The 142,287-nt window shown below is 52.8% G+C and overlaps 1 protein-coding gene, 1 non-coding gene and 1 pseudogene across 2 annotated transcripts; 1 reads left to right on the top strand and 2 right to left on the bottom strand.

Moving 5' to 3' along the window:
* The first annotated feature begins 25,876 nt into the window (after nt 1-25,876).
* On the top strand, nt 25,877-27,376 carry LOC129064593 (RNA polymerase II subunit A C-terminal domain phosphatase SSU72 like protein 6-like; annotated as a pseudogene).
* Nucleotides 27,377-44,272: 16,896 nt separating this feature from the next.
* Nucleotides 44,273-141,467, bottom strand: DNMT3A (DNA methyltransferase 3 alpha). Its single transcript, XM_054568936.1, has 23 exons — nt 141,332-141,467; nt 115,128-115,386; nt 101,390-101,494; nt 86,689-86,959; nt 80,657-80,700; nt 80,057-80,203; nt 58,002-58,217; nt 57,579-57,737; nt 57,074-57,181; nt 56,659-56,815; nt 56,194-56,343; nt 56,043-56,087; nt 55,221-55,300; nt 54,542-54,654; nt 54,239-54,422; nt 53,919-54,003; nt 51,999-52,144; nt 51,092-51,182; nt 50,759-50,907; nt 49,634-49,719; nt 47,863-47,932; nt 46,710-46,828; nt 44,273-45,991 (listed from the first exon to the last, which is right to left on the bottom strand). The coding sequence occupies exons 2-23, from the start codon at nt 115,188-115,190 to the stop codon at nt 45,850-45,852; spliced, it is 2,730 nt and encodes a 909-aa protein (XP_054424911.1). The 5' UTR covers nt 115,191-115,386; nt 141,332-141,467; the 3' UTR covers nt 44,273-45,849.
* LOC129068082 (U6 spliceosomal RNA) lies at nt 96,283-96,390 on the bottom strand. Its single transcript, XR_008528892.1, has one exon. It is a non-coding gene; the product is annotated as a U6 spliceosomal RNA (small nuclear RNA).
* Nucleotides 141,468-142,287: the final 820 nt, after the last annotated feature.

Raw genomic sequence — 142,287 nt, 5'->3', positions numbered from 1 at the left:
CTCATGGGTGCCGCCAGAACCCTCTCTTTATGGGCCAGTTCCCTCCCAAGTAAGAAACGAACGAGAACTCACTATTCCTCCCGTGTCCCTGCCAAAGCGACTCCCAGTTTCCAGGGGCCCTGAGAAAACGTTGGCTTGTGGCCCCTTCATCCAGCCTCAGCTGGTTACCTTGGCCCACCTGGCTGACCTGGGACGGTTGCCAGGATACCTCTATGACCTGTCTTACCATTGTGACTGGTGTTACTTCTGCGACCCGTTGCCCCCTAATACCAAACAGGGCTGGGCTGGCACCTCTGCAGGGTCAGGGAAGGGCTCCCCAAGTTCTCATCACACTTAAACTCAGACTTGGCTGCTGAGACAGAACTGGCCCCATGGAGAACAGGGGAAGCCACCACCAAAGCCACAGCAAGTGCCCCCGGGGCAGGGACAGCCAGGCTGGCTGGGGTGTGGGGAAGGGCGAGTGGGCAGATAAAGGGTCTTCGGGTGGGTTGAAAAACGCTATCACAACCATGAAGGCTTTTAGACATGAGAATGGCATGGTCTGATTTATATTTTTTAAAGATCACTCTGTGATTTGATATTGAAAATGATATTTGAGATGTGTTTTGAGAGCACAGGTACAATGGAGACAGATGGAGGGGGTGAGGCACGTGCTTCAGGGTCAGACGGTGGGCACAGCCCGCGGCCCAGAGGCAGGAGACGTAGAGATCAGAGACCACAGCACAGGCCCCAAAGAGACCTGTGAGTGACAGGACAGGGAAAGGACACAGAAGACCCCCCATGGAGGGGGGAGGGCAGGGGGACAGGAGACCCTCCATGGAGGGGGGAGGACAGGGTACAGGGGACCCTCCATGGAAGGGGCAATGGGACAAGGGACCCTCTATGGAGGATGGAAGGCAGGGGGACATTGGACCCTCCATGGAGGGGGGGATGGGACAGGGGACCCTCCATGGAAGGGACAATGGGACAGGGGACACTTCATGGAGGAGGGAGGGCAGGGGGATGGGCAGGGGGACAGGAGACCCTCCATGGAGGGAGGAGGGCAGGGGGATGGGGGACCCTCCATGGAGGAGAGAGGACAAGGAAAGGGGCGACTCTGTAAAGAGGGCAGGGCTGGAGGGTAGTGGGAGGAGGGGCAGGTGACAAGGAAACCAGCCCTCTTCATGGAGGATCCCCTATCCCCCGTTCCCTACCCTCCTCCATGATCCCCTGTCCCTCTGCCCTGTCCTTCTTGGGCTCTCCTGTCCCCCTTTCTTGTCCCTCCTAAGGTCCACTGTCTGCTCTGCCCTGTCCCTTTCTCCGTCCCCCATCCCCCTGCCCTGCCCCTCCATGGATGGTCTACATTCCCTCCTGCCGGGTCTTCTGTTTTCCTGTCCCATCCCCTCACCCACAGGCCTCTGAGGGGCCTGTGCTGGGCCTCTGGCCTCCACCTCTCCCGCCTCCCGGCCGCGTGCCCGCTGTCTGTGCCTGAACCACACCTCACCCTCTTCATCTGCCTAAATGGGCGATTTTCCACCAGGGGCCGCGGCCCCCAGCTGTGCCCCACGGAGCTTTCAAACACGCCACCCCTGACTGTGCCGTCGGGCACTGGCCTGGCCCCGAAGATTGTCAAATAAACACTGACCACGTGGCTTCCAGTCGGAGCCTAAAGAAATGTCTGTTGACCATCTCAGAACTTTGGAAATGCAACGGACAATTTGTTAGAAAGAAACGCCTGAGGAAAAAAGGAAAAAGGGGTCAGGGGACACTCCATGGAGGGAAGAGAAATAAAAGAAAGGAAGGAAGAAAAAGGAAAAAAAAAATAGCTTTGAAAAGAGGTCAGTGTCCCTGAATTAATAGTCAGGTATGGCAGGTTTTAAAAATTCCTGCAGCAGGCAAATGTGCCTGCCGTGGCCCCTGCTGGAAATCATAGCCTAAGCCCTGTGCCCTCGACAGGCACCTCAAACGTCATGTTAAATGTCAGATCACCGAGTGATCTCCGGGGGGTGGGGCGGGGAGGGTCGAAAGGGGTAGAACAGGGGGGCTAAATGGTGCTGGAAGGAGACTGGACTCGGTGGTGAACAGACAACACAACACTCATGATGCATTATGGAGTTGCCCTGCTGAAGCCCAAAAAATTTTATTAACCAATGTCATCCCAATGAGATCGATTAAAAATAAATAAAAGGTGGGGCCTTTGAGGGTGGAGCCCTCACGATTGGGACTACTGCCCTTTTTAGAGACACCCCCTGCCAGATTTACTGGGGAGATCACTTTGTAAATTTAAAATGTCTAACCGCTATGCTGTATGCTTGAAGCTAATACTGAATGTCAACTCTAATTGAAAACATTTTTAATTATTAAAAATAAACAAAAATATAATTCAGAGAGATGTTTCAGAAATATGAATCGGATCACGTTCTCATGTGTGAAAGCCTTGCCGGCTCTGGCCGTCACCAGCTGTGCGGGAGACTCGCCGCTGCGATGGACTCACGCTGCTGGCAGAGGAATGTCCCGTCTCTTCCTCCAGGTGCCTCTGTCCCTGTCCTGGTGGCATCTGGCACTGGTGCAGGCAGAGCTGTGCCTCCTTGAGAGTGTGAGGCTGCTTCATTCTAGAGTGGGAGCGGACACAGGAAAAAAAAAATTTTTTTAAAGCCTTAATGGTTCTGATAGCATTTTCAACCCGCCCATGGAACGCTTATCCACCCACCCATCCCCTCATGCACCGCAGCCGGCCCGGCCCCCCAGCCCCGGGGGAAAGACGTGGGGGTTGCTGTCCAGGCAGCCGGTGAACACGCCTCTGGCCGGACGTCTGAACAGAACTACAATTCTCTTAGGAAGGAAATGGAAGGAGGCATCTGCTAGGATCAACCACGCACAAGGGGACTCACCTTTTCATGACACGGTGACGGGATCGCTGCTGCATGACCCCAGCATGATCCTGCCCCATTGCCGCATCCCAGGGACCCGTGAATCGCTCACAGCAGGAAGCAGCTCCCTGGCCTCTGAGAGCCCACAGACCCTCTGCGGAGCCCTTCACTTTACATGGCTGAACTCAGACTATGGATCCTGGACACCTCAAGTGCTGCGATGTGGCCTGTTTTGACTTTTCGATTCCACTCTTACAGAGAAAGCTGGGCCTGGGCCCCTTGTACAGTGCAGCTGCAGCTGCTGTGAGAAACAGCGGGAGGTTCCTCAGGGAAACAGACAACAAACAAACAAACAAAGCCCAGGTCTATGATGTGCTCCTACAATCCCACTCCTGGGTGTTTGCACAAAGATCTGAAGATGGGTCTTGAAGAGATACTGTGCATACCCACGTTCACGGCAGTGTCGTTCACAACAGTAAAGACGTGGAGCAACTCGAGTGTTCCACTGATAGGCGGATGGGTAAACCCGACGTGGTCCATCCATAAAATGGAATATGGTTCCTCCTTAAAGGAGGGACGTCATGAGAGGTCTGATGTGGCAGCAGAGCACATGGATATTACACGCACCTCTTCCCGGGACAAAACTGGAATTACAACTAAAATATAGAGCAAGTGACCTGAATAACCAACTGACGACTGGCTGAAGAGAAGTCTTATGACCAAGGACTTAAAGGAGCTGACACATTGAGACTGGTCAGAAGTATGGAGACACCAAGAGGGGACAGACTGAGTCCCGTGGCTCTTAGGTGGTGGCCACTTCCCACCTGTCTGTTCAGCACCCCCCACAGGGGATACCCGAGCCCCACCCTCCCGACTTCCGGCTGCCCTGCCCTGCGGAGCTGGGCCTCCCAGCTGAATCTTGGACAGACTTAGACCCACATAACCCACACAAGGGACATTCCTGGAACACCCAACTCAGGCGATCAAGGTGACCGTGCCACTGGATGCCACAGGACACCCCCAAGAGGAGGCCACCCTGCCAGGACTGGGAATCATAGCAGATCTACCTAATGCATAGAAACAAACACAAAGAGGCCACCAAAATGGGGAGACAAACATGCCCCAAATGAAAGGCAGAAAAAATCTCCAGAAAAAAAGCTAAATGAAGTGGAGGCAAGCACTCCACCAGACATAGAGTCCAAAACAATGGCTGTAAGGAGGCTCAAGGAATGGAGGGGAAGAGTGGGTGAAATCAGTGGGGGCTTAAACAGAAGATAGTAAGCAGGAAAAAGGACGTCAAAGGCATTAAAAAGTCAGAAGTGAAGAGTACAATACCTGCAGTGAATACAGTAGAAGGAATAAACAGTTGGATGAAGGAGAGGATCGAATCAATGATTTGGAAGACAAGGTAGCACAAAACATACAATCAGAACAACAAAAAAAAAGAATTTTTAAAAATGAGGATAAGCTTAAGAGACTGTCGGGACAACAAGAAACGTCCACATCATAGAGATGCTAATAGAGGAAGGGAAGGAGCACAGGATCGAGAACCTATTGGAGGAAATACCGACTAAAAACTTCCCTACCCTGGCCCGGGCTGGGTGGGCCAGTTACCTGGGGCAGTGTCTAAAACGCTTGTGGGTTTGATCCCCAGTCGGGGCACATACAGGAGGCAACCAATTGATGTTTCTCTCTCCCTGTTTCTCTCTGTAAACATGTCCTCAGGTGAGGATTAAAAAAAAAAAAAAAAGCCCTGGCCGTTGTGGCTCTGTGAATTGAGAGCCAGACTGTGAACCGATAGGTCACTGGTTTGATTACAGGCAGTCGGGGCACATGCCTGGGTTGCAGGCCAGGTCCCCCGCTGGGTATGTGCAAGAGGAAACTGACAGATGTTTTTTTGCACAATGTTTCTCTCCCTCCCTTTCTCTCTCCCTTCCTCTGGCTCTAAAAATAAATACATAAAATATATATTTTAAATTCCTTAACCAGGAGAAGGAAAAAGATACATAAGGCCAGGAAGCACAGAGAGTCCCAAACAAGATGAACCCAAAGAGGCCCACACCAAAACACATCATATTTAAAGTGGCAAAGATTAAAGACAAAGAGAATCTTAAAATCAGCAAGAGAAAGAGAGCTACCTACAGGGTAGCTCACATAAATCTGCCAGTAGATTTCTCAACAGGGACATTCAGGCAAGAAGGGGTTGGCCCAAAATAGTCAAAGTGATAAAAAGCGAGGACCTACAACCGCACTACCTAATACACTAAGGTTGCAGGTTCGATCCCTGTTCAGGGTACACACCAGAAGCAACCAATGGATGTATCAATAAGTAGAACAACAAATTGATGTTTTTTTCTCTCTCTCTCCCTTCTTCTATCTAAAAATCAATTTAAAAAAAGAAAGAAGACAGGACCCAAATAATATGAGAAATGAGAAGAGAAGTAACAACTGACTGCACAGAAATAGAAGCAATAAAAAAAAAAGTGACGTAAGGAAAAATTACAACTACATGCCAACACAGTGGACAATCTGGATGAAATGGATAAAGTCCTAGAAATATATCATCTTTCAAACTCAATCAGGAAGAAGCAGAAAATGCTTCTATTTCAACTTGTACCAATTACAACTAATGAAATTGAAGCAGTAATCAAAAACTCCCAAGAAACAAAAGCCCTGAACCTTCACAGGTAAATTTTACCAAATATTCAAAGAAGAACTAATACCTATTTTTCTCAAACTATTCCAAAAAATTCCAGAGGAGGGAAGACTCCCAAGTTCCTATTATGAGGCCAGCATTATCCTAATTCCAAAACCAGACAAAGACACTACAAAGAAAGAAAATTACAGGCAATATCCCTGATAAACATAGATGCTCAAATCCTCAGCAAAATTTTAGCAAATCATATACAATGATACATTTAAAAGATTATACACCACAATCACACAGGCTTTATTATTCTAGGGATACAAGATTGGAACAATATCTACAAATCAATAAACGTGATATGCCATATAAACAAAGTGAAGGATAAAAATCAAATGATCCTGTCAACAGATGAAGAAAAAACATTTGATAAAATCCAGCACCCATTTATGATAAAAACTCTCAGCAAAGTGGTAATAAAGGGAACCTACCTCAACACAAAAGCCATATATGACAAGCTCATGACCCACATCATACTCAACAGGCAACAACTAAAAGTGTTTCCCTTAAGACTGGGAGCAAGACCGGACGTCTGCTTTCACCTCTCATGATACTGGAGGTCCTGATGACGGCAATCAGACGAGAAGAGAAAGGCATCCATGTTGGAAAGGAGGAAGTAAAACTCACTATTTGCAGATTCTGTACATAGAGAACCGCAAGGTTTCACCAAATGCTTCTGGCACTGACACGTGAACCCAGTAAAGTAGCGGAACACAAAATAAGTGCCCAGAAATCAGTTGCATTTTTATGCACCAACAAAGAACTATCAGAAAGGGAACCTAAGAGAACAATCCCACTTACAGTTGCATCGAAAACAAAAAAAACCAAAAAACCAACCCTAGGAATAAACTTAACAGTATGGAAAAGACCTTCCTGGTGCCTCGGCCGGGTTGTGGCGGATGTGAAGTCACGGTGCCGCGAGGGACACTGCTCAAGGAGGCACGGGGATCAGACGGAAGGCGGCACTGTCGGCAGAACATGTACTTTTTAACTTTCTGCAGATCGCAGCTGCAGAAACAGTACTTACACTCTGTCAAAGGTAAGGGGCGAGTAACACATTTTCTCTGTGTTCTCGGCAGAATGATGCTCTAAGCTGTGGTAATAATAGTCCCTCGTCTTCTCATGCGCTCTCCTTCCAGAGATGGCTCCAGTTCATCCTTCAGCGTGGCTGCAAGAAGGGACAAGTGATGCTGGTGGGTGGAGTCAACACATCCTCTTCAGCCGAGGGTTAAACGAAGATGAGGGACAGAAAGTGGCTGACTCATCAGAAGTCCGACACTCACTCAGTGGTCAAGCCAGGGAGAGCCTGACTGCCCGTGAGAGACTCTGTCCATGAGGCTGATAACACTGAGCTGTCATAACGGACTTGTGAGCATCTGAACCCAGTGCAATCTATTTGCTCCTCGTGCCCATGACGTGGGCCAGGGAGCCACCGCAGCCTGTCCTTTCCACACAGCAACTCAGCGACCCAGGGCTTCTCTGCTCTGTGGTTCCACCCAGTGCCCTGGAGGCCTGCTGTTCCTCTGCATGCAGCTGGCAAGGAGCACACACTAGCGGTGAGCAGGACAGACGGACAGGTGGTGTCGGGAAGGCTCGGGAGGAGCCACCAACAGCGGATCCCGCCTCTGGCCAGGCCTGAACTGCACGGCGAGCGGGGCACGCAGAACAGCAGGGACACCGTGCGGCTGGACACCCGGAACAACACGGCTACCTTCCTGTCCCCGCACATGTGCAGCAAACTCCGTCCACCTTCAGGAAGAGCAACCAGAGAGAAGAGGAAAATAAAAGTACATCATGGCAGCCGACGAAGTACTTCAAAGAGCTGTGAGTAAAGACAACGCTGTCCCCTTATTTCTAAAGAAAGTCTACCCGCTGCCCAGACTCACATCCTCCCTCCCCTTTCTTCCTCTTAAAGACATCGCTCTGGAGCCACCAACGAGGACCAGGTCCACAGCCAGCTGTCCCCCCACTGACGAAAACCATGAGCTCGGGACAGAGAAGCCGGCGACCACGGATTCTGGAAGGAAGCAGCTGCAGGCAGACTGGGGACGAAAGTCTGAGCTGGACGCGTGACCAGCAGGACAGTGACGCGATGGGTTTCCACCTGGATCTCAGCTCCGTCCTGCGGGGGGTGAGGCCCAGCACGGCTGGCTCCCGGGAAGGACGCAGAGAGGACGGGCCGGGCCTGTCGGGGCCACAGTGCGGCACCCGGGCCCTTCCCTCCCCTCCTCCCCGGCCCTGCCCCTGCCCCGAGGCGGCAGCCAGGGCGAGGAAACCCCGCCTCTGGCGAGGACTGGGGAACTGGGCCCTGTGCCCCACGATTTGGGGGAATCCTGCTGCTTTTGTCTCTTTTTTTCTCTCATCAGTTGGTCCTGAAAACCACCCAGTTCTGCGGAGCTTCCACGCAGCGCATGGGGGGTGGGGGAGGAATTTGAGATTCTCAGAGAAACCAGAGCTTCCAGCCAGAGGACCAGGAAGGTGGCAGAGAGTCCAGGAGAAGCCGCGGGGCGCAGAGGCCGCCCGGAGCGCATCGCCGAGGCCGCCGGGGGCGCTGCGGAGCCAGCACGCGCAGACCCGCCCAGGCCGCGGCGTTAGCCTCCGCCGCTCGGGGGTGGGACGCAGACCGGAGGACCCGTCTAGGGAGAAGGAAGGGCCGCACGCCCCGGGCAGCTTCGCCCGAGGTTTGCAGGGAGAAAAGAGTCGGATCTGAACGGGCCCAGGGATCAAGCGGGAGAAGGCCAGCGCTCAGAGCTCCGCCTGCAGGCCCGCCCGGCCCTGGGTTTCAGGTTCGAGAATTTCATTTTTGCAAATAAATGGATTTTTCTTTTGCCTTTTCAGTTTTTCCTGTTTCCTACATGAAGGACTACATTTCTTGTCTGAAAGGTAAAGACAAGCAAGTGAAGAGCAGCTCCGCCCTCTGTGGCTGGGGAAGGAGGCGCCCATTCCGCAGGGGTCCCTGCAAGCGCTGGGCCCAGCGGGGCTCAGCCCCCAGGGCACCGGCTCGGTTTTGTGCCCTTAAGTGGGGGCGCCCCGTGGGCCGACCTGTGCCTGCCGAGGCCAACCTCCCGGCGCTGAAGGAACATGCGGAGATGTTACGACCAAATCCGCGCCCCTGCGATACAATCAAGGCATCGCACCTGATTTTCAGTCACGTGGGCTACACTTGTCACTTAAATTGTCGCCTTTAGGGAGAGGCAACAGGTGTGAGTAACAGGCCTCCACAAGGAACTATCCCCCAAGAGTCCCCCAACGCTTGCCTTCCATGACACGTGGGACGGTTTACCGCCACGCCGCACTCCTGACCAGGGCGTGGGAACTAACACCTGAGCATCCATACGGACCCTTGTCTGCGCTCATCCCCGGTGCCCCTGCCGTGTGTTGTGACTAGTTTGCAGACCACCACACACACCTGGAGGCGGGCGGGAGTCAAAGACAGAAGTGGGGAGGTTTCCGCCTGCTCCAGGAGCTCTGAATAACTGAGCATTTGCTGGGGAAGAGACCAGAACTCTCTGCCGGAGTCCACGGTGTTTGAGGCATGTAGAGTACGGCCTGGGTAACCAGCGCCCGAAACCTGCGGCTCCTCTGAGGCCTGCTCGCCTCCGCTCCCTCCGCGAGACCCCTCCCACAGGCACTGGGTCACTTTGTGAGTAAGCCCACGGCTGGCCCACAGGGACAGGAAGTGCCAGACAAAAAGGCCTCCAAAGGAAAATAATAACCACCTCACAGATGTGTTTTGGAAGTCAGCCCGCTTCTGACTACACACAGGTCTCACTTGAGAACGTTTTAACATTATTTCCTCATAGCAGTTCCTTTGTATCAACCTCACCTCTGCCTGCTGTCAGGTGACCAGAGAAATATGAACTGTCCTCACCGTGGGGCACCTCCCTGGTGACACTAGAGTGGGAGCTGGAACATGACGAATTGCAGGGACAGGCAGGGGCAGGCCCCTGGCACTGGACAGCGGCGGGAGGGTTGGACTAAATGCTTTTCATTAACAGACCCTCCACCCTGCCCAGTGTCACCCCAAGGTCCTCTGGGCACGGTCGTTGAATCTGTCATTGCTGGCAGTTTAAGCGGACTGCAGCTTCACGTGCGGTGCCAGGTCAGCCAGACTTCGCTCCGAAATCCCTGCTCCACTCTGCAGATTCGGGTCTGTTCTTCGGCTGCTTCCAAGGCAGCAAATGAGAATTCTTTCTTTCATAACAAGAAAAAAATTAGTTTACCCAGGGAAGAAAAGAGAAATAAGAATTCTCTTTCGCTTACAGAAGGGAGAGACAGGAGAGAAAGTACTGATTTCTATACAAGAACAACTTATGTTATGCAGGGTGCTGGTGTTGTGACTATAATTTTAAAATGAGTTAGGAAACCCTTTGGCCACTGGTGGCTCTGGAACATGTGTTCAGCTGATGGAACTCTCCAGAGCATTCACTTGGCTGCCCTGCACCAGTTCCTGATTTCAACAAATTACAAAGCAGGTGAACATACATGAAGCCGATGTTTTATGGAACCTACCTCGTTTGCTTTTTCTGAACCTTGGTCGCAAGCAGCAACGTCAGTTATCAACATCTTGCAGATGGGAGCAGGAGGTGCCAGGGTGAGATGCTGAGAAGGAAAGTGGAATTCTGAGGCATTTGCATTATAACAGAAGTGTAATATCTATGATAGCCAAAGTATCATGGGGTGAGCATCTTCTCGGGTTGCCTAGATGGGCCGGTCTCCGATGTCTCTTTCTCCGGCTCACGCCGGTGCCCTTTCTCCTCCCGCTCTGAGCTCCTCTTTCACCCTATGACACCCACACAGATGGAACCATTCTCAGTAAGTGGTACAACAGCCTCTGGCTGGCCCCGTTTCTCCCTGGCAACCTGGACAGGTAACCACATTCCTCTTGCCGATGCCCTGTGCTTGGCATGCACACAGAGAGCCCTCGTGCCTCCTTGGCTGGCACGGACACACTTCAGCTCCTCAGCGTCACCTGAGCCCAGGTCCCCACGCCGCCCTTTCCCAGGAGTCATCGGCCGCTTTGCCCACCAACATCGCTCACCCCTTTGGAAACCCTCCCTATTTCACCCCTTTGTTAATTCTGCTTGGGATTAAACAAGCTCTTCATCAGCCTGTATGTCTCCTCTAGTCTCGAAGAAAAACCAGAGCCAGTGAAGTGATAAAAACAGACTTTATTCAGGAGTAAAATAGGAGAAAAGAGACATTGGGGCAGAACCAAGGTCAGCTCCGAGCCCCGCGCGGGTGGGGGGAGTTCCGGGGGGAGCAGGCGGGGTCAGCGCGTGCGAAGTCACTAAGGACACCCCGGGTCCGGGAGATCCGGGCACAGCACCCCAGCAGGGCGCTCCCGAGGGCCAGGCAGTGGGGTCAGACCTCCCCTGGGGGGCGGGGGTGAGGCACACGATCAGACACGCAGCGCGGTCGCACGTGGAGGATAAGCGAGTCCCACTAAACCAGCCCAGCAGGGATCTTGCTGAACCTGGACAGTGCAGAGGCGAATGCGGAAGCCCGACACGGGGGCCTCGTTGAAAAGGTCAGGGGAGCCTGCGCAGACTCTGGTCAAGGACAGAATCCCTGTCCCTAGGCTGTGAGCTCCCTAAGGGCAGACGCTATGTCACACTCTTCTCTGTACCCGCTCCCCAGCCAAACCCAGGGCCTGGCACAGGCGACCCCCCACTGGGAACCCCTAAGAGCAGGTTGTGATGCATTAGGTGCTGGGCTCTGACCCTGGGCCTAAAGGCTCTGTATTCTGTTCCTCCAACAGGGCAGGGCTGGCCCCTCACCCCCTCCTGGGCCCTTGGGCAGCTCCTCTCAAAGGAGCTGCAGCACCTGGCTGGGGCCCTGAGGGGACATGGGCTGAGCCGAGGGAGGGACCGCTGTGCTGACTCACCGCCACCTCCACCTCGGTTAAGAGGAATGAAGCTGAGACCAGGGCGGGAAAGCGGAAACCGGAGGGAAGAGTGCGGAGAAGCCGTGCGGGGTCAGCCGTTGGGTTTCACTAGAATGTGTGATGGAACAGAAAATCGTGTCTACGTGTGCCCACGTGGCACCTGTGCCACCTAACTCTGCAGATGGCACCTCCCGTGTGTGCGACGCTAAAAACAAATCAACACTGACCCATTACAGCACAAATCAGGAGGGAGCCCTCATCATTTCATGTTTTACACGGGAACAGATTCAGGTGGGATTGGCCTCATCCACTCCGTCGGAAGCCAGTCAGAGTGAGTTGTTTTCACGATGCGCGACACAGGAAGCTCCAGGTGGCTGTCCTGCAGCAAGTCCTGGGTCATTACGGACCCCATCAGGACAACCTAGACCTTACCCAGTAACAAGGCCCCCCCCCCCCCCCCCCTGCACAGGCTCAGCGGGTGCCTGGGGCTTCCCCCATCGCACCCTGGACGATGGTAACAAAGGCTGTAGTAAGAGTAATGACAACACAACTGACCCTTGAAGGACCTGGCTTTGACCTTGTCACTAATTTTTTTCAGTAAATACCTGTACTGTTTTTGATCGGAGCTGGGAGTCGGCGGACACAGGCGCCAGCTGCCTGCACTGACCTGCTCGCTGTATACAGGGGGCTTCGGTATCCACGGGGGTCCTGAAACCAATGCCCTCCAGATACTGAGGGACAAGTTATGATTTGGGGGAGTCAAAAATCATAACACAAATTTTTGATTTCCAGGGCAGCTGGCACCCCTAACCCCAGCGTGTTCAAGAGTCAAGTGTACACACGGTAATAACCCGTGAAACAGCTGCCACTTCCTGAGGTTCTGCGGTGGACCCGGTGCTATTCTCTCTTCATAACATACAACATTAAGCCTGAAAACACCATTACATACGTAGATACTATTGTCCCTACTGTACAAAAGGGGAGAAGCAGGCATACAGAAGGTGAGCCACTTGCCAAAAGGCAGGTGTAAAACCTGAGCCAACCTGAGACTCAGCCCCGCTCGGCAAGGTCTCCCTGAACAGCAGCGCCGCACCGGACTCACGCCGGGACCCTGCTGGGCAGACAGAGCAAAGCACGTCCTCTGACGCCAGCGAAGAAACCTGCTCAGAGAAGTCACACAAAGAGGACTGACCCACTTCCCTTTCCCCTCTGTGCATGCCCTCTGGGGCGTGGCTCTGGGCACCTCCAGCTGGCAGAGGACCACACTGGGGCCCGCGGCTTCTGAACCAGCATGTGTCTTATGCACAGGGAGGGGGTTTTAAAGGTAAAGATTTTGCAAGATGGCCAGTGGGTGTCAAACTGAACATCTCTTTGAAGGCTGGTCTGTTGGTGACTTTGGCCACTGGCTGGGGACAGTCTGAAGGGAAGGCTCAAGGGAAAGCTGGAGAGAAGGGAGGCTGGCTCAGCGGCACCCAGCGCAGCCCGCTTCCTGGGCCTCCGGGGCACAGCGTGTGTCCTGCCTTCAGCGGGGATTTCGGGCACCGGGCTCCTGTCCAGACCCCTCCAGGCGGCTGCCTCAGGGTTCCTAGGATGGACCCCACCTGTGCTGCGACATCCTTCCTGGAACCACAACATATAAGTTAACGTTGAAATAAAGCAGCCACGAGCACCCTTTCTTTGGTTTAGCCACACCCAGCATGTTGATTGTTTCACAAGGAGCACGTGCTAACAGTTTTAAACAAGGAGGCATGAAGGTCACATGGATTTGCCCTCAAGGCAGGATGCTGAGGCGGCCTGACTGTCAGGGAGACAGAGTGCTCAGAGCCGGAGAGCCTAGCGGCTCTGTCCCCTCTAACTCTCCACTGTCCCCATTGAGATGGGGTCTGTGCTGGCTTCTGGGGGCTCCCACATCCATCAGCTTCCTGCAGAGCATTAGGCTTGTCTTAATCACCCAGGACCTAGGCTCCTGGAATGTTGGCCCAGGAACCTTCCAGATGCTGTAGGAGCCACCTGTGCTGTAGGGGCCAGAGGAGCTGGAGGGCAGGGCAGAGACCTCAGGCTCCCTTCTCTTGCGCCCTCTCCCAGAGACTGCCGGGGACTGTGGGGTCCCCAGACTCAGGCTCTGACCCCCGGGTGTGAACGCCCTTACTGACATCCTCCTCCGCTGTTTTAAACAAACACACTAAACCGTGAGCCCTTCCAGGGCAGACAAGGTTTTACTGGCTTTCTATCCCAAGCATTCAGCATAGCACCTGAAGCCCAATATACGTTTGCTGAAGGAATAGATTCGAATACTACTTGGCCATGACCCCGTCGGAGAGGTCGCATGCACTCTATGAAACTTATAACATTTTAGTAGATCCAGTTAAACATTTCTTAGTTAACTATCCTATAACCCATCTAAAGCCTCAGTTAAAAATAAAGATTACTCAATACACATTACATATATAGGGCACATGATTTATTATGCAGTATCTGCCAGAATACTTAGCAATGGCATTAACTATATCATTCCCTAATATGAAACAAAACATTAAAGACTAGAGGTGTTTCTTTTTTTAATGTCCAAAATAAAGTGAACACTATGTACATCAAGTGTCTCCATGTAAAATATTAGGTAGAATTAAGCTTCATTTCAGTTGTAAAACCATGAGAATATGAACTTCAGGGTTGAAACTCTCTGTATGTAAACTGCCTAATTTCAGGATGGACCAAACCCTACATATAAGTATTTTGGCTTCACAAACCATTTGAGTAAGTTAAATAATGTCTATTATATTTATTAAACTTTTAAGGCAGAAGATATAGTCACATTTTAATGTTTACAAAACAGTTCATTTTTACCCAAAGAAAGCTGGCTTCACCTGAAGCTTTTCATACTGGGGAAGTTACTTGTTCAAGTTGAATAAAAGTGACACATAGTGCTCAACACATCTGTATTTCTGAGTCTATAAAACAAATATTTTGTACAAAATACAAAAAATATACTTGATTTTTTTAAAGATAATGCTCAATTCACTATTTTGGACATGCTTTTTCTACCTAAAAGTCTGTAAAATCACCTTTAATTACTAACATTTTCCTCCTCCTCAATATAGTCTATGAAAATCACAGGTTCTATTAGAGTCTGAGGTTTAAAAAGAAGAAGTGTGGCATTTACTGAGGTCTCTCTTTTTTTCTTTTTTTCCCCAGCTTCTTAGCCAATACATAGTCAATTATAGTCCAGATTTTTTTTCTTAACAGAACCTGCACACATAATTATAACTCAAAAAGAATAGCCTAATGTTAAATATAATGGAACCACTGGTTCACTTTGAGTTCAACAGCTTTCCAGTTTTGTTGTTATTAAAAATAATTTTTAATGTGTTTGTGGGGGATGTGATTATGTGCCTCAATTCATAAATCCACTACTGCAGCCCACAGCTGGATTACACAGACTCAAAGAAGAAAATGACCCCAGCTAATTCCCTTCTCAATATTAAAAAAAAAAAAAAAGAAAGAAAAAAGTTTCTGCATTAAAGGACTGTGCCCACTACAAAGTATGCCAATAGTTACCATTTACCCAGCTCCTTCTGCTGACAGGCACGATGCTAGCCACTTTGTATGCCATTTTATTTACTCCTCAGAGCAACTGTGTAGAAACTTATTATCTCCACTTAATAGATGAGAAAACAAAGACTTAAAAAGGATACAAAGCTGCAAAGTGGCAGAGCCTGATGGCAAACCCAGGGTCGTTTGACTTCAAAGTTCATGCTCTTTATATCAGGCTACACTGTTTTGAGTTCCTCGCAGATTTACTAAAGTTTTATTTAGGTTTCCCAAGCAGAAGCACTTCTCTGCAACAAATACAATTCTTTGTAGCGATACGTCCCTCTATACCATTAATTAATTCAGTCTCCCCGGAAGGATAGAATTTAAAAGGAGACTGCAATTCTTGTATCAAGGGAATATCAGAAAATGTACAGTTAACTCAGTACACAGGCACTCAGGCCAATCTTTTCCATGTCGTGCAAAACTTCTAACACGGATATTTAGCCCAACGTTTTTCCTTATTAATTTTAGTGGTATTAGATACACATTCCACTCTACTATACTTGTTGAAACATAGTCACCTCAAGCCAAATATACTTGTTGAAACATAGTCACCTCAAGGTGATTTTACAGACTTTTAGGTAGAAAAAGTATGTCCAAAATAGTGAATTTAGTCACCTCCAAAATATGCAAAAACAAATAAGTAAATATATTTCTACTCTTATGCAACATTCACCTTGTTTCCTCCAAGTCTTACTCATTCCTGTTGCTCTGTTAGTGCAAGGAGTCACATGACGCCTCTTCTCTCCGCTAAGGGAGCTGTGTTTGAAAATCATTCCTGCAAGAAAACCAGCTGGACAGCTGGCCTCCGAGTGAGGAAGGGTTCCAGCTGTCGTCTCAGAGTCGGAAGCGGTGCTGCCATCTCTTTGGAACAGTCCCAAACTCACCCTGAGAAGGATGAGCCCCTTCCAGCTACGACTGAGTCAAGGTAACTTCGGGACGCTCAAGAGCGATGAGAACCTTTCGCTCTTATTTCTTCCCTAACCAACCAACCATAATTTAATAATTATTCTTGCATTCAGTCACTACTGAATAAACACCACGTGGTACATGGGTTCCCGGGCGATTTCCCTTCTACATATCCACTCACTGGGCCTGGTGTAAGTTCTGTCCCTGCCCAGTCCCCTCCCGCCACTTGTAAGAATAATCACCTCCCCGCCCCCGCCACACACAGTTTTTCAGGGTGGTTAATTCCTACGAGCTACAGATCAGTCTTGTCCCCCACTGCCCACTTGAGACCTGGAAAAGCGGAGCCCCTCACTTAAAAAACCTGCTGCTCAGACAGGCTGGAACTCTGTCTCCAGCGCCCACCATAACCGATCTCGGTCCCAGGGAAACGAGGGAAACCCGCCCCCGACGGCAGGGGACAAGCTGGAATGAACCCGTCAGTGCTGACCCGCAGCCACCAACAGGCGGGACGCTCCAAGTCCGAGCCCGGGAGGGCACAGGCAGGCTGGCCCCCACTCCGCCCCCTCCCAGCCCCGGCCTCGCGGAGGGGCCCGGGCCGCAGCCTTGGGCGCTCGCCGCGACGTCCTGCAGCCCCGCGTCTTCCTTCCAGATGAGCCGGCGGCACCAGTCCAGCAGGCGGCAGAGCAGCGCCAGCATGACGGCGGCCGGGCGACGGTTTCCCCACGAGCTGGCCTGGCCCGGACCGCCCGCGGCTCCTCGGGCCCCTGCGCCACGCGGCGGACGCTGGCAAAAAGCGGCGGCTGCAGCCAGGGACCCGAGGAGCTCCCAGGACTCGCCCTGTTCCCATGCTGCCCGGGCACAGGGGTCCGCTTGCACGAACAGAGCCGGAGGCCCGGCGATCCAGGCGCGCCTGGCGCCTGCAGCGCCACCTGCTGGGGCTTCGGCGAAGGACCGGTGCCAGTGGATCGCTTGGGCTCCTTTCTACCAGGCTCTCCTTCACTCTTTAATGTTGGTTACGTCATTTTCCCACCCGTGTTTATTGACGGTCTATCATTGCAGAAAGACTTCAAGACTTGGGGTAGGGGGACGGGTTGGGGAGTTCAGTATAAAAATCCCTGTTCTGCATTTGTGATAATAGCAGAAGACGGAAGCCACAAGTGTTTATGAATAGGGGATTGATTAAATCAACAATATAGTATGTCCTCAGAAGGGAACACAATGCGCTGTAACAAAGATGAAGTTCTCCATAAAGTTATATGGAATAATGTCCAGGAAATATATTCAAGAAAGGAATGCAAGGTGCAGCCTATGTATATAATGATAATTTTGGTGTAAGTTGGAAAATAAGACAATATTTGTACATACATGCAGATCTTTATTATATTTGCATAGAGAAATACTGGAAGACTAATCAAAATAGTTTCTTATGGAGGTAGGGAAGACCGGATAGCCAGAGACAAGAATGGATACCTTTTAATACTATTTTGACTTTCAACCATGCAAATGGTTTACTGTTCAAAGTTTTAACCTAATTTAAAAGTCAATAAAAATATCTGCAAGTCTTTCAAGTTTAAAAAAAAAAATCCCTGCTTTCATGGAGCTTACATTCTAGTAAGGAGAAATGTCATATAATAAACAAATAAAAGATATACTGCCTCTATGAGTTGGCTTGTGCAATGCCCCCCCCCCTCACCCTCCAAGAAATGTTGCAGTCCTAGCCCAGTACCTTGGAATGTGACCTTGTTGGGAAAAAGGGCCGTTGCAGATGTAATCAGTTTGGGTGGTCATACTGGAGTAGGGTGGGCCCTCCATCCAAAATGACTGGTGTTATGAGAAGAGATACAGGCCCAGGAGGGGAGAGGCGAGGTGACGCACGGAGGCAGAGCAGACAGTGCTGCAGTTGCCAGCCTGGGAGGATTTGCCAGCGAACCACCGGGAGCTGGGGGAGGGGCAGAGAACAGCCTCTCTCAGAGCCTCCAAAGGCATCGACCTCGCCAGCACCCTGATCTTGGATGTCTAGCCTCCAGGACTCTGAGACAAAACATTTGCAAGGCTTTAAGCCACCCAGCTGGTGGTCCTTGGTTACAGTAGCCCCAGCACACAAACACAGAGGGAAGGCGCAGAAGCACCGAAGGGTGAGGAGGCTTTGTGCTAGTTTGAGGGAATGGTGTTGGAGGCAGGGACCATGACATTATAGCCACTTAGGTGTCAGCTGTCACAGAGCTCCCATTCAAATGGGAAAGGCAATTAAAAGTACACAAATAAATAAGCTAATTGTAAAATGAGAAAATGACTACTACTCAACCTTCACAATTATCATAATTCCCTTCACCTCTACAATCACTAGTTAACAGAAAAGTCACTCTTACCTACAGATTCTAGTTTCCCATTTAAAACATTCATAAATTATTTTTTATCATGAAAGCACAATTTGTAAAAAATCAAACAACACAGAGTTATGATAAGGACCAGGCCATCTATCTTGGCACTGGCAATCCCTATACCCAAAGTAACCCAATATAATAGTTTACTCTTTTTTAATCAAATATACACATATTCATATATGGGGTGGGGAGTTTTCACACATATACAAAAATAATAAAATGTTGTAGGCATTATTCTACACCCTGCTTTTTTACTTACTTATGGTTAAAAATATTTTATTACAAATAAAGGCAAACCCTGGCTAATGTGGCTCAGTGGATCAAGTGTCAGCCTGAGAACCAAAGGACACATACCCAGTCAGGACATGTGCCTGGGTTGTGGTCCAGGTCCCCTAGTTGGGGACACGCAAGAGGCAACTGCACATTGATGTTTCTCTTTTTTCTCCCTCACTTCTCCTCTCTCTAAAAATAGATAGATAGATAGATAAAGGCAGGAGCCCTGACTGGTGTGGCACAGTGGATTGGGCATCATCCCACAAACAGAAAGGTCACCGGTTTGATTCCCAGGTGGGACAGATGCCTGGGTTGCAGGCCAGGCCCCTGGTTGGGGACATGCAAGAGGCAACCGATCCATGTTTCTCTCGATGTTTCCCTTCCCCACTCTTCTCTCTCCTTCTCTCTCTAAAAATAAATTTAAAAAAAGTTTTAAAGAATCATTTTAAAAATAAAGGCAATACTCGAAACTCCTCTATTTTCAAATTATTTCACTTCTAATTTTCTAATAAGTTTTACTATTACCTGTGAGTCTATTTACATGCCTTGTATCTGTATGACAGAAACCCCATACAGTGCAGGGCTACTGACCGTGTCTCCCCAGCTGGGGCTTTGCCAGTGCCGCGCTGGCAGCTGGAAACTGACCAGAGTGGGAACATGACCACCAGGGAAACTGGCAAACACTGCAAATCAGCAACCCCCTTCCGCCGAGAGCTGGTTGTTACACATTTACCAGCACACACTGATAATACCTAATTCAGAGCCTTAGGATGAGGATTAAAGAAAATAGTATTAAATTAGATTAAGTGAGGTAATGGAAGGCAGGATGATACACTTTCTGTGTGCAACCTACAGCCAGAACGAAGGGCTCTAAGACCAGCTCCTCTACCCATCAGCTGCGGGAAGCATGTGAGCGGCCTCATCTCTCTGTGCCTCCACCTGGGAAGGGAAATAAAAGTGCCGTCTGCCTGGGAGGATTACCGTGAGGAGTGAATGAATGAGTCCACAGAGCTCCTACAATAATAGCGCCCAGGCAGCACTGCCATTCAGCAAATGCCCGTTATTACTTCAGGAACACAGTGATTCCGGTTCACAAGCCAGGGGCTCCGTTTCTCATCTGTGAAATCGGGGCGAGGACACCACCCTTAGGTGGTGTTTTAACTGAGGAGGCATTTTCAGCTGGACAGTGGTGTACCAATGCCGGGGCACGATCTTCCCCTTGAAGTTTGTCTGGAATAAGTTAAACAAATGGGAATACGGGGTCACGTGCTCAGACACAGGGACCCATTCAGAGGTCACTCATGAAGGTCAGGCATCCCAGAGCTCTGGGAATGTGGGTGGTGTGGACCGAAGCAACAGATAGGCTCCATGGGTTTGTCTATGGTTGTTGTGCAGAAAGACAGAATCCGGTGGCGTCAGAGGTGGATGCTTCCTAGGAGACCGTGCGGTGTTGGCTCTCAGGAAAGGGAGGCCCAAAGAAGGAAGTACCACAGTGAGGAACCTGATTATAAATTGTAATCTCCTTAAGGACAGGGGCCATTTCTACATAAATCAGTAAAGCTGTTTTGAGGAAACGAGTCAGTCAGTTCAGGGACCCTGAAATCTCGTCTTGCAGGCCTCTGCATTTTGGCTCTGTGTGTGTCTAATGGGACCGTAATTTTGGACGAAGAAGAGAATGGGTGTGACACATTCCATATGTTCCCACTGCCTGATTTTCAGCCTCAGAGCCTCTTAAAATGACAGCACCTGGGCCTTATCCACAGGACACGTCTGCATTTTGGCCAAGTCAGTTACAGAGCCAAAATTTCTCATTAGGTCACTGGTTTGCCCATCATCACTTAGAATGCCCAAGCTGCCGCTGCGGAGGTGCCCCAACTCAGGGTTCCCAGCCGGACAGAGCCACCCTTGCCCCTGGTCCCTCCCAGCTGTGCCACGGTTGCCCTGTGGAAGGTTACCAATGACTCCTTGCTACTAAATCAAAAGGCCTTTGGGGGCCTCGTTCCCTGTGGCTTCTCTTCTGCATCACATTTACCACATCCCCTCCTGGAAAACTTTTTTGATTTCAGGGGATTTTACGACCCCAATTTTCCTGTGATGTTTCAGTAATTGGCTGCTTTCTCCAACAGCAGGTCTTGTCTTCTGTGCGTTAAGAATGGACAGCGGCTGGGGAGCAGCCCTGGGCGCTCTGCGCCTCGCTCCGTGCGCGCAGTCCTCTCACGTTGCTGTTCCCCTCCTGGCTCTGCAGAATGCCAGGAGACCGGCTCTGCAGCTTCGAATGACCTTCATCTGACCTCACGCCTCCTCTCCAGCATCAATCTCATCCTGCCACTGACACAGAGCATGTCCTAAGCTACACACAGTCCCCCTTCACAGTGAGTCCTCCTCTTACACTTTCCCACTCCTCAGCCTACGCATGTCCTGGACATATATCATTAAAAAGAAGTCATCATTGCATTTCATTATATCAACATTGGATCCCTCAAAGTACCATTTACAGTATGCAAGAGGTTTTCATATACATATATTTCCTTATTCGGTTTTTATGAAAACACTCTGAGAAGGAGATAAGTGTTACGGGTTTTGTTCTATTCAATAAGAACATCAGTGCCCAGAGAAGGGGAGGAGGTGACCAACGACACTGACTGAATTGGTGATTAGCTTGGAGCCTTTCCAGGGCTCTCTACGGCCTTCTGGGAGAGTTGTCACAGATGTCCTCTGGCCAGATGAGCCCTCTCCCCAGCTAAGGGTCTAAATGAAGTGTGCCCAGGATTCTAACATAGAGATTGAAGAGGATAGGCTGTGTGCTTATGCCGCTGCTCTACTAGTAAGTGAAAGGCGACTTCCTGTCCCATCCACGGAACGCCTCACTGTCTAGTGAGGGCTCTCTGGATGCAGCACCCACTCTTCACAGAACCACATGTCTCTTGACCTGTTGGGGTCATTATCTCCTTATCCCTTTTACAGAAATAGGAATTCCTCTTAGTTTGAGCCCCTGAGCCTCCCCCACCATTGCCCTCCATTCACAGACGTTCTCAGCCTCTCCCACTTTATCTCGAAAGGGTGGCCGCAGCTCCTCCGGGCACAATTCTCGTCTGAATTTCACGCTGCTGCCGCAAAACCAGAAGAACGTGACTATTTCAATCCTCGTCACCTCTCCGCTGGCCCTTCACGCTGTCATTTTCCAGCTCTGTCATGTTACTTCCTTCTTCCTTTCCCTCTTTTTTGGACAGCGAGTCAGGTGATGCAGTAGGAAGTGTGCAGAGCGCCATGGATGCTGGCCCTGCCTGAGGGATCCCAGGCATGTCTCAGCTTTCAGGACCTCAGCTCGAACCCTGTCATGAAATCAGAGATATTAGATTCAGTTCTCATAATGTAAAGTCCAAACAAGTGGTGGCATAATTGTTATCATTACTGTCTATCATCACCTGTGAGGTGGAGGTAGCAGAACTTTGGGTTCCTGGTCACCTACGATCCAGGGCTTGCCTGCTTTCCAGGCAGTCTTATTTAAAACTTCAGGCACAATATCATAAATGAGTTTGAAAAGGTGGCTGCTTCCCCAGGGCACGCACAAGGAGTAACTTATACACGTCCAGAGCTGAGCACCACTGCTGCTAAGTGGTTTCCCGCATTTACATCGTATGACCCTTCCCACAGCCCTGCGAGGGGGTGTTGAGCTGACATTCATGTGACAGGAAGTGGAAGGTCAGAAAGTCTGTTAGTTGCCCAGGGTCAGATAAGCAGCTCTTGCAAGTTACGTGGCCAAGGTGTCAGTGAGGAGTCTGAAGTTGCAAGTAACACAAACTAACTTGAGCTAAACTGAGTACAGAAGAGTGAATGAATGAATGAATGAATGCTTATAATAAGCCATCAAGTAAATATATGAACAAATGGAGACTTGCTGGGAGGATGCTGGGCTGACCTGAAGGGCAGTATTTCCAGCCCCAGGGGTCTCCAAGGCCGGACACGCTCACGAGAAGGTCTCCTCATCTCCTGCCATCTCTGGGTCATCTGTCCCGGCGTTGATTCCCAGGAGAGACAGTCCCACTAAGTGGGTATCTGAGTTCAGACAACGGTGACAGCAGAATGGCCAGCCATGGCAGGTGAGAACCAGGGTGAAAATTCCTTTCAATTTTGTCCAGATTTAAGCAGTTTTTTAAAATCTGTCAACATGTGCTCAAGAGTGTGTTGGGTATTGGTATATAGAGTGTGTGTGTGTTTTTATGTCTTTCTATAATAAGCTCGCCTGCTATTGTTAGAAATACGGATTCCTCTTGTGTTTTTATTTTTTAAAAATTTCTTTAAAGATTTTATTTATTTTTAGAGAGAGGGGAAGAGAGGGAGAGAGGGATAGAAACATCTATCAGTTGCCTCTTGCACACCCCCAACTGGGGACCTGGCCCAAAACCGAGGCATGTGCCCTGACCAGGAATCAAATCTGTTCTTTCAGTTGCATGTTGACACCCAGCCCACTGAGCTACACAGGTCAGGGCTCCTGTCATATTTTTAAAGTAAGATTTTCAAGAAGCCTCTATTGCTGACTAAACCAACTGTTCTAAACCAACTGTTTCCCTGGTTCTGGGTCCCTGCCTTCAGTGCCACTCATTTGATGGAGGTCCCTCCTGGCTTCTCACTGCCCTAGGTGTTCCTGAAGTTCTCATAGCAGCTCTCCTCCCAGAGGTCTGCGGATCCAAGAGGCATTTGTAGCCTGTCCAAGGGAAGGCGTGTGGTTGGGGATGATGCATTCAAACCTGGAGTGCAGAAGAGGAGGTTTTTTAAAATTTCTGTGAGCTGTTTTCTGGATTTCTATGTATTTGTCTGGCTGGTTGTGTACATTTGTATGCATGTGTGTGCACGTGTGTGTATCTGACTATTTGTGTGTGTGACTGCCATTGTCCACAAGTGTGGATGTATAGAGTATGTGGTTTTTATGTCTGTGTGTGAAAGGTTTGGGGGCCACCTACTCACAATATCATAACTGAAGTCATGAGAAAGATGCAGAGGGGATCGCGAGGGTCAGTGGGGAGAGCATGAAGTGACCAAGGATGGAGCCCTGGAAACTCAGAATTTTATAAGGATTAGGCAAAGAGCCCTGTGGGGCACCAGGGGAGAAATGGATTTCAAGGTCAGAGATACCTAATAGAAGTGAGACTGAGAAGCACCCATTGGCTTTAGCCCCCCCCCCCCCAGAGAGCTACAAGATTGGAGGGGATGGAATTGGGACTGCAGTGAGCCGTTGGGTTGAGCAGGTGTGAGTGAGTAAAGGCAGGGATGTGGATAATTCTCTGTGAAGGGAGGGAGGAGGCTGAGAAGAGACAGCCAGCCAAAAATTTTGCAGACCAGAGTGAAAATACAAGCGAGGAGGCTGCGACCACCAGGGGGCAGCACTTGCATGGGCGTGCGCTGTCAGGCGCGCACAGACGGCGCACAGGGACACGCACCAAGATCGATCGATACAGACACTCAGAGCCCGGGCAGACCCCAGAACCCCTCACAGATACCAGAAGCAGTTCTGCTCAAGTCCCAGGTGACTCATGTAGGCCCACCCCCCAGATGCTAATGGACAGTCAGACATTGGCACACACAGAGGATCGCGGAGGGCTGAAAAAACACCTAGGTAATTTGTTCGGCCCTTAAAAAGAAGGGAATCTTGTCATTTGCAACAACACGGATGGCCTTTGAGGGCATTATGCTAAATAAAATACGGCAGACAGAGGCAGAAAAATACTATATGAACTCATGTGTAATCTAAAAAAATTTTTAAATTCAGAAAAAGATCAGATTTGTGGTTGCTGCGGTGGTGGAATGGTGAAGGTGGTAAAAAGAGACAAACTTCCAACTCCAAGATGAAAAAGTTCTGGGAATGTAATTACAGCATGGTGACTACAGTTAACACTACTGTAAAGCATATATGAAAGTTGCTAAGGCGGGCGGGCCGGGGGCGGGCCGCTGGGACCCAGCGCGTGGGCTGAGCCCTCCAGATTGGCCCGCAAACCGTACGAGCGGCGGGTCGCCGCACCGGGACTGGGTAGGCGGGCCACTCCCTCACCCTCATCCTGTTCAGCGGGCTCGGGTGTTCCATGCGCGGGTACAGGGAAGACCAGGCGACCAGCAGCACCAGGAAGCTTCCCAACACCATCCAACTGCCTAAAAGGAACCCAGTTTTCAGGTTCCACTTGCTCCGGAGGCTGGAGACGCACAGCCGGGCGCAGCCGCCGCCACAGTTCTCCCCTCCCCCTTCCCCCCTCTCTCCCCCACTCCTGCCCCCTCGGCTGTCGACCCTGTCCAGCTCCAGATCCGAACTCCCCTCGGCTGCACCTTCCCCCGGGCTCTTCCCTCCGCCCCCTCCCCGCGCCCCAGCCGCTCGGACCGCGTTCCACCCCGCAGTGCTCCCCCTCCTTCGGCGGCCTCCGCAGAGTTCCGAGGCACCTGTGCGCCCCGCTCCTCCTTGCTCCCTTTCTGTCCCCGCGCCCCCTTCTAGATCCGCAGTCCCCCTTTTCTCTCCTCCGCTGTCGACACGAACCTCCCGGCAGTCTCTCTGTTACCTGGTAACTAACTTACACTTTGCCCGGGGCTGGGGCTGAGCCTTAGCCTTTGCCCCGCAGCTGAGCTCTTAAAGCTTTCAGAATCCCAAACTTGCGTCGTAACGACGGGCTCTGACTCCGCCCCTGACGCCGGGGTCCTGCGGAATTCCCCGGCCCGGCGCGCCGCCGCTCGGCCGCCGCGCCCCCTCCTGCGCCCGCCCCCAGAGCCCCGCCTCCGGGCTCGAGGGAGCAAACCAGGAAGTCGGGCTGCCGCTCGAGCGCAGCGGCTGCGCTCGGCTGGTGTTCGAGCCTTCGAGTATATTTTGTTATTTGACTGTTCTTGCTTTCTCACAAGGCTCCTTAAGGGGGTGGATTTGTAACCGAAAGGCCCAGGTGAGGTATGCAAATATCACTGAACTGGAGGCGCTCACTTGGAGAGCTAGTATTTCATTATTTCTCTTTCCCTCGAGCTCATTGCAAGAAAGCTTCGTTTTTTGGTTTTGTTTTTTTTTTGGGGGGGGGGGGGTGTTTTTGTTTTTGTTTTGCCTGTAAGCAATATCAACCTTGTCCATGAGCGGCCAAGTTTCTGTTCTGAGGACCTGATTTTTGCCACTTGATGGAGGTTTCCTGATTTCTGTTTTTCAAACACCTTTTCTGACTGAGACATAAATTAGTATATAGGAAAGGATGTTGACAAATGTTTAGCCAAATGCCTCACCCTGAGGAAATAATTTTTGTGCCCATAGCTCTCAGTAAAGATGTCAATCACTTTACTGGTAGTCAAGTATATGTAATTATATTATTTAGTGTAACACCCTATTCTAAGCTGCCTATTTAAGTTGAACAGAACGTTTAATAGCCTAAATTTTAGGATGGTGAAAACGGATCCTTTTTCCAAAAATTATTTTATATTTGCAAGTACTTAAAAACAAGTAAACCTTGGTTATTTAACTTTTGGAATGAAATAGAGAATTTGAACCATCAAGATAAATAATAATACTAAACTAACGTCACCTGCTTTATTGTTTGGGTTACACTACCTTGTATATTGGGGAATTCTGTAAATGACATAATGCAATAATCAGTACATCAACATACAAGAATAAACTCTTGTCTTTTACATACTCACAACTATAAACCAATTTGTCCCCCCACCCTGTATATTATAAAGCTGGTGTAAGTAAAACAATTTTATGCATATACAAGAATAGGAAGAAAGATCAATAGAGCAAGATAGACCAGAAATAAACCCAACTCTATGTGGAAGTTTAGCACGTGTGGGGGAAATGGATTATCTAGTAAATAGCACTGGGAAAACAGCTAGCCATTTAGAAAAACAATTAAGTGTGGATCCATACCTTTCTCCTTCACATCAAAATAAATTGCAGGCAGATCAAAGATTTAAATGTGAAAATTGAACCATAAAAGCATGAGAAGAAAAAGCATAAATATATTCCTTTTGTAATTGTAGAGTAACTGATTCTGTAAACTGTGAAGGAAGAGACTAATTTGATTCTAAAAAACATATCCTCATAAAACTCCTTCACTACAAAAATGCAAAAAGCAGGCTAGTTGGAAGAGTTGTAGCCAGGCGGCCATCCCCCCGGCTTGGAGTCCCCACGGCCACTGAAGTCCACCTGTCGCACCAAGACCCTCATCCCCGCTCAGGGTGGCCGTGGTGCGTATGGGGAACATGAACATGAGCGTGGAAGCCCACAGCGTCCTCCAGAAAAAAGGGCTCAGTATCAGGTCTTTCAGAACTGGATCTTGTGTGAAACTTCCAGGCCTGGCACCCCATCTTCCCGTGGTTTACGATTCTGCAACAACATAGAAATAGATGTACTAGGGCCTTCTCAGGAAAGACAGAGAATGCTCCAGCAGGAATGGGCTCCTGCACATCTTAGGAAGCACTGAGAGAATCCAGCCCAGCTAGAGGGATTTCAAGAGTGCAGTGTCCTCTTCACCTGTGAGGAGAGGGTCTATGGCAGTGGTGTCAGGTCTGTGTGTCAGAGAGCAGGAGACCTCACAGCCTGTGCAGGTGACCGACGTGGACAGGGAAGACACCCTTGGGTGGGGGGCGCTTTCCTTATCTGTGAGCTGTGCCAGGGCCTCCGGCACATGGAAGACTTGGAAGGTGGCCCGGGGAAGCTGCTCCTGCCAGTGGGGGAGAAAAAAGGGAAGCGCTTCACACGTTCTGCTTCTACTGAAGATCTTGGCTGGTTTGGGCTCCTTGTTTGCTATGCCGCCAGGGCGATTGACGAGCGAGAAAAGCACTTGATGAGAAGTGTGGATGAGAGCCACGAACAGTCGTGCAGCACTGCAAATGTGGCAACATTGTTCTAGGTACTTGAGGTGGAAGAAGTATTAATAATTCAGCGCTCACAATGCTCTGCAAGGAAGTTACCACCATTGACATCATGTTTCAGCTGAGTGAGCAAACGCTCATTATGGGGCGTGTTGGACAAGTTTTGTTTAAAGATTTTTCAGCACATAAAAAATAACATTTTCTACTTCGTCACTTAAAAACACATTCTTTTTGCTCATTTTGTATGACATATTAATTAGAATTTCTTTATTGAGAAATTATTATATTACATTTTTGAACTTATAAATATATTTTCTATTTGATTGTATGTCTTTTAATAATGACAACTTCAACAGAAACCCAAGATAGATAATGGAGCAAGTCACTACTAAAATCAAGGAATTACCTGTGCAACTTAGAGCTCACAAAATGAAATAAAATAAATCAATTTAATGTAAAAAAAACACAGAAAGTCAAAAGACCAAGGAAAATTGGAAGAAATATTTACAACAATATGAAAGACAATGTGCCAATTTCCTCAACTACCCAGTCATGAAAGATAAAGAACTCAGTGGAAAAGAAGAGGCAAGACAACACATGACAGAAAACGAGATTCATGTGGATAACAGATACATTAAAAGCTCAGCCTAACTCATAATTTTTTAAATAGGTCACCAATTGTTTGCCTGTCAGAGACAAAGGTCTGGAGACGCCGTGGTGAGGGGGAGGGAAGTGTCACACTGTGAGAGTGGAGATCAGGGGAGCCGCTTTGAGAGGCAATCGGGCCATCGCCACCCACAGTCGCCCCACACATCCCCGCTGAGCCAGCACCTCCTTCTAGGAATTGATTTCACTGCGGCATTATTTATAAGAGCAAATCACTGAGAACGAGAGGGCGGCGGTCCTTGGGTATGGTGACAGGAAAAGAGCGCCAGTGTGCGCTTCCAAGTGGAAATGCAAGGTGAGAGGTTTGGGCTGTTGGACTTTGAAGGCCCCGTACTGTACATACACAGATATGTATGCAGAATATGCAGTTACATATACACGCCCATATATAAGCGTGATTTGAAAAATTTTGGAAGGATACAGAGGACACTGATTGCCTCTGGGAAGTAGGCCTGGAGGTTGGGGTTTAGGGAGAGAAGGTTCTGCCTTTGACTTTTCACCTGATAGTCTCCTTGACTGTTTGAATTTCCCCCAGGAGCCTGTAGCACTTTCGTAGTAGCACCACAGCCTGCGTGGCTGCTGCTGCTGTCGAAGAGGCCCAGCTGCCGGGGGTGAACTGAACACAGCGCTGCGGGTGCTTGTGGAGAGGCCTTTGGCCATGCAGACACGACGTGACCGCTGGGAGGGTGTCGGTGCCGCTGAAGAGACATGGGTAGATCTCAGTTTTACTGAAAAAGCAACACCAGCGGGACACAGGGGAGAACGCCCCGTGCCCCCACGGCCCCTCTCCCACCTACCTTTCTGCCACGGCAAACACACCCCATGTGCCACTAGAGTGTGAGGCCTGTGGGAACAGAGACCACAGCTTTTTGTTCTCCACCACTTGGAGTGGAGCCTGGAGGGCCCCGGGAGGCTGGCGGGCACCAGCTCCGAGAGCTCAGAGCCTGTGGGAGCCCCAGGGACGATGGCAGGGGTGAGCCAGCTCTGTCCACCCCTCCCAGCTACACGCTCTTCCAGGGCTGTGTTGGGCACCAGGTGAGAGCCTGCTTGGCACCTGCAGAACAAATATGTGAATGGCTAGCACCTACCCCAGATGCAGGAGGGTATGCAGACAGCGCCCTCTCCTGGCAGGTGTGCTACCTACCTCCTCCACCACTCGCTCCCCTACCCCCGCCTGACCCTCCTGGTTCCTGCCCAGCAGGGAACAGACTCATCTAGGTGAGCGGCCTTGGCCCAGGAGGAAGGCTGCTCGGATCCCCGTGCACCCCGACGCCCGGCCTGCCCGCTCTTTGCCCTGCTGGCTGCACCTGTGGCTTACAGGAAGTGGCCTTCCCTGGCCAGCCTTCAGGCTGAGCCTCCCTCTGACCCTCGGTGCCCGCAGGCCTCTGATCCCCGGAGCAGGGAGCCGCAGGTTGGTCCTAGGACGGCCAGGAAAGAGGGGACACCGTCTCAGAGGGGGCAACACCGGAGCTGGGTCTTGAAGCATGAAGAGGAATGAGCTTCTCCTAGATTTTTTCTTAAAGGACAAATGAGGGGGTAGGTGTGCACAGGGAACTGGGGCCCCAGCACGTTTCTTGCGGGGTGGGACCAAAGGCCTGGCAGTGCTGGGTTAGGGGAGCCAGGCTGTGCGATGCTCTGGGGATTCATAGCCGTGAGAGCGGCCTTGTGCCGCGGTGCCCCCACCCCCTGGCCCACTCCCGCCACCCGCAGCTCCTCACGCAGGCACGTGTGTGGTCCTTCTCTCCCAGGCTGTGGGTTCCTCAAGGAAGGGCTGCAGCTTCCGTCTCTGTGCCCCAGGTGCATGGCACAGCCTAGGACAACACATGTTCATCGACCTAAGAAAAAGAGGACATTTGTCATTGTGGTCACACTGCCATAAACATAGGTCCAAACTCAGTGAATTTCTACTTAAAATGGGTGAATGCTACTGTTTGCCACGGATACCCCAGGCGAGCTGATAGGAGGGGTATATGCACAGAGCCGAGTGCCTGTGGTTTGCAGTTTGCACGCAGTTTCTACGAGCTCATCTGTGTAACCCCGGCAGCAGTTCCAGTTCATGGAAGGAGAAACCAGGCATCAGGGGCTTGCCCAGCTCCCCGGAGGCCAACCTGGGCCCCACCTAGAGCGTGTTGCTCACAGGAGTGGGAGGGACATCCCAAAAAGATGAGGGCTGGTCGTGGCTGGGAAAAATCCAATGCTCAGAGGCCACGGCTCCCTCTGCTGGTGCCAGTGGGCTCCCTCCTACTGTTTGGGGACGACAGTGGCTGCAGGCTGCCCTCTGCTGAGTCTCCTGCTGTCTCACCCTGAAGGAGAGGCTGGGTGCAGGGGCTTCCTGGCCCCCCCGGGGGACACTGGGGGACATGGGGGACATTCATCTGCTGCCCCACTCCCATTTGACACGCACCGCCTCCCTTCCCGTGGGTTAGGAATTGGGGTTCTCAGTCAGATTCCCTGCAGAGGAGCTCTGCCTTACGTGGGGGCCAGATTGAAATAAAATATGGGACAGAACATTTGGGACATACTTATCCCAAGTAGTGCATACTCAACAAGATATATTTAGCTAAAAAATTATCTGCTGCTTCTCTAAAATTCAAGTTTAAGGGGGTCTCCAGTATTTTATCTAGCAATCTGACTTTAAAATCAAAATTAAATTCAAAATTATAAAAACAAAGCAAAAGAAAAATAATAAAATAAAAACAAATATAAGATACAATTTAGAATAATACTCAGTAAAATATGAAAAATGAAATACGAAAAATACAATAAAAACCACAACACCGGCGGTCGAAGACGCGCGCCGGCCCCTGGCTACCTCGCGGCCCCGAGCACGGCGGGGGCGCCTCCCCGGCCGCCGCCCGGCCTGGCCCTCCAGGCGCTTCTCCGCGGCCTCCGCGCGGCTGGCTGCCGGCTCGGCTGGCGGCTCCTCCGGGAGCGTGACGCAGTGGCCCTCGGGAAGCTCTGGAAGAGCCGCCACCCAGGGATCGTCCTGCAGTGCCCCCCAGATGGCGATCGCCCCGAGAAATGGGAGCCTGCCTCCAGCGCCACCACCCCCGACCTCCGCTGCCACCAGGCCGCATCCCCGAGGGGTGCCGGGGTTTATCAATCGCATTTTAACGGATCCAGTGTGTTCTAGAAACGACATTCTGCTGCTCGGAAAGGAGCCCCCAGAAAGTGAGCTCCAATGCTCTGTCTGCAGGGAAGTCGCACCCCTCCCCCAAGCCCCCCCCACCTCCACCTCTGCTGCTTCGTGTGCTGGGGAGAAGGTCGTGAGCGCCACCCGCGTCCATGAGGTCCCAGGACGCCGCCAGGGCCCGTGGGAGGGTGACGTGGTGACAGCTCCTCTAGCTGAACTTTGCTGCCCCTGCATTCTGCCATTCAAATCCCAGGTGACATTATGTAGGTAGAAACGGGTGGAGGTTACCTTGGTTTTTCCCCCACAAATCTGAATGCAGAAAGGCACAGCAGAGAATATTTGGGGGAAAAGCTAGTCTGAATGTTAGAAAAGGTGATGATAAAGGTATCATTCCAAAATCTGGCAAGGATAACCCTTAAAAAAGAAAGCCACTGACCAATATTGCTGATGAGTACAGATGTAAGAATCCTAAACAAAATACTAGCGAATCAAATACAACAAGACACTAAAAAGATCAAGTGGGGTTCACAGTCAAATGGGGTTCATTTCAGGGCACAAGGTTGCTCCAATATACACAGATTGATCAATGTAATACACCGCAGTGACAAAATGTAAAATCACATGATCTTATCAATAGATGCAAAAAAAAGCATGTGATAAGATACAGCATCCATTTATGATTAAAACACTCAATAAAATGAGTATAGAAGGAAAGTACCTCAACATAATAAGGCCAAATGTCACATTCAATGGTGAAAAACTGAATTTTTCCTCTAGGATCAGGAACTCTTACTCAATGTAGTACTAGGAGCCCTAGCCAGAGCAGTCAGCAAGAGGAACAAATAAAAGACATCTAAATTGAGAATGAAAAAGTGAAAGTGTCACTTTTTGCAGATGACATGATTCTGTACAGAGAAAACCCTAAAGGTGCCACCAAAAAACTATTAGAAACAATAAACACATACAGTAAAGTTTCAGGAAACAAAATCAATGTACAAAAATATATACTAACAGTGAAATTTCATAAAAAGAAATGAAAAAACAAAACAATTCCTTTTGTAATGGTAACCAAAAAAATAAAATACCTAGGAATAAACTTAACAAGGGATGTGAAGGGCCTATATCCTAAAAACTACAAAGCATTATTTAAAAAGACTGAAAAAGACACAATAAAATGGAATATTCTGTGTTCATGGATTGCAAGAATCAACTGCAGTTGCAATAGTTAAAATGTCCCTACTACCCAAAGCAATATACAGATTTAATGCAATCCCCATCAAAATTTCAGTGACATTTTTTACAGAAACAGAACAACAACAAAAAAAATCATCCGCCCTGGCTGGTGTGGCTCAGCGGATTGAGTGCCGGCCACCCTGCAAACCAAATGGTTGTTGGTTTGATTCCCAGTCAGGGCACATGCCTGGATTGCAGGCCAGGTCCTCAGCAGGGGACGTGCAAGAGGCAACCACACATTAATGTTTCTCTCCCTCTCGTTCTCCCTTCTTTCTCCTCTTTCTAAAAATAAATGAATAAGATCTTTAAAAAACAACAACAACAAAAATCATCAGATTTGTATGGAACCACAAAAGACCCTGAATAATCAAAGCAGTCCTCCGAAAAAGAATGTAGCTGGAGATACCACACTACCTGACCTCAAATTATACTACAAAGGAATCTTAATCAAAACAGCATCTAATTAGAAGACAGACAGACACACAGACCAAAGGAACAGAATTAATAGCCCAGAAATAAAACCACATGTATATGGACAAATAATTTTTGACAAAGGAGCCAAAAACATATACTGGAGAAAAGAAAGCCTCTTCACTAAATGGTGCTGGGAAAATTGGAAAGCCACATGCAAAAGTCACATGAGTGAAACTAGACTAGTTTGTCCTCTTGTACAAAATTTAATTTAAAATGGATCAAAGACTTAAATATAAGATCTGAAACAATAAATTATGTAGAAGAAAACATAGGTACTAAACTTCTGGACCCTTGTCTTAGAAAGACTTTTATGAATTTTACCCCAAAGGCAAGGGAGTACAGGCAAAAATAAATAAAGGGGGCTATAGTAAACTAAAAAGCTTCTGTACAGCGAGAAACTGCCAACAAAACAAAAAGGCAACCAACTGAATTGGAGAAAATATTTGCAAACAATGGCGCTGACAAGGGGTTACTATCCAAACTATATAAAAGAACTCATACAATTCAACACCAAACAAACAAACAATCCAATTAAAAATGGGCAGAGGACCTGAACAGACACTTCCCCCAAGAAGACATACAAATGGCCGACAGATATATGAAAAGATGCTCAACTTCACTAGCTACTAGTGAAATGCATATCAAAACTACAATGAGATACCACCTCACACCTCTTACAATGGCAATTATCAGCAAGACAGGTACTAACACGTGTTGGAGACATCGTGGAGAAAAAGGGACCTCACTCACTGCTGGTGGGGATGCAAAATTGTACAGCCCTATGGAAAACAGCATGGAGGTTCCTCAAAAAATTAAGGACAGAGTTACCATATGACCCAGCAACACCTCTTCTGAGTATCTATCCCCCCCTAAAATTAAAAACATTTATTCACAGAGATATATGCATCCCTATGTGCATTGCAGCATTATTCACAATGGCCAAGACGTGAAAACAAAGTGTCCTTTGACAGATGAGCAAATAAAGAAGATGTGGTACATGTGTACAATGGCATATGACTCAGTCATAAGAAAAGATGAAATAATGCCATTTGCTACAAAATGGATAGACCTTGAAAAGATTAATGCAAGGTCTTTAGTCAGTCAGAAAATCAGTCAGTCAGTCAGTCAGAAAAAGCCAAGAACTCTATGATTTCACCCATATGTGGGATATAAAACTGAAACTCACAGTCACAGCCAATAGAATGGAGGTTACCAGAGAGAAGGCAGTGGTAGGGGGGATAGTAAAGTGTAACAGGGGTCAAATATATGGTGACAGAAGATGATTTGACCTTGGGCAGTGGGCACACAATTCAATATACAGATCATGTATCATGGAAATGTACACTGGAAACCTCTATAATCTTATTAAACAGTGTCACCCAAAAATTTTAATAAAAAATAAAGAGATCATGATATTAAATTAGTAATACATAATACAGCTACAGAGCTCCAACCTATGCCCAGTAACCCCATTCCCTGGGAATTAATCCTAATGAAATAGTTCAAAAGAATAAAAGTGCTCTACACGTAATAATGTTCATTACAGCATTATTGACAGTAGCTAAAAACTGGAAACAGCCTAAAACCTGGCAAAGGAGAATGGGTAAGGAAACGACTTTACGGCCAGAAGCTGGGATGCCACACAGCCATCAAGCAATTATCGCCAGGACTGTAGACACATTGGGGATGTTTATAATAGAATCTTAAAGAAAAACAGTGTACCATGAAATAGTCCACACTCAAGGCTCACAGCTCCTTCAGAACTGCTGTTTTTTTAAACTGAAGTTTTATTTAGATCATTATAGATTTACATGCAGTTTTAAGAAATAATACAGAGAGATCCACATTTACAATATCCCCCAATGATAGCATCTTGCAAAACCAGGATATTGACAGTGATGTGATCCACCGCCCTCCTTCCGATTTCCCCAGGTTCGTGCGCGCGCATTGCATTCAGCTCTGTACAACTTTGTCACGTCGGAATGCTGTTTTTAAGAACACGTGCATGTTCTGCCTGAGCCCGCTGCTCCCCTCCCACACATTCTTCTCCGCTGCTCTATATTTGGTAGGGGATTTTTAAGCAAAAATATGTTAAAAGCATGCTAATTAGCGAGGGGCCATGATAGAATGCTCACTCACTTCAGCATGGTTGGTAATCGCAGCCTCCAAATAAGAGAGGAAAAGCATTTAAATGTCCAAAGGCAGCACCGGTTAGGTAAGTCACGGGACAGCCACGGGATGGGACAGTGTGGAGCCACTCCAAAGGCTGTTTCCCAAGAAGAGTGATTTGGGAAAATGTGCACAATAGGCTGTGAACAGAAAAATACTATCTGGCCCAGAGCGAGTTCTCAATAAATGTTAGTAATTATTACAAGTAGTAGTACAAAACATAATACAATTTGTAATTAGGAAAGTTCCATATGGCTCTAATAAAAGAAAAATAGCAAAGGTCCAATAGGTGGGATGATGAATGTTTTTTTTTTTTTTTTTTTTTTGCTTTTGCTTTGATAAGTTTAAAATTTGGTGTAACTAATATAATTTTAGAGTGGAGAGAAGTCATGTTATATTATTATTCCAAAACCCATGGTCAACTCTCTTCGAAGTAGATGTGGCCCTGAGAACACAGGTGTCGCCCCGCCCCTGCCACCGCCAGGGATGCTCCCTCTGAAAATCTGGAGGGTGGAAACAGTCTGGAGGGCTGCGGTGTCAGACAGCACCTCTCTCCATCTTCTACCTGGAAAGTAACCTAATCTGTGCGAGCCTCAATTTTCCCATCTGTAAAATGGGTGCAATTACCTAGCCCCATGGGAAGTTCAGTTGCTGTTGGCAACTGCAGGTAGATGCAGGAACCTGGGCCTCCAGGAGAAGTCGGGGGTGGGAGCCCCGGAGCTCTCCACCATTTAGAGAACAGGACAAAGAGAGGACCCAATGGAGCAGGAAGACAAGGGATATGATGCCAGGAGCCCAGAGAGATGGCTGTCGGAGAGGAGGGAAGTCACCGGGGCCCCAGCTCCTGAGATTGGTCATGTGTGATGGCTGGGGGAAGGCCCTGCAGGGAGGGTGGAGTTGAACCGAAAGTGAGAGAGCAGAACTATAAAATACAGGCAGTGCTTTTCAAGTTTTGCTGAAAAGTAAGAGTCAGAGGACAGTATGTGTTTAAGATGAATGAAGGCCATTAGGAAAATGCTTGGGGTGGGGGATGGGGCCCGGGGAGCAGACAACTTGGTGGTGCAGGACAGAGAGAGCCAAGGCCTGAACAGAAGGGTGGGCGGGGTTCAGGGCTAGTGGAAAGAGCTTGCCCATTGGAGCAGGGCAGGCAAAGGGGCGGGTTGGGCCCTGGCTGGTGTGGCTCAGTGGACTGAGTGCCGGCCTATGAACCAGGAGGTTGCAGTTTCAATTCCCAGTCAGGGCACATGCCTGGGTTGCAGGCAAGTCCCTAGTTGGCGATGTATGAGAGACAACTGATCAATGTTTCTCTCCCACTCTTTCTCCCTCCCTCATTCCCCCACTTCCCCTCTCTCTAAAAATAAAATCTCTTTTTTAAAAAAAAAAGAGGGGCCAGTTGGGGGAGGAAGGACAGGGAATAACAGGAAGTCCTCACAATGTGCGATCAATAAGGCTCAGGTTGTGGTTACACGGGCCAGGTCTGGCCGGCCAGGGAGGAGCCCGCAGGGAGAGGTGGGGTCTTTTTCTCTATGCTGCTGCTGTCTCTTCCCCCAGCCAAGTGAAGGTCTTGGGATTCCATCAGGGACAAGGCCTCCCCGGAGGCCCCGAACTTCCCTCCTTCAAACCAAGTGCACTGACTTTGGCCAAAGCCCTGAGCTCAGCGAGCCACAGGGTGGTGTCCCCACAGGAGGGCTTCTTCCCTCTCTAGTTCCAATCACTGCTCCACACGTGTGGGGTGGGGACTGAGCACCAGAGGCCACATGCTTGTCATGAAAACAAAACCCAGGGTTCCAAATGGGAGGACAAAGGCTCAAGGCTGGCAGCAAACGCCTGCCTGAGGCCACACGGGTTGCGAGTTCTAAGTGCTGAGGACTTTCTTCTGACATAGTTTGGGCACCTGGGACTTCAGGGCTGAAAATGAGGGACTGAGACTTGCACCCAGCTCCAAAAACTGCTGTTTTAGTTATCCACTTCTGAGAGGACTAGGCCCATAACCCCCTCCCCGGCCATCCTCAAACACTTCCCTTTCAGCTCAGCTGCACCCCCAGGATCCCAGCTGAGGGGAGGAGAAGGGGCCACTGCAGGGAAGGGACTGGGGCCTTCCCGAGTGCGTTGGGAAGCAGGAAAGGCTCTTTGGGGTGAAGCCAGGAGACTGGCCCAGGGGAGCCCCGACCCCCTTGGATAGGACTTCCTTGTGTCTCCACCTCCAACATGCACCTTCTTCCCCTCCCGCAGCCCCTCATCCAATACCCACACCCCCAGGAATGACCCCCACTGCCATGCCTGCCACCTCTGGCCCTGCTGTGTATGCCATTGGTCTCCCCACCGCCAGCCCCTAGTTGGCTTTTGTCTCTCTCCCTCCTTGATTCCACTCCAGACCCACCCCCCCACCGCCAAGCCAACCTTGATGAACTCAAGGAAGCCACTCTCGAACCCACAAGGATGGCCCTGGTGGTGTGTGGTGGCTCCTCCCCAGCCGGGCATACAGTGGGGCTGGGACTGCCCGCCTGGGCAGCCTCCATGGGCTGTGGACCCTGTCACTCCAAGCTGCCTTGACTCCTGCCCAGCCTGGACCCTGCCCTCTCTCCCTCTCCCCGTCTACCATCAAATGATGCCTTGCTTACATCCAGGAAGTTCACAGGATGGTTTTTATTAACAAAGTGGCCCCAGCAGCTCTGTCTCATCACCTCTGGCCAGACCCACTCCCAGCTCCGATGGCTCGCAGTTTCGGAGCTCGAGGGCACCCATTTCTGCTGAACCTTAAGTAGAGCCTCTAAGATTCTGTCTGAATTCCATCCCCTACCAGGCTCCCCCAGGCAGGCTCACCAGGTGAGGTAATTTTCAAAGTTTAGTGACCAAATCATGTTCCTTCCACCTCTTGCCTGCCCCCCCCCACCCCCCCACAAATCTGAAGTCTTCGCTTCCCCACTGGGATTAACACACATTCCTGAATTGGACCAAACTAAAGACTACATTTGGGTTCTTCTGAACTGAGAGTCTTAGAGAGGAAGATAAATGATCTGTTTTGACCCTTGGAAGAAAGTCAGGCAAACGTGTCAGGAACCAACCAAAATGTTCATCTACTTTGCCCCAGTAAGTCTCATTTCTGGGAATGTATCTCAAGGAAAAAAATACAAACTATAGGGGGAAACGCCAACACAAAGATATTTATTGCAGCTCTATTTATAGCTAAAATAAAATGCATATATATAGAAACAAACATCCAACAAGAAAATGCTATGCAGCCATTGGAAAAAAAAAATTCTACATCAACACTGAAAAATATTGCAAAAAAAGTTGGATTAAAGTTAAATGTACATTTACAATTTTGTAAAGAAAAGTGCCCATGAAAAAAGCCTGTTACTTTCTTTTTCTCAAAATTTCCCCACAGGATGTCTTTCAAAGCTGCCAGCCCAGTGTGCACTCCTGAACCTCCCCCGAGTCTAACGCAGGAAACGAACTTCCGACAGCGCTCCACGCGGGGCAGACACCACGGACTGGACCTGCTTGGCACTTAGGAGACAAACACAGCACGAAACGCCCAGGGTCTCAGAGGTGTGGCGGGAAGTTGCCAAAGTTCATCTGTGTTTGGATTCAGTCTCTTAGATGGTGGGGACAGGGAACTAGGGACTGCAAGGCAAAGAATCAGGAGGACGAAGGAGACGTGTGGCACTGGGCCCTCACAAGACAGCCCCGAGGAAGGGCCAGGCAGTGAGAGAAACGCGGACCAAGCCTTGAGGGAGGCCAGCAGTCTCCCCAAAGGGTGTTCAGCGCCTCTCAGCTGACCGGGCCTCCGCTGCACTCCGCGCAGCCGCTTGCACTGCGGTCCCAGAGTGCTAAAGGACCTTCCTAATGCAGGGCTGAAGTAGGCCAAGTTCTGCTGCCCGGCTTGCCTTCTGGAACTACTCAGAGTAATCCCAGGCCCTTGCGCTTGCCCTGTCAGTGTTTGCAAACATCCCTCTATTCTTCCATTAGGCCAAATGCCTCGCTCCGCTTCCGCATCCCTGGCATAGTCCAGACTACCGCTTCGTGTGTCAGAGAAACCAAAAGCCCACCGGCTAGTCCGACCGAGACAGAGGCGCAAAGCCTGCTCCTCTCCCGGCTCTTGTCTGAGAACTTCTATCGCTCAGCCCGGGACAGAATTCGCTTTTCTAGCAAACTTGTCTTGCTATAACTTATCTTTGAGCGTCAAGTCAGCCAAACTGTCCTGTTTTTCTATGCAGCCTACAGTGCCTATTTAACACCCAGGCAGGTGATGTTTTAGAGGGAGGACCTGCATTGTCTGGACCCAGTGCTAGTATTTAACCCCTCTGGAGAAGGCTGTGAACAGTCATGTCAGGGGAAAGGAGACGCAAGACAAAAGGACATTATTACGGTGCTTTTTCCATTTTTCTTTTTGCACAAAAACAGTCCATTTATTCAAGTGTTCTCCAGCACAAGTACATTAGAAAGGAGCTTTATTATATTCTTCTGGGCACAAAAAAATGTGATGAAGGCGGAACTGACAGACTTTCTACATCTGCTGTACGCATTGACCTCTTTAATTATTTCATAAACAGCTATGTCACGAGCATCACTTACACAGAGATACAACAGAACACCGGGGGACCGGGGGACCCGGGTGGGGACCCGCTCGGGGATCCCCCGCACGCGCCCCTCCCTGGATGTCCCAGAACCAGACTGTGAAATGTACATTATTATTGTCAATAAATAGAGAAGCAACCCTAAAAAAAATACAGTGGTGAAAGGATGCTGGAACCAGGAAAAAAAAAATAATAATAAAAGGAAAAAAAGAGGAACTGAAGAGAAAGGGAAGAGGGCCGGGGCGGGAAGGATCTGGGAGTAAGTCCTGCGTTTAGCTGCGTGGAATGTGGAGTGAAAGTGCTCTGCCAATGGGGTCAAAGCGAAATCGTCTGTAACAGTAAAAGTTATTACCAAATCAGCTACGGAGTTTATTCTTCAGTATGAATACATGATTTCCCACAAATAAGTAAGCACCCGCTACTTCAATGCCTCAGCTAAAACACATGAAATCGCTCATTTAGTTTTCAAGTACAAAGTTAAAATGCCTTTTTAATAATAATATATCAGAGTAAAATAATAGTCTCTTTTAAACTCCACTACAAGAAAACAAAACAAACAGTCATTGTCCAGACAGCAGACTTAATTTAACAATATATATTTTTAATAAAATGTTTTAGCACCTTGTTGAGTCACCTCCTCCCTCTGCGTATTCTAAGGAATTTCGGCATTTTGTTGTCATTTGTTTGTTTGTTTGTTGAATTCCAGGGCTATGCAACCAAATCAGTCTGGGAAGTGAAACGGGACCAAGGCGAGGCTTTCGACCCCTGCTCATCTCCTCGGCTCGGGCTTGGGCTCGGGGCTGGAGGCCACCAGGCTGGGGTTTGAGAAAGCCACCCTCCTGTGTTCCCCCGTCCCGGGGGGAGCACGGGGGGGGGACGTTTTCCAGTTACAGGAGTCCTTGGGCCTCTGTTTGGGCACTTTAGCCAGTCACCAACAGAAAAGGGACCTTCTGTCCTTGTCTTCACTGCCTCCAACCTGCTACACGTCCCTCCCCCCAAACTCCACTGCCTAGAGTCAGCGATGAGCAAGAGGTTGCCCACCGAAGGCCACCTCAGCAGGGTCTCTGCCACACTCACAGGGGCAGGACACACTACCCCTGTTTCCCTAAGACCCCAGCCTTCCTTTACCAAAACGTAAAGAGTCAAGAGCTTCTGCTAGCACAGCGGAGTCCATCCCTATCTATTCTTTCTTCCCAGATCCTCCAAACACTTGTAGCTGCTCCCTGCCTCGGCAGGAACTGGCTGGGAGGGCCGCCCCACGCCAGCTCCAGGCCAGCCCGCCATGGCACCTTCCCCATCCTGCAGGGGAGGACAGGCTTCAGCTGCTTCCTGCCAGAGGGCAGGGAAACTCCAGGGTCACGTCTAATCCCAAGGACTGGGAGCAACCAGACCAGACAATGCCAAATGACAGATTCAGACTCCTCACCCCTTGGATGGAAACGGGCCGGGCTGGAAGCTCACTGCCCACCAGGAGCACCCCAGCTGAGCTGTCCCGACACAGCAAACAGCCTGCCCTCCGCAGACCTCGGGGCCAGCCAGGCCCCAGGGCCCTGGCCCACAGCTCGCAGGCGCCTGTAAGCTTCCAGAAAAGGACACCTCTGAAAGACACCAGTGCCACAGCGGCTCTGCACCAAGCAGGACAGCGACAGGAATTTAAAACCGCCTCCAGGGCCACTTTACAGACACGTAATGGAAGGCGTGAAGACTGCTGGTTACAGTCTTCCTGTGGAACATTTCCCAGGTGGCTCCTCGGACCTACCCCCCAGCTCCTGTCACCACCCCCCCCCCGCGACCCCCCCGCCCCGCAAGCTGGAAAGGGCGGCTCACTCCCGGCCCCAGGCCTCCGCAGATCAGCCAGCTGAGCAGGGAGAATGGAGAGCCGGGCCTCACCAGACTAGTTCAAAGTCCAACCTCCTTCCTCCCCCTGGGTCTGCCTGTCCCAGTCTGCGCCTTAGCGACCCACCGAAACTCACATGGGCATCTTCACCAGCCAACCACTTCCCAGGCCTGCCCCAAAGCTAAGCAGTCCTGGACGCTCTTCTGTAAAGCTTGCTAACAGGATGTCCGATAGCAAGAAGGTTCTGGGGTCTGGAGACAGAAACAGATAGCAACACACTGAAGTCATCTGCCGACTGCAAACCATCATCTGCTGCTCCCCCAGCTTACTGTTTTCCAGTCAATTCCATGGGGAAAAGGGTTAGCACCACCCAGCTTGAGGCCCGCGGGGCTCAGCAGCTACCTGCCCGAGACTAGCTTCCTCCTCAGGCAGGCAACCAGGGGCTCTGCAACCCTGGCAAGGGCCCCCGGCTACCTCCCCAAACCTCTTTGGCACCACGCTCCACTTGGCACCTGCAGTAAGAAGGGAGGCCTCGCCCCCGGTCTCTGAGAAGCCCTTGTTTCCAGGGGTAAGTGGCTCTGCTCTTTAGAAAGACAATCCCACCGGGGACACACTCCAGCATCCCCCCTGCCTCACCCACAGCAAGTGTTACGGTCCCCACCTCAATCCTCCAACAGCCCTGCCTGTTGGAGCACAGGTCCCCTTTAGAAGGTGACCTGGGACCAGCCCCCAGAAGTCCCCCTATGGTTGGAAGTGGATCAAGAGCATCCTGGCATGGCTGAGTGGGCGCCTTCCCAAGGTCCCCTGCACCCACCAAGTTCCGCTGCGGGTCTGACCCCACAGGTTGGCTGGAAGAAAAGCTGGTGATTGTTTGCGCTCATCCCTGTGAGGGGCACCTAGCCTGTTCTGGGGCCCGGTCAGCTTGCGAGGCCGGAAGAACTAACGCTCTTAAGGACCAGACACAACGAACCCCCTCTGCGCCAGGGGGCTGGCCCACACCAAGCCTCAGGTTTGCCGTGTCCTTGGCTACCAAGCTGCTTCCCACACCCCACCTCGGGTGGAGCTTGGGCCACTGGGAAAGGCAAACGCCATCACACAAGCAGCGGACGGAGGCCTAGGAAAGCCGGAAATGCTGCGAGTGTGCGCAGAGGGAGGCCCAGCCTGCCCTGGCACTGTGGCCGGGAAGACCTTGGCGCTGGCAGTGGGGGAGGGAGCACCTTGGACTGCCCGAGGCAGCCCCCCTCCCCCCAGCCTCCTGCAGTGCTGCTGGTGGTCCCCGGGCCAGGGGGGTGGAGCCGACTGGAGCATGAGGGGACAGGGCGAGCACCAGTTAGGCACGGGGACTCCAGAGAGGGAAGGGCAAAGGTGTCCCCCCTCCTAGCTGCTCCAGCCCTCTGGGGGCCCACCGTCACCACCGCCTCCACTTCACAGAGCTGGCAGGAAGCAACTGAGTGTGATCTTCAAAGCCAATCTGACAAGGAACTGAGTAGGTTGGGGTCCAGAACTAAGCACCCCTAAAAGGAGCAGAAGACTGGCTACTGGCTGTGAGCAGAGTCCTGAGCAGTGAGCAAGGGATTCAAAGCCTCGGTTTAATTGTGTTGCCAATTACTAATTTGCTTTATTCGAAACATGAGGTTCACTGTCCCATATTTTTTTTTTAATGGAAGCCCCTTGGCCAAGACAGACCTGGATGTCAATTTTGTTTTGGTGGGGGGAGAATAGGTAGGGGGAGTTGAGGGCTGACTTGACTGGTGCCTCGAGTTGCAGGTCAGTATCACAGTTGCTAACAGAAGAATCTTTTGACATCACCAGGGGCAAAAGAGAGAGAATGCTATCTGCTAGAGGAGAGCACCTGCTAAAATAAAACCTCCTCCTTTTCCTGCCTTCAGCACCTAGCAACTTCTGGGATTGACAGTCTACCTGCAATCAGGGCAACAGAGGTAAAGAGCTGCAGGGCCGACTCCACAAAGTCCTGAATCCTGGGGAGAGTCGTGCGGGGTGCTCCCTGGCTGCGTGTGTAAGTGCACTCGCTCTGCATCGGGATAGAAATGTTCCTGTGTATGCGTGTGGGGTTGATTGGTGTGGGGCTTGTCTGCGGCGGGACCCGAGGCTCAGCATCCTGAGCCCCTCCCCCCGCTCCCCACTACATAATATTTCTTATACATGACCCTATCTATGTATTTATATAGCGCCTATCACCATAGGCCCTATGTTTCTAGGGATGCGAACTTGGGACCATGTGCTTGACAGCACACCTCCCAGCCCTGCCGGTCCCAGGAGGTGCCATCCCCCCTCCCATTATAAAATATATATCTCTATATGCCACATATCTACACCCCATCTACCCAGGCAAGCATCTGCCCACTGGGCCCTCACCCTGGAGCCGCCAATGCCGTCCCCGCCTACCGCCAACGCCAGGCTGCTTGCCTCGGTAGGAAGCGGAACCAAGTGTCATGCACTTGGGGCTCCAGGTGCTGCTGACTCGAGGTAAGAGCACAGCTATCATCAGACCAAGCACTAGAAAAGAAATACACACCACTCCAATCACACACACACACACACACAAGGAGAGAGATGGCCGGTCCTCCCTCCAGCCCTGACACACATGACTCCAGAGGAGGGGAAGTAGAAGAGAAGAGGGACGCACCGGAAGGCCGGCCTCGGGGGACTCCCCGGCTGCCCAGCTATCAGCTGCGCCTGGTGGCCCACCTGGCCCGAGGGGCGGGGAGCCAGGGCACCAGGGCCACCACTCACATGAAGCACCCTGCTCCCCGCACCTTGGTTTGAAACCTAAAGGGGGGGGGGGGTTGGGTTTCTGTGTCTTAACGAAAAATCTGAAAACAAACATAACTATAACCAGAACCATAAGAATAATTATAACAAAAGGTGTCATCAGCCTCCCAGTATAAAACTGCAGCCTTTGGAGATGACCAAAAACATCACATTCCAGGGCCAGAAGCCACCTTGTGCACAGAGGGTGGATGGTGGGGCCTCATAAAAGAACACACAAAAGGCGACTTTAGACAGGAAAGCACCAGTACGTTTTGTATGTTTTTTTATTTGCTCCAGGTGGGGTTTGAACGGTCACTTTCCCTCACTCTGGATTATTTCTGATCCCACCACGAGGAGCCCTCGAATCAGCTAATGTGAGAAAGTTGGAATGAAGACCCCTTATCCTGCCACCTTGCTGAGGGAGTCTCCTTTTTGATAAAAGAAAGAAATCAAAAGGTTATTGCGTGATCCTGGATGAATCCCGCTCTCAGCTGTCCACGGTCCCGACCACCTCACCCCCTTTTTGGCAGGGAGAAGCGGGGAACACTGTTCCCGAGTTCTCCTTCACCTCATTGAACACCAAGGGGGGAAAAGCCCACCTTGATGGAGATCCACCTTCGAGCTATTGTTCCCTCTCTCCATCCTTGGTTAAAACCCTTTGCACATAAGGCAACGTGGAAGCTGATGTTTTTACTCATCTCGCTGTTTGAAAGCACCATTATGAAGTCAGGTTGTACAGTAGTTAACAGTACCTTTTATATATATAGCTCATATCTATCATATATATATAAACTGTAAACAAGAGGTAACAGCGGCTTCTAGAAACTGATTTTCTTCAAGATTTCCTGTGTGGTAGGCACCTGAAATACTGTATAAAAGGGTCTTGTGTGGTGTTCTCGTCTCCCTGCTGCTAGCTGGGCTCTGCTCTGCATGACCAGGAATGGTGCTGGCAAGACAGCTCAGTGGCTGGGAGGGGGCTCTGCCTCCTGAGTGTCTCTCTGTTTTCTGTCCCCTGCTTGTCCTCCTATCTGATCAGGCTAGAGACAACAACAAAATAAAAGATATATAGTAAAGAAAAAAAATCCAATACCAATATATAGATTTCTATAGAATTTCCTTTTTTTCCATCTCTCTTTCTTATCTTTCCTCTGCAAGGTATTGTTACTATTTTTTGTTATTGATTTTTGCATCAATAAACCCTCTTGTTTCAGTCACAGCAAGAAACAAAAACCCAAACGAATGGAAAACCCCTCTGAAAAAAAAAAAAAAGAGTAGAAAACAAAAGGTTTGACCAAAAAAAGGGGGGCGGGCGGGGAGAGAACTTGGTATTGTTTTTAAATAGGACTAAAGGGTAACATTGAAAAATCAGGAGATGATGTCCAACCCTTTCCGCAAGGCAAAAGCCCTCCGGTACTTCCGCCTCTGTGGTTGTTAAATTCCTTTGTCTCTTCTGGGTGCTGATACTTCTCTCCATCCTCACGTTCTTGGTGTTTTGTTGTGTTTTGTGAATTTTGTTTGTTTGTTTAACTTTGTGTCACTACCTCGGTTTGCCCTCATGTCCCTTACACACAAGCAAAATATTCCTTCAGCGGAGCGAAGAGGTGGCGGATGACCGGCACGCTCCACGACCGGCCCAGCAGTCTCTGCCTCGCCAAGCGGCTCATGTTGGAGACATCGGTATAGTGGACAGGGAAGCCAAACACCCTGGGGAGAAAAGGCAGAGAGGGGCGTGGGTGAGCGCTGGTGCGCGCGGTTCTGCGGGATCTTCTGTCCTCCGTAACCAATTCAAGACTCTGGTGTCCCAATACTTTGTGTAGATTGGAAGCAAGTCAGATGATCACAGCCTAGGGATTCACCACACAGCAGAAGCGAAGTTGGTATTTGTGAAGAACACCTCTGGGCAGCCCCTGCCTGAGGTTTAGATCCACAGGGGGTAAGTGAAGTCTGCACGCAACAACTGTACATCCTAACACCTGCCCGGCAAGACGGAGGAAAAGCCTACAGAGGGGCTGAACTCTTGCCTGACTACGGGAGTTCCTCTTTGCTGTGGTAGTTTGGCTAAATCGCAGATACACTGAGGATGCAGAAGTCATCTGCCTGTGAGTCCAGCTGGCACCAAATCAGGGTGCTCAGGCTGGAAGCCTCCCTGGTCCTGTGCTGTCCTGTTTGTAAGGTACTTAAAGTGAGCAGCAGCAGGTAAGGAAGCTCCGGAAGCTGCCGTGGCTCCTTGGCATGCAGCAGGACCTCTGTGGGCCAAGGCATTGCGGTTGACTGATTCCTAAGTGCCATGCTGGGAAAACCCACTGCTCGCACGGCCTCTGTGGAAGACACATGGCCAGGAGAGACAGAGATCCATCCTGCAAGGACAGCAACTAGAACATACCACACAGCCCCCGCAACACCAGCCCATGGCCTCAGGTACCTTTCCATTTCAGTGCACCATAAGATGTCCTCTTTCTCATTCATGAAGACGGGGAAATGCTGGTCTTTGCCCTGCTTTATGGAGTTCGACCTAGTCGTAATGGTCCTCACTTTGCTGAACTAGAAGATGAGGAAAGAGGAATGAGCGCTCAGTCACTGGTCAGGCACCTACCGCGTGTGCCAGGTGTTCACCTGGCACTGGGGAGTCCAGCCCTGACAAGGCCTGGTCCATCCAGGGGGCCGGGGAAGGCCCCAGTCATGAGCCTCACCACCTTGCTCCTCTTCCTGCTCTGAGGTCACCCAGCCATCCTTTGTCCCATCCCACTGGCCAAGGACTTGAGCTATAGCAGCTTAAACCACTATCCTCCCTAAGTCTTCTAAGAATTGCTTCTTTCCCAAGTGCAGTGACTTGCAGGCAAAAAGATGCCCACCCACCCAGGCTCAAAGACACAAATGCTGGCACCAGCTCGCACAGAATGCCTGGTGCGCTCACTCAGGAGATTCCTCCAGAGAGAAACAGAGCTTCCATATCACAGGAGAATAGCTGCTCTGGAGGCTCATCCCACGGGTCTGGGCCAAAAAAATTTAAAGGCCCTATCTAGCAGCTCGAGGGACCTGGGCAAGTTTCTCAGTGTCCACCTTCCATGGGACAGCAAGTGATGCTTAACAAGGAAGGGCTGAAGGCCAGCAATGACTTTTTTGTTTGTTTTTTTAAGATTTCATTTATTTATTTTTAGAGCAGGGAAGGGAGAAAAAGAGGGAGAGAAACCTCGATGTGTGAAAGACACATCTATCGGTTGCCTCTTGTGTGCCCCCAACTGGAGGCCTGGCCCGCAACCCAGGCATGTGCCTGCCCTGTCTGGGAATCAAACTGGCGACCCTTTGGTTTGCAGGCAGGCACTCCAACCACTGAGCCACACCAGCCAGAGCAGCATTGACTTCTGATCTCTCTCCCTGCCCTCCTCAACCTTCCTTCCTCTGGAACCTCTCCTCAGGCCAACTGTGTGAATGACCCACACTGCCTCCTAAATTGCATCCCCCACACTAGCTGCACCCAGAGCCCGCGAGGGCAGGCGGGACACAGGCCTGGCGGCTGCTCTGCCACACCCCGCTCCCTGCCCGCCCCCCGCAGGAGGCCCTGGCGCTGGGCTAACCTTGGCTATTCTGCCGTGCTCCAGGCACTCCTGCAGCTCCAGCTTATCATTCACAGTGGATGCCAACGGCCTGGGAGGCAGAAAAGAGAGGGTGACACAGAAACCAGGAGCAGCGCGGGGCACACCCGCAGTGCTGACCCAGCCACTGACTCGCACAGATGAGCCGAAGATGGTCCTGTCCCCAACACATCGTGAGATCTTCCAACTGCCCCAGAAGACATGGACTTACACTGCAGCCATCCATGGCCGCAAACCCAGTGAGCATCCACCCGTAAAGGGAAGCTCACAAGTGGTCTCAGACCACAAACAAGCAGAACACCTGCCCCGAAGGGGAAAAACCCAAATATTTTTAATCAGTTTTAAAAGTATCCATCACCAAGCAAACTCTGGGGGTGACAGAATGTTGTGTATCTTGACTCTGGTGACAGTTACAAGGGTGTGCCCACTGGGTAAAATTCACTGAACTGTACACCTTAAATGTACAGGTAAAAAGATAAATTCTGCAGACTCCTGAAGACTGAAATTCTCCGACACTGAGTGTGTCACTTCCCAGAGGGCAGACCAAACCACCTTCAGCACAGGCCTTTCCTGACAACACAGAAATACTTAATAAAGGTGTCACACAGACGGCTGCCATCTCAGCGTGGGAACCACAGGGACCTGTGCACCTCCAGACTCCTCTGTCTGCGCGTACACACACATATGCACACACACGGCTCCGCCTGGTCCCGCCTGGTGCCCCTGCTCCTCCTGGAGGCTCAGAGTTCTAGAATTTTAGAGTTGGAAGAAGCAGGTGGGGCTAATTCCCTGGGACCAAGGCCTGTCAAGGGATATTGAGTTAGTGGCTTCACGGAAATGCTGGACCATAAAAGCCAGCCAATTCTTCCCATGCACGCACCTACCCGGGAAACTTCAGGGAACATTGAGAGTTGTCAGGTCAGCTGCCTCCCCGACGCACCTCCCTCCCACCAGCAAGTCCTCCCCAAAGGCAGCAGATGTTGAGACTGGGGAAGTGCCTACAACTTAGTGCTGATGGCAAAGGGGCAGGTGAGAGAACTGAGGCCAGGAAGAAGGCTTTTCCCATTGCCGCTACTACCAAGGAGGTTTAAATCCATCCTCAATGCATTCTGGAAAATACTCCCCTCCACAGTAGGTATCTAAAGTGGGCAGACCTCACTCTGCTTTTGAACTGCTCCTTTTCAACCAGAGTTCCTCTCTCCTCATAGGCTTTTTTTTTATAATGTAAGTATTGCACTGAAGAAATGAAATTTTCATCATTCCTCAATGTGTAGCTTAAATGAAGAGCATCCTTCCAAAGGCCTGCAGTCAACGGAGCGTGCACAAGCGAAGTAGGAACCTCCAACCTGCACAGTGCTGCTCCAAGACCCCCTTCTCCTAGACCGTGATGTGGCTGGGCCATGGGCCTCCCTCCTTTCCCATCCCCAGCCCCATCCTCCATGACTCTGCCTCAGGAGACTAAGGACCAGCGGACTCTACATACATCGCCAACGTCAGGGAGCCAACTATGTAACTCAGCAGCACAGTGATTTTTCTTCTGTGCAAAAAGTGCCCTTTAGAAGTCCTGTTTCTAACCACCAGTTGCTGGTTTATTAGGCCAGTATTTTCTATACCCAGACTCCCCCGCTTCTTTCTCAAGAAGGAAATGAAGAACACGGCCGAGCAGCAAGCGGTTCACCCAGGGACCCCGCGGCCGGGCCGCCTGCCTGCACACCCCACCAGCAGCCACCCCAGCCCGGGCGCGCTCACCAACCTGTTCATACCAGGAAGGTTCCCCCAGAAGTAGCGGGCCCTGTGTGCAGCTGACACTTCTTTGGCATCAATCATCACAGGGTTGGACTATAAAACAGGAGAGAGAGTAAAGATGAGTGAGAGGAATGTTCACGCATGACAGGAAATTTTGCTGGTTGAGAGCCCTGAAGCCTCGAAGGCTCTGACTTCTCTCTGAGGAGGCCACAGGCTGGGGCAGCCTGATGCCTCTGGGAAAAGCCAGAATGAAACCTCACCTCACCGCACGTGCCCTTCCTGGAACATTCCAGACCAGCACCGACCAACTGAACACACTACGAGAATGGAAATGTTCTCTCTCTGTGCTGTTCACTACAGCGGCCGCTACCTCACCAGCTGCCAGCGGCTATGGAGTACTTGACATGAGGCTAATGTGACTGAGGAAACTTTAACCATTTTTTAAATACCACATGGGGCCAATGGCTACCATACTGGACCACACAGCTCTCTTTCACCCAGAAGCTTTGAGAAAGAAAGCTGCCACCAGCGTGCATATGTTCACTATACATCCAGATTATGAGCCCAACAGAGACCTACTGGCAGAACAGCAGCTGCGGTGCGGCTGATCCCAAGACTGAGGGGCGCAGGCTGGGGCTCCCAGACGGCCCACCCTGAGCGAGCGTGCCGCTGGCCGCAGAAATCCTCTGGGCGGGGCTCAGACCTGCCTCAGAGCCAAGCTGGGACCCATGTTATGAGATAAGCCATGTTTTGTTCCCAGGTGACATAAAACATCTGTCACAGTTGCCACGGAGGGAAGACAGCCATTAATTTTGGCATCTCCTAGGTCTCCCGAGTGAACCACCACACAGAAGCCCAGCCCCAGGAGGTGTCACCCCCTTAACTGTCAGGCCCTCGAGTCCTGAGGCCCACACCCATGTACCTCCTCTTAGGGGGAGGCCATGAGTTCTTTCAGGGTGGGCCTCTAACAGCACTTTCCTCCCTACCTGGGAAGCCCTGAGCTTCCCAAACAGGCCCCTTGCAAAGCAGAAGTCCCCAGTCCCCAGCTCCACAATGCAGATGAGACAGGGATAAAGCGGCGGTCCAAGGTAGAAGCCATTAGTGAGCTGGCCAAACCAGGTGCTGGCTATACCTCGAGAAATCGCGAGATGTCCCTCTTGTCACTAACGCCCATGGCCACCACATTCTCAAAGAGCCAGAAGAAGGGGCGGTCATCTCCCTCCTTGGGCCGCGCATCATGCAGGAGGCGGTAGAACTCAAAGAAGAGCCGGCCAGTGCCCTCTGAGAGGCGGAAGAGAAAGCCGTCAGCTGGGCTATCTGCCGAGACAGTGGTGTGGCTCGGGCGCGGGGAGGGTAAAGGAGGGCGGGGCATCGGGAGGCGCCGCCCCTGGGCAGGGTATCCAAGTAGGAAACCTACGTGCAGAAGCGCCGGCCGAGAAGGTGGCCGGTCGAGCGTGGCACCTACCGTAGAGTCCCTTGCGGGCAGGGTTGACGATGGAGAGATCATTGCACGGACTGCCCCCAATCACCAGATCGAACGGGCCCCACTCCTGGATCTGGGAGGATAAAGGTAACGTGATGGGCCTGATGTCCAGGGACAGAGGTAGAAAGCAAGAGAAATGATCTGTGAACGTGGCAAAAAAAAGTACTTGGACATGGGGAGAGGAGACCCAGCTGCAATGTATGCTCACTACACACATTCATACGTACATACTACATGCATGCATACACACACACTGTGTGGCCACAGGCCAGTCCTTGTGGCCCTCTGGACTCAGTTTCCTGAACGCTAAAGTGAAGGGACCAAACTGGATCATCTGAGGCTATCAGGGACACCAGCGTGTTCCCAGCAGGAAAGGCAACCACTCAGTGAGAAGACAGCCCCGGCCACACGGCTGAACTGAAGGCACTTGGTGCTCTGCACCCTTTGGGTGGGGTTGTCTGAGCTATCTGAATGCCCTTCAAACACCCTTTAGGATTCCTGAGGGCCTATGGTTTCAGGGGTAGACACAAATAACTGGAAGGGCAAAGGCCCCACCAGAGACCCTGAGTAATGGAGGCTGGTAAAGCTGTCACCAGAAGTGTGAGGAAGACTGGCCCCTCTCTGCAATGCTAAGCACTCACCTAACAAGGGCCCGAAACCAGCCCGGGAGCAGCCCAAGCCCCAGAGGGCTAGCTCCCCAATTCCCATTTCACGCTGCCTGTCACCCTCGAGATGAGGGGGAAAATGGAAGACGAGCGGGAATATGGGCTGGGGGAGACGGGGAAAGGAAAAGAACGCATGAACGAAATGCAAGGCGGTCAGCGTGCCCCCAGGAGCTGAGTGCAAGGGACACAGAGGAGGAGGGACGGGTCCCACAGCACGGACATACATGCTTCTGCGTGACGCTGCGGACGTCGCCGACGTACATGATCTTCCCCTGGTGCCGCACCATGCCCACAGTGATGGAGTCCTCGCACACCTCCGAGGCGATGTAGCGATCCACCTGGATGCCCAAGTCCTTCAGCACCAGAAGCCCTGCACCAGCCAGCAAAATACACGGTCACAGGGCCACCTCAGGCACCTTGGTCTTTCCAGGAGAGCCCTCTGGCCAGCTGGACACATGGGTCAGCCATAGGCCCAAGCCCTTCCCTGCCCAGTAAGCTGCTTTAAATCCTTCTGGACTAACTGGGATATTAATGATGAGGACACTGAGGCTGTTTCGTGTCTCATTTGAGCTAGCTGAGGCCAGAACAGACTGACCGGACTGCATGTGGTTTTGGGATCCAGGAAGAACCACCGCTGACTTTTAGGCGGCCTCTTCTTTCCTATTTCTCCATCTCGCACACACTGGTCCTTCCTTCCCACTCCTCTCCCCAAAATAGCACACACTGCTGCAATTCTACTCATCCTTCCAGACTCAACGTAAATGCCACCTGCTCTAAAAATGTTTCACCAATGCCCCCCCGCCCCCAACGCCGCATGCCCCTGGGGTCGCCTGCCCTCCTCTGTGGGCCTGCAGCACTTTCCATCCCTCTCTACGTCACAAGGGCAGCACATGTTCCTAATTCAGCCTCTCTCTTGGGCTACAGACGGTCTTCAAGACAGAGTGGAAGCCTCATTCATGTGCTTCCTCCTGAGCTAACTGCACTCACTTCCTTACCAAGGTCCCTCCACAAACACGTGCTGAAGTGAGGAAACACTCAGAACAGGCCCTGAGGGCTCCAGGAGGAAGGGACTGCTGTGGGATCACTTCCAGTGGACCCCCCCACCCCCAAGGAGCCTTTGCAGCCTATGGAAGTATGCCGCTGTTGAAGGAGGCCTCGAGGTTCTAGCCTGAGAAACCAAAGCTGTTCAGAACATCAGCGCTGAGCTAACAGCAAGGCAAACAGCTGGCCGGGGTGCCATCCCCACAGTGGCCTTTGGGCCAAGGTCTCTGGGCTTAGACTGCCCCTCTCCCTCTGGTCACATGAAGGCAAGTTCTGAGGACGGCTGCTCCTTCCAAGGAAACTGAGAAGCCCTCAGCCCGGGAGCAGGCTAAGGGCAGAGAATGTCAGTACCGCCTTCCAGGAGGGCTTTCCGGCAAGGCCAAGAGCCACATGAAAAAACAGTACCTACACGGTGACCCAGCACTCCCTAAAAGATAATGGCTTCTTAAGTCTGTAACGTCGTGCATAGGAGGCTTGTCAGAGCACTGCTCATAATAGTGAGAGAAAAAAAAAATAGTATACAATCCAATAGAGGATTAAATAAATTATGGTACTTTCACTCGGTGGAATCCTGTGCAGCATTTACAGATAAAGAATGTAGTTCTATGCTGATTGACATGAAATATAGTCATAACATCATAAATGAAAAGGCAAGTTAAAACACTACCCATTTTACTATCCTTCTGTTTCATCTATGTATGATTATATAAACACACACATATATGCACACACACAAAAATCTAAAATGACATACGCCATAACACTAATTATAGGATTATGGGCAATTTAAATATTCTTTGCTCTCCTGTTTTTGTTTTGGTTGTCCCGTCCGTCCTTTGAGGTTTGTGAAAACCATCAATAATTGCTGACTAGCAATCGCTCTGTCCTCTGCTGGAAAGCCTCCCCCATTAAATACCAGACATGTTGTTGGTTTACCATTTACTTCACTTTTCACTGAGCCCAAAGTCTCCCCTTTAGGGTAATGCTGTAAGAGCTGTAATGCTCACTACTGTTTGGTTTTGCAGAGTTAAATGCACAGTCCCAAGCAGAGCTGCACGTCCCAGCCCGAGACAGGGCCCTCTCGGCACCTGTGTCGCTCTCACCTGTAGCGATTCCGTCAAATAGAGACAGCACCCGGATGGGCTTCCTCTTCTCGGCTGGGACAGGTGGGTAAACCTTCGGAGGGTCCTAGGCGGTGAGCAGGACAACAGGCCAGGTGAGTGCCCAGGCGCGCGCTCCAGTTCCGCATGCAGGGTGCCCTCCCAGGTGACTGTGAGCGCGTCCGGCTTCCTAACCCTGCACAGCCTGCATGCGGCTCAGGCGCCTCTGCTCATTGCCCGGCCCCGTGACCAGCCAAAGCGCTGTTGCATCTGCCCTCTGCTCGGCACAGAGCTCTAGAGCAGGCCCTAGGCCCAGCACTCACAAATTCCTGGTCGTGGTTATTGGCGAAGAACATCTGCAGCCGAGAGGGCCAGTCGTCCCGCCGCCGCAGCAGCCCGTAGGTGCCCTTGTGCCCGCACATGTAGCAGTTCCAAGGGTCTTCCTTAATGGCCGCCTGGGCAGCCCCTGGCCCCACCAGGAGATCCACACACTCCACGCAAAAGCACCTGGAAGGAAGCCCAGGTGAGTGGCGAGACTCTTAGCCCCAGCCAGTCCGGGATGGAGCGCGGCAGGGCGGGCAGCGAGCCCCAAGGCCGGCGAGGGAGGGCCGAGGCGGGGACCTCACCTGCAGCAGTTGTTGTTCCCACACATGAGCACCTCGCGCCCCCCACAGCAGATGGTGCAGTAGGACTGGTAGCCGTCGTCGTCATACTGGTACGCGCACTCCAGGAAGCAGTTCTAGGGAACAGGTAGAGGCTCAGACCCCTGGGAGGGACCCCGGGCGGCCAGTGAAGGCAGGCTTTGGAGCCAGCCTGGGGTTCTCACCTTGGAACCCTGACTCAGCCCTGGAGACAGGACCCAGCCACCCATCCCACCAGGGCCCAACCCGATCCACAGAGCAGGGCAGGGGACAGCGTTCTCCTGACCCCGGCGGTGGATGGCACCGAGGAGGCCTCAGGGAAGGCTGGGGAGGGAGCGCCCTTTGCCCTTTGCCCCTTGAGGCAGCCCTGGATTTTTCTCTGGCCCCAAGGGCACAGAAACCCACTCGTCAGCAGCCTGACCTCCCCACTAGTGACTGATGTTGTATCTTCACATCTGGGGACCAGCATGGGCTTTAGAGGGGGAAGAATCTTTCAGGAGGAAAGCTAATGGCAAGTCAAATGCCTGAAGCCCAAAGGTCTGTTTGATCAGGACTTCCTTGCTCCCGCAGCTAACCTTGAGGTGGCCTTCAGGCTGCCCCCTACAGGCCAGAGGTCAGGAGGTGGGCTCAGCCCGGGGCCCAGGGCCGCCCTCCACAACCCTACCTTGCAGTTTTGGCACATTCCTCCGATAAAGAGAGGGTGTTCCAGGCTGACGTTGAGACTCCCACAAGAGATGCAAATGTCTAGGGAGCAGAGAAAACAGAGTGAATGTCCCTGCAGGCTCCCCTCACCTAGGACCAAAGCCAGCTCCAGAAAAGCTATAAAAAAGGGGTGCGCTGGAGCAGCAGACAAAAGGTAAGGCAGGAAGGAGTCTGAGAGGTGTCTCGTGGAAGAGGGAGGCACTGGGGCCCCCATCTCAGAAGCCCAGGCATCTTTCAGAGCATCAATGCCCTGAAAGACCATCGAGGAGTGGCGTCATGTAGGGGCAGGACCCAACTCTGGAGATAGGCCTTGGGCCCCCACCCCCATCCCTCCCAGGCCTCAGGGTCCCCAAAGCCTGACACAACATCACTAGGCCAAGGGAGGCAGACATGGGATACTAATAGTGACCACTGGATGAAAGACGGGGATGACAGGCGAAAGGCCCAAAGGTCAAGTTCAAGGAAATTCAATCAAATCCAAGAGGGGTCACCCACTGTCACCCACTGGAGTGTCCCAAACCCTAATGACCAGCCGACAACATTGACAGGAAGGTAAGATTATGGCACCAAAAGACAGATGTGTGTGTGAAATAGGCTGGAGGTGGTAGGACATGCAGGACAGACCCTGTCACTGAGTACTGATGTCCCATGTCATTCAAACTTTTCTAAGTAGCTGTGCCTTGGTGCCAGGCAGCCCACCAGGAGCCAGCCCGCCTGCCTGTCCCAGGGGCAGAGACTACAGACGGCCCGGGGCGCCAGCGCCCAGCCGCCCCATTGGACTCACCCTCGATGTTCCGGCACTTCTGCCGCACCTCGTACACCAGCCGCTCTGCGGAGGGGAGGGAAGCCCAGCATCAGAGGCGGCCGCGGGGCCTCAGCCACGCCTCTGAGTGCCGGCCTCGCCAGGCCACTCTCTCCAGAGCCAGGCCAACTACCTCTTGTGCGTTCGTCGATAATCTCCTTGACCTTGGGCTTCTCAGTTGTGCTCTTTCGGGGCTTTTTGGCTGGTGGGGGTGGTGCATAGGCAGCTGCCTCAGGTTCAACCCACATGTCTGTGTAAACTTCTTTGTAGGGGTTCTTCTCCTCTGGATGGGGGAAGCGGAGGTTGAGGTCACGGTTACCTGCTGACAGGGAATCCCAGCTCCCTCTCCTCCCCCATTCTACCTACAATGGGGGACCGCCTGGTCCCCTACTTGTTCCTTGCTCCCACCTCTCTCGTGCCAGCAGGCCAACGGGGAGCACGTTATCCTGAGTCCCAGAGCAATACTGCCCCTACCTTGACCCCAGCGGAGGGAGCCGGGGGCCCCTTGATGGAGGCCCTGGCAGCTCTCCCCGGGCATGGCGTCCCCAGGCCTGGCTGGCAGGGGGCCCAGGAGGCTGGGCGGGGCCCCTGCGTTTACCTTCTGGTGGCTCCAGGCCCTTGGGGCCAGAGGGCTGGAACCCTCCAAGGGCCCATTCGATCATCTGTTTGTTCTGCACCTCCACGGCCTTGGCAGTGTCGCTCTCATCGCTGTCGTGGCAAGGTGGAAACAGCTTCCCGGCACGGCTGCTGGCCACCTGGAGAGTTGGGGGGTGGTGTCAGGACAGGCTGGGGGCGGACTCCAAGTAGCGGAAGTGGCAGGGAATGGGGCTGGCGGGGGGCGGCAGGGCAGGGAACACTGTAGGGGAACATCTGAGGAGTGCAGAAAGGGGGCACGTAGGGTGGGGACAAAAGGAGTCCACAGGGCCTGGCGGGCAGACCCTTTGCCCAAGACTAACGTCTAGGCTCTGGCTTCTAGGCCAGCGGGTGGTCTGAATCCCTCAGAGGGCACTCGCCTGCAGGACTTCGTAGATGGCTTTGCGGTACATGGGCTGCTTGTTGTAGGTGGCCTGGTGGAACGCACTGCAGAAGGAGCTCAGCGGCATCAGCTTTTCAACACACACCTGGAGGGACAACCACCACCCTCGTTTTTCCTCCCTCCACACTCATCAAGCACCCACCACGTGCCTGGCAACTGGCAGGGGTTGGGGGCATTAAGACTTGGCCCTGTCCTTGAGAGAACCGGATGCACTGATAAATAATTACATGACACAAAGGATATGAATCCAAGTGGGAAAGGAATTCTGGGGAAGGGGGTCCCAGAGGCAAAAACTCAACAGGGATCCTAGCTCTGCGTCAGGGCTTCTTTCTCTTGGGCTTTTTTCATTCATGCCCATGGAGTGGAGGCAAGCAGAGCCCACATCTACCACCCTAGTCCCAGACCATACCCACAGACAAAACCATAGGCCCCGGGACCAAGGCCCCTTCCTCCCCCAGGTCACGCCAAACTGCGTAACTCACCACTGAGAACTTGCCGTCTCCGAACCACATGACCCAGCGGGTGCCTTCGGCTGCTCGACTCCGGCCCGTCATCCACCAAGACACAATGCGGCCTGGCCACCAGGAGAAGCCCCGCAGTTTCCCCCACACCAGCTCCCCAATGCCAAAGCCCCGGCCGTCCTGGAGCCCCAAGGAGCAGAAGTCATTACACAGCGGTCATGAGGCCCTGCCACCCGGATCCCCCCACGGCAACCCCAGCCCTGGGCATCTGGGGGTCAGGACAGCCAGGAGGGAGCTCCATCTGAATGGACCGAAACAGAGCAAAACTGGGGAGACGAAGAGGCCTGGGATCAGGTGGAGAGAGGAGAGCAGGACGGAAGGAGCTGGCAGTGGAAGGACCCAGGACAGAGCTGGACGAGGCAGACGAAGAAGCAAGCCGCTCACCTCGTACTCTGGTTCATCATCGGCTGCTTTGGTGGCATTCTTGTCCCCGGTGTCAGCCCCCACAGGCTCAGGTGTGGTGGCCACAGTGGGGGATGCGGGGTCAGTGGGCTGCTGCACGGCAGGAGGGCTATTCTCCTCCACCTTCTGAGACTCGCCGGAGCCTTGGTTTTCTTCCACAGCGTTCATTACTGCAATCACCTTGGCTTTCTTCTCAGCCTGGAGAAACAAGGAACAGAAGTTACCTGGACCTCTACGGGAATCAGCAAGGCCGCCTCACACTTAGGGCGCTCTTCTCAATCTCTTTGTGGTCTGGAGACAGTTACCGGAGGTAAAGGGCTGGAAAGTCCTTCCCTCATCAACTCAACTGGCCTGCCACGGAAAACAGAGAGATTTGAAGTTGAGAGGTGACCTCCAATCACCTGGCTCACTTCCAGCCTTCTCTGCCTCCTAGGACACCTTCCTCCCTGGTCGCATCTTTCCCAATTTGTCCGCATCTTTCCCAATTTGTTGCCATTATCACTTGCCCACCCTCTGACACGGAAAGGTTAATTCCATTCAGATGTGAATCCTGCACCTTGCCATAGCCCCAGTCCTTGGCTCCACCCTCTCCTCTCATATTTCCCAAGAACTGGGTCCTCTCATCCTTTTTCCAAAATTTTCCCAGGCAATCAGAAAAATCTACGTGGCTTCCCAGATAGGCCACAGTTCTAGTTTGTCCACTGACGATGAAAACCACTACTGTATGTTTGGAGCCCCTTACCCATCTGCTCCAACACCACGGAAAAGGCCCATAAGAGCCTGCCCACGCACACACTCCCGCCGTGCTCAGAGGTACACAGAGAGCACGAAGTGGTGAATCTGTATACCTTCCAGATCCCTACATAAATACACTTATTCTTTCAACCATTTTTTACTGAGCACAGGCATCCTCTCGGCCATCCCACCAGCAAACTTGCCGAACCCCGGCACTGTCTCAGCTGGACGGCATCCCTCCTTTTGCCGTCTGCCGCTTCACCCTTCAGGCTCCCTTCCTCCTCACACCCTGCTCCAGGGTGCTCACCTCCTACAGAATTTCAAACCATGAAATTCTTCATACTTTGCTCTGAGGGCCATTCAACCTCATCTCATGCCAGCTACTGAATCGCAAATGTGTGGCCCTCAAACTTCAAGGCTCTGCACCCGTTCCCACCACACCAGATTCAGACAGAGAAAATCCCACCTCGACATGCCTTTCAACATGAAGCTGTCCCCCAGAGCCTAGAGCTGTGGGTGCCAGCCTACCCTGTAGATGAAAACAGAGCATGAGAGCACCTACATCCTGTCTTAGCTTTGCAACTTCTGAACAGCTGACTTTGGAGCACCCCTTCTCCGCTGAGTTGCTCCAACCTAAAAAGGCATTTGAACGAAGGATTTCTGTTAACCTTTTCAGACTGGTACAGGAATCTGATGTATGTATGTATCAAGATTTCCAAGGATGCTCCAAAACCTGTCAATGGACCCCCAGATCCCAGCGTGCCAGGTTAAAGAACCTTGGTTTTAAACTCGGTCTAGCCTCTTGTACATTCATTTCATTTCATTCAATCTTCAAGTCTTTGTTTCTGGGCCACTCAGTTTCCTGTCGCAATTCCTAAAACACTAAGGATGGAAGTCCTAGCTCTTTCTCTGACTCAACAAATTCTAAAATGGGATAATTCATCCTCCGCCCCTACCCCACACACAGCTGGGAGAATGAGATGGAAGAATGCAGAGCAATTGCTCATCCCACCCTAGTCCCACTCTCACCTGGCAGGACTTTGCCCTCCCCTTCCTACTATCAATTACCCGCCACCTCCTCCCCCCAGAAGCTGGGCGGCCTGGGTACACACAAAATCCTAGGGGGAAGGAAGCTTCTCTTCTAGAGTCATCAGCTGGGGGGGCAGCCCTCACCTAGGACAGACCCAGCAGATAAGCGCCATGCCCGGCTATTTCTGCTCCCTTCCCTCTATCCTGCCTCTTCCAACATCTGGTCTGATGACCGACCTAGACCAGGGTGCTGCCTTGAATGACCCAAAGACCCCATCAGAGGTGACAGGGACCCTCAGCCAAAACCAGGTGTGCAGTTAGCAGAGGACCTGAGGAAAGGAGTTCTAGTCACTTCCACAACAAACAGCAGGGGGTGGGCGCTGGGCACCCCAGGTCTAGAATCCAGTCGTGCCTGACACCACCCTCGTCCTCCCCCACAACCCTTTTGTCTCTCTTCCCCACCCCTCCACAGCCAGTTCCTGAACATTATTCTTCCCCCACAACTTCCTCCTGCTTGTCAGATGCTGCTGCTGACGGCTATTAAGCGCCGCCAACCCTCTAGGTGCAGGAGAACGTGCACCCAAAACAGTTATTGGCAGACGAAACAGTTTTGGGCAGACGGAGGTGGAGGAAGGGGGCCTCCACCGTGACAAGGCCGGCAGGGGTGGGGGAAGGAAGAAGGGGTGGGTTAGCAGCAGGAGGCAGGAGAAAAGGGAGGAAGGGGCAAAGACAGTGGCTGGGTGGGGGAGGGGCCTCCTCATCAGAGGAGACTGCCTGGGGTAGTGAGGGAATGCCGTTTTGTTCTGCGTTCACTCTAACCCATCTCCCGGGCGAACAATAGGGGAAAGAAGGGTTAATTCAGGTTTGGCATTTGGGCTATAGGCTCCTACCCCCAGCTCAGAAGACAACACCCCAGGGGGGCTGAGAGATGGGCCAGGATCAGGGAGACACCGCACTACCCTCGGCCACTGTGGCTCAGGGAGGCCACTTTGCCTGGAGTTTGTCCAGCCTGGAAAGCTGCTGGTAACGCCACTCTGGTGGAGGCAGGGCCTCTCAGTCCAGTCCCACTTCCACCTCCCTCTGCACTCTGGCCGCTTCCTGTTCCAAGGGTCAGAGGTCTGGGTACCCACGCGGACTCACGGCTGGTGCAGCAGATCCTGGGCTGTCCCAGGCGCCCCTGCCGTCATGGGCTGGCATCAGGCTGCCCCCCCAGGCGCCCGCTGATGTGCCACAGCCCCTGTCAGGGTTGCACTGCTCCCTCCATCCCCAGCACCACTTCTTCCTGGTGGCCCGCCCGGTGGCTTCCACGGACACGCAGGAGAGGAAACTATCCCTCTCGAGAGGCCACAAGGTTGGCACGGCCTGAGGACAGCATGGTCCACCAGCCAGGAACACAGGTCACCAGGGAAATGCCGACAACCCAACTGCCTGCCAGCTCGGCAAAAGCGCTGTTTCCAGCCCAACTCCTGGGCTCCCAGCGCCCCTGCCTGGGGCCTGTTCCCCAGCCCTCACTGACCGCTGCCCCGCGCTCACAGCAGGGCTGCTCTCCCCGGCCCCTGGCCGGCCAGGTCCCACCTGAGCGCAGGGAGGAGTGGGGCTTGCGGCTCCTGAGGAGGCAGTGGGTGGGACAGGAGTAACTCAGCATCTCCACAACTCGCGCTAGGGAAGCATACTTGACTCTTCTCAGCCCACAGGACCGCAGCGGCCCAGAGGTCCCCCCACCGGCCCTGCCGCCTTCCCGCCCCCCCAGGGCTCCGTCCAGGAACCTACCCATAAGGCCAGGTGCAGCCCCTCTGAGGTCCAGCTCAGGTGTGAGCCCCAGGCCTGGAGCTCTCTAAGTAGCTGCCCGTCTGGGGGGAGGGGAAGGGGGCGACGGGACTGGGGGCGGAGGGGGCCAGAGAGAGGGGGAGGGGGGAGGTAGGGGGGGAGGGCTTGAACATTTTCTTTGTCTAGAACTCCAGGTCACGTGGGCCCCGCTGGACTGCCTGGTTGGCTGCAAGCGGGCCGGGGGAGGGGGCCGGCCCTCCGACGCTGGCAGTGGGCCAGCCCCTCTCCTCTGGGCCGGGGGGCGTGGGGGCCGCGGGGCGAGGCTCGGCCCTGCGGGTTCCCAGGGCCGGGCAGGGCAGGGCCGGGCTGCCGGCGGTGCCGCCTCCTCCTGAGGCCCGGCCCTCCCCGCCCCCTCGGCCCCTATTCGGCGGGAGCCCTGCGCGGTCCAGGCCGAGGCGCGGGAGCCCCTCGGGGCACCACTGGGAGGAGGCGGAACTCGTCGCTCTCTGTCCAGGTGCGGAGGTAAGCCGCACCGTGAAAGGAGAGCTGAGGCTCCGGACAGTCAGGGTAAAGTTGTTAAAAGTGAGTCTCAGAAGCATACCAAAATAAAGAGAAAGAGAAAGAGAAAAAGGTCACAGAGGAGCGGAGAAGCCCAAGAAGCCACAGGGAAACTCCAAGCTCCCAGAGACGGACTGAAGACGGCTGCACGGAACTGGGAGCGCTCCAGAGCAAGAGGAGGGGAATTCCCCGCTACAGGTGGATAGAGAGGGGCGCCTTAAAAAGTCAGCTGAGCGGTGCATGCTTTGAAATCCTCTTCCTAACCAAGTCCCTGGGTTCCATAGGTCACTTTGGGTCGGCTTTGAATTTCTCACTTTCCTTTTGCAAGATTTTGGGGGTGCTAGTTCAAAAGTAGAATAGTACCCCCCTTGCCTGGGGGTGGGGAGTTAGGAACTTGGTCCAAGGCCCCCTCCCAGTAAGTGCCTGAAACCAAATTGTGGGTAGTACCCAACCCTATATATACTCTTTTCTCCTATATATAAATATCTATGATGGAGTTCATAAATTAGGCACAGTTAGGGATTAGCAACAATAAAATAGACTAATTACAGCAACATACTGTGTGATAAGTTATGGGCATGTAGTCGCTCTTGAAACACCACTGTACTCATCCTTCTCTTGTGATGATGTGAGATGATAAAATGCCAACATAACGAGATGAAGCGAGATGAACGACTAAGCATTGTGCGTGTTAGGCTGCTATTGTCCTGACCACCTGTCAGGAGGGTCATCTGCTCTGGGTGATCCCCGATCATCGAGCTATTACTATGTGGATGGTGGGGAAATTTATTAATTCCAGGCTGTGGTCAACTTCAGGGAACTAAAACGCAGAAAGCCAAGCTGCAGATAAAGAGGGAACTACAGGGTAGTGATTCCTTCATTCCCAGTCAAGTAACTGCAGCTCAGGACCACATTCCTCTTCTCCAGGAGCCTCCAGGTGGAGCCTCAAGGTACCACCTCAACCACTTCAAGCTCCCTCCTCCGCTGGGGCCCCAAGGAGAACAGGCACACAAGGAATTGATAGATAGGAAAAAGCCATTGAAAAGCACACACCTGTAAAGATAACTATCACAAATATCAAGCCCAAGGGGTCACGATGGCCTAGAGGCCAACCAAAAATGGGTAGTATGGATGGTAAGTGAAGATCAAAAGGTCAGTGAGGAGCACAGACTGGGCCTGGAGAGGGGATTAGATTTGGAATGAGGTAGGATAGGCAGGGCACAAGAGATGTCAGTGTGGGGAGGAGGGGAACCGTTGCCACCTCCCTCCTCCAACATGACTAAAGCCACATGGTGCAGAGAAAGGTGTTGCCAGCTAGATGCTATAGCAGTGAAGAATAACTGCAGGTATTCTGACGAGAAGGGGTGAATTAGTGGTTTGGAAAGCTTAGCCCAGTTTCAGTTTGCAAGGTGAAAGGGCAGAGGAACTGCAGGTGAATGTTCCCAATGGGAAGGCTGTGGGCCAGTGGCACTTGTGAGAAGATCTGGACTTGGGCTCTGGTTTTACCATCATAACCCTGAACAAGCCACTTAACCCCAAGAAGTCTGTTTTGTCATTTGCAATACAGAAGTGATGACACCTGCCCTTCCAGGCCCTGGAATATCAGGACCTCTTAAGGGCCACTGAATGCTCTAGGTGCCCGGCTTGCAGCCACAGTCAGCTGCAACATACCAGCTCGGACAGGTGCTGGCAGGATGAAGTCAAGGGAAGCGTGGTGAAGGAGAGCCCACCAACTCTCCTGGGGCTTAGCGCCCTTCTGAGCAAGCAAGCCCTGAGGAGGGAGGAGGACTCCAAACCAGAGCACCTTCTCAAATAATTCTTGGGGAGTACAGATTTCCCTCTCCCGGCCCCAAGTGAGACCCAGAATCCTAAAGCAAGAAGGAGCCATTCTGTAAAACACAGGCCCTTCTCTGTTCCAACTCCTCTTTCAAGCCAGGCAAGGTGTTTGTTTGGTACGATTTTTCAGTAGACCCCCAGGCAGAGATGAGAAGCCCCGGGTTTACGCCTCTGGCCGGCTCCCACCCTTCATGGAATGTCATAGGACTTGCTTAGCTGCTTCTCTCACCGATGCCTGCTCGGCACCTGGACCCGTCAACAGACGGCTTTTGGCCCCACTGCAGGCCCCCTCTCAGAACGAAGCCTGCGATCTGGCTTGCCTGGCTTTTTCTAATAACATTCTATCTCATCTTCGGCATCTCCTTTTCCATTAGCGTAGATGGCTAAACACCTTCTCTTCTACACTCCGTTGGTTTTGGAACTTCTTTAGCCAGGGCTCAGAGTGTCAGATAGGACCAGAGCCATCAGTTTCACTTTCTCTTGGCTGACTTAAAGAAGTAGACTCTCAAACACAGCTCCCATCTTAAGTAAAAGGAAGCCCAAACTCAAAGGTGTCCCCTCACTAACATAGGGCACCATCCCTCTCCTGTAGCCAGCAGACTGAAAAGGTTACCCTTTGCTAGTCTATCAGAGATTCATGTCTTTGTGCTCCGTGGGTAGAGACAGACCCCAAAGCAGAAAAGATGCCACCATCTAGGGCAAGAGTGCCTTTAGTAAACAGTCAGGAAAATAACCAGGGCAGCCTTCCAGGATCTGCAGGTCCCATTTGTCCTCAACTTTCCCGAGTGACCCTCCCAGGCTGATTACTGGGATAGGTCTTTTGATTGAGATAAAGATAGTCGACCTGAAAAAGCAGAGTTGTGTAAAACACCCAGGTTCTTAAAATGTTATGAAAAGGATGTGGAAAGGAAGAACTCCTGGATGAAAAGAAGATCTGGTGGCTGTCAAGAGCCTAAAAGGAAGGTTGGAGAGAGGACCCACCAGGGTCCTAAAGAGAAGGTGACCTGGAGGAGAGGGCGCACTTCCTGCTTGGCAGGCAGAGAGCAGTGACTCAACCGGCCTGATGAAAACACCTCTTAAGGACACCTGACTCTCTGAGCCCCGAGCCTGTATTCGTCAAGCAAACTTCTAATTTTAATAACATTTTCCAGTGACTCTGATATCAGCCAGTTGCCAGAAAACAGCAGGACAAGCACAAGGATCTGTGCAGCAAAGACATGTCCTGCATTAATTTGGGAAAATTAACTTTCTGGTATATGTCTTGTGTTTCCCAAGAGTGTGACCGTGATGTGCTGTTAATTTGACTTTCCAACTCACAGAACTAAGACAAGACACAAGGCCACGAGTCCCCCAGCCCCGCCCCACACCAAAGGGCAGTCACTCGCACAGGTCCAGGTGGGAATGCCATGCCTGCCTGACCAGCTTTAACTCAAAGTTCAGCGTTCAGGTCATGCTCTGTCAAAATCCAGGGCCCACAGGATGTAGGGAGGTTATCATGCTTCCATAAACAGGACATTTACCACCTGAGTCCCCTTCCTCAAAATCAGAGAAGCCACAGTCCCTGGGAAGCCATCTGCCAGGCCACACACTGAAAGTCACTGTGCATTTTCTGCCACACAAACATGCCCACTGACCTCAAGGCCAGGAGAGCTCATCCAGACAAAGGTTTATGAGATAAATATGGATGTCTACTTTGATCCTGTCCTCCCACCTACCGCTCAACAGCCTCAAAGCCACAGACTAGCCCTCTGACTACCTGCTGATGACATCACCACTCTGCGTGGCACTCAAGGCCCCCACAATCTGCAGCACGTACGTCACACACCCCACACTGTCTGCCTACTTGCTAGTCCTCAAATGCGTGGGGGGTTTTGTGCCTTTGCTCATGCTTTCCTTGCCCTTCTCCTTCAACTCCCACCAGCCCAAATCCTACCTCCCCATCCTTCTGGCCTAGTTCACCAATTACTCCCCCACGAAACTTTCTCTAGACTGGCACTGTCCAATGAGGTAGCCACTGGCGGCATGTGCTATTTAAATTAAATAAAAATAATTCAGTTCCTCAGTGGCACCAACCACATCCTAGGTACCCATGAGCCACTTGGGGATAGGGGCTCCTGTACTGCGTGGCGGAGAGTTTAGAACTTCCCTATCATTGCAGCAGGTTCTGCTGGACCCTGCTGCTCCGGGTTCTTCCCCTACTGAAAAGTCATCCTGTCCCTCCTCCTCTGTGCGCTCTGTAACCCCCTCGTGGCCCCTGCCAATCTTTGCCCAGGCTAACGTGATTGTGCACTCAGCTTTTTCCTTCACGAGATTAAAAATTCCTGGAGGGCAGGGACTGGATCTTATTTGGCTTCATATGGAAGCAGTGTGCACCAGAACTCCTTGCACATTGTAGAGGATTAAAACAGTGTTTGCTGAACTGAAACCAATGTTGTCTCAAGAGCCTCAGCCAGAATCCACCGCCCAAGTTCCCGGTGGGGGACAGATACTTTCCATTCTAAAGGTACAAAGAGGTCCAGGTCTAGGATACCCCAAAGAGGCGAGAATCTTTGTTTTCCTATTCCCCTGCAGTCCACATGGAAGTTGCAAGCAAATGACCAGGACTGGGCTGCTGGCAGTGAAGCTAAAAATAGCGACAAGCCAACAGCAAGGAGTTGGCAGGACTTGTTGCTAGGGAGACCAGTGGCAGAGAGAGCAACTAAGCAGGGGGAAAAGTGTCAGACCTGCCCAGGGAGAGCAGAGGCCATGGTGGGGGTGACTTGAAGTTGACAGGGGTCCAAGGCTCCCACCTAGAGATGTTCTGCCTTCTGGCAGCTCCTGACTAATGCTTTAAGTGGGGCAAATGTTTCCCCTGTCCCTCAGTAACCCATCTCCATGGAAACCACCATAACTGGGGTGAAGTACCAGCCCCTGGAAGGAAGGCCTCTGCCTAGAGATGGTTGTTATGGCAACATCCCCCCTTTCGGTCATTCTCTCCTGGCTCCTCCTGTGGGGGAAAGGTGGGGGCCTGGACTGGGCTTAGCCGGCATGACCAGGAAATACCAGCTTTCTGACAAGGGCAACCTGCAAGGGGATCTTCACAAGCTCCTGGGAACCCAGAGAGGCCAGCCAGTCCTCAGGACAAGGCAGAGTTTCCTCTTCTTTTCAGGAGGGCCTCACACATCACCTTGCCAGGAAAGTCCCAAACTCACTCAGGTTTACATGTATCAGGATCACCCAAGGAGGTTTTAAAAAAATAGAGATTCCCGGGCTCTCCTATGGAGATCAGCAGGCTTGAGGTAGTGCCCAGGAACCCATTAAAGCCTCCCTAGGTAGTTCTGATACCTAGGTGTGAATGGGGCCGGGCAGTCTGGTTCCCAGGGTGGTGGCAGCCCAGGCAGATGATTTGAGCTGAAAGAAAAATCCATCCTCTTTCGGAGGAAAAGCAAAAGGGTCACCATGGCAACCTGCCGTGTGCTGGCTTGGCTGGGCTCTGTGCCACCATCCCAAACTTGGGCTCAGGAGACGTGTGGCATTTAGGCAAATGCCATGGGGCAGGAAGACCCCACTCACCTCGCCAGAGTTTTAGAACCCAAAGAGGCCGTGCTCCACAGAGCAGTGCACCTCGGACCCTGACTGAAACACACCCAAACAGGAGGACCCATCATTTACTGGGCATCCCAGGCACCTGAGAGAGCCAGGCTGGGGGCGGACACCAAGGAGGGGGAGGAGGCGGCGCCTCCACCTTTCTGTGACTCACAGCCTCATTGTGTGCCCAAGACCCAGCACACAGGCAGCCACAGCCCTCATTCAAGACAGCGTGCAATCAGATAGTAAATGACGTGGCTGAGATGCTTTCTCCTCCTGCGGAAGGAAATTCAGAGAGGCCGGGATCAGCAAAGGCAGTAAGACACAAGGGAGGGAGACGGTGAACTAGGAGGGGTGTAACCTCCCAGGTTTCTCAGACAGGAATGGCCAGGTCTCTGGGGGTATCTGCAATTGCATCTGCTTCCTGCCAGATGACGGGAGGGGGAGAGGCGCAGGCACAGCTGTCTGCCTATCTGCTCGGACGGGAGCTGCCTGGCGCCTGTTGTAGGATCCACTCAGATAAATTCTGATCCAGAGAGCAAAATGGCCCCTTACCTCACCTCTCCCCACCTCTCCCCTTGCTCCCCCATTCTCTCCCTGTCACTGCTGCACTTCCTAATGGTGTGTGTGTGTGGAAGCCCGAACTTGCCAGACCTGCCCTAGGCTTCCGGAACTGCAGGTGCTACTGCCTTCCTCGCTGCGCCCGTCTGCCTTCTCTCCCCCAGCAGCCCAGGCCTGCTCCACCCGGGGAAAGCAACTCCCCAGACACCGCTCTCCCTCACAGTCGCTTCCAGCCCCCGGCCGGGAGTGGCCGGCTGTGCCCCAGCCCCTCCAGGGAGCCAGGAGGCTGCAGGCTGGGCAGGGGGCGGGGGTGCTGAGGGTCCCCAGACCTCACTTGCTCCTGGCCAGGAAAATCAACAGGAGTGGCTGTGAGGCCTCAGACTGATCAGGGGATCGCAGCTGAGGACAAGACCTTCTGTACATGTCTAGCTTCTCTGGATCAGTCTAATGGGACTAAACTATCTGCTGAATATTACAGATAAGATCAAAGGAAGTCAGGAGGGCGGAACATTCGAGAGGTGGAAAGAACCTTATGACAAGTTTGTTTGAGGACGCTTCGATGTTGTCACTTTGCTTTAGAAACCTGACCCTGGAGAGAAGTGTTAATTTCATACTTGCAGAGGGATGTGGGTCAAAGGCACCCTGTAAACCCCAAAGGCCAGGGTTGCGCTCCCCACCCCTCCTCCACCCGGTCGCTGGGCTCCAGGGGTCAAAGGGTGGGGCCTCAGGACCACCATTCAGAGTCAGGCATGCGGACCCTCTCAAATTTCAGGTCCAAAGAGAAGACGCAGGAGGAGCTCAGCCTACAAGCTTAGGGTAAACTGGGCTGAAAGCAGCGGGAACGCCTATCATCTCCATCCCAAAGGAAAAATTTGAATTCCTGTACCAAGTCTTTTCCGGCCTCTCACCCCACCCATGTTTGGAAATGGTCCCCTAGCTCTGCCAGCCTTAAAGCCTGTCCTTCTTCCTCGATTGGGTACTGAACCTTAGAATCAATCACCTGGAGAAACAGCTGGGCCATGCCCTTCACTAATGACCCCAAAGCAGGGGCCCCGCCGGGGCAATTACAACAAAACTCCCAATGTGTAGATCATTCCAATGTGCAGCAAGACCCCTGGTTGTGGGGGGCGGGGGGGGGATGGGGGGGCGGCGGTCCATGAGACAGAAAATGCATCTCTGGGGGAATCTCTCCTGTGCCGAATTTAGTTTACCTTACATCATCGAAAGCTTGAGCCCTCTCAAACTTTCACAAGCCCCAGAATCATCCGGGCACCAGGCTAGAAAACGGTTTCTCAGGAACCAGCACACAGATTCTGCCCCCGTTGTTTCAGAATGGGGCCTGGGGAATGTGCCTTTTCAGTGCACTACCCAAGTGACTGTAAGGAAGTAAGACACAACCCACCTTTTAAAAAACACTGGCTTCTGACAGAATCTTTGGTATGTATAAAGCATGTCCAACTCAATTTCAATTTTTTGGTTTTAGGGTTTTTTTGTGGGGATTTTTTGCCCCACAAAGTTGCCTTTCAAACTGCACCTAAATTCAAATATACAAGAGACTGAACCACTTTATCCCTATTTTTGCTTGATTTATCTAAGATGGAAGTGAAATATGAATATATTTATACTGCCCACCATCTATTGGCTAAAAAGGAATATGGCATCTGAAGGGTTATGAAAGAAAGGCAAGTAGGCAAAGTGGTGAAATTCACACACACACACACACACACACACACACACACACACACAGCTGACAGGGAGAGTGTAAACTGAGAGGTGAGGGACAGTGTGGCCACAGAGACTTGACAGGGGTTAGAAAGAGCTCCAGGTAGGTGACAAGGGGGGCTTCATGGGCCTCTAATCAGTTCCAGAACTCCTTTCGGAGTCTGTCCCTCACTGTCCTGGTCCTTCCGATGAGGGGCTGCTCTCCAGCCTGCACTTGCTCTCCAGGTCCATGGCTGACACCTTGGGAGCTGACTGCTCACCCTTGCCCCACCCTGCCAGCTTCTCAAAAGCAGCTTGTCTAAAACCTACCATAAAAGCCCGCCCCTTCTAAAAAACATCTTCATGACCTTGAGGTAGGCAGTCAGTTCTTAGATACACACACACACACACTTCGTTAGTGTGTGTGTGTGTGTATCTTTCATGGAGAAATCGAACTTTATTAACATAAAACGGCTTCGGCTCATCCAAGTACATCCATTCTTAAGAAGATGAAAAGGCCATACCACCGTCCCGCCTCAAATCCACTTTTCCTGCATGATTCTCTAGTTCAGGCAATGACACCCTCTCCCACTCCCCAAACACCGGGCAGGTTTCTCCCTTCAACCAGAGACAAGTTCTATCAGTCTTTTCCTTACCTGAACCCTCCAAGCCAAATGTAATGCCCCCCTAACTGGTCCTGCTTTTAAAAGTCCTCTCTCCGGGCCCCATACGACGCTGCCAGGGTTGTCTTCCTAATATACACACCCAGTGCTCTCACATTCCAGCTCCCTACTGCACAAGGAAGCCTAAATGTCTCAATATGACAAGAAGGCCTTTGACGACCTGACCATCTCCCTTTGTTGTTTTATCTCCTTACATTCTCCTGGCAACTCCCGCACCCTAATGACCAAATCTCCTGCTGTTCCCTAAACAGCCCAGGAGCTTCATGCTTCCTTCTCTTTGTCCTCAGTGGCTCCCTTCCCTAAAATGCCTTCCTTATGTATCCCTACAGGAATTCTCAAAGGACACCTCCTCCAGGAAGCCTTCCGGAAGTTCCCCCGAAGTTCCCTTGCCCTTCTTTGTGCTCATCAGACTTGGTGCCAGAAGCCCCAGGCGAGACCCGCGCCCCCCTGACAGGGAGGCTCGTGGAGAACACTCTGTACACTCCCACTCCTTCGCTGGGCAGTGCATGCCTCGAGCACCGGGCCCGTTCATCCCCTCCAGTGCCAGCACAGTGCTCTGTGTGTCTAGTAAGTCCTTAGTTCAAGTCTGTGAGCTCCTGCACCTAATGTACTGGCTCCTTCACAGAGTCACAGAGTCCAGCCTCCTGCCCCATGCCTGAGCATCCCAGGGACCTCCTTGACAAATGGTCTGGTTTTTAAAGCAAAGCAGAGCAAACATCACCATCATATCTTTTCCAATGTCTGCCTCCTAGAAAGTGCTATGAGAAAGCTTCTGATAGTTAAACTAAGTGTGCAAGAAATCTTGAGGCGCTCTGAACTCCAAACTCCTAGACGATTTTTTGGACCACCTGCCTTAGGAGCCCCCTCAATGCCCTTCCCTGCAGCCCCTGTCAGGCAAACTCCTGTTTCAGCGAGGGGACTGTATGATGTCCCTTCTTTGGCAAGTTTCCCCAAGGTCCTGGGCAGGGCTAGTCAGTTACCCCCATGGCCCCATTCCTCAAATTTCTATAATAGCCCTTCCTGGATTTCAGCAGCATAATGTATTCACTTACCCATCCACCTCTCCCAGGGGAGGGGGGCATCCCAGAGCGGGATTCTGAATTCTCTGTAAATGTGTTTCCTTAGTGTTTACAAAACGTCAGGGCACAGGAGATACCCTGACACTTCCGGTGTTATCTTAAAGCTTGAGCACACGGTATTCACTCAGTTAGGGTTCAAGAACTCTTTGAAATAATTTGTATGATTAATGAAAAAGAAAACGAGCAGTAAGGAGCAGATAGCAGATCGAGGCAGGTTTTTGGTGACCAGAGCCAGAGCAGGGCTGAGGTCCCGAGCTAAAGAAATGGCATAAGATGCTGTGTGTGTCAGAGGGCGGGCACACTCTGCCCCATCACCTTCTTAGTGGTGAACTCAAGCCCCTCCCTCATACCTAGACCTAGTGTTTAAAGATGCATGTCATGTTCCACCTCCCTGCTCCCCGCATAAAATGACAGAGAAGAAAACAGGGACAGTAGTGGAGAGGGAAGGAGCACTAGACTCTAGTACCAAACATGTGAATTTTTTAAAAGTTCTTTTAAAAGAATCCTTATAAGGATGCTTGAAGTATGTGCCTCTAGAAGAGGCATTTACATGAGTCTGAGAGCGCACTCAAATATTTAATTCAGAATTAGGGACAAGCCAGCGAAGGAGACAAGAGGAGCTGCAGATCAGGATTCCAGTCCTCCTCCCCCCAAATTAGGAAATTCTAGAATCTCTGGGGTCTTCTAGTCTATATCTGTCACATTACTAATGAGAAAACTAAAGTGAAGAGAGGAGAAAGATCCCCTGGAATTGAGCAGGGGCACAAGCTGAGACCAGAACACAGGCCTCCTGAATCTCATTCCAACACTCTTCTAACCCAATCTTACAGCGTCCAACAGACAATCATGAGACAACAGCGATTCAAGGGCAAGGGCTCTCCCGATCGAGTGGAGCAGGGGGACCGTTACCAAGGGCCTTTAAGGACCCAACCCTGGCACAGATGGAGCTGCCTGAAGGCCTGCAGCTGAAGAAGTGGGGAGAGGAGGCAGCTGGGGGGAGGGCCCAGCCAGCTCCACGCCTCTCTCCTAACCCCATACCTGTTTCAGGAGGAGCCAAGACTACACACTGGGAAGACTTGGTTCTCATTGAGCCATTTGGGTGCGAAGAAAAGCAGCATGAGATCTGGGGCCCAGTTCTGCCCGAGCGACCTCCCCACAAGGATATCCACGTGGCTCTTCCCTCCTCCCCCAGAGGGTTCTTAGTTTCCTAACAGTAAAGTTGGGATGTATATAGTTCTCATAGTAGTTCTGGATCATATGTCTGTCAAACAAGAATTATACGATTTAATAATGCATTTGATGGCCTTTATTCAAGGGAGAACAATCCATGGATTGGGGGAAGATAGTACCTCACAAGCAGTGGACCATTCTTCCCGAGCATTAGAAGAGGCAATGCGGAAACAGCACAGGATTGGCTAGGAAGTCAGGGATTTCCTTATAAGGCCAGCAGGTCTTATATCTAGAGAAAGGTAAACTAGCTAAAGCTGAGTCGGAGGATTGAGATTGGTGTCTGTTGGGTTTCCCTGACAGGTGTCTCCCGTAAGTGCAGCTGACTTGGGTTCGGGTTTGTGACGTGGGCCGGCGCCACTGGGGCGGCCTCCATTTCGTGGGTCCTGATACAAGAATTTGTCGTAGTTTAGGATTACAGTGAAAGTAGTCCTCTTGGCACTGTGCTGGCATGCAGTAGGTGCTCAGTAGAGCCCTTCCCCTCTGGCCTATGGGTTCAGGCTTTGCTGCGACCAGCTGCCGGATCCTGGGTGAGTGACGACCACCCTCCCTGCCACTTGCTTTCTCACCACCAGAAAGATGGGGGTTGTTCAAAGAGCTTTTCTCTCTTAGATGAAGGGATCACTCCAGTGTGTAAACAGCCCACCCACTTAAGAGACAATGGGGAACCTCTATGATGACAATGTCACAGCCTATCCGAAAGGCCAGCAGCCCTGGAAGTCACAACTGCTTTCAGGCTGTCACAGAGTACCTTTAAAACGTGTTCAGCCGTTTGGTAGAGTATACATACTGTCATGCCTCCTCCAAATGGCATCATCATCTCTTTGAAGGCAGATGTTATTTTTGAGGCCAGTCTGCGCTAAGTTCAGGTTTTCATTAGTCTATATATGGTGAATAAGTGCAGAATGTTTGCTGATCATCAATACCCTAAAGCTGCTACTTTACATATTTTGCCAGTACTTTGGCTTTAGTTCTTAATGGTCTACTTTGTGCTGTCATTTCTCAAGTCTCCTATACTAAAGCCCAGGAGATCAGATTAATTCACCTATTCCCAAAGCCCCCGGCACAATGCCCCCTACGCAGTAGGTGCGTGGTGATGGCTTATTAAACGGAATACAGCGCAGCAGGAGGTGACCCTCTGGACATTCACAGGCTGTTCTTCCCAGGGCAGACAGGAAGCAGTCTGTTGAGACTGCAGGGTTATAAAGCAAGAGGAAGCAACATTTGCTCAGCTCACAGAAGCAGCAGCGCAAATGGCCAATAAACATATGAAAAGATGTCCAACCTCACTTATTATCTGGGAAATGCCAATTAAAATCATAACAAGATACTATTTTCCCCAACCATTAGATTAGCAAAATATTGATGTTGGCAAAGGTGGGAGTCTTCTCATACCCTGTTTGTAGGAGCATAAATTGGTGCTGCCCTTTTTGGAGGGCAATTTGGCAGATTTTAAAAATGCAAAATACACGTTCCCTTCAACCCAGCATTTTCTCTTTCTAGAGAAACACAGATGTACAAAGAGGCATAACCAAGGATGTTTATTGTTGCAATGCTTATGCAGTAAAACACTGTAAACAACACAAATGCCCAAGAAAAAAATGGTTAAATAAAATCATGGTAATCCATATGGTGGAGTATAACAGTAATTACGTGGCTAAATTGCCCAGACTTATTGTAAGTGAAAAACCAAATTGTAAAATGAAACTACGGTGTGGTTCCATTTAAATAAAGGAAAAAAAAAACTTAAGTAAAATTATATATTTACACACACAGATAGATGGATAGAAAAATCAAGTCAGGTACCTCTGATGGAGGAATTAAAATGCGGGGGAGGGGTTTTTACAATAAGAATGGATCTGTGTGAAACTACTATAATTTAAATTTATTTTTTAAAATGATTGAGCTGATATTATATACTAGTCCTGCCCTAGAAGCTTTAAATGTTATGTATTACCCTATTACCCCAGACAACTCTGGAATTAGGATTATTTATTCACTCAGCAAATCTTCCCCTGTCCCTCTGAATGCCAGCCCGGGGGGCAGAGGTGTTCTGAGTACCAGAGCAGAACTAGCTCGGGGTGAGCGGAAGCAGAAACGAAGCGGGCGGGTGCGGCGCTGAGGGAGATGAGACCCGCGGGGAAAGCAGCCCAGCCTAGCACGGTGGAGGGACCTCAGTCTGGCAAGGTTAAGTGATGCCTGAGGTCCCACACCTGGAAAGAGATTAAGTCAGCATTTGAACCCACCTCCAAAGGCACCCTTCCCTTCAGGAATGTGAAGTATTGCTACCTGCTGGGCAGCCTTCGGGCAGGGAAGGGAAGGTTGGGTCTGAGTGTTGGGGGAGGGGAGGGGACAAGAGACTAGGATATTTGGGCTGATGATGGTTTGTTATCGTCACTGTTTTTTAAAAACAGACTTCTTTAATTTATTGATTTGCGAGAGGGAAGGGGCAGGTAGAGAGAAAAACACTGATTTGTTGCTCTACCCATCCACGCCCCCTGTGGCTGATTCCAGCCTATGCCTTAGATCGCACGGCAACCCTGGCTCACTGGGACGACATTCCAACCAACTGACCCAACTGGCCAGGCCTGTGTTATCATCACTATTTAATATGTATTAAGCCTCTAGTGAGTGTAAGCAGGCGTGAGTCCCTCCCTTCATTCAGGTTGGGAGTCAGGGAAGAGAGCAGATCCTAGATCAGCAGGACACGGTATCCTCGCTGAGGTAATTTAGAATCAGACTGGAGTGAAGAGATTACTGAGAGAGCCTTCCCATCGCCAGGCTATAGCTGAGTCCATAAACCATAGGCACACAAATGGAGTCCGCAGCGCCCATACCCTCTCTTCCCCCACCCCCCGCCTGGATGGCTGTTCCAGCTGCTTGGCTCAGCCTCTGGGCTCCTCTGCCTTGCAGTGTTGGGGACCAATTAAGTTATACATGTGAGAAGCCCTTCCTAAACCCAAAGCACTCCCTTGGGCCCTTTTGCTCTGATAATCAGTAGAAAGAGGGTCCCAGGACTTGCCTTTCTTTGGGAGGAATGCCTCATGGCTGCCCCCCCACCACGGGAGCCTGGGCCGTCCTCCCAGGCCAGGGGAGACTCTCCCGGGCTCACGCACAGCAAAGGCCCAGTGGGACCAGCAGGAGCACAGGGTGAGGAGTTGAGACATCATCTTACCTGCCCACACAGGTCCTCACACCCCATGCTATTCTCCAGGTATACCTGCCAGCACCCCTGGAAACCAAGGGCTTGGGCCCTGGTGTGGAAATCCAAGGGCCAAGTTCTCTGAGAGGGGTCCCACATTCACCAGCCTTCCAACTGCATGGCAATCAACAGGTGTTTGTTGAGCCTGTTCTCCCTTCCCAGTACCAGTTTGGGTGCAACGGGAGAAGACACTCTATGAAACTCCATGCTAAACCCAATAGTATTATCAGTAAGGTCTACAGGAGTGTAGAGAAGGGAAGAAGTCAGTGTAGACTAGAGAAACCCTGGAGAGCTTCCTGGAGAAGGAAGCAGCTCTTGAACTCAACTCTGAAGAATGAAGAAGGGAAAAGCACAGCACGAAAAAAGGCAGAGAAAAAGTGCATGGCAAGTAAGTATATAGGGGCGGCTGGTCCCTCATATTAGAGAATGGTAATGAAGTGGGGTGGGTGACAGTGAGGGCTGAAGCTTAGAGAAACAGCCAGTGGATCTCTGACGCGAGAGGGGAGACAATAGAGACCCACCTCTGTTCTGTAGCAGGGCCTGGTCACAATTAAAGCAGTTTGATCTTTAAAAGAATTAGTAAAGAGGTGCAGAGAACAGGAGCTGGGACAGACAGAAGACAACAGCTTCCCAGCCCCAGCAGGAATTCCCACTTCAGCCTCAGGGAAGCAAGAGAGGCTCTATTTTCCTCGTCCACTTATTTTAAATTTCATTAATTTTGTGATATTCTATGTCTTAAATTTTGTGTTTGTGTGTTGGGGGGTAGGAGAGTCTGAGGAGGTAGGCAATCTCGGATGGACAGAAAAATAAAGAGTAGCCCTCACTGGATAACTGTGGACCGACTGAAAAGGGTGGTCACTGGAAAAGGAAATTACACAGAGGAGGATGTTTTAGGGGAAGAGGGCCCCACAGGGAAGGGGCAGGTACAGACTAGAGTCTGGTGGGAGCCCCAGAGCAGAGCACACAAGCCCCGCCCACCTTGGCCCCGCCCACCTTCCTGCTGCTCTCAGCCCTATTCCCTGTATTCTACCACCACAAACTTCCACTCTCGAACAGGCTATGCTATCTTGTGTCTCATATATTGTACACTTCTTCCTGTAACACCCTTCCCTAAATTCCAAATCGTCCCTTAAAAGCCAAAAGCCACCTCTTGCTAATGCATGGATGACCTGCGGAATGAGTCTGAGTCCTGCCCTGGCTGGCCTTGTGTGGCTCAGTGGCTTGAGCACCGGCCTGTGAAAGGTCACAGGTTTGATTCCTGGTCATCGCCCAGGCCTGGGTTGCAGGCCAGGTCCCCTGTTGGGGGCATGTGAGAGGCAACCAATTGACGTTTCTCTCACACACTGATGTTTCTTTCTCTCCCTCTCCTTCTCCCTCCCTTCCTCTTTCTCTAAAAAAAAAAAAAAAAAAGTAAAATCTTAAAAAAAAAAAAAATGAGTCTAAGTCCCTCTAGGCAATGCTCTCCCTGAAACCTCATCCTTCATGGGATGGCCAGGCTTCCAGCAGCCCCAGGGCCTACTCTGCGCTCAGGTGTGGAGGGCTCTGGGTGTCCGCTCCGTCATGGTGCCCGGCAGGGACTTTTTTAAAGAGCAGGTGTCTCATTCTGAGCTCAGGAAATGCTGGCTGGGCCTTCAAGTGACACTGCCTAGGAAACAGCGGGGGGTAGGGGTGGGATGGCTTTTTGGAGTTGGGGGTGGGGAAGAAGCAGAGGCCAAAGGTTTAAGATTTTCCAGAAAAGCTTTTGATGACTGTTGCAGTGGGGTGGCAGGCTCATGGGGGTTCATTATACTACTCTACTTCCGTGGGCGTTAGAAAGGTTCACGACAAACCAATCTTCTTAAATTTTAGGAGGAAACTTAAAATTGAGAAAATGTATCTATCATCTTCACTTTTCCAGCAAGTTGAGAAAAGATTCCTTTATTTATTTATTTTTAAAGATTTTATTTATTTTTAGACAGGGTTGGAAGAGAGGAAGAGAAAACAGCGATTGGCTGCCTCTCACATCCACCCCCCCCCCCACCCCCTGGGGACCTGGCTCGTGCCCTACGGAGAATCAGACCTGTGACCTTTCAGTTCGGTTCACAGTCTGGCACCCAGTCCACTGAGCCACACCAGCCAGGGCAGGTTCCCTTTTATATTACAACTGAAGGCAAGCCTCCATACTGCTTTTCAAAAGAGCAGTTGGAGGACTACAGAATTTCTAGAAGCTTTTGTAGGCCTAAAAATCCTTAAATCTAAGCTTCTGGCCCCAAGGCTAAGGAAGGGCAGAAACAGCACCGTGCATAACAAGGGCTTAAAAAGCAAAGCCCCTTCCCATGGGTCCAGGAGGTCAGGCGTGGGGTGAGGGATGACAGGGAGGAACAGTCTCAGTGACCAGTTTCCATCCCAAAGATCAGACTTTCTGCTCAGGGTCAAGTCCCTCTCTCCTCCTCCTAGACGTGGACTGGCTGCCCCCTTTCTACGCTCTACCAGGAAAGTAATCTCTGCCTTCCTGGATTCTGAAAGAACTGGAAACAATCAAGTCGCCAACCCCCCACCCTGTTTTGAACTTTCTCTAGAGAAAGCCCCTGAACAATGTCCTGCGCATAATGCTGCCTTTGCAGGCCTGGGGTAAAGACAAGTGAGAGTGACGGTGAAGTGCCCCAGGTGGTGGCCATTCACAGCATTTCACATTTCCGCTCCCTTCCTGGCGTTGGTAGGTCAACATGCCTTCTCTCTACTAATCAAACATAGGGGAGAGTAGCCCTGTCCTTGGTGGTCGGGTCTTCCCCGGGCCTTTCCTTCTCCACTCCTCCCCTCCCCTCGCTGCTGACACCCTCTGTGGGCTGGCTCCTGCCCACCGCACGACCCCCACCAGCTACCTCCAGTTTGTCAGATGCAATGGGCACGTCTCAACGATTTCAGCTTCCGCAGGGCTGGGTGGCCACTCTCCCTGGGAAACCTTCTCTCTGAGACCCCACTCTCTTCCCTCAGCTTCCTCCCAGGCCCCTGCTTAGTCCCCACTGCCCGCCACTCCTGCTTTCTATGAAGCCCAGAAACGTAAGGGTTTCTGTAAATGCAATCCTGGAACTTGGTTTCTGCTGCCACCGCAACCCCTCCCCCCACCGCCTGCTGTGAGCTCATCAGTCTCCATGGACTTAAACACCAGGTTCTGCTCTCGACTCCCTTCCCACCTTTGTGTCTGCAGCCCGCACCTTCCTCTACCCCGGTGCCAGGCACCTCGGCATCTCACCCTGAACTCTTCATTCCAAAACCTGTTCCTCCCAGTCTTCCCCATCCGAGCACATGATACAGCTATCACCAGCATTCCGGCCAGACCCCTGAGGGTCATCCTTGAGCCCTTCCGTCCCCTCCCCTGCAGCCTCCCATCCATCAGCATACCCTACTGATTCTATCTCCAGCATCCTTCCTGGATCTGTCCTGTGTCTCCACTGCTGCCCCTTCCATCCACATCAAACCATTTCTCTGCACAGAAACCGTCAATGGCATCCCAGTGCGCTCAGAATTAAGCCAGCTGTTGGCTGGCCCCTGTGAGGCCCTGCAGGATCGGACCCCTGTGATCTCCCAGCCTTGCCTGACTCCACTTTCCCCACTGCTCCTTTCCCTCCGGGCACACTGGCTAGTCTTTCATTCAGCGAAACAAGTCAGGGTCTTGCTTGTGCTGCTCCCTCTGCTTCGAATATTCTCTCCCGTCCGGCTCCTACAGAACCAACTCCTCCGTTCCTTTAGGTTTCCAATGTCACTTCCTCCAAGAAGGCTCTCCTGACCATCCACCCAGAACAGGCCTCTGTTGCCCTCTATTGCAGCCCCTGCTCACTGTGCTCTGTCTCACCCATCAGAATGGCAACTGCATGAGGGCAGGAATCGCACAGGCACAGAGGCTAGCACACTGCCTGACACTCGGGAAGTGTTCGATGAACATTTGTTGAAAGAACATAGGAAGCAGTCACTGCCCAGGGATTAAGCAGTCCCTGGAAGTGTGAGAGGGTAACCTGCAGGAAACTGACAACAGCCTCAGCGGGCGGGGGAAGCTAACTTCTGGTTTTCCAATACTGTGGCACCAGCTGGGGCCCAGGCCAGAAGGCACCTCACCTCCCTTTTCCAGCGTGCCAGCCACTCGTCCCGCTTGCGCTTGCTGATGTAGTAGGGGTCCCCCGCCTGGAAGGTGAGCCGCGGCATGGGCCGCTGGCGGAGGCTGGACTCCCAGCCCAAGCCACCCCGAAGCCGGCCCCGGGAGCCCTAGGACAGAGAGACAACAGAGAGACAGACTGCCATTAAGGTGGGCACTGACAGCCCCACTGCAGGGTTTGTTCCTCATGGAGGGGAAACTGAGGACGCACTCACCTCGAACAGAAAGAACACAGGAGCTCTGACTCCTGGCCAGAGGTGTCAACCCTGCGAGTGCTGGGCAAGGCCCTGTCTGGGCTGGAGACTGAGGGGTGGGGTGGCGGGGACACAAGGACAGAAACCGAGACCGGAGGTGCTTGGTCTCGGAGGGGGACTAGATGGCCCCCTTGGGGGACTTCCAACCTCCACACCCACTTCCTCTCCTCCTCACAGAGGGACGTGTAAAGAAGGGGACAGGGGCCACCTCAGGCTCCCCTCAGACACACTCGCCACGGTTGGTCAGAGCAGTGGCTTTCTTCTAGAATCGGGATCCACAGAGCCCCTGGGGTTGAGGAAAACACTTGCCTCCATTTTCATGGTTTCGATGTTGGTCTCCTTCTGTTCTTTGCCTGTGGAGAGGGAAGAACAAAGGGACTGTCGGCAGAGTTACAGGAGTGGCTCAGAGGCCCCACCTTGTGCCTGGGGTGCCTGCCATGGGGACGGGGTCCTCCGACCACTTAGTTGCTCATGTGTCACACCTGACGGCCCACGAGGTACCAGGCACTGCGCTGGCTCCGCGGACTCAGAGCACGGCTGAGAAGGGACTGGGGCAGGGTGGGAGGCCCAAATCGAAGCGTCAAAAGCCAGGGCTGTGGTTTCCGGCCCCCAGACTCTGTCCAGGCGCACATACGGGACCATCTACTGTAGAAAAAACAGCCCCACTCAGCCCCTCCCAGCCAGCAGAGCGCCCTCCCAGAGAAGGGGCCACACCGTGCGCAGCCTCCCTGGGGCCTGGGATGGAAAGCTGGCTTCTCTGTGTGGGCCCTGGAGTGGAGGGGGCAGGTACAGGGCCACTGGAGCAAGACGCTGGTGAAGCAACTTCATTTCTATGAGACTCAGTTTCCTCATCTGGAAAAATAACGACGCTGGAGATAATTTCTAAGGTCTTCCTGCAGCTCCCAAACTATGGTTCCATTATTAGTGTCTGTCTCTGTACCCCATTCCCCACCCCATTCTCAGGTTTTTAAGCTCAGCCTTTATTAATTCCAGAAGACTCGGACTGTGATGGTCTCCTTGAGACCTCTGTGACCTCTCCTAGCCTGTTTCCTCACTGAATTAAGGTAGATGACCCTTCTAAAATCTTTATGATATTGAGAACATTAAATGCCTAGAGCAGGGCTTGGGTAGAGTAGGTGCTCAATAAAAGTTAGCGTTGTTCCCCTTCCCTAAGGCAGCAGTTCTGGCGCCTCTTCCCTGCAATTCCTCGTGTGGGTCCTGTCTCCGGTTCATGGGGGGAAGGCTCCCCTGCGGGCAGAAGCCCCAGTGGCTGTTTTCAGGAGAACGTTCTTCTCTCCTGTCCTGCTCCTGGTCCCGAGCAGGTCCCACATCTCTTCCTAATACCCCTGCCCTCCTACCCTGTCCCCAGCGGGCGCTCACCTCCCTCCCGAGGCCAGGTCCCAGGCCCAGCACCACCCGAAGGGCGTGGGCGGCTGGGAGGGGGGGTTGGGGTAACTCCGCCTTCCTGGGCCTCCTACAGGAGCTCAGAGGGAGCGAGCCCTCCTCCTACCTGAGCCCCCAGAACTCCCTTCTCTGAAGCCAAGAGTTCTGAGTGTGGGCCCACAGGCAGGAAGGTCACTAAAGCTGGTTCATGGTGGCTGGGTAGGGGGAGGAGTGGGGAGGGCAGAGGCGGAGGGGGACACGAAGAGCCAAAAACGGAAAAAACAGCCCCTACTTCACCTCCTGGCTCAGAAGCGGAAACCCGCCACAGCACTGAAGGCCTCTGAGTCCTCAGCCCCCAGAGGGTGTTTCTTTGCTTCGCTTTCACCAGGCAAGACTCGCCTGTGAGCAGGGAGCGGGGCAGTTCTGGGTTACCGCACACCCAGCCCCGAGCCCCGAGGGTGCGGGGGTGCGGCCGGGGGCCGCACCTGCAGAGGCCGGGGGCGTGCACGCGCACACTCCCGCGCCTGCACGTGGGGCACGCCCTGCCCGCCCGCGGGGCCGAGCTGGCTGGGCTGCGGAGGGCGGCCCAGGGCGGAGGGCGGGTGGCAGGCGGAGGGAGGAAGCGCGCGTGTCAGGGCTTTGAAAGTCTCACCCGGACTTTCTCTTCCAACATGTTTCCTTTAGGCCCTATCATCTCTCCGCTGCCCGCTCCCCAACATTTCCTCGGGCCCCTAGAGCGGAGCTCCCCATCCGGCCAGCGGACCCCCTCCTCCACTGAGGGCTCGGCGACTCTCCAACCCGCAAGTTCTGCCCCGCGAGGCTCTGCGCTGCCAGGTGGGGGCGCCCGCCCTCGGGACCTGAGCGCACCCCTAGGACCTCCAGCGTCTCCTGCCCGGGGCCCTCCCTGACATTTGATATATGGGAGATCATTTATTCATGCGAATGAAAGCAAATCAGCCGCTGAAAGAAATTGTAAGGATGAGGGAGTACTCCTCCAGCCCCCAGATTTTTGCGGAAACTGAGGCACGGGGAATGGCGTGATTTACTACCAGAGCTGGGAAGACAGTTCACTTTATACGGCACCAACCTGATGTTCCCCTTTTCCTAATGCCTGGCCCCGGGCTCCCCAAAACGGAATTACTTTTCCTTAGGTAGTTTCTAATTGCCTTCCCTCTGGAATTTTCTCCCGGACGGACTAGCCTCCGCGCATGCCCAGTTGAGTGATATCACACACACACTTGAGCAAGCAAAACAACAAACTGGGCTGCCTCAGAATGCGGCACTCGTCCGGAGTCAAGGAGGGTCAGCTGCTCTCTCAACACTTCCTCTGCGGTTCGTCCATCTGCTCCTGGCCCACAACCAGGGTCACAGGCCCGGCCAGGTGGCTGTGTGCCTCCCAGGTTGGCCCTGGCAGGCGTGGTCCTAGAGGCAGCTGAGGCCGTGCTGCTTCTAACACTTACCTGTTGGTCTGGGGCTACACGCAGTGGGGGGCCACCCCAAATTCCCTTTCAAATGAACCTAAATCTCCATGACAGGGCTGGGGCCAGGCTTGCCCCCGGAGGGCAGTCAGTGGACCAATCCTGGGTGCTCAGGATGAGTAGAGAGGACGTCTGGCCAACCCTAATCTGGCCCTTTACTAGTTGTATTATCTTAGGTAAGTAACGGAACTCTCTGAACTCTCAATCTCCCTGTCTGAAGAATGGGGATAAGAGAGTCTTCCTCACATGATCACAGAGATTGAAGAACACATCAAGGGCAGGGCTTCTCACTTTTACATGCATTGAAATCACAAGGATCTCTTTAACGTGTAGATTCTGATTCGTAGGTCTAGGCTGGGGCTTGTGTTCCTAACCTCTCAGGTGATGCCAAGTGGGCTGCTTAAGTAGTGAGGGTACAGAACACTCAACTCATTCAAGAAAAGAAAGCCACTCCACAGTCGTCGTTACTGTTAGCATCGTGATGGCATCAGTGCCGGGAGTGCAGGAGCCTTCTTAAGGCCACCACCTGCCTGTCCAGGTGGCTCTTGTCCCAATTACTCATCATCTCCCCAGTTCCTCCTCCTTTCTCCTGGCTGTTCTCTCAGGATCTGGGGCTCTGACAGCGCCCACAGGGGGTGTTCAGCCCACAGGAACTCTGCCTTAGAGCCCTCCATCTTTCCTGCATAGGATCTAGTGAGAGGGCTTCCAGGAGAGACAGAAGGAGTGTGCTGAAAAGAAGCCTAGAAAGAGGGGAACTGAAAGGAGACCACGGCCCAGCCCCTTCCTCCCTGGGGCCTTCATTTCCTTCCTCCTCAGAACCAAGCAGCAGAGCATGTACTCTCTGTGGCTGACGCTGGAACGGTGGCCAAGCCTCCAGCAGGCCATGGCCCGCCCCTCTAGGTACCACCTCGCCAGTTCAGCATCGGGCAATTCACAGCGGCCTTCAGGGACCCCCCCCAGCTCTGACCCCTGCCCGACTCTCCTCTGCCTGGGCTGCTACAGCCACACAGGGGTGTGGAAGCCACATTTTAGAGATCAAGGAAACTCAGAACGTTTCTTGCCCACCATGCTCAGCACTAAGATTCTGAGGAAGATCTGCCCAATGCAGAAGTCGCCCTTGAACCTTCTCCCCCCTTACCCCTCCTGTCCCTGCATTTGTCCACCTCTACCCATCTCTGCTGCCACCTCACTCACCCGAGCCCCGCTCTTTCCCTCTGTGCCTGCAGCAGCTCCTAAGCACTGGCTCTGCCTCCCGGCCCCTTTGTTCATTGCATTCCAGCATCCAGATGGCAAACTGATCTTTCCAAAATGTAAAGCACATGGTGTCAGCCCCTGGGAGGGTGGCCTCCAAGGCTGCCCTGGGCCTGTCTGCTCTCCCCTCTTTGCACACCTGTCTCCCTTGCCCTCTCCACTCGCCTTGCAGGTTCCTGTCAGGTCCCTGAATACCCTGCTCCCTCCCACCTGGGAGCCCGCAGACCTGGCCTTGCCCCCTCCCTGCACCACCCCTCACCTAGTGAAGCCTAGCTCCTCCTTCAGTTTAGGTTAACAACAGGCCAGGCCGGCTGGGTTCCTCTGTTATTATAGTTCCTCATAGAAGCATGTTTATTTTCCCTTCAACAGCTTATCTCTGTGTATAATCACGGCCTTTTCAGTGAGGATTTCTCATTAATGTCCCTCTCACCAGTGGACGGTGAGGTCCTTGAGGGCAAGAACTAGGTTTTTGTTTGTGTGGATTTCTCCAGAGCCTGGCACACACCAAAAGGGTGTTTAATAAATACCTGTTGACTGACTGAAAAAGGAGCTCCTGAGAACAAACGGAAATGGAGACAGGGAAACCCCAAACCGAAAGCAAACCCTCAAGGTGAAAAGCAGCCTTGGAGCCATGGTTCCATCCTGCCAGCCAGAAAGGATTGCCTGGGCCCAGGGCAGGAGCTGCATGCCAGTGGCTCCGGGCTCCCAGGAGCCTGGGAATCAGCCAAGCCCTCCTGGGCCCAGAACGTTTGGTAAGAAAGGCGGACAGGTTCTGCCCTTGCACACCTGGCCTTTTTAACAGGAGGATGGCAGCTGCTCCACTTCCTCCTCCGTTTCACTCCATTCAGGCCCCTGAAAGCTCCGACCGAATGTCAGGACGCATCCCAGGAGGCGTTTGGCGTGGCTGGGAGCCCAGGGCCAGCCCTCCCAAACCCCGCTGCGGAACAAAGGGGAAGTGGAAGGACACGCAGGCTCTGAAGCCAGAGACGTGGACAGACTGAATCCTGGATCTGCCACTTACGGGTTTGGGGTCTCTGAGCAAGTCACTTCACCTCACTAAGCCTCAATTTTTGTCCACCTTAAAATGGGGATAATAATTCCTCCGGAAGGAGGTTGTTTGGAGGAGTAAAAGAATGAACACAGAGCGCCTGAGAAAACTCTTTGCACATAGTGGGAGCATCATAAATATCAGATGAATAATAAATGAAAGATATTTTTTCATAACTTTGGAAATCCCTTTTCTGGAGATGCTCTCAATCCTGCATGAATGTTAGGTTTGGATCCATACAAAATGATTTATGCCAATTAATCAATTTACTCATTCCACCATACACACTTGGAAAGAAGACTTTTTGAAATTAAAACGCACATATGCAAAACAACCTGGCAGGGCCCTGGGAGGATCAAATGTGATAATGTATGAGAAAGCGCCATGTAAACTGTGAAGCCCTGTACAAATGCTAGTTGTGCTCATTACGAACATGTTTACAGTTTGGTTGGCCCTGAAATCGCTGGCTTAACCTGAAAGAGAACAGTGGGCTGCTTTCCAGGACTCCAGGGCTAGTCCAAGGAGGCCCTGGGGAAGGAGAGGCCTGGGCTGGGCAATGCACAGGCCCCCACCCTTCCCCCACAGCAGCCTGTCACAGCGAGTTTAGTCCAGTCATGGAAACTGGTGGGCTCAGGACAACTGGGCTGGGGAAGGCTCCCTGGGCCTTTCACGCCCACAAGGGCACCTGATGCCCTCAAGCACCCAGGCCAGGGGCTACAAACACAGCAACCCCTAAAGCCACAGGTCTCATGGGAGAGCAAGCAGGCCGGAGAGCGGCTGAGGGAATCTGAGGTGCGCAACCCGCCTGGCGGGAGCGGGTCTTGGGGGGATGGGGACAGCCGTCCCCTGGTCCAGCAACCGTTGGCCTTCTGCAAACCCACACTGTTGCCAGATCTAGCTTTTCTCTTCTCCCACGAGAAGCAAAAACTCCAGATTTTTATGAGAAATGTCTTGATTTTTAAACATTGGCAACTACTATTTTTTATATGTTTAAAGTACTGCATGGGCCAAAAAAACCTGTGTGCAGGCCGCTTCCAGCCAGTAGCCTCCAGGGCACGCAGCCTGGGCAGGGAGACCTTCAGCTCCCAGGCCCAGCCCACGCCTCCAGAGATCCACTGGGCGTCAAATATCCAACCATCAGGCGAGCCCAAAAGAGGCTGCCCTTTGATCCTGGGACTCACCCTCTTCTGTGGAGGCTCCCCGGCCGTCCTTGGGGGTGCAGCAGCCGTTCTCCACGGCCCTGGAGGCTTCAGGCGGGGTCTCGGCTGCGCCCTCTCCCTCTGCTGGGGCCCCGCCCTTCTGTCCCCCAGCGGGGCTCCCCTCCTCAGGCTGGGGCTCACTCCGCTTCTCCAAGTCCCCATTGGGTAACAGCTCTGAGGTGCCCGAGTCCTGGGCCATGGATGGGGACTTGGAGGTGGCCGCCGGGTCCTTCGGTGTGTCACTGCTCTCCACCTGGAAGACAAAGGAAGAGCAGAGGACAGGGTCAGGCCAGTGGTCTCAGCCTCTTTTGGCTCACCAAGCTCTGAAATTCTGGTGAAAGTTATGAACTCTCCGTCCAGACAATTCTGTTCACGTAAATGTTCACGCAGTAGTGCATGACGTTCATACACTCACAATTTTGCTCTCGGTTTTAAAGGGGTTCATGGGCCTGACTCCCTGAAGACAAGGGGTCCATAGACTCCTGCTTAAGAAATGGGAGAAGAATACAGCCAGATTTGCCAGCCTGGTTCCATGGCCCAAGGTGCACCCCCACGGATACACTCACGGGGCTGACACAGTGCTCTCCAGCCTTCTGCAGCCCCTATTAAAAACAAGTGCTTCCCACGACATCCCTCCTAAACAGGACCCCTCCTCTGACCTGGCTTCTGGGCCAGAGCCCGCCCAGCTTCCCTCGTGGTCTCTCAAGGCCTAAACCCAGTGACGAGCAGCCAGAGCTACCAGAGCAGAGAAGGAGGGTGAGAGGGAGCCCCCTCAAAGAAGCGTTCCTCTGGGCCCCAAAGCCCAGCACCACTCTTTCCCTCAGCTTTGGCCCCCAAGAGATCTCCCGGGTGCTTGGACCCCAGGAGACCCAAGGCCTCAGCAAAGAACTTGCATTCTTCACAGCACACCCTCTCTAGCGCGTGGTCCCAGGTTCCCCCTCCAAAAGGCAATGCACTACTTTGTCCCCAAGAGTCTAAGAACTGAGCTTACTATAGGTTCAAGAAGATCAAGAATCATATCAAGAGTAACTGTGTCCTTTGTAAGTGTCGCTTGTGCACGGTGAGCAAAACTCCTTCTCAACCACTGCCCCTTCAGAGTGGCTCGACCTTCCCTGGAGGCTCTCAGAGAATTTGTGATTTGCTCGAGGTCACAGCCTTGGTGAGGACAGAATGAGCACAGGTATGAGGACAGAGCAAGTTCTGGAGAGCACTCTGTCCCTGGCCATCTGGTGGCAAGTAGGCTGGGGTATCTCTGAAGGAAAGGAGGTGTTCTGCTGGAGCTGACGAGGCAAGTGTCCCCAGTGCTCAACTCTGTCATGCCCATGGGCACAGGCTGCCCTCTGCAACCCTGCCCGCCAGTTTCCTCTGCAGGGTGCCTCCCCGAGAAGGCCAGCAGTGTCAGCTCAGTAAACACCCTGCCGGCCTGCAACCTCATGTAAGGCACTGCCTGAAAGGGTGTCTCGGTTTCCTCACCTGTACCATGAGATGACTGGGCTGGCCAGTGCTTTTCAACCCGTGAGCCTCAAGAATTTTTAAGATATGCAATACCTGACTACTCAGTCAGGCACACTGACCTCTCTTTCCTTAGATGTCAAATAAGAGAATGACAACAGCCGACACGGCAATAGCTGTCCAGTGTGAATGAATCAAAATTCTACCTATTTTTGTCAGATCAGCAAAAAATATATTTTTGGTGTGACACAGAGTTTTGGCAATTCTGTATGCCATGAGATAAAAAAAGGTTGAAAATTGCTGGGCTAGAACATTGGAGGTGCTTTCCTTTTTTTTTTTTTTTTTTTTTATAAAAGTCAGATGCATATATTACAAAAATTCAAACCACAAAAATGAGTAGTGTTAAAAATGTTAAATTTTTAACATTTTTAAAAAATGTTAAAACTCCACCCTGGCCAGTGTGGCTCAGTGAATTGAATGCCAGTCTGTGAAACAAAAAGTCACAGGTTCAGTTCCCAGTCAAGGTACATGCCTGAGTTGTGAGCCAGGTCCCCTGTCAGGGGCATGTGGGGAACAACTAATTGGTATCTCTCACACATTGATGTTTTTCTCCCTCTCTTTCTCACTCCCTTTCCCTCTCTCTAAGAAGTAAATAAATAAAATCTTTTAAAAAATATTAAAACTCCTATTTCCATTCCCTACCTTCAAAATCGCTCCCACAGATAAACCATTAATAACACTTTGGTGAGTATCTTTTCTAGACTTTTTTACCCTATGCACCTACCATCACGTGTAAGTTACATGCTTGTACCTATATATTCACACACTGGTCCAGACTTGCTATTTTTCCAGAAGGGTATCATACTACTCATACTGTTCTGCAGCTTGCTTCTTCACTTAACACGCAGAGTGGGCACCTCTCCATCCCTGTGCCCGTGGATCTGTCTTACTCTATGTCACAGCTGCTCAGCACTCTATGGACAGGATGCCCCACAAATTATTCACACAGTTCCCTAACGGCGGGCCTCTAGGCTGATGGGCTTTTTGATGCAGTGGACGCGTGCACGTAGAGCCCTGTGCACCTGTGGAGTTCTGTAGGCCAGAGTCCCAGAAGCATCCTGGCTGCGGACGAGGGCCTGCCCATATAAGCGTGAATAGAAATGGCCAAATTCCCTTGAGAGCGCTGTACCACTCAAGTGCACCCTGGAAGGCTGAGAGAGCCCTGGCCTCCGCAGGCCCGCCCCGCACAACCCGGCAATCTCCGAGGCGGCTTCTGCTCCAAGGGTTTACGACCTCAACTCTGAGCCTGCTGCTCTCTGGTGACAAACCCCCAGAGGTGGCAAATAGGGAGGAGGATCTTAGGGAAAAAAATAAAAATAAAAACCAGAGCCAATCCGGAGTCCTCCTTGGACGGGGCTGCAGGCACGTGGAGCAGCATGAGCGTGGGCAGAGGGAACTCCAGGACCCTTGCCAAGCCGCCCTCTTGGACGTGTGGGGCAGCCTGGGGCAGGCCTGCTTCCAGGAAGAGAACCTCCCATGGAAAGCTGCAAATGTGGGGGGCGGAGGCGGCTGCAGCAAGAGGAAGAGGAGGCCTCCAGCGGAAGCGGAAGCGAGAATTCCTCCACGAGACTTGGGCACTGAGGGCCGAGGCCAGCAGAGCCGGAAGGTCAAACACAGGAATGCAAGTGGGGCAAGAAGGCCCTGGCTCTCTCCTCAGTGCCATCCCCACACACTCTGCCCAGGACACTCACCTCCCTGCTCAAACCAACAGGGCTTCCCGGACTAGAAGGCCCCTCCCTGGTGTAAATCCTCTCACCCTCAAGACTCTCTCACGTGTGTGAGAAAGTCAGCCACCCAGTAACCTGGAAAGTGGGCAGGCCTCCGCCCCAGAGGCCCTCCCTTCTCCCGCCCCAGAGCCCGAAGCACAGTGGGAGCTCCGCTGGCCCCCTGGGGCTGAGACGTGTAAGTCTGGAAGCGTTCCGTCCTCGAGCCACCTGCTGCCCCACAGACACCTCAGGTTGGGGCAGGCTCCGGGGCCCACAGAGCTGCTCAAGACAACTCTGCTGCCATTCACTTCCTGCCCGGGAACCACACAGCCTCCTCTCACCCTGGGACTCGCTTCCTGTTGACTGCCGGCTCCATAGCAGAGACAGCCAGGGGTCCCTGCTCGGGCACCCAACAAACCCCAGGGTCCTCACCCATGCAGGTCAAGCCCCCCCCACCCCCGCCAGCCCTGCAGGACCCCTGTCTGAGGTGGGCAGATGGGGAGGCAGGGGAGTACTCTGCCCAGCTCCAGCCCCAGCCCCAGCCCCAGCCCCAGAGTTAGCTCCTCACCCTCCTTTTTTCCCACGCACCATTGCACATCCTTTCTTGTCCTGGGTGAGCCCGCATCAACCAGAGGTCTGGGATTAGGGGGAGCTACAACTCCTGCCATGGACCCCTGCTCCATTTAACCTACCCAGAACCCACCCTGAGTCCCTCGCTGGCCCATTTTGGGTGCCAGGGTAACTGGGCAGGTCACCGAGACAGAAGACGAGGTCCACAGGCAAGTGGATTAAAGTGACTCTTCAAGTCTCTGGGGAGGAGCTGGGTGCCCCCCAAAAGGGGCATTTCATGTGAATAATCCATACTGGGACGCCAATGGCGGCGGCCATCCAGGCCAGGCCTGCACCCGGCTGCCCTCTCAGCTCCCTCCTCAGTTCTCCCTCCCCGTCCTATTGCCATGAGCTTGCGCCCCTAGGAGGCAGGAACTCTATCTGGTTAGGCTTGGCATGGAGTCGGGCACCTGGGCCGTGTGCAGAATTCGTGGTTGCTTCCTGACTGTTGCAGACTAGGTGGGAGAGACGCCAGTCCATGCACTTGAGGGAGTTCTAGCTTCACTGCATGCCAGATCTGACTACTAGAGATTCTGGTTTTGTTTGCTCTTATTTTTGTTGTTGCCTTGACAGGAGACCCTGAGACACCCGTTTTTCCCATGGGGAGGAGCCCCTGGCCCTTTTAGAAGGGACCACCAGGTGACAACTTCATCTTCCTCTGCTTCTCCCCTGTGGGGCTGGGGGGGAAGGGAGGGCAGGGGAGGTGGCAGAATGGGAATGGCAGCAGGGAGCACCCTCACTTCTCCCCTGGGTGGGTGGGAGCAACAGATTTGAGTAAATCTTGATCTCATCACCCCTGTGCACCTACCCATGCCCACTATGCCTCATCCTGGACCTTCAAACCATGCCCACCACCTCCCGGGGCCCTCGGAATTTGTCGACTTTTGCCTTCCTCCCAAGTCAGACCCTCCAACCGGGGACAACTGCCTCCCGCTTCATGGCTGCCTCCTACGCACTCCCTGGGCGTCTCCTTGAGAGCAGCTGATTCCAAGAGAGCGGTGACCACCAGAAGCATCTCAGACCCACTGGGGTGGGGGGCGGGGCGGCTTGCTGGCTTCTTGTGCGTGGGGGCCAGGGACGCTGCGCAGTGCTCTACAAGGTGCAGGACAGCACCCACAACAAAGAGTTATTTATTCAGCCCAAAATGGCAATGTCAAAATGTGCTGTTGAAAAACCCTGGGCAGAGGGTAGGGGCGCTGACCAGGGACTGCTTTTTTTCAAAGGACCAATTTGAAAAAAAAAAAAAAACACCTTTAAAAAAAATAGTGATAAAACCTGCATAACCTAACATCTCCATTTTAGCCATTTTCAAGTGTACAACTCAGCGGCATTAAGTACATTTGTGGTGTTGAACCTCCGTCACCGCTATTCATCTTCAGAACTTTTTCATCATCCCAAAGCGAAACTTTGTCCCTATTAACTCTCCATGGCCCCTGCCTCTAGTCCCTGGCAACCCCCATTCTACCTTCTGTCTTCTAAGGCGGTGGTCCCCAGCCTTTTTGGCATCAGGGACCAGTTTTTCCATGAATGCAGGGCAGCGTCGGGGGCGGGGGCAGCAAACAGGAGGTGGAGCTCGGGAAAGCTTCCTTTGTGGGCCCAGACTGGTACCAGTACTGGTCCGGGGCCTGGGGGGTTGGGGACCCCTGTTCTAAGGAACTTTTTAAAGTCACCTGCTGTCTGTCTCTTACACACACAGCAGCCTGGCAGGGATCTGTGCTAGGCCCTGGTCTTTGGCGCTTCTACCTCACTCCCACCCCCAGCTCCCAAAGCCCCAGCCCGGCACCAGGAGTGGGGTTAAAGTCCATTCCAGTGCCCCCTCTGACTCCCAGCCCCACCCCCACATGCCTTGTTTGTTTACAGAGCATTGCACATCCTTTCTCATTATAGGAGTCCTCACGCTGTACCTAATTATTTGTTTACTGTGTGTCTCTCCCTTAGACTGTGAGCTTTGTCTCATTTATCTTCTCATTTCTCTCCCAACCCTCTGCCTACAGTTCCATCTACAGTTCCTTACACTAAGCACAGGACCCAGCATAAATATGCTGACATGATTAATAAAATTAATTATCACAATTATCCTGATGGATAGTGTTACCCTCACTTTGCTGAGGACAAAGGCTCCAAGGCTCACCTCAGGTCACACACCTTCTAAGTGGTAAAGCTTCCAGAATGACCCAGGTACAGAAGAGGCATTTGAAAGCCGACTCCCGCTCTGGGTTGAGTCTCCAGAAAAGCGCAACCTCAAATCCCAAGGGTCCCACAGAGGAAAGGAGGCTTTGATGGGCCTAAGCAGGGCCGGGAGAGGCTGCGGCATTGGGGGGTTGGGGAGGCTGGGGAAGGCTACAGGCTGTTTCCCTGGCAGCGGCCACTGCAAGGAAAAGCCAGCGGCAAAGCAAGGCAAAGCAAGCGGGGCCTTGTGCAATAGACCTGCCAGGCCAAAGCCAGTTCACCAGCCTCCCCCACCCCCGCCTTTGCTGGATGTCTGGTCTGAATCCCAGAACTCCCACCTCTCCCTCACTGGTAAGGTGGGCAGAATTCGAAGGCTCCAAATAGGAAAGTAATTTTTGAGAGGCCCTTTAGTATAGTTATAATATTTACACATAAAAAAATTAAAGCCTGGCAAATAAGAGGTAAGGGAAACAATACATGGCATGTGTGGGTACAGGAGCACATTCGTGGGGGGACTGTGAGGCTCACCTGGGCCCAGGTGTGGAGGGGGAGGCCCAGAGCCCCTAGACACAGAAGCCAAGGTCCTGGATTGGCTCTGGGTTCCTGACTCACCTCCTACTCTGGTTATGGAGGCAACAGCTGAGAGGGACTTTCTCCCCTAGACCCCCTGGCAGCTCTGCAGAGGGAGGCCCAGGGGCCAGAAGAAGCAGGGACGGCCCTTCACCTGCCCATCCTTGGCCTCACCTCACCCTCCCTGGCCTTCCCCATGTTACTGCCATTGTGCCTTTAAGGCCCTTGGCAGTGCTCAGCTCTGTGCCAGCCGGGAACTCTGGCGTCAGGCCAGCATTGGCCTCTTGATTAAAGACACACAGACACACATCACATACACAGACACGCAAGGTTGTGCACCACTGCCCAGAGACACCCGCCCATTCTGCAAGACTGAGATGCCACAGAGTGACGTCAACAAAATCACAAACAGCCGCCATCCGTTCACACCCCCCAGCTCGTTCCGCTTCCTCAGCTCCTGCAGGCCCATCGGCCCCCACCAAACCCTGGATTTTCCCAGGTTGACTCCAGTTTCAGGAAACAGCCGCACAGTCCGATTAGGCAGGGCAGCCCTGCTCCCCAAGTGTTGGCACTGGGCCCTCGCTCAGCACCCTGCCCCCAGGCCTTCCCGCAGCCCCCTCCCTGGTGGCCCTCTGAACTGGGCGGCTGGAAGTGGCCTTGAAACAGGGAGAGCAGGGAGGTCCACCTGCGCTTGCTCCCGAGAGAGGTCCCAAATGCCTCCCTGCTCAGCCACCCTGGGGTGAATCGCTTTGGAACTAGGAGCCTGACCCCTCCAATTTCCTTCTCGTAGTGAGGGAGCTAAAAGGGTCACCAGTGGGGTCAAGGGACAGCAGGACTGGAACCAAAGAGGGCCAACTCTGGAAAGTTTGGCCGCAGCCTGGGAATCTACCTCTCGCTTCCATTTCCCTCACCATTCAGGCTGGGGGAGCTGCCTTCCCACCCTCCCCCAAGGGTCTCTCCACCATGTTCTGCTGTGTGTGTGTGTGTGTGTGTGTGTGTGTGTGTGTGTGTGTGGCTCAAATTGAGAACTTCAAGGCTCACAGAAGTCTTTGAGGTCACTCAGTCCATGCTCCTGCTGGTCATGGCAAACAGATGCAAGAACGAACATGCCTAGTGACTGGCCAGCCCACTCCGGACTCTGCTTCCAGCAGGGACACCTGTCCACCTGGAAGGGGGCCTGGCTCTGCTCTTTGAAGTCAACCTCAAAGGATTTCAGGGGGAGCCGAAGGCTTCCTTGCAAAAGCCATGATGTATAGGAGATCTGCGTATTTATTTAAGTAAATCTCCTTTGAAGTTCTCTATTTTCAACCTCTACCATCCATGCCTAGGGTGACATGTTTGGTAAGAAGGGAATGCACCGTGGAAAATGGAGCTTTCTTTTCTGTGCTACCTGTACCTTCCAGAGTTCCTAATGGGTACCTCCCCACCCCCCCAGGACACTGGGGTGTGCTCACCCTGCCCCACCCTGCGAAGTGATTTCCTAGCTTTAGTCACATCCCCTCTTGGCCCTTGTCTCTCCAGACTTCACAGTCGTAATCTGTTTAGCCTGTCCTTGCTCGGCAGCCTTGACGGCCCTTGATCAATTGAGCTGCCCCTCTCTGGAGCTTTTCCAGCTTGGTTATAGCTTTCTGGAGGTGGCAGGACCAAACCGCAAAATTCCCTCGGCAAGGATGATGAAAGAACACCAGTGTCAACAACCTTGCCCAGATGCGTGTGCCGGCAGTGCCTGCTGCAGCAGGAGCGGCGCAGGTGTGGCTGCGGCTCCAGTCACCATGGAGGCTGGGACCCAAGGGAAGGATGGATATTTGCTGGGGGTGGCCCTGGAATGCGTGACTCTTGGGAAGGGGCCAGGGAGGGGTGAAAATAAACAGGGATTTTTGGCAAAACAAAACTGAGATGCTCCCCCAGTAAGACTGGCCGTCTAGAGTGGCCTTCGAAAGGGCCGCCGGCAAATCCGCTCTCTTCCAGAAGTCTTGATCTCTGACAATAACACTGACGCCACGTCTGAGGTCTGGAAACATCTGTGCTTGCCCCTTCCTCTCCCTCCTCTGGGGCGGCCAGCAGTGCTGACCCTGCCAATTCTGCCCCACCACTGCCTCCCCACAGCAGCCTCCTACCTCCCTGCCTTCTTTCGTGCTCGGCCCATGATGCTCATGGGTGCCGGAGCCAGCTCCCCCAAACGTGACCCCCATCACGTCATGCCTGCCACCCCCCCTGCCCAGAAACCTTCCAGAGAAACACATTTTGGAGAGGATAAGGTGTCAATCACACAGGCTGCCTGCAAACCACCTCTCCGACCTCTTCAGATGGAAACTGCTGTTCTTACATGAAACCCTATTCCACTCGGCCTTCGGGCCTCCCCCCAGCAGGCCGCACCCATGCGCTCATTCCCCCTCCACGCCTTCGCTCAGGCAGGCCCTAAAATAGGAAAGTCTCCCACTTTCCCATTGATTTCTAAATGTTACCTCCCTTCTAAGGCCCAAGTCCAGCTCCACCCCCAACATGTCTTCGTACTTGATGTCCAGCCCACGGGCCAGGCTCTTCCATTACTGGATGCCATTAGTGGGTGTTGATCTGACCGATTAGGTTGGGGAACGAGCAGATGTATCTGCAGGGCACAGTCACAAGAAAAGTCTCTAACCTCGTGAGAAACAGGACAGCCCCGTTTTCTTTACACCTTCACAAACATGATAAGAGAGGGGAGGGCCCAGCAGCGTGCAGACGCCGGCTCACAGGGAGGCCAAGGACTGGGGCCAGGGAGGGGAGATACGCTTTCAGAAAGTTTTCTCTCTCTCTCTCTCTCTTTAAGATTTATGAAGGAAATGCAAGTTAACATATTAGCACAAATGCTCCAGGTGTAACTCAGTTTCATTTTCATTTCAGATTGCCTTTCACAAATATTTTCATAGTGAAAAGTCACGATGGTGCTATTGAGTGCCACGCATTGTGCTTGGACTCACATGTCTTCTGCGATAACCAAAGGGCGTGAGGACGCCCACTGGGCGCTGCACAAAACATGAGACACTTCACGAATTTGTGTGTCATCCTTGCAGCAGGGGCCGTGCTAATCTTCTCTGGATGGTTCCATTTTTAGTATAGGTGCTGCCGAAGCGAGCACTTTTCCAGGAAGTTTTGTCCATAAAAACAAGAGGGCACTAAGTCACCAAGTTGGGTTCCAGGGGTGAGCAAAGGAGCTGCCCTGGCCTGGACACAGGGAGGGGATTTGAGCTCTGTCCTAACTGGGGGATGAATCGAAAGGTCATACCAGGGTGGAACACGAGCCAGGACTGCAACTCCCAACAGCTGAGTTAAACTGTACCCAGCTGGCTTCGGCAGCCGAGGAACGGCTCCCTAACTTCCCGTAGTTTGTACCCCCAGCCTTTGGCTCTGAAGTGGGGCAGTTTTGCCCTCTGGAACTCACTCACTCAGGCGTTGCTTGGAGGTTCTGCTTCAACGTGGAGTGAGTAACTACTGGCTTTGGGCCGGTCTGGCTGAGCTCAGCGCCTGCTCCCAGCCCCCTCCTTCCCCTCCCTCCCTTTCTGGGTTATTCTTAGCAAGAGGTGACCTCAGAGTGCTCCCACTGAGCAAAATTAACCCTGGAGGAAGTTGGTGGGTATAAATCTTCAATGAATAAATACTTACAGCTAGTAAATAGGGCATGGTGCCCCAAAGGGCCGGTTACCCCCTAAGGATCTGGTGGGCGAGGGCAGAAACTGTCCCTCCTAATACCCCTGCTGTAACCAGCACGAAGGACAAAGGCACACGCAGAGCTTGTCTGGGCTTGTGACCAGGCAGGAACCAACTTTGGACACCCTCACTTCTTACTCTGCGACGTCCCGTGGAGCTGGTGAACAGGAAGATGACTCTTCCGCCCACCCCGACGCTCACACCCACATGCAGGCTCACACTCTGGGCCAACAGAGACCAGCCTGGCATGCCGCTGTCCCCTCCTCCCCGTCAGAGGCGCTGGCCAGCCCGCAGGCCCGGAGTCCAGGTGCCAGCTCCCTTCCTAAGCCCCGCCCAGCTCTGCAGCGGCTTCCTGTTTCCTGTTGCCGGCTCTGATCTCAAGCATCTTGGCTCTGAGACCAACGCTGCAGACCAAGCCACTGCCCAATTTTAATGGGCCCACCTCTCACTCCTCAGACCACCAGTCTTACCCACTTCCCCCATGGGCTCCCTGGTATTTGGGTCAATCACCCTCCTCTGTTACATTTTCTCTGTACGCGTTTCAACCAGGTTTTTCAAACAGTCCTGCGTTCACATATTAACAATTAAAATTCTGGATGCCCAGGAGGGACAAGTACTGTGGGCTTTGAAGATGGAAGGTGTGGAATGGACTCATCCTCTCTGAACCTCAGTCTCTTCATCGGAATGTGAGGAGGGTAATACCAGCACTCCCTGCCCCCGCCACCCCCCGCCCCGCGGCCTCCACACAGGTTTGTTGTCAGCATCACATGAAGTCCTGTCGCAAAGGTCTTTGCAGGCAATAAAGTGGCCCAAAGCCCTGAGTGTTTATTCACGATCTCTCTCCTCAGTGAGGTGGGCACCAGTGCACCAGGGCTCAGCTCAGCGACCACAGTGCTGGGTGGCACTAAACATCAAATCTCACGGAAGACACAGGCTCTTTCTACCTGCTTTTTCAACCATCTGGGGTGAAAGGCCAGGCGTTTGCTTTTGTTTTTGTTACTTCCCAATCCAAGGAAAAAGGATACTTTTGTGAAACACAAAATCATATAGTTGGGTGTGGCAACAGTATCAAACTGATGTAAAGGTTTCTAAATACTTACTCTCAAATTCTATAAAGACAGGTAACAGTTTGCAGACCTGTGTCAGGTCCGAAGACCGCTGCTGTCCAAGCAAATGATTAGGGTGGGGTGGGGGAGCTTATAGCCTGTCTTTTATTTCTTGGTGTTTGTTTTGATTAATTTTACAAACAGTTCTAAAAGGAGAGCCAGTGTGGGTCATGATGGCTGAGCTGGGCTCCGTTTACACAACAGGCTTTGACGGGCAGTGGCTCCGGGGCAGGCAGAGAAAAGAGAGGCTGTGAAACATGCTTGATGTGTTCAGGGAGCAGCAAGAAGATAGGGTTTCTGTGTTTCTGTGGCAAGAGGTGGATACTGAGCAGCAGCACAGGGGCAGGAGAGATCCCACGGTGAGGAGCCAGGCAGAGCATTCCAGATCTTGTTCCATAAGAAACAGAGTCCCTGGAGATTGATTCTTGAGCAGAGATGTGCCACGGACTGTACTGAGTACAATTAAGTGTGGTTTCCTTTCAAGCTCACTAGGTTGAAAGCTAAGTCTTATTGATCTGTGTGGCCTTCCCCATCCTGGTAGGTGCTCAGGAGGTATAAAGCATTTGTCCCTGAGGGAGAAAGGGCTAGTGGGTGGGGTCTGGGTGAGGCCCGGGTGAGGGTGCAGCCAGGAGACAGGAGCAGGAATGAGTGGAAGGCACCTGGGAACAGATAGGCCTTGGGGGCAAAAGGAGGGTAGCAGTAAAGATGTCCTACCTAACCTTGGGGCTGGGGCGATGGCGAGGACACTGGTGAATGGATCTCCTGCAACCTTTGCACAAGAGCCCAGCCTGCAGCCAGGTTTTCCTCTCTTGCTTCCCAGCACTTCTCCCTCTATTCCACCTGTTGGGAACTGAGCCAAGCTCCCTCCCCTTCGCAGGCTTAGCTGGACGACACACACTCAGCTGCTTTAAAGCTCCCTGGCCAATCGTTCTCAGGGCCACAGCTGCACCAGGTCCCCAAGAAACCGCCCCTTGCCCCCCCCCCTCCATGCTCCTATGCCTGGGAGGGGAGGAGCCCAGGGCAAGCACCTGCTGCACAAGTGAATCAGATGGCCTGTGGGCCAGGGGACCATGGTTGACCGGTCTCTAGCTGTAGCACAAAGTTCCTCCTCTGCCCAAACCCCCACCCCCAGGCCAGTTTTCCCTGGGGTCGGTCTTTCTCTGTTCCCCCAAATGCGCAAGGAGTCCTTCCGCAACAGCTGCCTCGGCCCCCTGCCTCCCTAGTCAGCCTTGCCTTCTCCACACTCTCCCTCCTATCCTGGGGCCTCTCTTGAGGTGTCACCTAGGACATGGCCTGGACCACATCCAGACTAGGGAACAACCTCCCACTAGGGCTGTTGAGAAGCCCGCGCTAGGCTCCCACCCAAAAGGCCTTGCAGACGCTGGCCCCAACTTCCCCTTCAGCAGGCCAGGTATGTTAGAGTCAGCCCTGCACATTCGGACTCCGCTTTGCTGTTCGCAAAGCAGCCCTGGAGTTGAAGGGCAGGTACTACTGGTGGCCATATTTTCCCAAAATGTAGAAGTTCGGGAAGGTTGAGTGGCTTGCCTAAGATCACACAGCTGGAAAGCAGTAAACTCAGTACTGTTTCTTCTGTCAAACCAAGGGTGCTGTGGCCTCTGCAGAGGAGGGGCCTGGCCGGGCAAGGGCAACCACTAGCTCTTTGACGATTGAACCCATTTAATTCTCACAGGGGCCCTTACCATCTCTTTTAGAAGGGGACACAAAATTCCAGGTTACCCGGGTGGTCCGTGGTGGTGCCGGGATTTAAACCCAGGTCTGTTGGACTCCAAAGACACAGCTTTTCCTGCCACGCTGGCCCTGGTGCAGGCTCCCCGACTGCCATGCCCCACTCACCTCATTTGCACATCTCCGGACACATCTCCACACACCTGCCCCTGATTTCCTTGTGCCCTCTGCTCCCGGGGTATCCCCCCGGCTCTCCGTAACACACCCTCGTGCCAGAGTCAAAGGGTGGCAAGATCTTTATCTGCTGTAAGTGGGGACTCTTGTTCCCAGCACCCAGAACTGGGACAGTGGGTCATGGGAACACATGCAGATGTGGGATTATCTGTGGTCTCTGACTCAGCCTGCTCCCCCGCCTTCTCCCATGGGGTGCTCTATGGGGGAGGAAGGTGGAGGGGTGCTCCAGGACTCTGGGGGTGCAGCAACCTGGAGTCTGTTGCCAGCTAGACATTCCTTTAAAGTCCCGTTTTATCTTTCAACTTCATGTGAATTTTTCATTCCGGGCTATAAAATATCCATGTTTGCTTTAATATTAAAATGTCTAAAATTACTTACCGGTTGTATGACTTCACTCCAGCCCCACCCCCACTCCCTGCCCCTCCCCATCTTCCAGCAGGATTGGGATGGTACCCTGCAGCGCCCAGCAGCTTCCCGAGCGCCTGGCTCTGAGAACACCCCTCAGGTCCAGCTGTTGCAGCCCCCCTCCCTGCCCCTCCGCGGCCTCCTTTCGCTTCAGCCACCATGCACCCCGACTCTACCCAAGGGAGAAAATCCTGCCCTGCTGAGAACATTTCCTTGAAGGGCAGAGTTACACATCCGGAGCTCCTGGCTCCTCCTCACCTTCATGCTTCAAGTTTCCCATTCTCAGCTGGAAGGGGCTAAAAGAAAGGAACCAGCTGTCTCTGGTGCTGGCAAATAATTACTGCTCTGCCTCTGAGTTTAAGGCATCAGGAAGGCAGGCTCCGACAGCCCACAGGCCTTGCCCTCCAGAGCACTCCTCAGCTTGGGCAGCCCCAGAGCTCCCCCTAGACTCAGAGCAACGGGACCCAGCTCCCTGGGGCTTGCCAGCCTGCACTTCTAGGCCTGCTTGTCTCCGGGACTTAAACAGGGCCCAGCTCTCCTCCCTTACAAAGGGACTCATCAGCCTGCATCTCCTCCCTGCTCATTTTGATCAGATTCCCAGAGCTCAGTTCCCTTCCTTCAGGTACCCCAGAGAGGGGCTGTGGCCCCAGGGTGGGTGTGTGGATGGGGAGGGAGGGGCCTGCACAGGAGGGCTCAGCAGAAGCAAGTTCTGCCCTTTCAGTCACTGGTGGGTATCTGCCAGCATCTCTTGCTGCCCTTTCAGGAGGAAGCTGGGAGTCAGGGGCCTGCTTCAAGTCCCTGTTCTGCTTGAACTCACAGTGCAAGTGCCCTAGTCTCTAGGGGCCTCCTGTTCGATGTAGAAAAGGGAAGGCGTGAGGGTGGTTGAGGGGCTCAAAGAATGGAGAAGGGGCCACACCCCATTGCAGGGTCTTCACGTATCCCTGAAAGACACCCGTCACTGTGCACGAGCGCATGTTAGGGGTTTGCCACGACACTCACCAGGGGGTGCTTGCGCTTCCTCCCAGGCCGCCCCACCTTCCGTGCAGTTGTGCTGGGCTCCTGCCGCTCCTCCTTGCCACGGGCCTCCTCCTGCTCCTCTCCCTCCTGTGGGCACAGACACAGCCTGTGAAGCCGGGGCTGGGTCCAGCAGGCCTCCGCCCCGCCCCACCTCCACAACAGCCGCACTCCAGGCCTGCGCCATGGTGGTCCTTCAAGGCGGGGATGAACTTCACCCCCTTGCTCCTGGAGACGCTTGAGCCACCCTTAGAACCTCATTTAAATATATCCTCTGGGGACTTAGGGGCAGGCCCTGCTGCCCTGGCAGAAGGCTGCTCTCCCGCCTGGTGGCCATATTTCTGAATTGCAGAATCACGATACACGCAATGACAAAGAATTTGTTTCTGGAAACGAGTTTATTTATATGCAAAAAAAAAAAAAAAAAATCTTACACAGTACAAAAGTTAAAGTTAGATACATATTTAATAAATCACCTTCATTGAAGAAAAACAACAACATCACAAGAAAAGAAATATTAAATTTAGCAATGTAGCCCTGACCGGTGTGGCTCAGTTGGTTGGGTGTCATCCCGCAAAGTGAAAGGTCACTGGTTGGATTCTTGGTCAGGGCACATGCCTGGGTTGCAGGCTCTGTCCCCAGTCAGTGCACATATGAGAGGCAACCAATCAATGTTTTTCAAATCGATGTTTCTCACATTGATATTTCTTTCCCTCTTTTTCACCTTCCTTCCCCTCTCTCCAAAAATAAATAAGTCTTAAAATGTTTTTAGTACTGTATATTGGAAGCACATGTAACACTTGGACTGAGGACTACCATAGGCAGTGGAGGGCCCTTGCAGCTCCCATAAATATAAAATACATCCTGAAGGGTCTGACATGTGGCACTGGCATTACCTATGCCTGTCACCTTGCAGGGGCATCTCAGGGATGATGTCTTAGCTCACCTTGATCCCCCTCATTCACCAAACTTCTGGACCAGTACTTCGGTTTTGTTACCCACATCTTACCCAGCACCTGCTGGGACTGGGCTATGTTAGACTAGAGCACAGAGACCTAAACCTAGAAAGTCCTCCTGCTTTGCTGCTCCAGCCTGGCCACAAACCACCCATGAGTCACTTCTGTTCCAGCATGACTAATCACAAGCAGAAACAATGTTGGGGAAGGACACCAGAGAAAGGGACCCCGACTTGGCAGAGGGACCACAGGCTGCTCTTTGTGCCCTCCATGATGTCAGGATCCACAGATGGCTTCGCAGCCTCCCGGGGTAGGGTGCCAACTCAGAGCAGTGCTGGGGCGCTCAGACAAGAAGGGAAGGTGCACACGTTCCTTGAGGATTTATTCGAGATGGCCCTCAATGTCCCAGTCAACTTTCATTTTCTGTTACTTCAAAATATTTGTGGTTTGCCACATTAATTTTCAGGTGACAGTGGGACATGCAGAGAGCAACCTACTGCGACCAGTAGACATTGGACCATCCGTGCATTCGAGGCACGTCTGTGGGACAGACGGTCCCAGGAGGAAGACTTCGGGGCACGCCAGCTGATTCTGGGAGACACAAGTGGAAGATGAACAGAGGCGCCAGACTTGAGCACCAAATGGAGGCTACTGACAGGTTGGAGGGAGGGCAGAGCACATAAAGGGGCCGGAGAGCATTCAGAGGAGCGAGAAGAGGACCCCTGGGTATTATGGGTGCAAGGAAGGAGAGAGCTGCCAGCCCAAGAGGCTAAAGTCATCGGATGCAAAGAAGTCAAGGAAAAAGGTGGGGGTGGTGATGGTCGATCTTTCAGAGAGCACTGTCCATAAGTGGGGCAATGAGGACTGGGGGGCTGGAGAGGGCCCGAAGAGATAAGTTAAGGAGCCCAGCAGAGGGTGGTCTGGCAGAGAAGCCAGGGAGCCTGGTACCTGTCTGTGGGTGAGAAAGGAGGGCACCGGGCCAAGGGGTGAGCTCTGGGTGTCCACGAGAGCTCTGGGATGCCAGGGCTGAGGGCGGCCCAAAGGCACGTGCCCTGAGGTAGGTCAGTTCTGCTCATTCTGAGCTATCTTCCGAGACCCCATAGACAGATACCTTTGGATCTCAAAGAGAGGAAATATTATCAATGCAGCTTAATATTTGTGACGTTTTCCACTGGATCTACAAAACTATAGTGAATCTCAAGTTCAGTTGGTTCTTGGTCTGATTTTACAGCTGCTGAATGGGCACAGTCTTGATTCTTCTGACCAGGTAACTCAGCGCTTACAAAACAATCAGAGGCAATGTGAAGTGCACAACAAACCAAAGTGCACAAGAGCCCAGCCTGTCCATTTGGTAGTTAACGGATCATTCTCTCTGAGCCTCAGTTTCCTCATCCATAAAATGGGTGTCCATTCTGCCTGCTTTGCAGGTTTTTAAGAGGGCAGATGAATGAATGGTTTGTCCTTTGTCTGTTTTGTTGACTACTGGATCCCCAGAGCCTAGAACAGGCCTAGCACTTAGCAGGTCATGCCCCCCAGATGAGAGGGCTTATATATCTCCCAGGGTCAGAAGCCCGCCCAGCCCTTGCACTTGCCTGGAGAGCACTAGGCCAGACCCAGTGGAGCCTCTGGCCACTCCTAGTGGCCAGACGCATGGAATTGAACCGCACAGGGCAGCAGATGAGAGAGGGTGCCAAAGGGACCAGGATCAGCCTGGCCAGCTATGGGATCTAGAAAATCTCTTCCTGCCCAGAATTCCTGGCTCTGAACCAGTTCTTAACAAACTGCACTTCTTACAGAGGCTTCATTTGATTTTCTCTTTAAAAAAAAAAAAAAGGGTTGTATTTATTTATTTTCAGAGAGGAGAAAGAAAGTGTGAGAAACATTAATGTGTGAGAGAAACATCAATTGGTTGCTTCCTGCTCACCCCCACTGGGGACCTGGCCCTTAACCCAAGCATGGGCCATGACAGGGAATCGAACCGGCAACCACAGGCCAGTGCTCAATCCACTGAGCCAAACCAGCCAGAGGTAATTTTCTCACTTTTATTCTGAACTAGTCAGAGATGGAAAAGCCTCTGATCGGAAAAAAGGGAACCACAATTACCATGCAGAAATGACCCAAAAACAAAGGCATTGACATTTCAGGATTGGCATGTGGAGAAAGCCTTTGGGGGCCCCCTGATGGGCAACCCCTGTGCCACCTGCAGCTTTGCTGTTATTCCTCACCTTACGCCACATGTGCTCAGCCCATTTTTTTCCCTGTTGAATTCAGTTCAGTGCAACACACCCCAGGAGGAAGGGGGGAGCGCCCTGATGCCACGCCACCTGTCCAGGTCCTGACCTGTTGAGAGCGCAGACAGAGATCCCCGGGGCAGGCTGCCACGCACTGAGGCTGCTGCGGGGCAAGGTGCTTTATGCCCAGTCCAGCATTCAGGCCTCAGGCACCCTGGGTTGGGCTGGAGGAAACCAAGTCTCCACAAGAGCCCAGGCGAGGACTTGCACCCAGGTCTGAGAGACACCGTGCCCTCTCCATCAGACCCTGAAGCACAGCTTTGCGAAAAGCATGTTATTCTTGGCCAACGTAGCGTTCTTCCTTGGTGTAGTCACAAGTCTCAGGGCAAAAGGGAAGGCGATACCTTCTGCCCTGGGCCTGGCTGTGTTCACACGATGAGTTAGGAGGCTAGCACACTGAGAAGGGTGAGCAGGTGGCTGGGGGCCCTGTCCCTCTAGGAGGCGTAGCAAGGAGTTCCGTCTCACATCTGTCATGGGACCCGTTTCCTTCGATATCTTTGCTGATAGGTTGAGCATAGGAATTTAAAATATGCTTATCAAATCTGCAAGTAGCACTGAATTAGGAAGCGTTGCTAATACTCTGAGAGGAAAGAATCTGATCCACAGTGACTTGGAGCAGCTGGAAAACAGTAACAAATTTAGCAGGAACAGATCTGAGCCCAGGCTGGTTTCCTCATCTGTCAAGGAAGGGAACTAATTAGTCAATCCTTCCACTGGGAAGCGGCAGGAGGGGGCTGAACTTCTACTTAGGTGGGCTTTGGAAGGGCAGGGGTGGGCTGGACTTTTTGCTCTGTTCTTTACTAACAGATAACTTCAAGAACATTTAACCTCTCTGGGTCTCGCTTTTCTCACCGACAAAATGGGAATAATAATATCTACCTTGGCCCTGGCTTGGGTAGCTTAGTTGATTGGAGTGTTGATCTCAAAGTACTAAGGTTGTGGGTCTGATCCCAGGTCAGGGCACATAGAGGAATCAACCAATGAATGCATAAACAGGTGGAACAACAAGTTGATGTTTTTCTTTCTCTCTCTCTAAAATCAATCAATATAATAATAATATCCACCTCACAGAGGTATTACAATTACACAAGGTAATATATGAGAAGTTGACACGCAATACTCACTCAAGAACTGCTAAGCTCCTCTGCTCCCACAGCATATCCTGACCAGAACTATTCATAAAAAGTGCACCACTTCCTCCTGCCCCCAGGCAAATCCCAGCTCACTGTCTTGCATGTGCAGCCATCACTCACTGCTGCAGACACATCCCAACATCTGGCTGGTGCAGTCACAGTGAGATACTCAGGGGCACTGGGGCTCCATGATCTTCCCAAAATACAAAGCTGATTATGTCACCCCACAGAGCTTAAGCCCTTGGCGGGGGGCTCCCAGGAGCCTGCAGAACCAAGCCAAGCTCCTTAGCCTGTGCGAAGGAAGGCCCCCCCAGGATCTGGCTGGCAGTTTGGGACTCCGCTCTCCAGTGCCTTCCTCCCTCCTGTTCGCAAACAGACCGCGTCAGGTGCAAAAGCGGGCTACTTCCCAGCCCAGCACCTGGGCACAGAAGATTCCTTCTATTGCAGGTCCCTTTCTCTCAGGCAGACCGGCAAACCCGTAATTTTCCAGTTTACTTCCTGGATTCCCTTCCCTGGGTTGCCTCCTCCCATCTCCCACCTGGAATGCTTTCACAGTTCCTGCTTCTGTAGCACCCACTACCCAGCACTGCCATCAGTGGCCACTGCCCTGGCGAGGCCACCAGCTCCCAGAGGTAAGGGGCTGTGTCTTATTCATTGGGCACCCCCAGTGCCTAGGCTGATGCACCTAAAACAGGGAGGGCACTCGAAAATACCTGATGCGTGACTGCCACATAGTAGGTGCTCAAGAAGTGAGTCCATACACACAGAGAGGCGCATGTACAAATCCACAAGTCTGCCCAAGGCCAACCAGCATGAGGCTCCAGTGCTGCTCTGATCGTTATGACTCCAAATCAGGAAACAGGGTGACTAAGATGTACTTTCTATGCTTAAACGTAATCATGTCACTTTACATTAATGTAGCTCTTTACAGCTTTCAAAGCACCTTTCACATTTGGTGGCCTGTTAGATCAGGTAGCTACCATCAGCCCCTCTCAACTTCTGAGGCTATGCTTTGACCTACATTTAACTCAGCTCACTGAGTGGATTATTTTAAGCCACACGCAACTTCTCATTCTGATGAGCTGGGCTGTGACGATAATAATCTCTCACATTTGTATAGTACATGGTGATTAACAAGGCATTTTCATATACGTTATTTCATTTTTATTCTTATGCAGAAAGCAGATCTGGTATTATTATTTTTTTTTCCCATTAGGCAGGTGGGAAATCTGAAGCTCAGAGGGGTTACTTAAACTGCAGAGATCAGACAGCCAAGAAGCGAGGCCTTTTAGAATCAAAACTGAAATATTTTGATGCCCAGTCCATGGCTCTTTCCACTGCAACACACCACCATCCCCTACTATGCCATGTGCTACCAACACATGGGCATGAGCATGCACACACACAGAGTGAAACCATAAACACGCAGGCAAACCAAGGGAAAGGTACACGCTGGCGTTCCTATGCACGCACCACACACAGCTGTCCCAGGAGCCCCCCACGTAGACACCGTGCCCCTCTCTCCAAGAGAGAGGCACCCCAAGGGTCCCTCCACTGGGGATAGCCAGCCAGATGTATGTGCTCCCTTCAGAACATACACCGGGTGCTATTGACCCAGCATCCATTGAGCAGATGTCCCAAGTTGGTGTTTGAGTCGGGGGGATGAACCTGGCGGATCTAGCCAGCCACTTGCCCAGGCTCCCTGGTACAAAAAGCACATACAGCCTTTGCCAGCTGCCTGGCCGGCCTCCCAGGGCCCGTCTGTGATTGTGAAGTTCAGTGAAACGAATTGGCTTCCCTGGCCGCCAGAGCCCTGTTCTGAGCCGCCTGAGTACCATGTCTGCAGAACTGCAGTCACGGGACCCCAGAGAGCACACTGTGCACACGCACTCACTCACTCATGCGCACGCGCCCTCGCAGGCATGGTCTGCCCAGGTCGGGCCTGCAGCCAGGTGAGCGGCAGGGGTGCGGCTGGATGGGCAGGGGGGGACAGAGGCTGCCGGTGTGAACGGCCACATTACATGCAGTGGCACTGGAATCATGGCAGATGCCCACACTGCCGCATGGCCCTCCAAAGCCCTGCTTTTTCTGATCCCGGTCACCTCCAAAGCTCATCAGCCCTTTATTTCAATTATTCAACAAGAGTCAACAGATATTCATTGACTGCCAGGTGGGCCTCATAATTATAATTGATGAAAACCTCCCATCCCTCCCAAAACGCCAGGCTCCTGGAGGGCAGCAGCCATGTCCTGTTGGCCCCCCTGAGTCCCCACAAGTCCTCAGTCCCTGCACACAGAAGGTGCTTCATAAATGCTAAGTGGCTGAAAATGGCTGTGCCTGTGGGTTTTCCCAGGTGCTGCCTCACACCCTGGGTGCCGTGCTGGGGTCTCACTGCCTTCGGGATGAGAACCCAGTGAGCACATGCCCAGCAGATGTAGCCCTGCAGCGCTCACCTCTGTGGTCCTGGGGCCATGGTGAGGCCAGGACCATAGATGTGCTCAAAAACAGGTATTGTGCACCTATTGTGTACTGGATAGAAAGATGAGCAAGTGGGGAACTCAGCTGAAAGGAAAGACAATGTGTAAGCAAGTCAGTTCCTGACAATGCTGAGGGCCAGAGCAGAGCACACCCATTCCCTGCCAGCAGCCACCTCTGTGGGCCCCCAGCCCACTCAGTCACAATTACCCCTTCAGCAGCCCACCCAGGCTCTGCATAGCCCGCCACCTCCTCTCCATCCCACCAGACACCCTTGCTTTATGAAGGTAAAGAATCCAGGCAAAACTACCTCACAGCCATGTGGCCTTTGCCAAGTTTCTTAACCTCTGCAAGCCTCAATTCTTCATCTGTAAAATGGAATAATGACATTTACATTATTGTATAATGTAAATTATTGTGAAGTTATTGTGAAGATCAGGTGAGTTGACTGCTGGGCAAAAGAAGTTCCTTTATGTGCCCTTCCACACTGTGCAAACGCTAAGTGGGATGATTATAAGCAACATCCCTAATTGCCATGTGGCTTTCCACAGAAGCAGCTGCAGGCCATGACCAGACCCTGTCCCAGTGCAGGTGCCAGCAAAGAAGGGCATCCCCCCATTTCCCAATCGTCCTGGGACACACACTGCAGCTCACTTCCCTGCCTGCCCTCCTCCCCTCTGCAGAGCTGGGTTCAGCTCTCCCGGCCTCTGGCCCCCGGCCCCCGGGGCCAGAACCCAGGGCAGGAGGGACCCAGAGTGGACGCTCACCTGGGCCTCTGAAGGTAGCCACAGCCCTGGCCACCAGGAGTTAGGGCTCCTGACACTTGGCTCCGTTTTGCTTCTGTTCAATAGATGCAGGGAAAAGGAACCCCAGGCCTGCCTATGCCCACAGACCCAGAGAGAAATAACCTTCCTTCTATGTGCTGGGTTCTCTGCAGACTTTAAACCCACAGCGTTCAGCCCTGACTGGCGTGGCTCAGTTGGTTGGGTGTCCTCCTGCAAAGTGAAAGGTCACCGTTCCATTCCTGGTCAGGACACAGGCCTGGGTTTCGGATTCAGTTCCGGGCCGGGGCACATACGAGAGGCAATTGATCAATGTTTTTCCCTCATGTCGATGCTTCTCTCCCTCTCTTTCTCCCTTCCTTCCCCTTTTTCTAAAAATAAATAAATAAAATCTTTTAAAAATTAAAAAAAAACCCCACACCATTCATATTCCCATCCGCATTTTCTGCATTCTTCTCCCAGGCCCTGGCCATCCTTGGGGCTGTATTGAAATGGTAGACAGATACCACAAATATGCACACAGGAGGCAGGCGAGCGGGTAGGCAGATAGACAGATAGATAGATAGACAAATATCCAAAATAACTTACAAGACCGACTTAATACATGCTGGGACCCTGTGTTAAGCACTCACACACCGTCTCATGTAAACCTCCCATTTCCCTGCTCAGAGATCAAGGAGCCATGTCACGCAGCAGAGTCCAGGTTGAAACACAGGCCTGTCTCCAGATTCCAACGGACCCTCATTCAACACTATTGATTGCAAGGTTGGCTAACCCTGCCATGTAACAGAATCTAACTTAGAGGATTTTAGAAAGCCTGAAGCCTAAAATGTAGGTCCCAGTTAGTGTAGGGGCGACATTGTTGACATCACACATCTGCTCTACATGCCCGAGCATCTAATTGACTCCCTGGAGCTAAAAATGGATGTGCAATTATTATTAGGTGTTCCTGAAGAGGTAATGGTAAAGCTGCCGTTTCTGGAACTGTTTAAATGTCCTAAGAGGGATGCTATTTAAATGACCCCTATAGTGACTGTTATAAAGCAAAGAGCCTAGTTTCAGTGGTGTGTGTGGGCATCTAAGTACAATAAATACAGAGTGTACCCAGGGGTGGGCAACAGACCTGGGGATCAGCAAGAACAACTGAGAGTGGAACTGGGGCAATCCCACCCGAAGATGCCCTGAGCTTTCATACCAGAGCACAGGAAGTGGTCAGTACCCAAGGGAAATCAGCACTTGCCAGGCCTCTGGGCTGGGCTTAGGTGAGGAAGGAGGAGTCCTGGCCACAGCACTGGCCCTGCGTGAGCATGCACGCACGCACGCACTCAAGCTGTGCTCCCCCAGCACAGACATGCTCCCCCTTGCTGCTATGTCTACCACCCAGCAGGCAAGTAGCTTCCTATGCTCTTTCCTTTACTCTTTACTAGGTACTCCAGAAATGCTAATGCAGTTTGTACAATAGACTTGTGAAGCCCTACTATGCGCTAGGTACCTGGAAAGGTACCTGAGCCTGAAGGAAAAAAGAGAGGGAGGGTGGGAGGAAGAGAAGCAATGTGTACAGAGAGGAAGGAAGGGAGGAAGAAAGGAAGGGAAGGAGGGAGGGAGGACAGGAGGAAAGGATGGTAAGAAGCAATGTGTGCCCACACACATGAGCTCAGTCACGCACACTTGCCTGTGTGTGTGTGCTGGAGATGAAGTGCCTCCAACATCTACCACAAGGCAGAGTGCTGTTACACAAAGAAAAGCATTCCCTGACCACCCTGACTTTCAGTCTAAACATATGTACTTGAACCAGCAGCAGAAGAAACGTGGATGGGACTATGAAGCATCACAGCTGGGTGGCACCATTCTGTCCTCCTTCACACAGAAGGGAGCCTGAAGAGCAGAGAAGCCAACAGCACAGGCTGCCTGGGTTCCAATCCCAGCACCACCACTTACTAGCTATGTGACCTTAGGCAGGTGACCTAACTTCTCTGGGCATCAGTTTAGTCTTTTAATAAGATTAAGTGATGAAAATAATAGAGCCGACTTTATAGAGCAAATTTGTAAGAATGAAATAAAAGAATGCAAGCACAGAGCTTAAACGAGCACCTGGCAGACAATCAGCACTGAATCTTGGCTGTTATGTTTGGGGCCAAAAGAAATTGGGAAGCAGCAAGATTGGGGCCCAGCCAGGGGCTTGGACTCCTGGCCAGTCACTGAATCATATTTGTGTATCAGAGGAGGTCCTTCCAGTCCCAAGGCTTGGAATGCTCTCGGTCCCCTTTCCTGTTCCCTCTGCCCCTCTCTTTCCCCTCCACATAGGGCCTGGCGCCCTGCCTCCATATTCCCGTCTAAGCCAGGACCAAGACTCCTGGCCTCCCTGCTACTCACCTCCCACCCTCCTCCTATAAGGCCGGCTCCCCTTCCCTCCACTGTGACCCACATTTACCCAGCTGCCCCACCCTGGCCAGAGCCTAGGAGCTCAGACTTGCCTCCTCCCAGCTTCCCCTAGAAGCCCCGCTGTGGTTGGGGGCCTACAGGGAGAAGGGATGCTGAGCAAGTGCCAGGGTGGTCCACATGCACAGACCCCTCTGCGCACGCGCCCCCAGAGCATGGCCACTCAGCCCATCACCCACAGCCCTGCGCCCTGCCGGCCTCATCCTGGGCTCTGGGGTTGCTCTCCTGTGAAGGGGTCTTACCCACTCACGTTTTCTTTTTTGTCTTATCCGCAAAATATTTCCTGAGCACCTACTCTGTGCTAGTCAGGCCCTGGGGCCCTGCTCTCCAGGGGCAGCCGCAGGGCTGGGTATTATCCATACCAGTGCTCCTCAAATTCCATACAGGGCCGGTTACAACGTAGATTGTTGGGCCCTATCCCCAGAGCTTCTGATTCAGCAGGTCTGGGGTGGGGCCTGAGCTTTTGCATTTGTAACCTTTCCAGGTGCTGCTGGCTTAGGAATCACATTTTTTAAATTATTATATAAGTTTCAAGGGTACAACATTATAATTCTATATCTGTATACACTACAAAGTGATCATCCCCAAACGTCGAGTTAGTATGCGTCGCCATGTAACAGACACCCTTCTCCGCTTCACGACCTCCCCCTCCAACCTTTCTACCCTCTGGTACCCACTGATCTGTTTCCTCTGAGTTTGTTTTTGTTTTCCTTTTTTGTTCAGTATTTTTTTAAGATCCACTTATGAGTGAAATCATATGGTTTTGTCTTTTCCTTTCTAACTTACTTCACTTAGCAATACACGCTCATGCACCCTTAGGTTCACTGCAGCATTACATACAGTGGCCAAGAAACAACCTAAGCGTTCCTCTATGGGTGAATGGATAGGAATCACATTCTGAAGGCCATTGGTCCACAACAAATGGCAATTCAAGGCAGACTGAGGGAAGGGCTTTGATCAGAGAAGAGGAGAGAAAGTTAGGGACAGGGCATAGCACGCAGAGGAAACAGCACAAACAAAGGCCTGGCAGCTCCAGGAAGTACTGGAGTGAGAGGTGAACAGAGGCGGGGCCCAGAGGGTGGCTGGAAGGGCACGTGGGGCTGGTGAGCCACACCCCTTCCCTCTGGCTCCCAAGCAGTTGCTATGTGCCAGGTACCCCTGGCAACTCTGCCAGGCTCCCTGAGCTCCATCCCCAGCCTGTCTTTCCCCTCTGCAGCAACAAGGCACCCGTGCCCCAGGCCTGGCCTTCACAGGCTGCTGTGGGCGGCTGTCAGTGTCCTGACCCACCCTCCCAAGGCAACTCCCTGGGGCTTCGGGAGCCAGCACAGGGGTGCCAGGGAGGTGTGCCAGGTGAGCCGGCATGCGTGCTGTGGGTGTGCCCCAGCCCCGTCTACCAGCTCGCTCTATCTGCACCAGGATCTGGGACCGGGTATGTGTTTGTTGCCGCTTGAGCCTGAGCAGTTACTATGGGTAGATAATAATAGCAATCGTAATCCCTCATAATTGGACCAGACTTTGCTGTCTGCAGGGCACTTCCATGCCCGTGACCTCATCTGACTCCCACAACCACCCTGGAGGGCAGGCGCAGCTAGAGTTACTATCCCCATTTCACAGCTGAGCAAAGGCAAGCCCTGATGGCCTGAAGTCATGTCTCCAGTAAGTGGCTGGGACCTGGGACTTCTGGCTCTTCATCCAGCACTCCCTTCTCTATTCTGAATGGTCATCACAGAGCGCCCATCTGCTGCTCTCCATGAGAGGGGCCGGGGTGCTGCTGCCCAGGGCGGCATAGGCCAGTACCAGGAGGAATTTGGCTCGGCTGCCCGCTCCTTTCCCACCTGTGGGGGGCAGCTGACCACCCACTGCAAGTACAGGGACACAAAGCTGTGTCAGCACCAGTGAGGACATCAGACCAGGGGAAGAGGGTCAGGGTCACCTAATCCAACAGAGGAGCAAAGCCAGGTTCAAGGAGGACAAGGAATTATCCACGGCCACAGCTGCCACTCAAGAGCACAGGTGGCCACAAATGGCCCCGACTCTGTGGCGGCAGGATCTGAGTCTGCTGTTGCCTGAGTCCTGGGTGGGAGTAGCCCAGAAGACCCGTGGGATAACCTGGACTACCTCTTCTTTTTCTGTGGGGTCAGAAAGATGGAAATGACCTGTATGCAGCCCCTAGAAGCCCTGCCCAGCAGGCCGCACCGTGCATTTTCTCCCCAGCCCGTTGAGTAGGCACCCATCCGTGGCACGCAGTAGGTTTCCAGGCTGGGAAGGCAGGTGACTGGACTTCATGCTCTCGTGTGTGCATGCATGTGTGTGTGTGTCCCTTCCAGGACCCACACAGGCAGGGCCCTGTGGGAAAGACTCTGACCCAGGAGGCGGGAGACCAGGCTCCCACCTGGATCCATGACTAAGAAGCTGGGCTCAGCTTCTGCATCTGTAAACTAGGGCCATTTGTCCTTGCCCCACTTGTCACAAGGGTTGTCCTGAAAGGACCAGATAAATGGAAAGCACCCAGAAAACCAAAACATGAGCAAACCCAGGAAGGAGGAAAGCAGGGGGCAGGTCTCAAAGCAGTTCCTCACAGGGGGCCAGCAGAGCTAACGTTCCTCAGCACGCTCAGGGCCTCGCACCAGGTAGCAAGTGTTCATCCCGATTCCAGAAAGACAAACTGTGCGCCATGAACATGCCCTGGTATTCCCTGATACCACCGAGAACCACCACCCCTCAGGAAAACAGGAACAGGCAGAGGGAACTGTGGGGACCCAAGCTTGACAGATGGGACACCCCAGGAAGGCCCGTGGCTAGCACGGCTTCCCCAGAAGGGTGATGGCGGGGTTTTCTACTCCACTGATGGGGTGCTTTGCCTGTAGGTGGACACAGCTTGGAGAGCACCCAAGGCAGCCTTTCAGGACCCAGCAGGGACTCCCACCAGCTCGCTGTGAGTCCCTCTCTCTGATTTAGGCCCATCCTGGAGTTTGACAGAATGGTGATGGGGTCACCCCTCACAGAGCTCTGAAAATGAGGCAGGCACTAGCTCCACGGGCAGAAGTGGCACTTGCTCGTGAGTGGGGGTGGGGGATAGGAAATCACCATCTCCACGATGACGCGCGTCACCCTGAGCACCCGGCACACCACAGCCCTGTGCCCGTGCCAGAGGGGAAGCCCCAACGCGGCCTCACGCCTACCAAGCTCCCCTGACTTTGTCTTCAGCCTTCCAGAAGCTAGCGAACACCCTGGGGAAACAGAGGCAGCTAAAACAGGGAAAGTAAGCGACTCACCTGAGGACACAGCTAGTAAAAGGCCAATCCCAAAAGGAATCCATGTCTGGGGACTCTGCAAGGCTGACCCAACAACTGCACAGACCTAGGGTTTGAACCTCTGCTCAAACACCACAGTGGGGGCCGGGGGAGCCTGGGCCCTGGAACCTGACAACCTGGCTCAAGTTCCCCCTCGGCCACCAGGAGCTGACCTCTCCCTCCAAGCCTATTTCCTCACTGCCAAAATAGGGCTATCAGTCCTCCCTACACCCAGCATGAAAACTGAGCTGTGCGGTCCAGCACTCAGCACATCTGAGCTGCGGTGACTTGGGGACGGGCCCTCCCCCGACCTGGGCTCTGGCTAGGAGGTCCCCGGCAGAGCCAGTCGCTCACCTTGCGGTCCTCCTCCCGCTCCAGAGCGGAGCTGCTGGTGTCACCGGGGCCGCTGGAGGGCATTGCGGGCAGCTGGGCGGTGGGAGGCAGGCTGGGGCTGCACGGGGCTGGGGGGCTGCTTGGCTTTGGGGAAGGAATTATCGTAGTCTTTGTAAGCGAGAGTTAAAAGTCAGACATAGATCCGGGTGCTGAGTGAAAAAGTCCAGTGAAACTTCGCCTCAGGCTGCCTCTGGGTTTGTGTTTCTGCGGAAGGCTCCACCTGTTGGGGGAGAGAAGAGGGGTCAGTAGGGTAGCGAACCCTCCAACCCAGGCCCTGCCTGATCCCCACCCCCTCCTCGAGGCCTGGCCCTCAGCCCCAGAGCCCGCTGGCCTGCAAGGCCTGGTCCTCCACCCTCACGCGTCTTCCCAGGCTCACCAGCAGGGCAGGCCAGCCCAGCCCACCAGGGAGCAAGGGAAACGGAGGCACAGCACTGCCCGGCTTCCGTCGGGGTGCCTGCCTCTGAGGCGGCAGCAGTCCACGTTGCTGTGGCACAGCGGGAGCCACGTCTGGGACTTAGAGCTGCCTCCCGCCTCCTCTCTTCTCTTCATTCACGTCTGTTCTTTCCTCTGAAAGCTTCCCACAGCCCTCCCACCCCAACCACCCCCTGGGAAATCCCAGAGGTCCCCAGCCCAGCTACATTTTCCTTCTAATCTGTCCTCCGCTCGTGCCACCCCCACACCGCTTCCACCCCACGTGGCGGAAGTGAGCGGTAGTCACAGGATGTAGTGAAGTGAATGTCACTGCACTTTAGGACAGGCGTTTGGGCCCAGAGAAAGCTGAGGCTGAACTTGGGCTGTGGCTGGGCTGGAGGCCCGGGCTGACAGTGCTGTGGGCAAGGGCACCCTGGTGGGAGAGGCCAAGGCCATGGCCACGCGGAGGAGGCTGCTGCGCATCCCCTCGCTCCGCCACCCCCCATGCCTTCAGACACTGGTGGGCTTAAGGGGGGCCCTCTGAACCTACACAACTGAATTTTAGGGGATTTTTATCCTCCTTGCCTCAGGTGTGGGCCTCAAGCCAGTGAAATAACAAAGCCGCAGGCCTCAGCTGGGGGTTGGGGTACAGCGCGCTTCAACTCTCTTCACTTAAGAGACAGAGTTCTGCTCCCCACCCACCAGAAGATGTGGGCCAAGCCCCTGCCTCCAGAGCGCCAGCCAGGGCCTGGGAGGGGATTGGCAGGAGAAGGAAAGTGGGAGGCAGGCTGGATCTGGGCCCACCCACACCCTTCCCTTTTCAATTCCTGTTCTGCTTCCCTAGGCTCCCCCTCCTTCTAGGGCTTGTCCTCCCCTCCCCCTCCCACTAGGCTCCCTGGAAAACCAGGAAGCAGAGAAAGCCCAGGCTTGGGTCTCCCAGGGGCACAGCGCCTTCCCCAGGGATGACACCGGGCTGGGAGGGGGGTGCCCCAGTCCCGGCTCTGCCCAAGGTACAGAGGGGAAGGCTGAAGCTGGGGACAGAGGGGGAGGCTCCTTAGGGCCAGGACAGGAGGGGCCCTATAGTTAAAACTCGGAGAGCCTGCAAGTGGTCCATGCCCCATGGGTGAGCCCGCTGAACCCGAGGTGAAACGAACGCTTCCAGGCTTAGCACAGTGCTGGGCTCCGTGAACATCTGCTCCTCCAATACAGGCGGGCTTAGGTAGCGATAGCGATAGTGGCCCCTTGTGTCAGACGCTGTGCTAAGCACGTGACAGGCATTCTTCCTTTGGCCAGCTACTAGTGTTGTTACTGTCCCTAGTTTATAGTTGAATCAAGGCTCAGAAAGGTTAGGACTGCACACTGAGCTTGCCCTGCTGGGGTGGCTCAGCTGGCTGGATCGTAATCCGTACACCAAAAGGTGACAGGTTCGATTCCTGATCAGGGCACCTACCTCGGTTGCAGGTTTGATCCCTGGTCAGGGCACAAATGAGAGGCAACCGAACAATGTTTCTCTCTCACACCAATGTTTCTCTCTCTCCCCACCCCCCTCTAAAATCAATAAACATATCCTCGGGTAAGGATTAAAAAAAAGAAAAATTAGAACGTGTCCATATTTGGTGTCAAAGCAGAAGCTTGAATCCAGATCTCTCTAAAGCTCTAAGGGGGTCCCTGTGAAGCTCTGTCCCCCAACTTACATCACCCACAGAAACAATTCCTGAGCGCCCACCAGAGAACTGGCCTAAACCAGAGCTTCGCAAGGCCTCCGGGAGGCGTCCATCCATTATAAGCCAGCAACTCCCCCTCAAACCCACTCCATTTGTTAACACAAATATCCCCAATCACCCCCACATCGAAACCTTTAGGAGAATGTGGAAGCTAAAAGGCAGAGTCTGGTGAAACAGGACCTTGAACCTGGATGTGGGTTCTAGTCATGACTTGGGTTTCTCTGGCCCTGCTTCCTCATCCATAAAGCTGCAGAGTTGGACTAGATGACCTAATGAGATGTCTTCTGCCTCAGCCCTGCCAAGCTGTTGGAGGTCCCAAGGGCAAAAGGGGGCCCAGGAACCCCAGAATATAATCCAAGGAGCCCCAGGCACAAAGTAAGAGGCAAATAATGCTGCCCTGAGGCCTGGAAACCTCCAGGGGGTTTCAGTGAGGGAAAAAAAACGTTCAGTGACCCTCTGGCTGCCAGTGAGAAGAGGAAGGAAGCAGGAAGGAAAAGCAGAACATGGCGAGGCCTTGACCCCGATGACAAACACCCCGGAAAGGAAAGGAAATGTTCTTTCCTCTCACCTTCCTCCAGACACCTGCTGATATCTGAGCTGCACACTGTCCTCACGGCAAACGCAGCTGACATGGGCCCACCTCTAGGTTTCTCTGTTACTCAGTGGAAGGGACCTGTCCGTGAGTATCCCACATCATCACCCAGCATCATCTAAAACCATCCAGCACAAGGCTGGGCAGGCCACGCGCTGGCCCAGCTCCAGGGGCCCACTGTGGGGGCCCAGTGCTTCCCGCCTGGCCTTAGAAGCGTCCCTTTTTCTCCCAAGGATCCCTGCCATGGGGAGTGACCTGTTCCTGATCCACAGCCCCGACACAGCGGCACGCGTCCACCATGACAGTTCTTCGCCAAGCATGACCCTGCTGCTCCTGGCACTGAGGTCTCCTCCGCAGCCACGCCAAGGACTGCACCACAGAAACCACCACCAAAGAAAAATCCTGGCCAAGCCCCCTCCCTCCATGAAAGGCAGCTTTCATTTCCTTTCATGGACTTCTAATGTCCATGGTGGCCATGAGTAGTGTTTCTAACAACTACTTTAAACTTTTTTTTAAAGGAATCCCATCATGAAAATGTCTTGGTATCACAACTGACATGGTCACTGTCATGACCATTTCAATGACAAAACTGGTGCAGAAAATGATTTGGGACTTTGAATACAGACACCAAATCTCGCGACCCTCTCAATCCAACTCAGTGGAAAGATTTTTTAAATAAGATGTCAAGTCACAGATTGGGCTGAACAGAAGGGAGACACTACCCCCAAAATGTTGGAGTCTGGAAAGCAGATTCCCCATTTCAGACAGAACATGAAAACGGATTTATAGCAAAGTCCTTAAAAGACACTTGACATGATAGCACTGGGTACCCCTGGGACCAGCGGTGAAGGGGATGTGTATGTAAAAACTACAGAGGATGGAATCAAAGAAGCAAATCCCCTCGATCCACCTCCCCCAGAAGTCTGAAGGTTAGTCCCTGAAGAGAAGAAAACAGACGGTCCTTGCACAAAGAGTAGCCTATCCAGATTAGAGCAAAGGTAATATGTCAAAACCAAGGAGATGAAGGTTATTATAAATGTGATGTTGTGTCCTACCGGCTACTCCCCCACTGGGCCCTTACAACACTGACAGCCAAATCCTCACCTTCTTTTAGTCCAAGAGGAAAGGCTTAAGGATCTGGTTCTGACCCCACAGCCCAAATGGTGTCCAAGTGCCTTGTTTAAGACAACCAGTGGCCCTGGAAGTCAACAAGTCTCCTATTCTTAATCTTGAAAGGACAACCAAGTACCAGTAGACATCTAAAGGGAGGCTCTAACTTGGAAGATAGAGGCCAGAACAAATAAACCAAAACCAAAATAAAACCAAACACAACTTGGAGGAGACACACTTGATGCACAGAGACAATACTACATTCATGGAAAAAAAGAATGTGATACTATTAAAAAGGAACATTCAGGGAACACAAAAGGACTCCTAGAAATAAAAATTGTGCTAGTAGCAAGACAAAGCTCAACAGAAGGGGAATGTTAAAAAGTAGAAAATAGGAGAGGATGGAAAAGAGGATTAGAAAATTGGTCCAGAGGTTTCCACATCTGAAAACTAGAGGAGTTACAAAAGAAAAAAAAAAAAAAGAGGAGAAAATTACCAGTGAGATAACTTGAGAGAATTTCTCAGGACTGAAAGACACAAGTCGTCCGATTGAAAAGGCCCTGCTGAATGTCCCACATGATAGATGCAAACAGACCCGTGCCAAGGCACATCACTGTGACATTTCAAAACACTGGGACACAGAGGAGATCCTGCATATCTTTAGGAAGGGAGAAAAAAGTGACCTATAAATGTTCAGGGATCAGAATGGCATCAGACTGCTCAACATTAATATTAAAAGCAAGAAAACAAAGGACTAATATGCTTAAAATTCTTAAAATAATTCTCTAATTAGAACTCTTTACCCAGCCTAATTATCATTTAAGGGTGAGCGTAGAATAAAGATATTTTCAGACACTCCTTTCTCAGGAAGCACGGGAAGATGTCCTCTAAGATACAGGAGAACAGAAAAGGGATGAAGGGGGAAAGAGGCCAATGGAGCCATGCAAGGCCACTGCTCAGAGCTATGCTGTGTGACTCAAGACTCAGGGCTGTCATCACTGTGCCCTCTCCCCTGCAGCCATCTGTTTACTTGACAAAACCACAGGAGTCATCCACTGTTTGCTCTGGGCTACCTGAACTCAGGAACTGAACACATTTGCATATTGACAGGTGTCTGTCCTGGACGATGCCCTCCAAATGGGAGAGTAAACCAAACAAGAGGAAGACATGAGATCCAGAAAACACACCAACTAGAGGGAAGGCAAAAGGAATGCTAGGGGCGACCATAAAAGGAAGTCACAGGACAGCGGCCAGCAGGGAGCAAGAGAATGGGTAACAAAAAATGGAGCTGAAATATAGAATATTTTACATGACTGCCCTTTTAAAAAGCCACACTAAAGTTACTAGAAGGTATAGTAGAGATTAGCAAAAGGTACACAAGAGAGTAAGGCAGATAGCCTGACTGGTGTGGCTCAGTGTGTCAGGTGCTGTTCTACAAGGAGAAGCACTGCCGGTTTGATCCCCAGTCAGGGTGCCTGCGGAGGTGACCTAACCCTTCCTTCCCCTCGCTCTAAAAATAAGTCAATTTTTAATTTTTTTAATTGAAAAGAAAATAAGGCAGACAAAAACCAAGGTAATCATTAACTTCAGGGAAAACAAAAGGAAAGCTAACTATTGTAGCACACTATAAGGCTGAGCCGCACTAGTTGATTTAATGCAAGTAACTGTTGTATTCATTGATGTAATAAATACATGTATATATACACACATATTTACGTATGTGTGCGGAAAATACTACTTAATATATTAATTTTCTATTTGCCACTGTTACAAATTAGCACAAAGTGAATGGCTTAAAACAACACAAATTTGTTATCTTGCAGTTCCGGAAGCCAGAAGTCCAGAACGGTTATCACTGGGCTAAAATCAAGGTGCTGGCAGGACTGCATTCTTTTCTGGAGGCTTGGGGGAGGTCCATCTTCCTGACTCTTTCAGCTTCTGGAGGCTGCTCACATTCCTTGGCTCACGGCCGCCCTCCGTCCTCAAAGCCAGAAAGGCCAGCCTCTCCTCCAGGACCTTACTCTGACCCTCCCTCTCTTTCTCTGACTCTCCAGCACCTGTCTTTCCTTTCAAAGGACCCTCGTGATTACATTGGGCCCACCAAGATAATCCAGGATTACCTCCCATTTCAAGATCTTTAACTTAATCCAATTCACAAAGTCCCCTTTGCCCTACAAAGTAATATGTCCAGAAATTCAGGGGGTTACGATGTGGCTCTTTGCGGGGAGGGGGCTATTCTTCTGCCTACTATATGTATACCTATATAGTTAATGTATGCTTAACATATATTTTTAGATTATTTATTTATTTTTAGAGAGAGGGGAAGGGAGGGAAAAAGAGAGGGAGCGAAATATTGATGCAGGAGAGAAACATCAATCAGCTGCATGTGCCCTGACTGGGAAGCAAACTGGCAACCTTTCACTTTCTGGGACAACGCCCAACCAGCTGAGCCACACCAGTCAGGGCGAGAATTAACTTCTTATTTACTAACTTGGAAATCGATGAAAAATGTCTAAAATGGAAGAGTCAAAAATACGCACATTACTCAGAAATTAAGTGTAAAGCTGCTAGAAGAAATAGCTAAAAGCGGTTGCCTCTGAGAAGAGGACGGGGGTGGGAGCGGGCCAGGAACACCTGCATTTGGTGAAGGGGTGTTAGTACTATTTGACTGCTTAAGTTGTATGCATGTACTACTGTGAGGAAATAAAAAATAACATTTAAAAAGGGAGGATGGGGGTAGGAATGCGGGCTTGCACCCAGCCGCAACCGCTGTCCAGGCGCGGCCCCCGTTCTCCTCTACAAGAGTGCGGCTAAGGCCCTGCCACCCCATGCTCTATGAAACCATCACGTCTCACAGAATAACCATTATCAGCTCCTCACACCCACACAGAGCTCTGTCACCAGCTATAAAGCGGTACCTCCCTCTCTGCCTCAACACACGCCCCTCACAAAATGTTTAATTCTTGCAATACGTCATTTCCACCCAGTCCAGTCATGCACCATGTGGTGCCCCCCACATCCCTCCCAAGCTGTACCTGTGCATGTCATTGCCGCCTACGTCTCCAGCCGCTATTCTGGCTCACTGATTGGCCCACCTCAGACCAAAGGCCCACAAATCAACCATCTCCTAGTGCCTCCAGATGGCTCCTGCCATGTCAGCTCCCACTGTCGCCACTACGCTGTCCCTAGTGCCACTCCTACCTTCCTCACCAACCCCAGTCCCATGAGCACACCCCAAGCTGATGGCCTCAATTCCCAAGTCCAAGCATAACCCAACCAGCAACAACTAGATTGTCACCCCCTAGTCCCACCTCAACAAGAGCCTGCAGAGAAGCCTACAGACAATTATCTTCTTGCAGAAACAAAACCATAATTGCCCACAAACCTGAATCCTTGCTCCATCAAAAACAATCCTCATGTTATCACCATAAGAGCTGTTTCTACTCCATCTCAAGTCCTCAATCTGAATTGCTGAAAAATATTGACCATCTCTGTAGCAGGTCCTTCTTCCCTCTATTTGAAGTCTATTTTTCTCACAGTGGACTTGGCTTGTTTAGGTGTGTATAAACTTACAAACCCCTCACCTTCATCAGAGTGAGCACGTGACCACGCAGAGCCAATCAGAGGCCTCCCAGGATGATTTTGGTGCCATGGAAAGATGCTAATACGGTAGGATGTGAGTCAGGAGCTGCTGGCTGCTCTTCTGAGAACAAAGGGATAAAGATAGAGGAATGGAACACTCAAGTCATTGTCTGGGTCCCCAGATCTAGCTGTACCTGGAGGGAAGGCATCTGTCACTCTCCCTGAGTGTGAGTGAGCCTGTGCCTTGCGGCCACAGTCCTGACTCATATGCTAATCTCAACCTCCTGTAGTCCTTCCTGGGAGGTCCACTGTGTGGATTCAAGTCCTGGCTGTTGGGTGATGATTAATTTTCATCCGTGAGACCTGAGGCAAAACTGTGCCTCAGTTTTCTCGGCTGTAAAACGGGGAGAGTAATAGTAGCTACTTCCCAGTGCTGCTGTGAGAATCAAAAAGAAATGCACTAAAGAAAAGCTAATAAGACAAGCCTAACACACAAAAAAACATACTCCATAAATTTTAACAATTAGTAGCTCCTGACTCATCCAGCCCACAGATCTCTCTTCTTTCTTGAAATCCCTGGAGTGCTGAGGGCACATTGCTCAAGCGGAGTGTGTACTTATCACGCGCCATCGACATGCTAGATCCTGTGAGTAGAGCTTTACAAGTTTAACATCTTCATGCTCATGCCTTACTCCCACCCTCTGAAGTGAGTAATATTTTTATCCCCATTTTCCAGCTGAGAAGAATGAGGTACAGAGAGGTCCACGAAGCTGCGTAAGGTTGTCCAGTTAGGACGTGGGAGAACCAGGTCTGCCCTACTCCAAAGTCCAGTTGTCCACTCTGTCATGATGTCTTACAATTAGCATGTGACTGTTGCAGCCATATTAACTCTGAGCGCGGACTGGGCAGAAAACAAGATTTCCAGTTACTCTCCTTTTCCTGGTTAGGCCTGTCTGCCACTGGGGCAGAAGCAGGGGCAGTGATAGGCACACAACCTCATAATCAGTGCCCTGGCCCAGGTGGGAATCATTCATTCCTTTAGTCAGTCAACTATTTAGTGAGCACCTACTATGTGCCAGGCATTGTGTTAAGAGGCGTACATTGTGCTATTTCATCCTCATAACAATCCTGTGAAGTTTATGAAGTAGGTTCTATTGTTATCTCATAAGAGAAACTGAGGCTTAAGGTTTATTACCTCTCCAAGGTGGCCCAGGTAGAAAGTCCCAGGACAGGATGGTGAATCCAGCAGTGTCTAACTCTGGAGTCTTTATACACTTGACAGCACTCAGTTATGGGTAAGCATGCCAAGCACAGGCCGCAGATCATCTGTCTGTGACCCTGGTGTGACCCATGGATAATGGCCTCATGGCTGACTGTCCTATTTGAGCTTGGAAGGACGTACAAATGAGTCCTGGGGGGACAGAAGGCAGAAGAGCATCTTGTGCCCCATGTCACCCAATCATCTGCCACGGTGGCGGCAAGCTCCAGGCCTGGTAAGCTGGGGGCTGGCGGAGAGCCGACGAGAGGCACGAGGGCCTCCCAGACAGAGATCTCTATCTGCTACAGCCTCCCTGTCACAAGACTGGGGCTGGGCAAGGACGAGGAAGAGGTCCCAGGACCACTTTCCGATTGCTCACTCTCTCTCACCACGAGGGAGGGCTCCTCATCGTGCCATACTCTCACTTTCTGAAACATCCCTCCCACCCAAACCGCCAGCAGCCCACAGAACACCAAAAGCCACCCGTGACAGGCCACCAATCCTGCCATCCTGCTCCCCACCTCAAAGCCCCCTGCCTGGCTCTGGAGGCAGAGCTAGATGACTGGTGGCTCTTCCCCCACCCCCGAGGCCAGGGCCCGGCCAGTGTGAGGATTTATGATCACACCAAATCTGCCTCCATGACGGTGGCGGTGGCCACGGCCACGGGGGCAGAGATGAGTTGAATCAGACTCTTCCGCTCCCACTAATGGTTACCATGACACAGCCCCAAAAGCGGAGAGGGAAAGGAAAGGTTTATGCCCAAAATAGACGCTGGTAAGAAACTGAAGTTGTTCTTGGGAGCCAACACAAGCCAATGGAGGCTTCCATAAAGGAGCATGTGCTTCCGAGCGGGGTGGGTCAGAAGCCCTGTCACATGTGCTATGGCGGTCAGGTGGGCTTCCCACGCCTGGGAGCTCAGGGGCACAGCGTGGCCTGCCTGAGAGCCCTGTGAGAGTAAGCCATGTGGACCCTGGTGGGGCTGGCTGGCTAGGGTCTGATTCTTTCAGCATGGCTCTGCTTCTTTCTTCCCCAGGAGGTGGCCCATGGTCCCCACTGGCGTGCTTCTCTGTTTTCCCAGCATTCTCTAAAGAATGTCCACACCCACCAGCTGCAAAGCCTCTTTATGTACCCTCGACGCCTGCATCTGGTCCCCATTTCCCCACCCCATCCCATATCTCTGAACCCTCTAGGGACACTGAATGTTGTGATCCCCCAGAGGGGATACCACAGTGGTTCTACTGGAAGATAAGTCATCCACTTGCCTTTTCTGGACCCCTTTGGCTACTGACTCAATAGACAAAAAAAGGAGTTATTCCACTGGCTGGAGTGATTGATCCTAGTTCCCAAGGGGAAACTGGGGTGCTGGTACACCCTAGAGGCAAAGAAGGCTGTCTGGAACCCAGAAGGTTCTCTCCAGCCCCTCTTAGAACCTCCATGCCCAAAAGTAAGGGCTAGGGAAAAAACTACCGAAGCAAAAAAATAAAAAATAAAAATAAAAAGTAGGGTGTGGAGAGGACAACTGAGGATTCAGATCCTTCAAGAATCAAGGTTTGGGTCACTCCAGGCTGACCTGCAGAGGTCCTGGCTGATCAGAGAGAAAATACAGGATAGATGATGGAAGAAGGAAGCCGGATACCAAGTGTGGCCTTGAGCAAAAGTAAAACGAGAACGGTAGTAGGGGTGTATATTTTCTATTTAGTTGATATATGTGCATATGTTTATTTGTACGTGGTACCTGTTTTCTTTTTCTTCCTTCTTTCTATTATTTTATATACAAGTTATTGGAAGTTAATCTGTAATTAAGTCTTTACATAACAGAATATTTGGTGGGACTGTGAATATGAGAAGTTAGTCACATAGATAGTGATTGATATAATGATTAGTGAGATTCCTCATTTGGGGAAAAGTAAGATAAAGTATCTTTCAGAAAGGATAGCTGTGTCTTGACAGGTAGAAATTTAGCTATTTTGTTGTTACAAGGGGGCTCAAATGTGTGTAAAAGGTTGCAATGGAAGCTGTGTAGCCAAAGCAGGAGACCGTGCCAGTAAGTTTGTTCACCCCTCATTGCCTGCTCTATGAAAATTGAGACAGGCCCTTTACAGATTTCTCCTTCACCAGCCGACATATGGAACTAGCAGTAGAGGGCACTAGAGAGGCGTTGAAGGATGTCTTTTGACTCGGTCCAAAGTGCTCCTCCGGAGGGGTCTGTCACTGTATACAGCCTCTCCAGGAGCCAGATCCTGCTGCCTCTGTGGCTTCCCCAGTGCCCATTTCTATTCTGTCACAGCTTCTCCAGCACCCTGCAGCATGAAACTTCCCAGCACCCAGGACCTGCAGCATGCGACTTCCCAGTGCTCTGCTCCTGCCTGCCGCGAGGGTGCTTCTTCTCAAGCAGCGGGCTTCTGCAAGTGAGGGTACTTCTCCAGCACCAGGCTCCTCCAGCGCACACAGCTGCTCCAGCGCCAGGCTCATCAGCACACACAGCTCCTCCAGCGCCAAGCTCTCGCAGTGTATGACATCAGCAGCAGCCAGCAGCTTCACCCACACTCCATTTGGGTAGTTTAGCAACAGTGTGCTCCAGCAAGATATTTCCTCATGAGCAATTTTTCTTGGGACCCAGAAGGATGGATTTCTAGTGGGTTCCAGAGGACAGATTTCCAGCAAGTTCTGCCAACACGGCACCACAGTGACTTCCTGTTGTCCAGGGAGCCATGGCCATGCCCTCCCCATTACGGTCAGGACCTCAGCCCTGGGGGCCTCTTCCTTGGGCACTCCATGGCCACCCTGGGGGCAGTCTTCCCTATGCCATTTCTATATTCTTTGCAGTTCTTTTTACTTTTACTAGACAATCTCTCATTACACCAATCACCTGTTACAATTAATAGGCTTTTCTATTAAACTTTTCCTGTTCAAATCACTATGTGGTTTCTGCCTCCTGAATGAACCCTGACTGACACAGTCACCCACAGCTTCAAATGGCCTTTATCCATCCTCACGGTCCTTGAGCTCAATTCAGCGTCCTTGCCAGCTAATCACTGCCTGCTTCAAGCACTCACTCAGCCACCATTTATTGAGTACCACTGAGAGCCAGGCCCTGTGGTGGAAAGAGACCCCTACGCCTGGGAGTTCACAAGCGAGTGCAGCCTCTGGCTCTCTCTCCCACCCAGGACTGCCCGTGGCTCCAAGCTCTCAGCTCCCACCCCTCGGGCTCCTCTGCCCTGTCTCCTGGGCTGGCTGCGCTCTTGCCCTCATCACTGCACCGTGGGCACCTCTCATGCACCGCTCTCTGCCTTCATCTGTATTCTAAATCCTCCTCTGCTGAGATATCTGGGCTTACGTTAATGCAGACCCCCTGCAGCACCTCCATCTTTGTTTTCTGGATGTCACCACCTGGATGACTTGCTGTCCCCAAAATCCTGCTCTTCTAGACCCAGATGCCTCACATGTCCTCTGACTTGTCGCTGTTTGTGGAAGTGGCACCACCCTCCCCTCAGCTGCGCCAGATCCCCAAACCCTAGAGAGAACTAGGGCCCCACCTTCCTCCCAGTCCCCACGCTCCACTGGAGACCTGATCCTCCAGCCTCTATTCTCCCCCTCCCTCCAGGCCCTTTGCACAGCAGGTCTAGACCTTGGCATTGATTTTGTAACGGGTCTCCCTGCCTCTGTGGTCTCTACCTGTACCCAAGCCTCTCAGCGAAGATTTCCCACACATGGCTTCCTCGGTCAAAACCTATGATGCCTGATGAAAATGCTCAAAGGCTGACTGTGGTGATGGTTATCCAACTCTGTGAAGGTACTAAAACCATCAAACAGCACGCTTTAAATGGACGAATTGCATGGTATGTGAATTATATTTCAATAAAGCTGTTGTTTTTTAAAAAAGAAAAAAAAATCTTATGATGCCAATGATTTTCACACATGGTAAAATCTAAACTCTGGTCTGGCCCTACACGGGTGGACTCAGCAAATTGCTCAGACCTTGCCACCCACCTCTCCCAGCTGACCCCATCATTCCAGGGCCGGCCATTGTCCGCTAGCTTACATTCTCTATTTCTACACTGGTGTCTACACTCACACCATTCTCTCCTGCTGTGGGCTCACCTACCCCCCTCTTCCCCTATCCCTTAGCAACACCCCACCCCCTCCATCACTTCGCCTCAACCACCTACTCAGGGGTCTTTAATCAGTTTCTGTTGTGTGGTCATTTCGCTTTTCATTTGTATAGAGATGTGCCTGTTTCCCCAAACAGATGAGGTCAGAGTTCATATCTTGCACCTTGTTGCTCCTCCCCCCAAAGCTCAGTGCTTTTCCCCCTCCTGCCCCGCTCCTTTCCTGGTGACCCTTGAGAGGCAGAGAGGACTGTGTGAAATCACTCCCAGGCAGCTGCAACATCCCCAGCACAGTGCTGCGGTGCCTAGAGTGACCGCCCACAACCCCCATTCTAGGGGTCGCTTGGCAGAGTTCCCCCAGGCACTGGGCCGATGGAAAGGCCCTTGGCAGAAGCTCCTAGGCTCTCACTTCCCCTTTCCTAGGCCAGGATGTACACCTGCTGTGGGGTCTGCGGACCCCACCAGCCCTCAGATGGCTCAGGACAAAAGGGGTCATGAGAGTCCTGGGTCAGGGTGCCAGTGAACCATGGGAAGCAAGGGGGACTGGCCTCCCATCCCCCAGGCCCTTGGAGGCTGAGTCCCTGGCTTGCCTATGAGCCCTCTCTCCCCACACCAATGACACACATGCTTCCCCCAACTGCACTTCTTCACCCTCTTCCCTGACCAAGTGACACCCAGCTGGCCCACTAAAGGGTCTCCAGGACCTGGGAGCTGCTGTTGGAGCACACCCCCTCCCACCCCTAAGCAATCAGGAAGAGCCTGTTGCTACCAGAATCACCCGCTGGTCTCTGGTTGGCTGTCTTCTCACTCTCTGCCCCAACCAAAACCAAACCTTCTGTGGAGGGGGTCAGGGGAGGAAGGAGAGCCCCAGGGTGCTGGGCAGCGCACTCCGGAATCACGAGTGCCTAGCCCAGCAGCCCTGGTGGGGGTCATCTACCCCTTTCATCCTAAGGAGACTCAGCTGGACTCCCCCTTCAAACCCTGGCTCCGCCACCCAGAGACATGGGCCTCACTTTCCCAATCTGCACAATGGGACAAGTGGGCCCCTACCTTGGAAGTCTATATTAAGATAGGAGAGAATCTGAGTTGCGTGTTTAGCACAGTGGTAGGCACACTTGATAAACGTTAGGTTTTTTTTTTTTTTAACTATTGTGAGATTAATCAGGGCAAAAGGCCAGTCAAGTATCCTTAGGACACCTAGACTCCAGCTTAAGACCACCCCCAGGTGGGAATAGCTGGTGGGGCCTGACCCACAGGCCTCCCTCTTAGCGAATGCCCCCATCTCCCTCCGACCCGCCAACCCGAGCCCCTTGCCACCAGAATGGGTAACCTCCTTAGCAGAGCCCTTAGCCAGCCTTCGTGGCCACAGGGGTCTCTCAGAGCCACACAGACACACAGACAGACACAGAGACAGACAGACACACACCCGGACACACACCCCAACACACGTACCCACACGTACTCCTCTCGGGCTCCAGGCTCTGGGCTCCAAGGGCAGATTCCAGGCAGGGCCTCCCGGGCGCATGCATCGCACATCTCACCTACAGCATGGGCCAAAGAGGCATTTGGAAACCAGCTTGGGAACCTCATCACCATTCATAACATTGTTCTGAGAGAAAATACAAAACAATGCCCTATAAACAAACATTTGCAATAGAATTCCTCCATGAGCTAGGAATTGCCTGTGCTAGAAAACTAACAGAGCAAGAAGAGAAAAACCGCATAAACTTAGTTTGCCTTTGTAAAATTAATACCAATTACAAAAACATTTATGTGCGCCGCTTACCATTTACACCTAATTACCATGCAGCACAATTATGCATACCATTAAGGGTATGGCAGATTAATTAGGCTGTACGTTTCATTTGAGTGCACTACCACACCCTCAGTCCGTACATGCCCACCTTCCCGGGGGCTGGCCCTGTGACAGGGTAGGTGCACAGGTCTGTGCAAATCAGAGAAATATTGGTTTCCACACTCAAGTAGACAGCGGTCCCCACCCCACCCCACACCCAGCCAGAGAGAGCCTGACTGTGGCCCAGGCCTTCTTACCAACATCGCCACCACAGGAGCCCCTGCTGAGAAGTCACCTCCCTTCGTCCCCACCCCCACCCCGCCAGCCTCCTCCGGAAGGCAGAGATACTTCAAAGATCTCCCTGAGGGGCGGAGCGTGCCTGCATGTCACAGGGTCCAACATATAGCCAGGTGTGCCCAGCTCACAGTGGAAGCTGACCGCGCCTGCCAGACCAAGGTTGCCCAAAGTTTACTTCCCGGACCACTCTAGGCCCCTGCACCCTTTTCTCCCAGGACACAGAGCCAGCTACTGGGCAAGGCCCCAGCTGTTGTCCACCCAGGCCCTACGGGGTTCGGAGCCCCGCCCTCCCTCTCCCTCTGCTCTCCACACAGCCATGGAGGGCAGCGCTGCACAGCCGGCCCCTTCCCTTTATTTAAAAAAAAAAAAAAATGACCTCCCCAATTCCCATTTAGCTCAGCAAAATGTTCTTCAAATACACTGGGGTTATCCAGGTTTGGGAAGCAAGAGAATCCACAGAACATGAGAAACAGATCTTCCCAGGAACAAGAAACTGACTGAGGGTACAGGTGAGCCAGGCCTCCCGGGAGGCAAAGAGCAAGAGAAGCTCAGTGAGTGAGAGAGGGAAGCAAGGGCCTCGTGCATGCGCCTCCTCCATGCCAGACAGGGACCGTGCCCGGCTGAGCTGTAACCCTCACACACCTGTGAGGTCAACTGCATAAGATTCTTTAAGTGAGTGCCATAAAATATCAAGGTTTAGTGCAAGAAGCAGTGTTTGAAACAAGCTAACAAACAAAACGCAAGCCTGTGAGGTTATCTCCACTGTGCAGATGGCAAAACTGAGGCTGAGAGGTTCTGCAATCTGCCCAAGGATCCAGGCAGGAGACGGCAGGGCTGAGGTGCCAGGCCGCCTTTGCCTCAGCAAGGCTGACCTGACCATGTTGTTTTTCTAAAAATTCTTCAAAAACTGCCCTTCCTGCGACACTCAAAAGACTCATTTCTATTTTAGAGAAACAGTTTTGTTTCTTTTGTTTGCTTACCCAAACTGCTGCCCTCAGCTTGTCCCCACCTATCTCAGCAGACCCGTCTTTCAGCAGAGGGTGGATGTCCATTTGGCAACTTACATACCATTCTCAGAGGGTGGCAGGACGTACCCCGCTGACCCCCGGTCAGTCATGCAGCTGGGGGCCTAGGTCTTGCAGCTTATCATTTGGGGGAGCTCCTGAGAAGCACAAGTCCCAGCTCGGGGCCCCAAACACCAGCATCCCTGATGCATGTGGTACGAACTCCTGCTTAAGTCACTTCCCTCCTCAAAAATCTCCAGGGGTTGCTACCAGTTATGGAACAAAATGTGCCTGCCTTTCTAATCCATCACGCTGGACCCTGCCCTTCCCTGGGCCCCCACCTCCAGGCTTGGTGACACAGGCTCTCTCCTTCTGCCAGCCTGGCCCTCCCCGGCTCCACCTGGGCGAATCCCAACGGCCCTCAAGCCCCACCGCACTCCTGCCACCCGTGTGAGCACTCCCAGGTCTCTCGAGACTGCCCCCAACCTGCACCCGCACAGTGGATGGCATCTCCATCCACACAGCAGGCTGAACCAGAAACCAGAGAGTCCCCCCGGCTTCCCTTACCCTTCGTCCCCTCCTACCAGCTCTGCTTCCTAAATGCCTCGCAAAGCACCCCTCCTCCCTGCTCACACTGCTGCTCCCTGGATTTCTGCACCAGCCTTCCGCCTGGGCTCCCTGCCCCCACCCTCACCTGTCCAAGTTCTCGTCCCTGATGCCCCAGGATGACCTTTCTCAGATATAAATATGGGCATGTTACTCCAAGTCCAACACCGACCAGCGGATAACATCCCAGCCTTCCGCAGTCCAGCTCTGGCCCAGGCCTCAGCCTCACATCCCATCATTCCGCATGTCCCATCACTCCAGCCACAGCAGGTCAGAAAATGCCCTGGAGCGCCTGGCTCACTGCTCCCCACCCTTCAGGACTCTGCGCAAGCATCACTTCCTTTTGAAAGCCTTTCCTGATAGTCCCTCTCCTGGAATGAGATGTCCGTCCCTTCTCTGAGCCCCCGTAAAGCCCCAGGCACAAGCTGCCAGAGCTCTCTCCACCCACCTATGATGTAATGGTCACCCTCTCCAGACTCTCGTCCCGCTGTGGGCTCCTTGAGGACCAACTAGTCCCCTTCATCTTTGTAGCCGGTGCCTGGCACACAGTAGGTCTTTAGTAAATAAATAGATGGACTTTATTTGTAGATCTGAAGCAAGGGGCCTTTGAAGAGAAAACCTGAGAGCTGCCAGGCCTGCCAACATGGGCCCAGCCTCTCACCAAGCCGCACCCCTACTCTCTCAGAGTCCAGGCTGCGTGGAGGGTGTCAACGGAAGAAAAGGCACAGGCAACTGCCCGGCCCCACAGGCCTTCCCGGCTGGGCTTCCAGGATGAGGCAGGCCCTCAGGCCACCACCAGCGGGGCCCAGGAACCTCTGCCTGTGAGAGGATGGCAACAGGCACCACATTGTTGCTGGTAATAAAACCATTAGGAACCAGTGCTGGGTGGCAGCTGCCAGGCCTGGCTGTGGTCTGGACCCTCCCATGCCTCTAGGCCAGGGGGCAGAGCTAGCCCTGCCAGCAGGCCCGGAACCCAGAGGAGAGGCAACTGCTGGCTCTGGGCCCAAGGAGACCAGAAAGCAGGGAGGGAGAGGGCTCAGGGCTTGGGGGACCTGCTGAGTCCCCAGTGAGCACAGATTCTAAAGAGACTGATGAAGTATATCAAGATTAAGGACCCAGCGATCAAATGGTGAGAGAGCAGGGGGGGTGGAGGGTGGGCAGAACACTCAGGGATCAACCAGCCAAATTCTAGCTTTACAGAGGCTGGAAGAGAGGCCCCAAGACCCGTAAGGAGTGAGGAAAATGACAGGCAATATTTGTAGGGTCTCAGAGTGCACCGGGGCCTTCACAGGGGTCACCACACACAGTCCCTAACGTCACCCTCATGCAGCCTTGTCATGGCCCCATTTAAAGAAGAGAAACTCATACCTCCTGCGCATCTACAATATGCCGGGCAAAATGCTGGCTGTTTTCTTCTTCTTCTTCTTTTTTTTTAATAAAGATTTTATTTATTTCTTTTTAGAAAGAGGGGAAGGAAGAGAGAGAGAAAGGGAGAGAAACATCCATCGGTTGCCTCTCATATGCCCCCAGCCAGGGACCTGGCCTGACACCCAAGCATGTGCCCTGATCAGGTATGGAACCAGCTACCTTTTGGTTTCAGGGACAACATTCAAGGCACTGAGCCACACCAGTCAGGGCAGCACTGGCTGTTTCCATAATGTATTTCACCTGATTCAGGTAAGATGTGGAGATTCTTCTTATCCCTGATGGAAAACCTGAAGTTCAAAGACATTTAGTTTTCAAAGTACCTGAGTAGTAGTGGGGCTGAGACATTACTCCAGGCCTGCCTGTCCCCAGGGTCTCTTCTTTGCCCTGGACGTCTGTCCCCCACCAGCCTGGGGTGGAGAGGAGGCCCGCAGCGGGACCAGCTCTGAGTTTACTTCCATGTTCCTAGTCTTTTATTTATCTTCCTGCTTTCTTCCAGGGCAGGGCAAGACAGGGCCAGAGAAGTATACATGCCCTTCCTCATGTCGTATTCAACAGGGGCAGCCACAGAGGGAAAAGCAAGCTCCAAGAGAGTACCCACATGTCGGGTCAGGGACTATGGCAGGGAACCGAGGCAGGGGGAGGTGGACACCGTTGCCAAGTAACAGGCAGAGGAATTACAATCTGCCCCTGCTCACTTCTCCACTCTATCACCTGGGTCACTGCCACCTGCTCATGGCCTTCAGATCAAAGAGTTGGGCACAGCTTGAGCCCACATGCCAGACAAAGTTCCCCAGGCATCCCTTCCACTCCCTGGAGGGGCTTCCTGAAGCCACAGTCCTCTGTGCAGCACCGTATGCGTCATACCTGGCCCAGGCCCTGGTCATACCTCCAGTTCCCAGGAAACCGTAGATTGAAGCCTTTGGGGAAGATCCCCAATGACTTGTTTCCCATTCTGGGTCAGAACTGAGAGTTTCAGGTCCCCATCCTATAAAACTAATGTAGTCCATTGCCCCGCCCTCACCCAATCCCTCCAAGCCCCGGCCTTGGCCTGGAGGCCTCGGGGTCGGCAGTATTTCTCCCCACAACCTTCCCAGGGAGGACAAGCACCTGAGTAACCCTATCCTTTGCTGCCAGTCTCCAAGCCAGTTTTTTATCCATCATAAAAACAGTCCATCTTTCCAGCCCTAATTGTGACTCAATATGTTTTCAAGTTCTTACTCAGAAGCTTTAAAAAGTGTGGTTTTATTTTTCTTGTTATTAACAAAGTAACACATGCACATTTATATTTTTTCAAAGGTTACAAAGTACATAAATCACATAAAGTAAAAAGGCAGTCTTTGTTGTAGGTTTGCTTTGTCCCCTTCTAGGTGACTTTTTCTCTGTATGTACAGCCTATAAATGTATATATTTGTATATATTTTAAAGAAATTTAACCAAAATGAGATTATACTCTGCATACAGGGTTTTTTTTTTGGGGGGGGGGGGAGTAACCTAACCCCATATCATGGACTTCCACATGTCAGAATAGACATGCTTACTACCCCATTTCAAAGGCTTTGGGGACTCCAAACAGATCTCCTTTTATTTATTTTATTTATCCTTTCAGAATAAAATTTATTTATCCTTTCAGAATCTATAACACTAATCACATAGGATCATTCCTTCAAGAGCCCCCTCCCAACAGGTTCTGCTTGCGGGAGCATTGGAGGATCCCACCCCCTTGCACAGCCGGAGCATCCTGGCCTGCTCCTTGCCAGGTCGTCTGGGGACCCTCTACGGGGAAGCTTGTTCCCAGATCCCCCAGCGTCCCTGCCTGGGCATTCCAATTCAGGATGACTCAGCCCACATCCAACCCACAGATCTGACCCTACCATCCCACAAAGTCCCCTCTAAGCATTTTTTTAACCCTTTCACATAAGGGTCACTGGAACACTGGGATCTAGCTGATCTATTAGGTCTAGAACACCTGCACCGACTCCCAGATCCACCTGCACAGTGATCCACAGGAAGAGCACCAGACTAGGAGTCAGGACACCCAAGTTCCAGCTCTCCAGTTACTAGCTGTTTGAGATGGTCCTCTGTCCCCTCTGAGCACCCAGACAGGGCAGCAAACTACTGGCTCAGAATTGAAAATGACCTTGACATTTGAAACACAAACAGAAAGGGAAGATCAATAGGGATGACAATCAGCAGGGCCAGGACCACAGGAAGAGAAAATAGGGACCTGGTTATAGATGTAAATAAGGCTGGAAAGCCCTAGGGGTCAGAGGGGACCACAGCAGGATGGGAGTGGGCAACGCTCAGTTACAGCTGGAAAAAATTCCACTCCCTACTGGGATTAGGCTAGGAAAGCCCCAGGCCTCCGCACCTCCTCCCCCATCGTCGCTGTCCTCCAGACAGCCCTGCGATGTGATCAGCAAGGGAGATGTGGTCTGGCGGGCCCTGACCACTGGCTGTCCTCGATCCGGGCGGCTGGGCACCTGCAGCCACACTTGGGAGCACGGCTGCCAGGCGGGGGCACATCCCTGCTGCACTGGGGGCTCAGTCCCGCTGAGTATGGAGGAAGGAGGGGGACGAGCAGGGCAGAGTTAGGCTCTGTACCCCTATTCACAGCCCCCTGCAGGAATGTTCTGGATGTTGGGGCACCTCGGCCTGGAGGAGGGGATGAAAGGGGGGCCACTGAGACTTCTGGGAGGCGAGGTAAGGACCCTCCCCATTCACACTGTGAATGCCATCACCGGCACATGGACTTTACCCTGGCTGGTGCTCCCCTTAATTGCCACAACCCCCTGGGGTTGGTGTAATTTAAACCCTGCTCTGTTTCTCTCCAAGCCTGAGCTCCTAATCTCTGGTCTACAGAATATAAAGGAATCATCAAGATCCTATACCAAATGAGCTCCGTTGGCCCCCTTGCCTCTCTCCCTTTCCTCCTTCTCTCCTGTCCCTGCCCTATCCCCCAAAGCCACCACAAGCAGAGCAGGTCCGAGTGATTCTCCACGGGCCACACAGGAGTTACAGAGCACAGGGGCCCGCTCTCCCCAAATCAGTACAGGCCTCCGCCTGGCCCCCAGCACCCCCGAGGCCCTGCTCTGCCAGCCAGTGGCTCCCTCATACCCCAGCCACCCCACCCCCACTGCCTGGGTTCCCTCCTCTCAGCCTAGAAGCCTTGCCTCTGTGCTTTGAAGCCTATCTCACATGCCATCTCCTCCAGGACACCCTCCCAGAGCCTCTCAGTTGTGACCTGGCCTTTGAGCACTTTATTTCTCCCTGTTCTGCGACCTTGGTCTGTGGTCATTAGTTGGGCACATGCTCAACTCACTCTGTTTCCCCTCAATGTCTCGCACACAGCCTTGCCCACAGGAAATGCTCAGTAAGTCTCTGGAAGCAAATACGCTACACTCAGGACAGAGGCAGACTGAAGAGCCAACACTACAGCGTGAGGGAGTTAAGGTGACTAAAGACAACCTGTTGACAATGAGACTTGTTGGAATCCAGAACAGATTGCTAAATGGCACTTAGGAGCCTCCCCACTCCGAAGATTTTTCAATCAGAAGCAGCACTTTCGTCATCTGTCCAAGATTTTGCAAAAGAGGCAGGAAGGCAGGCCAGACGTCTCAGGGCACTCCCCGCAGTGCCGACCCACGTAAGCCGTAAGCCGCCTGAATGACGGAACTAATCACGCACAGCTAACGCTGAGCGCTTGCATTCAGCGCATTGTCTTGTTTGATCCTCACAGCAGCCTCTGAGTACAGCCTGGTCTTATTTCCCTGTTACAGGTGAGGAAACTGAGGGATCAAATCAGCTGCCCTAGATCCCACAGGTGGGAAGTGTCAGACCGCAGCTCCTTCTGACTCCACGGCTCTCACTCCGGCTGCCCTGGAACAGGCTTATGTCTAAGCAAGTCGTGTCTATCCCCACGCAGCTGTGCACATTGTATACACAGAAAGACGTGTCCACAAAAATGCGCACAGAGGCCCCCACGCACCACACCCTGTCCTGCCCACACACTCAGCCGAATGAAGGCAGGCTGGGCCGTACACACACTCCCGATGCCACATGGATCTCAGCTTTTGTAGTTTTTCTAGCAAAAAAAAAAAAAAGTCAAAGAGATAAATGACTTAGAATGAGCCCTGAAGATTCGAGTGGAGAGGAATCTGGCACCTTCAGTTTACTAAAAGCCCTGCTGAGGAGCAGCAAAGCCCACAGGCTCATGGAGACACCCAGCCGCAAAGGGCAAGCAGGCTCCTGACAGGCCCCGCTGTCTATTGGACACCAAAATGGAAGTAAATAGACTCCCACAGGCCGTGTCTTGGCCCTAACTGTTGCCTGTTCCCAAGCTGGAGGCCGGAGGCACACTTACTATTAGTGGGGTATGGCGTAGGGAAAGGGGACGTGGCCATCAAGTCGAGAACTCCCAAGGCCACACAAGCAGAAGGCATCAGGAAGTGCAGCGGCAGAGGAGCATGTGACAGGCACACAATGGCCTTCTGACCTCAGGCTCAGGGTAGTACTTCCAACCCTGGAGGAAAGGAGGCCTGGGCCCCACACGCAACAGCCCTCAGCCCAACTCCAAGTATTCTCAGGGCTCAAAGTTCTCTTTCAACCCTAAATTCTGAGACTTGGATTCCACTGGTAACATTCCAGGCTCAAGGATGGGCAGAGCATGGTCTGTTTTTTACCCCCATCAGAGAACCAGCAAGACTGGTTCTCAGAGTCCCCTCGCCATCTGCCCCCCCACACACACCAAAAAAGCCTTCAGGGAGCCTGGGCTCTTGCTGGGGAAGAACTTGGGTCTCTCAGGGAAGCTTGAGCCTAAGTAGCTGGCCTAAAATTAGGTGACGGCTACTCGGGGAAGGTGAAGCAGCAGCAAGCAGAGGACAGCATGGCCACCAAACCCTCTGCCACTAGGAAGAAGACAGGGACTGAAAACACAGACGTACAGCAAGCTTCCCTGCCAGTCGGCAGACAACCACTGAGGCCCCATGAACTGTCTAGTGGGCAGAGGAAACCCAGGCAAGGTCCCTGTCCCATGGTCACCACAAACTGGTAGGAGAGAAAGACACGCAGAGCAGCAGCCCAGGAGAGCTGTGCAAGGCACAGCCAAAGTTCCCCAGAGGGCAGGCCAGGTCGCCCCAGGCAAATATTTTCAAGCCTGTCCTGTCTTCCTTACAAGCTCCTACAGAAGACCAATGGCATTAATGTGTGTGACTGTGATAGTAAAATATCTACAAGGGACTCACGTGCTTACTGTAAATTGGATCTGGGAAGAAACCTCAGAAATTATGCACACACACAGAATTACATGTAAACTGACAGAAGAACACACACATGTGAAGGTTTCACCGGAAGCTGTACTTTTACATCCTCTGGGGAGTCAGATGTGACAAGCCTGTCTCCTGCAGGTCCCCCTCCCCCATACACCTCTGCTCTCAAAGGTCCACCCCTCCAGGGAAGGGGGCTGCTTTCTCACAGACCTCCACTCCTCGGGAGCTTTTCCTGATTACTGCTATGTGGTGAAAAAAAAGCCCACTCCGCCCCCACTCCTGGGTCTGAAATGCCACCATGGGAATCTGAGCCATAGAACTGAAAAGTTGGAATGGACCTTCAAGCTCCAGTCCAACCCCCACCCCAGAAGAAATCCTGTCCGCAGACACCCTGACAGATGGCCACGGTCGGCCATTCTCTCCTATGTGCTCCAGTGTTTGGGGAGCAGTCCCAGCACTGTGGGCTCACTCCTTGAGTCTAGAAAGAATTCGCCTCTTCTAAGGCTGGCCTCCCCTTGAAGGCCCACATGCCTGGGAAGGAGAGCAAGGAGAGCCTCAGCTGGCCTGAGCCTCGAATTCTGCCTTTCGCAAGAGCTGAAGACAATCACCTGGGAGCTGGACAAGAGACCAGAGAGGGAGCCGGGGCCCAAAGACGTGGGGCCAGGAAGGGAGGCAGGCAGGCAGGTGCCAGACCCGCTGCGCAGGTTCGCCTGGGGACCTTGACGGGGCGCAGCACATGTGCACGCATGCACACGCATGCACACAGACTCGCACTTTCAGAGCTGCCTGTCAGACAGCCAAATTGGGGTCTCCATCTCACGCAGAGGCAGAAGGGGTCCACCTTGCCCCAGAAACCTAGTGGGGACCCGCACAACCAAAGCTTCCAAGCCCGGGCAGCACCCGCATGCCACCAGGAGACAGCCCCTGCCAACAGAGGGCACAGCTCACAGAGGGTCCGCCTGGCAGCTGGGCTCCCCAAATCCCACAGACCAGTCCTCACACTCCAGCAACGCTGAAGGAGAAAAGCTTCCCTGGCTGCAGCTGTCACATCTGCCTGGGAGGGAGGAGGCACAGCGGCACAGCACCTGATCCCAGGATCCCTTCGCAGCCGCAGCCCAGGAGGCCAGTTCAGCCGCTGGCAGCCCAGGGTGAAACACGAAGACTCAACAGTCCCCCAGGGATGCTGATGGCAGTCCCACAGCAGAGAGGGGCAAGCTGGGTCACAGGGCGGAGGGCGCTTCCCATGCAGGCTCCTGTCACTGCAGGTTTGGGAGGGGGCGAGCGGCGGCACTGGGGCCCTGGGCCCTCCTCGCGGCCTGACGCAGGCCCCAGATGCCCAGCTGGGTGCAGGACGCCATCTTGGGTCAAGGTGCAGCCACGGGGGGCTCCCCTCGCGACCTGGGGACTGGCGACCCTGAGAACTGACGAGCCCCTATTCCCCGCCCGAGGCGCCAACACCTACTCAACTGGCTTTGCAGAGGAGAGAGGAGGCGGAAGGACCGAGGGGATGAAGAGAAAAGGGGGAAAACAGAGGTAGGGTGGGGAGGGAGTGGGTTCCCCCAAGAAGCGAGGCTCCAGGAAAGCTAAACGAAGTTTGGCAGCCGGAGGGCGGCGGGCCCCAGCGACAGGGGGCTGGGGGAGGCCGGGGGCGGGTCCTGGCCCCACGCCAGCTCGGTCCGCGCGGGAGGGGGAGGGAGGGCAGGGCGGCCTGGGGGAGGGGAGCCGGGGTGAGGGCGGGACACGGACCAGAGCCGCCCCGCGACTCCCGGGGCACAGGGACTCAAGCCCGATGACCCCGATCTGCAGCCTCGGTGAGGCCTCGTCCTTCACTGTGCAGATGCGAAGCTTTCAAGGACACGTCTGCACCGGCCCAGCTTGGGTGCGTGTGCGTGTGTGTGCCCGCGTGCGTGCTGAGTGTTCAGGAGGGGGTGTTTCTGCTGCGGGGGCGACCCCGGACGCCCCCATCCGCGTGGCACCCCGGCTGCCCGCTACTCCTACCCCTGCGTTTTCCGGCCCCGCAGCCGGGGCTGGGATACTCGCCCGCCTCCGCCCCGCCCCTACACACTGCGGCTGCCGCCACCGCCGCCACCGCCACCGCCGCCCGGGCTCCCACGGCCCAGGCCCACAGCGGGGGACAGGGAGGAGCCAGGCACCAAGTCCACCCCCCGCACACTGCCGGCCGTCTGTGGGGAGGTGTGCCCCCCAAGTGCCTCACCACCCCTCCCAGATACACTGGCACCCCGCACCCCCAGCCACAGGTGGCCGAAGGAGGATCGCTGAGCAGCGTTCCCCGGCCGGCCCCCGATCACCCCTCGCGGACCGCCCCCCGGAGCCTCCCGGTCCCCGCCCCGCTCTCCGTGGAGCCTGGGGGAGGGGCGGGGGGCCGGGTCGTGCCAGGCTGCCATTTTCTGCCGCCGCTGCGGAGCCTGCGCTGGGCCCGCGCCCCCCTCCTCCGCTCCCTGCGGGCCGCGGTGGGAGCCGATTATTCTGGGTCGTGGTCCGGGCCCTCCTGCTCCCGGCCGCAGGCCCCAGGCGGGGCTCCGGGGCCGGGGCAGGACCGGAAGGCGGGGGTGGCCGGTCCGGAGTCCCTGCGGCAGCGCCGAGCCGGGCACCAAGGCTGAGGCCAGCGGGGGAGGGCCCCCCACCCTCGCCCCCGGCGGCATTGTATAGACTTGAACTTGAGCCCGGAGCAGGGCGGGGGCGCGAAGGGGGCTCCGCGCCGGGAGCGGGCAGGACGGGAGGGGGCGCCTGCCGAGCCCGCGGGGACATAAACAAACCCTCAAATGCCCCGCGCCGCTGCGGCCAGCCCAGCCCGCCGTCACCGCCCGCAGCCCTGGCCCTGCGGGCGCCCGACGCCGAGTTGCAGGGGTCCGGGAGCATGCCCTGAGCCGGGCACTGCCCGCCGCTGTGCCCCTCGCCCGGCCTCCCCTCCTCCTCGCCCCACTCCAGCCAGCTGCCTGGGCCGCCAGGAGCGGCGCTCATTACCGTGTGGCCGGTGGGGTCGGGCCGGCCCGTCTGCGCGCCTTGGTGCCACGGCGCCGCGTCCCGGATCGTCCTCTGGTCTCGACGCCGCCGCCGCCGCCCGCGCGCCCTCGCTCCCGGCCGCCTGCCTGCCTCGCTTGCTCGTGCCCGCCCCTCTGCGAGCTGTCGTGTTCGTTCGTTCGTTCTCTCCGCCTCCTCTGCCTGGGTCCCCCCTCCCACCCTTCTCTCCGCCTCCCTCCTTCACCCGCTCCCGGAGAGAGCGCGGGCCCAGGCCTCCGCCTCGCCCCCCGCGGCCGTGCTGGCCCCTGCCCGGCGCTGCGGAGCCGGCCAGGAGGCAACACCAACTGGGGGACCCGGGGCGCCGCGGCCCGGACACGCGGCTGGTCCTAGCGCCCACGGTCCCACTTCCCGGCCTCTGCGGCCCCGCCGGTGGTCCCCGCACGCTGCGAGGCAGAGAGCTGGATCCCTCAGCTCCCCAACCCTGCGCTGGGCCTGGGCACCCCGTCTCGGCCGCGCTCCGGGCCACACCGCCGGGGACCTTGCTGCAGCCCTCCCCCCACCAACCGCCCGCAGGGCGCTCCGCTACCTGGTGCTGCGTCCGCGCTGGTTCCCCGCATCCAGCACTGGCCGCAGGGACAGCGGCCCCTCCTCTACCCGGGCCGGTATCAAGTGCTCCCTCTCCGCAGCCCGAGAAGCCCCCCACGGCCTTCGCCCTGCAGTTCTCCCGACCTCCACCAGAGCCCACTGCCCTCTTTCCTGCCTCAGCACTGGGGCTGGGGACAGCACCGCAACCCCACCCCACCCTCCACCCCCGCCAGGTGGGATGGCCGAGGGGAGGCCGCCGCTCAACGGGGCCAAGGTCGGGACGCCAGGCCCATCCCGGCCGTCCTAGAGGCCCGTGGGCCTCTACAGGATAAGCCCCCTGGAAGGGAGTGAGCTCCCTGTACCTTGAGGTGTCC

This window comes from Pteronotus mesoamericanus, unplaced genomic scaffold (assembly GCF_021234165.1).
Source record: "Pteronotus mesoamericanus isolate MK-2021 breed Mesoamerican mustached bat unplaced genomic scaffold, CSHL_Meso_final contig_101, whole genome shotgun sequence".
Classification (NCBI taxonomy): Eukaryota; Metazoa; Chordata; class Mammalia; order Chiroptera; family Mormoopidae; genus Pteronotus; species Pteronotus mesoamericanus.
Note: the sequence above shows the minus strand (reverse complement) of the source record. Positions and strands in the feature narration are given on the sequence as shown.

Coding starts and splice junctions, on each gene's coding strand:
- DNMT3A (XM_054568936.1), bottom strand. CDS start 115,190: ATGCCCTCCAGCGGCCCCGGTGACACCAGCAGCTCCGCTCTGGAGCGG. Junction 80,701..86,688: donor GGGAGCCTCCACAGAAGAGG/GTGAGTCCCAGG, acceptor CCCTCTCCACAG/GCAAAGAACAGAAGGAGACC. Junction 80,204..80,656: donor TCGAAACCATGAAAATGGAG/GCAAGTGTTTTC, acceptor TCTCTGTCCTAG/GGCTCCCGGGGCCGGCTTCG.